The sequence below is a fragment of the Candoia aspera genome, chromosome 2 (assembly GCF_035149785.1).
Source record: "Candoia aspera isolate rCanAsp1 chromosome 2, rCanAsp1.hap2, whole genome shotgun sequence".
Classification (NCBI taxonomy): domain Eukaryota; kingdom Metazoa; phylum Chordata; class Lepidosauria; order Squamata; family Boidae; genus Candoia; species Candoia aspera.
Genome location: NC_086154.1, coordinates 103,333,528 through 103,477,706, shown reverse-complemented (window position 1 = coordinate 103,477,706; position 144,179 = coordinate 103,333,528). Strand labels below are relative to the sequence as shown.

At 40.7% G+C, this 144,179-nt stretch overlaps 1 protein-coding gene across 1 annotated transcript; it reads right to left on the bottom strand.

Moving 5' to 3' along the window:
• Positions 1 to 35,462: 35,462 nt before the first annotated feature.
• LOC134489763 (heparan sulfate glucosamine 3-O-sulfotransferase 3A1-like) lies at positions 35,463 to 119,392 on the bottom strand. Its single transcript, XM_063292628.1, has 2 exons — positions 118,069 to 119,392; positions 35,463 to 36,417 (listed from the first exon to the last, which is right to left on the bottom strand). Exons 1-2 carry the CDS (start codon positions 118,464 to 118,466, stop codon positions 35,799 to 35,801), a joined length of 1,017 nt encoding a protein of 338 aa, XP_063148698.1. The 5' UTR covers positions 118,467 to 119,392; the 3' UTR covers positions 35,463 to 35,798.
• Positions 119,393 to 144,179: the final 24,787 nt, after the last annotated feature.

Below are 144,179 nucleotides of genomic sequence, written 5' to 3'. Positions count from 1 at the left end.
GTGTCTTAAGCCCAGAGAGGAGAGAAAGTGTGAGAAAGAGACTCAGATTGGCTGCCCCCAATTCCCTCAGGTATAAGTGGGAGGGAAGGGAAAACACAGGCAGATTCTGTTGCTACAGCCTATCTCCATTAAGTATATTTCTAGTCTTTCTCTGGTCTCAGTTTCCTGAACTGGGTTACCTTGTAGGGATGTTGTTAGCCTTCTGTATTTTGGAAGGCAAAGAGTTCCATGGCCTTGGGGCAGCTACAATGAAGCTAATCATGTAATTGGGCCCTCACTTCCTTTATTTCACATGGGGTGGGATTTCCAGGAGACCTTTCTTTTATTCTGCAAATTGCAATCTTTCCTCTGCCCAGAGATATTGGTTTTAATTGCCAGTCATGGTTTTTGTCAATCAATGTCAGCCTTGCAAGGTAGTCCAGACAAGAAGCACACCCAGATGAACTAATTCTACTTTACTGTAAGATTACATTAACAGAATCTCATAAGTCTGAAAGTACATTTCTCCCCTGTCACCTTTACAGCCCAAGAAACTAGGGAGGCTGCCTTCTGAGAGGTTTGCCATGACCATATTCCTGCTGTGGCCTAAGCTGCCTCTTATCTGACCATTCCCCTGGCTGTGGTTCTTCCCCCTGTCTCCCACGGTCATTCCTACATACCATTACAGTCAAAGCTTGCTTGTAAGACTTTTTCATAATATAGAAAAGGGAATGACTAGGTTAGTCTTAGACATAGCTGTGCTATAGGAAACATTCCTTGCTGGCAGTAAAGAGACCACCATTCCATCTGAGCATATTTTTTCAGTACGCCACCACACAACAATAGCCTAGTTTTATCCCAATCATGCTCATGCTTGTCTAGGCATGCTAGAATCTCTAATTTGGGGGCTTCCTTTCTTGCAAACCAACATCCTGTGGCCCACATCCCACCAGCTCAGAAGTACATGCGGTGTCCTGATTCTCTGTCAGGGTCCCGTTTAGTGATTGGCAGCTGTTTATCCAGCACAACAGCCATTATGTGAACAGGTAAGGTTGCCCAGCTTTTTAGAACAGAGACATGGGAAAGAAAGGTCTAAGTTCAACAATTATAATGGGGGAGAAAGCAAAAAAAAGTCCACCCTGATTGAAAAGGCTGAAATAGCAGTGTCTGATTGGCTCTGGCCCCTCTCATCTATACTGGTTCTACTGGCTGTGCGGACCAATGATGCAACTCGGTAACAGGCGGCTTGTTGTGTCCATCGTATATAAACCCCAGCTCTTTAGGACCTCATTGTAGGTGCCTGTCTTCTTCTGAAAGGGTGGAGGTTAACTTAGCTACTGTATAAATAAGTATAATAAAAATGGTGCCCAGGGACACATTTGGTCTTCATTAACAAGAGCTCAGTAGCTATTTTGTCATTTTTCTTGTTTGTCATAAAAATAAATACACTTTAATAGATGATCTAACTGAGCAGGCTTTGGCAACAAAATGGACTGTGCCCTATTATATCTGTGATGTGTGTAATTTAAAGCAAGGCAAGAATATTAAACCATTTCCATTTTGTTCATGAGAGAAAATGACAAAGATTTAGATACTGATTGCAAAGGAATGAAAAACAGGACGTTTTCAGAGAGTGCTTTAAATCATGCATTCCATTATATGGAGTTCAGGCTATAAACGGTCTATTTCAGGATAATTAATCATGTTGGGATATTTTTTTTCCAGATCCAAAGTTTGCATTTGACTAAAAATATGTTTTATGAGGAAAGGAGCTGCTTAAGCACCTTAATAGATTGTACAAGGGCCAGAAAGGAATTCGGAGGGCATTTCCTGTTCTCTTACAGGTCAAAATTACCATCAGTTAGAAAGATTTAAAGAAGACATTGAAGAGCCCAAGGGAAATTCTGTGGCTGATGGGAAAGGGCTTGATTTCAAAACAAGGGCGTGTGTGGAATGTGACATGGAGGTTGATAATGTAAGTTGGAGGAGCAGTTGAGTTGTCATTTAATAAACATATCAGATTCCATAACTAACTTTAGGAACTTATTAGATGGATCTACTCACTCCAGAACTTGGTAGCAACCCAATGGGAAGATCACATTTCTAGGGGAATAGTGAATGCAATGATTCCTATTCACTGGGGATTGTGTGTTTGGTATTAGTGTTATTAAACTGCTCCCCCGCACACACCATATACCACTTAGAGGTTATTATATAACCCAACAGGGAACAGCAGATGGGACAGGCTAAAAGAAAGTAGAAAAGCTTCCATTGGTTCAGAACCATTGGTTTTGCAATGTAGTCTCTCTTGCCAGTGTCGCTTGTGCTAGATATCGCAAAAGAAAAACAAAACTGTTCTAACATTCCTTCTTTACAATGTCTTTTCACTGTATGGCCCAGAGCTATCAGGAAGATCAGTATCATTCTCACTAAGTCATCACCTTTGGCAGTCCAAAGCACTGCATACTTCTTTAACCAACTTTGGGGTCAGGGGTGCATTATACAAATGCTTGTTGTAATGTCCCATAGCAGAGAAATTGCTCTGGGAGCAAACCCCACACTTACTAGCACTGATGATGCTACCTAGTCAGGTAATGAAACATCTGCAAGCAAACAACCAATATCAGAGAGCACCAAGGACTATCACTGTATAAGCCCAGACCAACAGATTAATATTTAAATATATCTGGACTCTTTCCTAGCCCTAGAGGGATACCCCAAACAGCAGGTGCAAGAGGTAGAAAGAGAATTGAATTTTTTCTCCTGAGACTCCTCACATAATTGAGGTACAGTTTTCATTACAATTATAGCTAGGGAGATGAGCCATTATTTTGATTTCAATTTTTTCAGTGTTCTACTTCTGGCTGGCAGACATACAGTACATTAAATGTATTTACCATTTTGGTTCTAAAAGTCATACTTGGATTAAGTAATATTCAATGCCCTCCCTCCCCCAATATTCCTATTAGCTGGTAAATTAAGAAAATACAAAATACACTGTTTTCTTTCTCCTCCTCTCTGCTCACATACAACAAACAAACAAATAAATAAATAACAACAACAACCCTGATTCCACATTATTTTCCATGTACTTATGCCAGTTCCAGGTGTGATGTATATTATCCCAGAGGAGAGATGCTCTTAAATCCAGGAGCACCATGTCCATCCTGAAAACAAGTGTAGTGCAGGGTTAAGGTACTGGTCTATGGCTGGGGAGACCAGGGTTCATAAAAACTCAGCATGGGACTTTGGGCCAGTCAGTCTCTCGGTCCAATTAAGCTTATTTGGGGAATAAAATGAAGAGAGATCTTGACGTTAGCTGTCTTGAATTCCTAGGGAAAAGGCAGGTTAGAAATCTCAGACATATATTTCCCAACACACCAACACACCATGGCCAACTGCTAGTGTGCTTTCTTTTGGTCATTTCCAATATCAGAAAAATTGACGCTGGGGGGGGGGGAAGTCTGGTGAACAGCTCATGTGACATTGGGGGTTGCTTAGATGGTAAAACAAACGTAGTCATGATTGATTTCAACAAAAATTAGGAAACATAAATATTCTTCTTAATTACTGGGATACCCCTGACCAATTTTCCAAAACTTTGTCCTATGGGTTCTTTTTCTTTAAAACTGAACAGAGTGTGTTAATTTTGTCCCATTATTGTTTTGTATACATATATAAAACTAATATAAATATAATAAATAAATATCACATATTTATTATAATATATAATATAAATCTAATAAATAAATAAATATCATATATTTGTTCATGTAAGCAGTTAAAATTTGCATAAACTATGCCCCGTGGCCTACCTGGGAGAAAGGATAGGCTCTGGAACTATGAACACAAAATTGGCGCTTCTCTTCATCTCCAGATGAAGATGCCATTTGCAAGTGGAAAATCCCAGAATGGCTGCCTCCTAACCATCCCCCATACCAGTATCAGTCCTTTTCAATGGTGGTGGCTGTTGATCTTTAGCTTCTCCAGCCATCAACATGGGCTATCCTAATTCATTCCAGTCATCAGCTTCTGGGGGAAGAATGGTTAGATGATGTCTTATTCTCATTTCTTATTTATAAAGCTAAAAGTTGTGTTCCTTAAGATAAGCCAGATCAGGAAACAGTTTCAGGAAAATACTGGAACTTTACTTTATTCTTGCAGGGTATAATAATAGGATATTGAAAGCCTGACAGAGATTTTTCCTCCCCCACCCCTTTTATATCAAGGAGAATCAAGATGGGGTGAGTTTGAATTTGTTTCTTGCTTCTTTCTGTATTTCAGGGCAAAGCAGATGGTTATGTAACCATCTCTGTATTCCTTCTTCAAAGTTATTTTTGTATTGCTCTACATAGGACAAATGAGAGACAGTTTGGTGTAGTGGTTAAGGCATCAGGCTAGAAACCAGAAGACCGTGAGTTCTAGTCCCGCTTTAGGCACAAAGCCAGCTGGGTGACCTTGGGCAGTCACTCTCTATCAGCCCTAGGAAGGAGGAAATGAAAAATCTTGCCAAGAAAACTGCAGGGACTTGTTCAGGCAGTCCACAGGAGTCAACACTGACTCGAAGGAATCCCCTGCCCCTCCCAAAAAACCCACCATAGGGCATGTGGAATGAAAGAGATGATTAGAACAAAATAAAACTTAATTTCTGGATTTAAAGTAAGTAGTGAAGATGAGAAACCTTTCAGTAGTAAATACTTATTTTTGTTTTCAGCTTATTGGCTTTCACATATGGCTTATCTTTTAAGAAATGTGTACAAACTATTTATTTAAATCTGAAAGCAAAAATATGTGCAAATAGAATATTGCCATCAGCATTTGAATAAACAAAAAGCATCAGATACAAATGCATTCATCTGTGTAACTCTCTGCATTTGCCCTAGAATTGTTCCCTACAAAAATAAAGAGAAAATATTAATAGAAGAATTAAAATAGGAAAGCCTGATGAGAAAATCTAACAATGCATATGATAGAATTCTACAACGTATTTGCCATTTTTGCAAAAACTGATTAACAGATTATGAACTAATCTCTGGTTAAGAAACAAAAATGTGAAATTATAGGATAGCAGAAATAATAAAGAAAAAGGTTAAAAACAATTTCAAAAACAATAAGAAGGTAGAATTGCTGACATTTTCTTTTCACTTGTCTTTTTGCAGTAGAAGGAGAGAGCACTTTTGAACATGATTAAGAAAAGGGAGGGGGATTGATCGTAAGAGCCCACCTTGTTATTTTAAATGAATTCAGGTCTCCAGGGCCAGGCAAATTATATCTCCAGGGTGTTGAAAGATTTATCAGAACTGCTTACTATATACTCTCTGGAAACTCCTGGAGAACAAGTACAGTGCAGGAAGCCTGGAAAAAAGCAAATATAGACTCAATATGAAAAATAGGATGAGGAAGAACCTAAGATTACAGAGCAGTTAGTTTAACATCTGTGTTAGGTAAGGTTTTAGGAAAGATTGTCAAGCAGCATGTCAGCAAGCACTTAGGAAAGAAAATGCTACCATGTACCAGGAACTATCATAGGTTTGTCAAAACAAGTCACATCAGAATAATCTCATCTCTTGGGTGACTATTTTGGTGGACAAGCAATTGCTGTAGATGTAGTGTACCTTGAGTTTGGATAAACATTTGACAAGGTCTCCCATGATAACCTTGTGGATAAGCTGATGACTGTGGGATAGAGGGTAGATCAGCAAACAGACAGCTGTACCCAAAACATCCTCCTCAATGGTTCTGCAGTGAAAGTATCAAGTGGGATCCCACAGGAGTCTATGTGCTGGCTACTGCTATTCAACGTTTTTGTAAATGACCCTTATGATGGAGTGGAAGGGATTCGTATCAAATGTACATATGATACCAAGCTACAGAGACTGGCTAATGCCTTAGAGGACAAAATTGCCATTCAGCTTCTTGAGAGGCCTGAACATTGTTCAGATTCAAAAAGAATTATGGTCAGTATTGACAGGGGTAAGGTACTCCATCTGGATGTGAAAAAAACCAAAGTATAGATACAGAATGGACTTGTTTGGCAGCAACGCATGTGAGAAGGATCCAAGAGTGCAATTGGACCACCAGCTGAATATGCAAGCAGTGTGATGCAGCAGGTAAAAGGTCCGATCAGCCTTGGGCTGATTTAAGTGTTGCATCTGAATCACAGGAGTCAATAGTTCTATACTTTGTGCTAATCAGATTGCATTTGAAGTACTGTATCTAGTTCTGCACTTTAAAAGGTTGTAGAGAAGCTGAAGTTATTTCAGAGAAGAGTCCTTGGGGACAGTAAGGTGTCTGGTACATATATGTGGTATTCAGATCTGAAGCAGGCAGGGGTGCTTTGAATCTGGTGTGGGTGCTCTCAGTGAACTGGTTGGTTATTCCTTACAAGACTGACTTCTTTTCCTGGGCTTTCATGGTAGCTGCATGGACTCAAAACTATGTATTTGAGTTAAGGAGGCATTAAAAAGGTAGTGACAGAGTGGTGACAAGCAGATGCCCATGTCAGATCCAGAGCACCCTAGCCCTTTTCAGATTCAGATACTGAAAACCTCTAATGTCTGGAAACCAACCTTCTGAGTTGAATCTTGGTGTGTTTAGCTTGTAAAATAAAAGATTCCTGCCTTGGGCAGGGGTTTGGACTAGAAGACCTCCAAGGTCCCTTCCAACCCTATGATTCTATGATTTAGGAGAGGCACAGTTGTGATCTAAGAATATCTGGAAGTTTGTAATATGCAAAAGGGGACAGAACTGTTCAATGAAACTGAGAGCAGGGCGAGCACCAATACATAGAAATGAAAAGAAAGGAGATTTCAGGCTGAATATTAAGAGGAATTACTTGACGGTGAAAACTCTTAAGTAGTGCAACAATCTACCTAGAACAAGGTAGACTCCCTCACTGGAGGTTTTCAAACTGGGCACAACAGACCTCTGTCATGAATAGTCTATCCATGCAGCTGGACGGAATAGATGACTTACAAGGTTCCTACAAGGTTCCTGTGATTCTGATCTTTAGCTATAAGAATTTTTTGGATCAGAGTAATATAAAATCTCTCTCATTCTCTCTCCACACGTTAACTGTAATGAAAATAGAAATTTTGTAGATACATTTTTTTAAAAAAAGAAATCAATAATACTTAAAAGGATAGTCCAACTTTCTTGCATTTCCTTCTCCAAGAGCAGATGGTTGATTCCCAAAATTGGTGGAGGAAATCTGACTTAAGAAAACAACTTCTAGCCCATGAGTACATGTGAAATGAAAGGAGGCAAAAGTAAGTATTGTGCAGATTGTCTGGTAGGTGTGCTACACTGTAATATTGGCTATGGACCCATTGGCTTTCTAGTTTGAAGCCACTGTTACAGTTATTTCTTTCCCATATTCTTAAGGAGAGATAATGTATGAGTATGGGACTTTGGAAATCATTGACTTCAATCCCCTGCCACTGCAGATATCCATTACTACAAGATCCCTGATAGGTGGCCATCTTCCAGCCTCTGTTTAAACCCTCCAGTACAGGAAAGCACACCACCTTCTTGAAGCAGTCTCTTCCATTGTTGAACAGCTCTTACCATCAGCATTTTTTATTGTCCCAGAAAAATCTACTTGATCCTTATCTTCTTGATTCTTCTGCACAACTCTTCCCCATGATCTACATGACAATCCTTCAGATACTTGAAGACAGCTATCATGTTGCACTGCAGTCTTCTCTCCTACAAGCTAAACTTACCCAACATCTTAAATCATTCCTATGTTTTTCTTTTCCTAATCATCTTATTTGCTTTCCTCTGGACATGCTCTAATTTGTCAGTGGCATTTTTAAAATACAGTGCCCAGAACTGGACTCAATATTCTAAATGTGGTGTGACCAATGCAGAATAGAGAAGGAAAATGACTTCTTTGATCTTGTCATTATATTTCTGTTGATACAGTCTGGGACTGCATCTGCATCTGCTGTATCACACTGCTGACTCATGTTCAGCTTGTGTTCCACCAGACTACCAGATGCTTTTTGCATGAACTGCTGCCCATTATTGTCCCATCTATCCTATATTCATGCCTTTAATTTTTTCCATACCCAAATATAGGCTTTGCATTTGTTCCTCTAGAAATTCATCATTCTGGTTTCTGCCTATTGTAGCAGCTTGTCACAGTCCTCCTGAATCTTGAAAATCACCTCTAAAGGCTTGTAACATTAACATTCAAAATTGAAATTAATCTTGATAGGATATCCACTTTTTCTTCTTCTCTTTTATCTACATTAATACTCTAAGGCACTTACATAATAGAATATTATGTAATATCTAAGTGCATTATATAAATATTGAATCAAAGTAACATTTTTTACTAAAACTGAGAAGATGGAGCAATAGATGGTTTATATTGTTTGATTAATAATAAGTGCGTAAAAGGACTGAGCTAGTTCCATATTAACATTTTATGGAAATAATTTTAGTTTCTACATGTCACTCACTTATTGTAAGGATCAAGTCTGATTCTGAGGCTGAGGAAGGGGAAATCGAAACTTATGCTAGACAATTCTGGGAAATCAAAGCTCGGAGTGACTCAGCAGAGTAGGAAAGTCCTGAGCAGCCAATTGGACAGAACCAAGAGCCGGATTCAAAACTGCCAATCAGTGCAAGGGAGATGCAAGCCGAAAAGCACACAACCAGCAAAAGGAAAGTTTGATTGGTTCCAGAGGAAAAACAGTATAAAGGAAACAAAATAAAAAGGAGTCACCGCAAGGACTGGGTTGCCAGAGACAAATGTTCCACTGAGCTAACAGCTTCTTTCGAAGAAGAAAAGCTGGAACTGATCTTGGAGCCCTGCCCTGTAGCTGGTACAGAATCAGAGCCTTCCCAGTCCTCCATACCTTGTGTTGCTGCCTCGCCATGCTATCCAGCTGAGTCTTGCCTTGCCATTTTGCCTTGAAGCTCAGCCAAGTCTTGCCTTGCCACCTCACCATGCAATCCAGCTGAGCCTTGCCATGCCATTCTGCCAAGAAGCTCAGTCGAGTCGAGTCCTGTCACCTTGTCTCAAAGCCCAGTCGTGTCTTGCCTTGCCTCCCAGGCAAGAAGCCCAGTTAAGTCGTGTCCTGCCACCTTGTCTCAAAGCTCGGTCGTGTCTTGCCTTGCCTTGCCTTGCCTTGCCACCCTGTCACGAAGTCCTGCCGAGTCCAGTCTGGTTGCCTTGCCACAGAATCCAGTTGAGCCTAGCCTTGTTGCCTTGTTGCAATCCCTAGCTGAGTTTTGCCTTGCAGTCTTGCCATGTTCTCCAGCTGAGGCTGGTTCAGTCGCCTTGCCACCAGTCCCTGCCGAGTTCTGTCATGCCTCTTTGCCTCAGCCTCCAGTCGAGTCCTGCTTAGCTGCCTTGCCACAGGTCCCAGTTGAGTTCCGTTCAACCACATCGCCTTGCTCTCCAGCTGAATCTGACTTTGCTGTCTTGCCAATCTCTCTGCCATTGCCCTGTTGGGCTTGAATCGAATTATTAATTTAAGGACAATTATTGATTGTAAATAGTTCTATTGTAAATAAAAAATTCCATTTTACTTCCTAGTCATCTCATAGTCTAAACAGAACACTTATTCGTTATTCTATTTCTTTCTGATTTTATTAGCACTGCTATACTTTTGGTTGTACTTTATCATATCTTCTGTTGTTATACTTACATATATATATATATATATATATATATATATATATATATATATATAATAAAAAAGGGGGGAAAATGAATCTACTCTGAAGTGTTTGCTATTCCTTCAATCTTTGTGTAGCCTGCAAATATGATAATTATATTTTCTAATCCTTGTCCAAGTCATTTAAAAGTATGTTGAACAGTAAAGTGTCCTGTGGTTATACTATTCAATACTTCCTTCCAGTTTAGCACACAGCCATTGTCATACATTTGTTCAGTACAATTGTTGTATGTCCCTCAGGTCCATTTTGTCTGTAGAAGCCCAGCAGGTCCATACATGTTGAGGAGGCTCCATTACTGGAATCTATTCACTTTCTTCCAAGGAACAGTCTTTGAAGGAAAATGTGGCATTGTTCTTTAACCCTTTTAGAAGTATTCTGGGTTGTTTCTCTTCTTCCCAACGTATCTCTAAGTTTTCTCTTTCAAATTATTGGAAAATATTTTTGTTCGTTTTACTTTAGAAAATCTGTCCACACTACCACACTGATTTCAGCTGAAAAAAACACTCTGAAGTGAATCTATTTGGAATAGGGTCAATTGGCAGTGCCTCCTTTGAGCACCAGCGATGACTGTGTATGATCTTTTTTCACAGAGGCCCTTTATCTGCTGATAAAACTTCAAGACAACCCCTTTTTTCTGACAGTATAATCCTGACTGTGTGTAGATGGAGAGAAGGACATTGGACAGGGGAAGCCCTGTAAAAAAATACAAAGCATCATCTTGCGAGGTAAATAGAGGCAGGCATCTAGCCAGAAAGGATACTAAAATAACAGGCTGTCAGTATAAACAAGTGCATCAAAGCTATGCCTGTTTTAACTGATCCTTCTAGCCAACAGCATCAGGAAACAAGCTGGTGAAATGAAAGATCCCAGCAGAGAAAGAGGTTGAACCCATAGGCAAACTCAAGAGGAGAGAGTTGGGTGGGTACATGTGCAACTGCTTTGCTTCTCTTATACGTGGCTTAGAATTGCAACAAGGTCAGGAAATAGCTAAATAAACAAAGGTTAGGGGTAGAATTAGGTCTTTCAGAGGAATGGAGTTAAACCAGAGAAGGGTAGGTTGAATAGCAAGGGAAAATAAGGTATATGTTCCTTTTAGAAAGCGGGGTATGTACACTTTTTCTACTGGGGTCCCAGTCTGATTATTAGGGAGCTTCAAAATAGCTAAGAAGAATTTTGAAAAGTTGTGAGTAAAGTGAATGAGAAACAGGCCCATGTGAAACACGTGAAATGAAACTAAAAATTCCAATACAATGAATAACAAACATGATAGAACAAATGCTTCAGAAAAAAAGGACCTTGAAAAAGACATAGGAAGAATGTGGCAGTCATAGCTTGAAATCATCTCTCTCTCTCTCTCTTTATATATATATCAGTGTCCTGCTTTTCAAAGTTTTTTAACCCATGTTGGCTGATGAAGAGATCTTGAAAACTTGCTTGCTATGTTTTAACCCTGAGTTAGCATAACAACAACTTCTATTTATACAGTAGTCTTCATCCCAAAGGAGCCTAGAGTGGGGCCAAGGTAATAAAGGTGTGATGACATAAGGCAAACCTCCTGAAGCAACATCATCATCACAGCCTTATTATATCATCACATGGGTGCTGTCATTTGGCACCATGACTGCTGCAGATGCCACTGACCTCACTGGGAGTGTTTGGACATTAGTCTCAAGACACTTCCAGTCAGATTGGAATGTGACATTTTAAAGTTGGATTGTTCCAACTCAGTGAGCTATACAACCTCCAATTTACAATCTCTTCTGTATCCAGCTGGGTCTGTATGTGTGCTCCTCTGCAGAGAGCATAATATGGAATGGAGAGCATAGATGTTTCATTTTATCATCAGGTCTGATGCAGGTACTATCCATTAAGGGTCCCTAAGACTTATGCAACTGCAGATAATACATTAAATCGGAGAAAAACAAATCCCAGTTTCCCAGAAATGATAGATTGTGGTTTGATAGATGGTAGCTCTGCAGCAGACGCATTTGCCTCAGGATGTTCTGATCTCAGCAAGAAATGAGTTATATTCCATGAAACAAATGAGTAGCAACTATCTATCTGTGGCACTCTTATATACTGTCTACAAGGGTCTTGTATCCCACCAGCTGGCTTCTAGTCTTCCTAAAGATAATAACATAAGATGCTGTGAGTCATCTACTACTACTGTTACTACACTTTAGGAATCAACATGAATTTCTTCAGCCTATTTTTTTTTTTATCTTATTCTGAAACGGAATGCTAGGTAATGGATTTGGTGGCAAAGCTTGTGGTGTTGCATCATTATCATCTTTCAGTATGTAACTTTGTGAGAAGATACAGAGTCATATGAAAGTATTTAACTGAGGAATGTCTGCTGATCTAGCAAGGACCAAATTGTGGATTCTTTATTTTTTTTTCACACCTTCCCCCATGCCTCCTGCCAGCAGCATGTAACTAAACTGGCAGCTGTCATTCCTTTACAAACTAATTTGGAAAACTTTGTGTTGCTTGTCAAGTGTGGAATGCCCAGGGCTGTGATGGCTTGGTTCTATCTTGGTGAACTAGGTTAATCAACCTGGGAAGCATCTCTCTTGGGTGGATCCAAATTGGCTAAAGGAGTAGCCTTGCTTCTCAACTTGTTTATCAGAGCATAGAACATTAAAAATGCTTCTTCCATCTCAGAGAACTGTAAATATATTTAGTTGTTTCTCCAGCCTAACCTGATTGCCAATATAGCCAAGAAAAAATTACTAAAGCCTCAGATGTCTCCTTCACTTACATACACTGATATGGTTAATAGTCCTTTTTTATATATTTATATACAACTTTCCTCATGAGCTTGAGATGACATATACAGCATTCCCTCTCCCTGTATAAAATGAAGATGGCTGGTCCAACATTATCTAGTGAGTCTCCAAGTCTGAGGGTAGATTTGAACCTGGATCTCTTTGGTTCTAGTCCAGCAGGTTAGGTTAACCCTAACCCTAGGCCATGGTGGCTCAGTGGACCATTAAGGTCAGCAGCTGAGTCAGAGGACCATTAAGGTCAACAGCTCAGCAGTTCGAAACCTGAGAGTGCGAGCCTCATGACAGAGTGAGCTCCCATCAACTTGTCCCAGCTCCTGCTAACCTAGCAGTTCGAAAGCATGGAAATGCAAGTAGATAAATAGGTACCACTTCGGTGGGAAAATAACAGGGACATGAAAGGTGCCCCCTCGGGCATCCCCTGGGCAATGGTGACATCACTGGGAAATTCTTTTAGCACCTTGTTAGGTGCTTCTGACACGGGGAAAAAAAAACCCTACATCATGCTATCTTTCCAGACATAGATTTCAGTACATGTAGGCATGTGAAATGGGCAGATTCACTTGAAAAGTATGACTTCATATATAAAAACTGCCAAGATGCACTGTGGCCAGCCAAAAGATCCTCTTAGCAGATATGTATCAGAACATGATAGGATGTTGAAATGAGGGAAGAGATTCTTGAAATGGTGGAGCACAGAGAGAAACTGGTAGCCACAGAGCACAGATATCAAAGTGAGTAAGATAGATAGATAGATAGATGATAGATAGATGATAGATAGATAGATAGATAGATAGATAGATAGATAGATAGATAGATAGATAGATATTCTCACCCCTATGGGTGGTATGTGTCTTCCTCAACCTTGGGTCCTCTACCAGAGGCCTGGGAGTTTGAGGGAGTTGGGCTGGGAGAGAGAGAATGGCCCAAGGTCACCCAGCCAGCTTTCATGCCCCACCATGTGAACCAAGAGTTCACAGACTCCTGGTTTTCAGTCCGTTGACTTAACCACTAGATCAAACTGGCTCTCATTCCAACAAACAAACAAACAAGTTAAAATCTCTATAATTACAAAGGAGTGGAGGGGGTAAAATTGTCAGTTATCTCATCTATACTGAATGCAAGCCAGTATTTGTCTATAAATTGCATAAATATGTGAATGTGCATATTTTTTTTCTGTCTAATCTATACCCACACCCATCCTTCTGATGAAAAAAAATTAGGTATTAAAAAATGTATCACTTGAAAGCTCCATAAAACCCTTGGAAGTCCAATATTTTCTGCCAGAATTGGGGGTGGGGGAGGTGTCTGTGGCCTTCACATGCAACAAAATGAGGACAAGACCATTTCCGTATCTTTGATACCATCTGCACAAACTTTGGTTTGCATATTTGAGGTTTTATTCATAAGAACAAAAGAGAAGCTAAGAAAAGCAGCTGCTATGCCACATAGATGATAGGTGGAGATCTGGCTCATTCTGAACTTACAGATATAAAATGTGCAGTCCTAAATCTTTTGCAACCTGAATAAGTGACTAGGATCATCCTGTGGTGTGTGTGTATGGTTGTAGCTTTTAATCACTGGCTAGATTAACATAAAAATGCAAGCTTATCATCTGTTCCTTTAAATGGCTTTCTCTGAAACAGAAGGTCTGCAAAGATCAAGCTATAGCATCCATATTCTGGTTTATAGACTAAGCAACTTGTGTGGCTCTCTTTCTCAATCATTTTGTGGGGGAGGGGGCACAAAACCTGATTTTCACCCTTGGAAAGTTCTGCATGAATATAAAAACCACAGATTAAGCAGATTAAGGATCTGGGTGGTCAATGGACCAGATTCAGTCAGGTTGTTTGCTTGTTTGTTTCTTCCCAACCTAACGGAAGGTTGGAAAGAAAATATGTAAAGGGGTTTGGGATTCTGTCTGTCCATCTGTAAGCAGGATAACTCTCTGAAACTAAAGAGAATATGGCCAGATTTGGTGTGAGGCAAAGAAGCCAGTGAAAGAAGGAAACAATATAATCTCTCAGGACCTCAGAAGCATGCCTTCTCTGTAGCAGCACCTGCCCTTTGGAATGATGTTCCCCCAAAATCCAGATGGCCCCCACTCTGCGGTTGTTTAGAAGAGCCATGAGGGGTGAGACCCCTTGCTTCATTGTGCTCGCCAACTTTTATCTTTATCTTTTGTTTTATTGATTTGACTGTAATTTCTTTGTTTGATTGTTGTGAGCCCTCCAGAGTCATTGAGAATTGGGCAGCATGCAAGTTTAATAAATTATTATTATTCCACTAACTAACCACTAACTATTTAGTGTAGTGGTTAAGACACCAGACTAGAAACTAGGAGACCATGAGTTCTAGTCCCTCCTGAGGCACAAAGCCATTTGGGTGACCTTGGGCCAGTCACTCTCTCTCAGCCCTAGGAAGGAGACAATGGCAAACCACTTCTGAAAAACCTTGCCAAGAAAACTGCAGGGACTTGTCCAGGCAGTCTCCAAGAATTAGGCACGATTGAATGGATTAAAAAAAACAAACAAACCTAAATTCAGATGTACCCAGCTATGTGAGAAGCTTGAGAGTTTATGTGATATCATTCAGCCTGGGGCATAAATAGGCTGGACATCTATAGTAAGAATAGCAACATGAGCTCCAAGAGTAACATGTGGCCCAAATTCCTTTTCTGCAGCCCCAGGAGCACCCTGGTCTAGAATTGCCAAAACCCAGTGACCCTTTATGAGGCGTGAAAGCCATTATACCTTAAGATAATCTTCCATACTTTTAAAAAAGAAGGAAAAAATAAAATCCTTAAAAACCCCAAGGGAAAAAAAAATATCAGGCCCACCAACATGGTTCCACCCACTTTGCACCATTGCCCTGTCCTATGTGGCCCTTGGCTCTCCCAAAATCAAAAGATGCAGTTCTTGGCCCCTATAGGTGTACCCTAAGTGGGGTAGGGGGGATGACTTGCAACCCCTCACCCCCAGCACTGTTAAAGAGTCCTTGCTGGTCTAGAAGCTTCCATGCATAGATTACCTTCTCATGCACAGCAAGAGCAGCGCACAGCAGCTGTGCAAAGCAAGGTGACGCCTTATGAATCCCCTCCATGATTGTACAAAATTATAAGTCTTGTTTGTCTTTTTGCTATGCTCTATTACATTTCCTTTTGCTGCATCGCTTCCTCAGTCACGTCCCCAAACCACATGAATCTCCAGAACAGTGGCTTTTGTTATGAAGAGAGGACACAGTGGCTTGACAATACTGAGGAAAAAGCAAAATAAGAACAAGAAGGGATATGTTTTCCTTTGATAAATTGCAGTAGCCTGAGTTGATATTATAAACACAGACATTTGTTTAAAGTTGAGTTTACCCTCTGATATTTAACATGGGATCAAAGCCTCCACAGCCCACCACAAATATTCTGGGCAACAGTCCCTTGCCAGAAGCATCTGGATTCCCCAGGAGAAGCTCCTAGAAGAGCTGAATGCTTAAAGTCAATATTATTTATCTCCTTTTCCCCCCTCTTGCATTAGCAAGGTGTACACCTCTTGAAGGTTCCACTGAGCTTTGCAGCAGCTGAAGTGAAAGAAGCTCTCAGTTGATGTTCTTGCAGGTGTTGCTGTTTGCTTGCTATTGTCAGAACAGCACAAGTACAGAAAGAATCTTCTTTTATTCAGCAAAGGGAGCACCCACACTTTGATGCCTTGTCAACTCTTTATTTAGAACAGTGTGTATCATAGACACAGCAATGTGTGTCCAGACACGTGCCAGAAGGCTAGCTGGAATTGTGCTGTTCCTCAGTGCAAAGTCCAAATCTAATGCAATTTGGGTAATTCAAGAGAGCTTTTTACTCATCTGTGATAGGGTGGAAAGTTCTAACATCCCATTGTGACTGAAATCTATCTGCGATGTCTTGGCCTGATGTGCTGTGTTGGAAATTTATGGATGGAAATATTTTAAAACTACAAAAATAGTAGGTAGCAAGTAGTATGTTGTGAAGAATGAACACTGAAAAAAGTGAAATATATCTGCCAAAGAGTGTGCTTCTGTCCACTCTGTTATATCGAAATGAGATGGGTATGTCAGGAGAAACAAAAGAGTAAGTTGAATGCAATGCAAATGGGATACTTAAGTTGTGGGAATGCTAAAACAAGAGGAGGCGGGGTCCAGAATATACCACTGCTGAATTAGTGCAGATTGATTTTAAAAAGTCTGCATCTGTGGAGAGGAATTAAAAAGCAAAATGATGGAATGGGTATTGTAATGCTCCTAGAAAGGGGGCAGGGCTTCCATTATGATGCCACTTCCATCATTTTCTCTCTCTCTCTCTCTCTCTCCCTCCCTCTCCCTCTCTCTCTTTTTTTGACACACACACCCTTTGCTCCTCAGCAGAGATAGCTGGTGAGTGGTCAGTAGGAAAGAGGTACCCTGAGGTGGTTTGGTTGTACGCAAAAGGATGGAGGACAATAAAAGGAGGAGGAATGAATGGGTTGAGAGGGAGAAGAAAACCCTGATTGGATGGAGGTGATGACATCCTCAAAAAGAAAAAGGTAAGAAAATTTAAGGAATAAAGGTCAATATATGAAAAAGTTATATGTGAATGTGGTGGAAGCAAGGATGTTTTGCAAGAATTGATAAGTATGAAGAGGTGTAGTGAACGTTGGTGTAAACTAGATTTAACTATACAGTATCCCCTTTGCATATCTCATGTCTTTAATTCCTTTGGCTGATTATTTCTTACTTATCCTTTGGGTGATTATTTGTTACTTATCTGTGCTTTGCAAACTATTGCTTACTCCTGAAAGAAGCAGCATGATGGGAATGCAATATGACCCTCATTTGTTCTCTCTAACCAAATCACCTCAACATCTTCTTTCATACTGATTATTCTCTTTTGAATTCAATCCAAAGTCATTCAGAATGCATTCATTCTTGACTCTATCTCTTCTTCATTTGTAATAAACATTTCTTGAGTACCTCATTCTCACTGCATTCAACGTTTATGTCTCTGCTAAGATACTCAACTCTCCTTTATAACAAAGTGGGCAGAAGCAGGCTTTCCTGCATAGCAGTTTTTGCTTCTTTCAACACATTCCTAACATACTGTCCACTACTTTACTACAAACTTTTGTGTGACTTACGTTTCTCCATCCATTTCCCCATCTTTAATAAAATATTCCACCAAGGTATACAGATATATCTACTTGCTCTAGTTTTTCACCATTAATGTAGAACTCCATAGTCCTTCCTGTATCATGCCACTGATACATTCTGCTATTGGCATAATTCTGGTATCTGCCATTCTCTGCAACTCATTGAGCCTCTCAACCAGAATGCAGCATTGTCTGCAAATACACACATTCACATCTCCAGCTAAAACACCTTTAATGTTACCACAAGCATTCCTTATACATTTATCCATAAATACGTTAAACTAGAAGTTCTCAGAGTGGGTGTTGGTACCTCCTAGGTGGGTCACAAGAAACTTGGATGGGTATCACAGAATCTTCTTAAAGTTGAAAAAGTTTGCACAGAAAAATATAAGCACTGTCAAAATTCACTCCCAATTTGCCTGGGCAAGCCCACAGTAGGCTTGTACAGGCAATATGGGGAGCAAATCCTGGAGGATATTTTGAAAGACAGCTAAGCCAGTGGCTGTAGCCATCTATCAAAACCATTTGCCAATCACAACAGTTTTATTTATTATTTAGTTTTACTGATCAGGGCAGCCGGATAAATTCATTTATCATTTTAGAGGATTGTAGTATTGCAGTGTTTCAGAAACCCTGTGTTAAAACAGCCAGGAGGCATTACATAACTTTGTCTTTCTGCCTGCTCAGTGTTGAACCATTTGCTAAGATTGCCATTTATTCTTACATGCCCTTTAATTCCATTATATGCCACTCTTACTGCATTCAGCAACCAAATTTCAACTCAGTATTAGTGCAAAGAATTCCATAAGCCAGAGGTGATTCTGGGCAACTAACACATTAAAACCTATATACAAAACAGTATCAGCAAAAGTGTAAAAACCCACAAAGGTTGTGAGAACAAAACCAATAAATATTCAACAGTAAGAATGACATCTCATGAGTCATCTAACTGCCCAGCCCCCATGCCCTGGAGCACACCCAGGTCTTCAGCACTTCTCAAAAAGCCAGCAGAACTGGGACAAATTTAATCTCAGGGGTGGGGTGTCCAGAGGGCAGGTGTTTTAGTATTATATTGGCAAGATATTGCAACTTCTTGTAGAACTTTTTCACCTTCTGATCCTTCTGCATTTGTGGCTAGAGCATAGACTTGGATCACAGCAATATTAAGAGGCCTGCCTTTGATTCTAATTGAGATCATTCTATTGTTTGGGGGTTCTATTGAGCACTGACTTTTACAACTTTTTGTTAACAATGTGCAGTAGGTGACACCAAGGCATATGTTCTAACATACATTTAGCTATTTCATTCATAATTAAACCCAAATCTTCACTTCCCTACATGAATTCTTGAACTCTACTCGATAAGGTCAGATCTCTTCATTCAGATCTATTACATTCTTTCCATTTCTCTTAGTTTCTCAGGCAAAGAACATCTATATTTCTCTTTCATTTTACTTTGTTATTTCATGCTCTTTACCTTTTACTCCCCTTAAGCTCCAAGTCACAATATTCCTAATATTTATTTATATTTTGAATTTCATCACCGCCCATCTCATTCAAATATGCCATGGTCGTCATCAAATGGGCCCTTATATACTGATTTCTGCCACTTGTCATAGCTTTGGATGACTGATGAATTCACATATTACTTTTCAGCAAGATAGGGATTATGTAGACTAGGTCACTAGCCTTAGTTGTAACTGTTGGCATTTCTTTGTTTTTGCTCAAAGACAAACAAGGCTGTATGTATGTGTGCATTTATGTTGATGCTTTGCTGCTGTTCACATCAACAGAAAAACAAAGGCTTGAATTTGAAGCCTGCATGAAAAGCCATTTCACATTAAAAAGCCCTGGAACAGTAACAAATTACCTAGGCTTGGAAATACAGAGGGAGAAGGATGGTAGTTTTCTGTTAGGCCAATGTAGTAAAATTCAGATGCTCCTAGAGGATTTTAACATACAGAGTTGACAAAATTGTTTGTGTCTTACTCCTTAGCAAAACAAAGGGGAGTGTTGGCATTTCTTTGTTTTTGCTCGGACCAAGCCACTAGGTTACCATGGTAATTAGGTTACCATGGTAATTGAGTACTTTCTTAAGTATCAGCAGGGTGAAGAGGTTGCACTTAATTGTCCTCAATTTGGGTGTTAAAAGCTACATTACCTGGGGGAGGGAGCTACATTGCCTGGACTTGTTTTACTTTCTGTTTCCTTTCTACACGCAGCCTCTCTTCCCAGTGCTCTCTGATTGTGTATGTGAATGCACAGCTTGTAAAATATGTTTTTGTGCTTTCTGTAAATACATTTATTTTTATAGAAATGCCTGGTGTGTGTGATTTTTCTGATCTCTCGGGCCAAAAGCTTTCCAGCACACTCTGCCACAGTACCTATGCAACATGCAGCATTCCTAGCTAAAAGTAAGGACAGAACTGATTATTTTGGGGCACATTTTAACCAATATGTCACAAGTGCACCCAAAGCCCAGTTTTATTCCAGGCATGCTTTACTGTTCTATGCCAGCTAGGATCTCTAATCTAGAGACTACTTTGCAATCCAACATACTGTTGCCCACATCCAATCAACCAGGAGGAACATGTGCTTACTGATAAGTAGAAAATCTATCTATATGTAATGGTATGTGAGAATGACCTTGGGAGACAGGGCAAAGACACAACCAAGGGAATGGTCAAATAAGAGGTAGCTTAGCCCACACCAGGTATGTAGGAAGGGCAAGTGGCTCAGAAGGGACCCACCCTAGTTTCTTGGGCTGTAAAGGAGATGGGGGGAGAAATGCACTTGCAGACTTGCAAGTCTCTCTTAATTTAACTTACTTAATGTAAGAAACTAAAATTTTACCATTTACTTAATGGTAAAATGTAACTTTACAATAAAGTAGAATTAGTTCATTTGGCTGTTTCCTGTCAGGTCTACCTTGCAAGGCTGACACTATACCACTTGTCATGCCATAAATACAGTGGTCTACCAATACAGACACAGATGTCCATGTGTGTGCATGTCAAATTAATGAAGCCACCTGGGTGACTTTGGGCCAGTTTCTGTCTCAGTCCTAGGAAGAATGCAGTGGTAAACTACTTCAGAAAGATGTTGCCAAGAAAATTGCATGGAGTTTGGACTGTCTTGAAGGCAAAACAAAAAAAGTAGTGGAGCACTACTATCATGAGTTGTCAAATGTAGAAGTGAATAAACTGATTTTCAACATGTATATAAATAGGAAAAAATATATACATTCTTTGTTTCTAGGGCATAGTATTTCCTAGGAGATCCAGAAACAGAATGGGGGAATCTGATAAAATGGATGTGAATCAAACAAAAGTCAACTTTTTGTTGCAGTGATAATTTTTAGATGGAAATGTCTGCTCATTTACTTCTGATGTTTATATGAAGATTTAGACCCTGAATGGTAAAATGTGATTCTGGAGCCCCTACAAAGTTTTCTCTGATTATCTACATCGGGGGTAGGGCTGTATGCAATGTTTTGTATATATGGGGGGGATTTGGGATTTTTTTTATTGGTCTTTAAAAAAAAAAAACCTCTGTCAAGCCTATTTTAGAGTTTGAAGTTTTCATATGCTTTTTGCCTGATAACCACACCACTAACTTTGCCTTGAAGCCTTAGTGTGCCCCCTTTGATCTATACTGTGGATTTTGTGGTTTATGTCTATTTCTATGTATCAGTGTATATGTATGGATTATGTAAGCAATTCTTCATCCTTACCCCCACCTAATTCCTTCTGCAATAAATTATTCATATGAAGCTAAATTATACTTCATGTTTTCTCTGAATAATTTTTTATGTATGTATGGAAATGGTTGGTAGTAAAAGCCATGATATTTTGAAGCAGATGAGAAAATACCCAGGTATTCTAAATATTATTTTTTCTATTTCTATAGAGTTATAAGGAGACAGAGACTACCTGTTCATCCATGTGAATATCCTGTATATTGGAACACATTAGGCCAAGTGCTTGGGGATAAGAGGTCAACTACTGTTTTAACCAGTAGTACCAGGAGATTTTTGCTCATGCTCAGTGGACTGGACCTCAGCTCCAGTGTGTTCTGTGGAGAGTTCATGTGCTGAACTACACAATATTTAACTTTGAAGCAAGTTCATCCTTGAGCCCACAGAGACTGACATTGATGGAGCTGTCTCAGACATCAGCTTGAGGTTCACAGATGCCTCCATCCATCTCATTGGCAGAAGTGTCTATGCAGCAGAACAGAGGAAGAAAGCCAGGTAAACCTGTGCCAGAAATCTTGACCTCCCAGGAGCCAACAGGATGAATTAAATGGGAAATGATCAATGGAACAAAAAGGAGATGGGGGATGAAAGCCAATTACTTTGTTTCTTTATAAGCAATGGGAAAGTCCCTTTTCAGGGCCCTGACTGAACTCCCAAGCCATCAAGGCCACTGCAAGTGCATTTCCATGTCGTGCCCACTGTAATGGGAAGTGACAGCTGATGAAAGCTTTTCTTCATGGCCTTCTGACACTGCTGTTCTATGTCGACACATGTCAGGGTGAAGTGAGTCTAAATACAGAAAACAGCAAGCCTGGAGAATGTTTCACTGTCATTGGAAGTAGCTGGGAGAGGCAGACATCATGCCCCCATTTTTCCAAGGGAATTGGAATGATTATCAAACTGGCTTGAAAGGGACAATGAAGACCTTTATATCCCTTCCCATTGTCTGTGTTCAGGCGTCAGCTGTACAGCAAACCCAACTTCCCAGTTACCACAATATCATGTTTGCACTACACTGAAGATCAGTCACTGGAAGTTTGTTTGTCATGAAGGGTTTGAAGTCGTGAACATTTCCCACATGAGTTTAGTAGTGATTTACTTTCCTCAACACTTTGCCCAGCTAGTGGGCTTGCAAACTGTAATCTATCATTAAAAAGAGTAGAGTGAGCCATATAAATTGAATAAATAAATAACAGGAGGAGGAGGAGGGATCAATTCTGTTCAACACTTCAGTTCAGGCTGTTTCACAGAGGTTCAGAATTGACACCCAGCCTCAACTGCACAATTTTGAGTTTTCAAGGGGTGATTATTCATTACCAACCTTAAGCCAAGTGCTGACACAATACTCTTCTTTGGACTCTGTGTTCTATTCTACTATTTTACTTCACAAAGTGCAGGCATAATTTTGTATTTTAAATTAAGTCTCATTCATCTTTGACAAGCCTCCTTTTCTGACTCCAGTGCATTATTTAACCTAACCCTGCATTGCTCTCATTTCGCATAGCTGTGGGTATATTCCATAATAAATTCCCATATCCAATTGCAGCTGTGGTCAAATGGAATCAAAGAGTAAAGTGTGCAACTCCACAAGAACTCTGCTACTGCTCTTGCTGAAGACTCCTTAGATACCTTTGGTAAGTCTGAATAGATGATGATGATGATGATGATGCACTCTCATTTGTAAACTAAACCACAAAGAACACGCCCTGAATGTATAATCAGCACAGTGGTAAACTGCAAAGAGGAGGAGAACATAGTGTAACAAAAAATGCCAATAATGATCTCTTATGTTGTCCTTCTATTCTGATGATTTTAACATTCTGCTCTGGTTCCCAATTTATTCCAAATAGTCTTTCTTTAGGAATAAAATCCATGTCCCATTCTAATTGCCCTTCTCTCCATAATCATACTTAAGCTTAGGGAAATGCTGACCTGTCATCTCCTTTCTTCATTCAATTCCTTGCAATACCTCCTGACTGTCATGGTTTGACTCACAATCACAATTCAAGGAAGGTGGTTTATGGTTAGTGTTAATGTGAAAATCTGTTAACTTATCTCATTCAGAATTTGTATTTTGGATCGATCTCACAGGAAACTTTTGACAATACATGGTGAACATCTTTCTTACAATTTATCATTTGAGTAGCTAGTTGGAAAAAAACTTTGTGGGTCGACACACACGTCTTGGGTGTGAGGTTCAGCCTGGTAGGCTACAACTTGCCCAAACCAGCCCTAAGTTGTAAGCACAGTCAGATTCATGATATGGTACTCTCCCAAATTCAGTATACTTGGTGACCACAGGAATTCCAATCATTTGACTTTCATCCCTTGGTTTGTCAGTCATATGCAAAATCCCTGTTATCTGTGGCATACAGTATGGATTTTTGGCATGCTGTATATGACTCTTTTTGAGCATTGCCTTCCATTAGACAAAAATACATTCTGCATAAGCAGAAAGCTGAACAGGGCAGGCAACAAATATCTTCTTTACAGAGTGCAGAGTTAACTTACCAAATAAATTATGACAGCCCCCAATTTATATGGCATTAAAATAAGTTAAAACAAAATCATGGACAATAAGAAGCAAGTGATGGCTGTATATCACCTCTAGCATGAGAGGTAGTTTTTGAATAGCTGTAAGAAAAACAAAGGGCAGGTGGCATAATTTATCTGTGTTCTTGTCTTCTGAGAGGTGGACATTGGAGTTAAGAGCGCTTTTTTTTGTCTTTTAAAGAAATGTCCATATGATCTCTTTTCCAGCTACTTGATAACTGGAACCTGTTATTGGAGACCTGCTTATTTCTTAACCAAACAGTGCATCACTTTTGTGGCCTCCAAAGAATCCAAAATAAGTGAAACTGATTTTTTTTAACTTTTTTTTTAAAAACTGGTGGTGGGGATACAAGGATAAAATTGGTTGCTTGAAATATCCCTTGTACTCCTTAGCTCTTCCAAACATTAGGGAGATATCCCCCTTTTTTAATATTTAAAGGGACAAAATGGATACCATAAACCTTCAGAGGTTTAAAATACCCATTTCATCCCACAGGAAGGCCTCCCCCCATTGGCCTCAATCATGAAAAGCCAGGCATTCAGCCCCACCCATTCTGATGACTTGCTTCTTCTACTTACAGGTAGTCCTCACTTAACAACAATAATTGGGACTGGCAAGTGACATGGTCATAAAGCGAAAAATCACATGACTGAGCCAACTTATGATGGTAGTTCCAGTTGCTATTGTTAAGCAAGTCATGCACAGTAGTGAAGTGAGGACATCATGTGACCCTGACCTGCAACTTCCTGCTGGCTTCTCCATTGACTTTGCTTGTGGGAAGCCAGCAGGGAAAATCACAAGTGGCAATTACTTTGACCACAGAATGCTGCAATGGTCATAAATGCAGGCCGGTTGCCAAGCACCCAAATCATGATCACGTGACTGTGGGGGAGCTGTGATGGCTGCAACTTCAAGGACCGGTGGTAAGTCCCACTCATTTTAGCACCATTGTAACTTTGAATGGTTGCTGAATGAGTGCTTGTTAAGTGAGGACTACCTGTACTCTTCTTGCATTAACAAATACAAGATTGCAAGGTTTACTCTTTATCAGCAAACCCAGCTATAACACTGGGGAAAAGAAAGAGGGTTCACTAAGCCTGCTACTAAGAAAATTTTTGCAGGAAATGGTGGGCAGGGGGGGAGTAGAGGAATTCTGCTTTTACCAAGAATGAAAAATAATAATAATAAATTTAAATTTAATAATAAAATAAATAGCTTCACCCATTTTTATAGTGTAGCCATTGGCATGCCATACGTTGTCCTTCCTTCTAAACCTTGAGCTGTACTTTGAAGTAATTATAATTTCAGGATCAAATTAGGGAATGGCATGACGGCGGTTGGTACAACTGAAACAAAACAATTTTTCTGTCACAAATACATCAATTTCATCTTTTTCCCCCCTCCCCTCCCCTCTCCTCTCTTCTCTGTTACCACCTTTCTTTTGCCTTTTTTCTCTCACTTCAGTTCTCTATCCCTGTTTTTCTCTTTCTCTTTTATGTAGGTACAGCATATATATGTATATGTATATATATACATATATGTGTGTGTGTGTGTGTTTAAAATATACAGCAAAACTCACATGCAAACATATACCTTTAAAATATGTATATAGTGTCTATCAAACAATGCATCTTGAAGCAGTGAAAAGAGTAATAATAAAGTAATAACAATAAATCAATGGATAGAATAGGTTAAGCATACATTCATGAGCATTCAAATGCAATTTTCAGTATGTGCCTAGATAGTAGCAGTTAATGTATGCTTTATTTCTAAAGGTAGAATATTTCAAAGAATGGGTGATGCATCAGAAAATACATGCTTGGTTGATTTTTCCCCATTCATGCTTCATCTCCATCGTTCCTCCTTTTCCTTCCTTCTCTCTTTCTCCTCTTGCCTGCTTTTTTGGCATAATATTTTCCTTTTCCTCCCATTTCTCCTTTAGCTGTTTCCCTTCCTTAGCCCTACATTTTATTTCCACCTCATAAAAATCAAAGCCTTGAAATAAGCTTGTGTTGTATATGGTGGATTAACCTTTCCCTCCACTATTACAGCCCTTTCCCAAAATCCTTGCTCAGCAATTAAGTCTTAGAAAAGATTCATATTTAAGCTTAGTTTGGGGCCAGTGGGTGTATTTGGAATATTGACAATGGTGATGCACAAAATGTTTTGAATCTGAAACTTTTTCAGCTCAAAACACTCCATTTGTAGTTTGAAATGCTCCATTTTGAATTCAGAACAGCTGTTCTGACCATACTGGAAGTATTCCAATGGCTCCATTTCACATTCAAAACACCTATTACAGACCTGAAACAGGGGTGTGTGGAGCTCAAAATACTTCCAGAATAATCAGAATACTTCTGGTTAGGTCAGAACAACCCATTTTGAATTCCAAAAAACTATTTCAAACCCAGAATGAAACATCCTGTGCTCAAAATGTTTTGCATTCAAAATTTGGCATACCTCTATTTTATAACCTATCACTGGTGCTTTCAAAGAGTGGGGACCATGATGAGGATAGCACATAAAAGCAAACTACACATTCATGCTGACTCAGACTGATAAAGTTGATCTTGGTTAAAGATGTGCCAAACCATTCATGCTCAAACCATTCTATACACAGAAGAATTGGTAGTTTGTGTTTGAACCCAAACAGGCATGTCTGATCCTGACAGGTATTGTTCTGGGCAGAACAGGGGAACAGGGCAGAAGATTCAGGGGAGAAAGAGCAGAAGAAAGCTAAAAATATTGGTCATTGTTGAGGGAAGGGAAGGAATGAGGAAGATTGAGGGAGTATACAAGATGGTAGGACATGCTGTGGTAGAAGAAAGGAGCTGGGGAGAAAGTATAACATGACTCAGCTTTGCTCCACTCACCTCATTAAATCACTCCAGGATTCCTTTAGGCTGGGTTTTGGCCCAAACCTGGAAGAAAAAATAATTCCAGGACTTGTTTCTTCCAAACCACTGCCACCCAGAATAGTTTGGCAGAGCTTTGGGAATAGGATGTGTTTGCTCTGGATTAAAACAAAGCAAAACATATTTTCTACTTCATTCACACTCATATTTCTTCAGATGTCTCTGGCTTCTCAGTATGCTTTATATCACCTAGCTTAACTTTGCTTTTTTTTTTTCCTGAGTAAGTAGACACAATTCAAAGCCAAGGCAACCCCATTTTTTATTTTTTAAGAATGCCTATGCGGCTCAGTTTAGAAACAAAGATAATGTGGGAGGTTGGCACTTTATTTGGCAGTAGGCTAATTCCACATTATTACTTTATTTGAAAAAAATCTGTGAAGGAATTTTAAAAATCAGATGAGGAAGGAAACATGCCCTAAGGAAGATACTAGGTGGCTCATTGCAGCTCACGGAGGGCACACTACCTGTCCCTGTCTTGCCTCCAGGTTTTGTCCAGATTGACAGATGAAGACAAAAAGGAAAGAGAAAAAGAGAAAGAGAGCTGGTGAACTGTTATGGACTAAGGCAGAAGAGATCCAGGTTCAGGTCCACCCTTAACTGTGGAAGTAGACTGGATGATTCTGGGCCACTAACATTCCCTTAACCCATGTGCTCCTGGGAAAAATTGGAGTGCTATTTATAATGTCTTGAACTCCTGGATGAAAGGCAATATGGAAATCTAAAGCATTGAAAAGAAAAGAAAAACAAACAAACGAAAAAAGGAATGGGGAGAGAGCTATAATTTTGTTTTTCCCAATTGTGCAAACTGCACTGTATTTATGTTCTGCCCAACCCAAAGAATTTTGCACATGGAACTTTGTTCACCAATTTTATAACACAGAAGCCATTGAAAAATTGCTTGCCCCCAATAATTTTGTTTGAATTCCCCAACTTGCATATACATCAAACAGAGAACCCTAAAGGTGTCAGAAAACACTGTCCATAGATAGTAGCTCCATGTGCCAGCCAATTTCTCCAACTATTTTTATTGACCTCATCAAACACAGTTGGCATACTCTTTCTTCCAAAGAATCTTTACTGTGCTCCCATCTTCTTTCTCCTTTAAGAGCCTGGTTTTGGAGCCAGAAGCTACAGGCATCACAACTGTGCACTGCGCAAGGGAACTGCCAAGTGAAACAGATGGGGCTTTATGATAGCAAATTGCAGAGAAATAAAAAGGTAGAAGGGCAATTCAGGGATTATAAGGCTCAGAATTTCAGTAAGGCAGTTTGGGATTGTTGTACATCTTTCCCCCTTTTAATAATAATAAAAAAGGTAGGGGAATTGTTCAATGTCATTAAACTCTTACACTGCCAATATTGAAAAAAAATGAAGTCTCTAAAGATCTTTTGTTAATAAAAAAAAAAAAAATCCCCAGCAGACTGAAGAATCCTGAAGCTTTGGGCAATGAAGAGGTTCACAACCAGGACTTCCAAGAGGAATGATGGTAGTGATAGCTGCCCTCCCTCCCTCCCTTTCTGTCTTCATGTCAGTGTTGACTCCTGGCGACTGCCTGGAGACAACTCCCTGAACTTTGCTTGTCAAGGTTTTTCAGAAGTGGCTTGCCCTTGCCTCCTTTCTAGTACAGAGTGAGATTGACTGGCCCAAGGTCACCCAGCTGGCTTCATGCCTGAGGTGGGACAAGAATTCACAGTCTCTGGGTTTCTAGCCTGGTGCCGTAATTACTACTCCAAACTGGCTGTCTTTGGTGAGGACTAATATAATACTTCTGCACATTGGGCCACTTGTCATATCATCTACTGGGTTGTACCAGATCCCCAGTGACCAAACTGTTGGTCTTCTTAGTAGTTGGGGGGCTGAAAGTGCAAAAGGTAATCATATTTTCTGGCTCCCATGCCAATAACTTCTCTTCCATATCTTTCTTTTCCATGGCAAGTCAGACTCTAGCTTTATGCCACAGAGTGTAGACTAGAGGATAGGAGCAGCAGGCTGAGAATTGTTGCCACTGTATTGTATCTCACTGTTGTCTCTTCTGCCCTATCTGGCTTCCAGCTTTTCTAAGGGCTTGCGGGGTAGTTTAGCAAGTGGCAACACTTAGCTGACCTTTGGGCTTGGAAGCTAATTAGGATTGGGCCTGGTTAGTACTTGGATGGGAGAAAATCAGGACAGACATTCCAGGGTTTTATGCTACTCGAAAAAATTGAAAAATACTCTAGAAAAAGATGTCGGAAACTACTTCCAGTGTTGCAAAGAAAATAGCATGGCTGTCTCCATGTACCTAGAGTTGAGCAAAACTAAGGGTTTCTGTCTTCTTTTTTAAAACAATTGTTTTTCTCTTTCTACCAGATCAAGAAGCCCCAGGTATCTTTTAGCTTGCAAGCAAAATTACATACAAACTGAAAAAGGACACTTTGCTTCAATCAAAACATAACTTCTTAAAAAAAACCACCTCTGCTAGCTTAGAACTCAACTTGTCTCTTTCAAAGACTACCAACTACATAGGCAGGGGTATCACCATGTTAAAAAGGGGGGTGTGATTGTATAGTTGCAACCACCATTTTGACTTTTTTGACTTTATCTTGTAGATGCCCCTGCAGCAGGTGAAGTTTGCTGCTTGCATGTCTTCAGCCCAAGACTAAATGGCGATGGGAAATTGCAGATATGGGAATGCACATCCCTGGAACCCCATATTATGTGTCAAAATAGAGAGCAGATCCATTTGCTTTAACTGCTTAAATCATACATGCTTTCAGATGCACCTGCAAATGTGCATTCCTTTTCCATATGAGGATAAGTATTTGAATATAAGCTCAGTTCTATATGTCACTGAAAACAATGTATGAACAAAGATCTGGGTTTTAGATATGCACCTTTGATATGGATTGAATTCCAAATCTAGCCAATATTGTTTCTGCCATGAAGGAAGAATATCTTAACCAAGAAAATAAGAAAAAAATACACCCTGAAGATAGAGTAGCAAGTGATTCATTCAGATACTGTAGATCAAAAAATATGGAGAGTGTTTTTACTTCAATCATTCTTAGGGCTCTCAGATCTGGGATACAAAAATCTGGAAGACCATGAGAAGCAGCAAAGAGATTTAGGAAACTCTCTTTGTAGCCATCTAGTGGCTGCCTGGAGTTTTGCAGCCCAGCTGTCATGGCTGATGAGTTTGAACCCAATCAGATGCTGTAGGAAAGCAGAGAAGTTGGGGTAGAATGGGGTGCATTACAAGTGACCTAATAATATATTTTATGGATAAAGAGATCATAGGAAACAGTGAGTCATGTGGGGCCCCAACATCTCTAGTTCCTAGAAGCCCAGGTAGACATTCTTAGCTGCAGCAGTTGTGTTACCTTTTCACTTTTGTGTATAACATTTCTTTTATCTCATTCTCCTCGTTTTCTTCTTATCCTTCTTCAGCAGCTATACCTTTGATCTCCAGAGTTTATTAACTTGCTGTTCAAATTCTGTTACCAATAAATATGTAAATGAAGTCAGAACAATATCTACCCATTTCATCCAGTTATGCAAAAAATTAAAAAAACAGTTTAAGCAGTTCCATTAAAAATAAAATAAAATAAAATAAAGAATTTTGTTCCAGTGTTACTTCACTCCTCAGGGGATCCATAATGACTATGTTCCCAGCTTTTACTGAATTTTTTAAAGAACTATTCTCTAGTTCAAGAAACTGAAATATGAAGCAAAATGTGTAGTCACTTTTCTTCCTTTGTTGTAACAAACCTTTACCTCTTTTTGGAGAGTTTTTAATCAGAGAACACACATTCCTAGCAATGATGGAACATATATGCCATCTGGAGAAAGAAGTACTTGATTATTATTTTTTAATTCTTCCATGCCCAGAAGCAAGTTCTCTGCATCTCTTCATCAGACTCCATAGCCTGAGAAATATGCCTGCAGATTTCATCCAATTATATTTTTAAAAAATTAAATCCTTGATAACTTAAAATGGATTGTGTATGTTCGAAATATAGTGTAAAATCTTTCCATTAGAATCTGGTCACGTATTATCTAGAAGGAATGCAGTGCTCACATAATTAACTCTGGATAGCAATTTTTAAAAAAATCTCTTGAGCTAGGAATAAATGTAAAGATTTCCATTAAATGATATGATTTTAACATTGTACTTGGAGGTCCAAGAGTGTACTTTCATTGAATTTAATTCCTGTGTGTATGCATACAAATATATAGACATCTTATTTTATTTGACTACACAGACAACTGGACATCCTGCTGCCCAGCCACTCAATGGGATTCTTATTGGAACATTTCTGAAGGATGATCATCTGCTTTCCTGGGGCAAAAAGGACTTTGGCTCATGGGGGAGAATGTGCTTTGCAAGCAGAAAGTCTTATATAAGGCTCCCCAGAGAGGTGCTGCCAGTCATAATTGACAATATTAAGGTAAAAGGACCTGGCTTGATATTCTGCCACAATAGGGCAGCTTCCTGGGTTTCACTAGATTTGTAGATCTGTTACTTATTCCTAGACACTTGGGCATTCTAGATAACTGCACCCTGAATCCTAGACATCACTTGACATCTTAGCTCCTAATCCTAAGACAAGTCATGTATGTCATTTTTATGGCACATTTAGACAAGACTGTAAAAGAGCATTTCTCTAGCAGGTTCTAAATAAAAAAATGTATGCACAAAACTATGGGGAGAATTGTTACTATGCCACTTTGCTTGATTTGTCAAGAAGCACAGCTGTGTGATTAACTCAGTCTTTGGAGTTCAAAATGTTTATCATACTTTTTTTCCCAGTTCCTGAATGAGAATGAGAGAGCCTATGATCAGAAAAGCTGTCCATGTTAAACAAAGTAATGAATTCCTGATTTCCAAAATTGCCTATGGGGTCTTTGTAGGACCTAGAGGCAGTTTTAGAAATCAAGGTGTTATTTCAAGCTGCCTCTTGGCACTACAGTTTGCTAGCTTCCCATGTATCTCTTTTTGTAAATTAGAATCATCTTAAAAAATTAAAACAAGGTTGGGTTGAGGGGGGTTGGCCATCAGATCATTGTTCCCAGACCCATTGGTGCTCATGGACTCATGGGCCCATGCTCCTTCTTTTTACGATTTATATATTAAAAACAGTGGCAGAAAAATTGATTTAAACTATTTTAATGATATGTGGGAAAGACGTTGGGAGACGGAGCAAAGAGATGCTGCCTGGGGAGCAGTCAGATAAGAGAGGGCAGAGCCCTCAGCTGCATAATGGATGGAGAAAGAGGCTCAGAAGGGACTCTCCCTAACTTCTCAGTAAACTTCGCTGTAAAGGAGATGGTGGGAGATTTGTACTTTCAGACTTGCAAGATTCTGTTAATGTAGCCGTACTTATTGTAAAGCTATATTAACAGAATCTTGCAAGTCTGAAAGTAGAATTAGTTCATCTGGTTGTGTTTCCTGTCTGGTCAACCTGAGAAGGCTGACAACTATTACCTATATGAAATAGCTCTGATGTGCTCCATGTTTCTTCCCACCTCTTTGTTTCTAAGCCAAAAATACAGCAAAGTTTCTTTGTACCCGTAAACTTTATTAAAATATGTGCTTCTTCAGCCTTAAGTTAAATTTAAAAAGTATTTTGACTCTTACAGAAATAGCATCAAAGTGAGGAAATGAGAGGATTACAATGCAAAGAAAATGTAAAATAGCACATACAAAGGAAAGAAATTACCCCTGCCCCACTAATAAAAAAAAGTCATGGATCCCTCTCTTGGTAGGCTTTTGATAGTTTACCCTATATGGTATATCTTATATGTTGGAAAGAAAGGGAGAGGTAAAGCAATAACTATCTAAAATAAATAAACTTCATATGGTATGTTCTTGAATAGGAGCCATAGAATTCACAAAGTATAAAATGATGCTGCATCTATTTGCATTTATTGTATCAGTTATTCCGAAGAGTAAGAAATTCATTCATCAGGCCTCTGGACAACCTGACTTGAAATTTTATTTAGAAACAAACTTGTGAGTTTATTATATATCCTGCTATGGCAAAAAGTAACAATCTTGGAGTAATGTTGAAAAGCTGCATCCTTTAGCTTTTTAGCAAGGAAGTCATAAGTATACATTCAGAGAAAAAGACATTGCAAACTCCAGATATGGAGCAAGGCCCTGATTCAGCCATTATGGAAAAAGCAACAATATAGTGTATTGCAACTTATGAATCAGCACTTATATTTAAGTTGTCTGATATGATATTGTTTTATATAAAGATGACCCTCCAGGCATAAATGTTGGTAAGTGGATGGGTGTATTCCTGCTGAGAACATTTTCTGATTCTCCTGCTGCTCCAAGAGCTGAACATCACAACTTTATAAAATATATCTTCCTATTTTAGAACATTTCAGCTCCATGTTGTTTATAGAGAAGAGAACATTGCTCCAAGATAGCTCAATCAAAAGAATTCATGTTTTCATCTGGAAACCTTCACCCAAATCCAAGGAGATTAGAGAGAGGAAATAAACTCAACAGGATTTATTCAGTTATTACAAAGCTGATCCACCCCAGACTCTTAAAGGACAACAGGGATTCATTTGCTGTAAGATATAATTTCTGACTCTTATATGGTGAAGCCCTGTGTTTCATTATGAAACTAAATTATTTTGCTGGGATATACTATGCAAATATGAGAGCTATACATGCTCACTTGATACACTTGAGTTTGTAACAAAACTTAACTTCTCTTTTTCAACTGTAAGGCCAAGCTAGATGATGTGGAATGCCTGTCGGTCATTTGCTTTCCAAATGTGGTACATGTTACTTTAATAATCAGATAAATGAATTGTCTAATCTGCACATTACCTCTCTGCAGCTGGTTATTCCATTACTTTTAAGCCTTTCTAGTTCCATCTATGAGGTGAAAGAAAACAGTCTGGAGCAATAGAGTGGTGAGAAATAAAGAGTTGGAGATGGGGATATTTAGTGTGTTTCTTTAGCATTTACTCTACCAGTAAAGTGATAGAAATGGAGTAAGACATGTATCAGCCACTGTCACTTCTAGTGTGGCCTTAAAAGTGCACCATGAATTGGACAGAAATATCAAAAGATGCATTCTGTGTGGAATGGTACAATGGTACAAATACTCACAGAGACAAGACAATTACTTATTCTAGGTCTGTAATTACTGTAGATTGTCATGTCAGCAAATAATTGTCTAGGATTTGGTACAGAAGTGCCAGACCAACTGCAAACTCATGCTACTACTCTTATGGTGTAAACTGTATTTTTCATAAATTGCCAAGCTGTGCTTCTTTATTAAGGACAAGCTGTCACCTCTCCGGCGCAGAGATGGCTGAAGAACAATTGGCCCAAATGATCACTGATATCATTACCTGTTTAGCAAGTCAAAAAGTGACACAGACATAAAAGTCCATAAAGGTTTTTCTGTTGTGTTTTGGATTTTCATTGAGGATAACTTCATTGCTCCAGTTTGGGAGGGGAACAGACAGATGAACCATGCTTTAAACAGTGCTGTGGTTCCTGGTGCTCAGAATGGTTGCAGTGTGTCATCCATTCTAGGGGACTTGGGAGTTTGAGCAAAGAAAGCGCAACATAATAGAGGTTGTGCCCATACTGCTGCTGCTGCTGTTTTGCTTTTTAGAGTCACAGACACAATTCAGTTGTGGCTGCCTAGTCCAGGAGGTGATAACTGTATTTGGGATGAATCATGAACTCAGAAATTCCTAAGACAAAAAAGCTGGAGATATTCCAAATGACTTACTAGCTATTTTCCCTTCTTCATTGGGGTAGTTATTTATTTACTCAGTTGTTTTATGGCACAAGACACTTTCAGGAAAGGGTTAGAGTTGGGACATTCTGAGAGAGAAAGCTATCTTGATTGGTTGGAGGTAGTGACTGATGACCCCATGACCTCTTGAGCTTAAGTGGGAGAGATGACAGGGAAAATGACTTGGCTTTCTTTTTCCTTCTGTTGACTCATCAACTCAGCCCATCTGTCACTGGACTGTGGGCAGGGAAATCTGAGCCAATATAAGGCTTTATGGAGACAACAGGTGGGTGAGTCGGGGGTGGACGAATAAGGCTTTGAAATGCCTTTCAAACTATAATGAAGATATTTTATCTTAATTAGTTTGGATATTGGATCTTCTTTGAGAAAACATCTAGATTTGGGGTCACATGTTTGGACAAGGCCTCACACCACTCTTCAGTAAATGCCTAATGACCTGATCCCGAGGGTGTATATTAGCTTTAGTAACACAAACTGAGAAGCATTGTTACTCAGTAGGAAATCAGAATGTTTCAGTATAGCTAAAAAAATTTCTGCTGTTCCTCATAGCTTTGGACAAAATCTGGTTTTATGCCAGAGGCTGCTGTTCTAATGTCCTTATTAAGTCAAGTGGGGATCAGGTACATAAACAATTTTGTAATGTGTACAAAGAATTGAAATGTTTAGTGACCTTTTTTTTTTTTTTACCATGACAGTCTCTCCTGTCATAATAAACCTTTTTCTGAGCCACTTTAGCAATGCAGAAGTCTAAATCTAACTCATATGACTTGACAAAGTAGATCAGGTCAAATTGGAAAAATGACTTTGAATCTTGATTATTTTGGTTACCAACATGACCAAATAAAGCTATTAAAAAAAAAAAAAAACTTCTGGGCACTGATACTAGAATCCACAGATTGAGGCACCAAATTATTGTATAAAAACTTCAAAAATAACATATGGAAAATAAATATTTGCCTGTGTGAGGTCTCATAGTCAACAGCCCTATCCATAACTAAAGTGGCGGTCTTCTGAATCTGTGGAACTGGATACCATAAATCCTGAACAACAGAGCAAGTAAATAGATGTTTGCATTAAAACAAAAATATTAATTGGAATCATTAGACTTTAGCACAAATATTAGATTTCCATCTCTATTGATATGTACAAAAATATATTTTTCCTTTTAATATGTTTAAATTACTATTTTTCCAGGCTTAATCCCAGCCGAAGTCATGGCCGGTCATCTGGTAGAACTTCATGTTGAACGGCCGATAGAACTCTCGCAGCCTCTGCACTACTTTCCGGTCAATGTTGGGGTGGGTCCGTCCTTTCGTTTTGCCCAGGCAGTGGGGTTTGCTGCTCCCTTCGGCCTTTTTCAGGCATGGGAACCCCTTGGTTTTGTTGAAGTAGAAATGTTTGTCTGTGATGATCCTCTTGAGGCCTAGAAAGTCCTGGACCCGGCCCAACTCGCCTGCTGGATCACTGATCAGTCTCTCCCCACTGACAAAAAGGATCTGCCTGAGGGGGAAGTACAGGAGCCAATTTTCCAGGTGCTTGGCATAAATGCCAATCTGGATGGCACTCCAGGAGGTATCGATCAGGCCCGTAGTCCTGTTTTTGAAGGTCAGGCTCTCAAAGGTGGGGATGTCTGGCTTCTTGGAAAGGGTTTGCGTGTAGTCAGAAATGGCTCGGGTGACCGGGTCTCTCACCACCACGATGAGCTTGGTGTCCTTCGACATAGCGGAGATGCGAGCTGGTGCTTCCTTAGTGACAAAGTAGCTGGGAGTCTTCTCCATAGTGATCTGGCCATCAAGAGTTCTTGGCATCAATTCCCTAATGCAATACAGAAGAGAGAAATAATACTTGCAGAACTGCAAATCTGCACATGCCTATCTTCAGCTCAATCATAGAAAATAATGGAACTTATGTACAGGAGCTCAGCTATGAGACAGATTTTGAAACATCTGAGCACCAGTTGGTTTTTTTTTTTAATTCAAGATCAACTCCTAAACCCTGGTATATTTTGATGGTCTCCCAGGTCCAATTCCACTTAGCTTTTTGAGATCAACCAAACTGGTGATACAATTTTTTATCAACAAATATTGTATCAGGCAAAATAACTCGTGGAAAGTTGGAACTCCATTTACTGAAATCCCCATTTGTTCTGCAACATGGAAACATTGGTAAAGGGGAGACCAATTGGTGTCTAGTGTAGATTGGTCCAGGATCAGGAATACTGAATGGTTTCTATAACTGAATGGGGATTTGAGAAAGGCTTTTCATATCGAAATTCAGCACTCTGATCACTTCGCCATGTTGGTTATTTTACAAATATGTGGGAAGTGGTTGCTTCCTTGGTGAAAAAGAAGGACTTTTGCAGAGTTTTAAAACATTTGAAATGATCTTTGGAAAAGGGTCCATATGGAAATTATTCTAATGCAAGAGTCATGCGAGCTATTATTTTCCTATGTTTACAGTTCACTTATACAGCCCTTTATCAAAAGGTCCCATCACATTTCAAAACCACTTCATTCTCATATGTGATTATACAGGCAATGCCTTCATTTCACCATGCTCTCTAGTCTAGTCTTGCTTTCTTAACACATGAGGCTAAGCATTGCTAGGATCATCTGTTTAAGAGAAGGATCTGCATCCATCACCTGTTAAAAATGATGCTGACAAAAAAAAGTCTGCCAAAATTCAGTTCCCCCAAAGGAAATATTTCCCCAGAAAATTGACAATAAGGTCAGATGCAGGCATGTTGAACATTATGTATTCTTATGAATAAGAACCATTTATCCAAGCAAGTACCAAAGAATGGTTGTGTTTACAACTGGATTTACTTGGAGAATGAACCTTCTAGGTGGCATTTGGCAGCACAATGATCTTCTTCACACTGTAAAGAAATGAATATTCAGTCTGTTGGCAGATTGAAACCACCAACTGCATATTGTTGGGAGCCACTAGGAATGTTGTACCACAACCCTGGAGAGATTGACTAATGACCTAGGCATCTTCCATAGACTGTATGGCTATATGGATTGGTGGCATCTGGATTTAATTGAAAAAAAATGCCACTAAAAATTATCAGAGTTACAGAAATATTTTGGCAAGAGCAATTTTGAAATGCCTTTTGCCCAAATAAATGGGTGTTTCTTATTTTAACGTTAGTAGGCCAGTGAAGGATGCGTTGGCTTAATTACTTATTTGAGGAAGACAACTCCCCTAAAAGGGAGTATCTTTTCAGCTGTATCTACCAAGTTAGTATTCAGTCTTAAAATCCACGTTCACTTGGCTATTCAAGACTCAAGGGTAGTGTTTCAGCTGAAGCTTGGAATATTGAAGGTTGCAGTTGAAAACTAGACCAACGGTCCTCATACTGAGGACCATCACCTATCTGACAAAAGTCTGTCCTACAAGCACTATTTTCAAACAATGTAGTGACATATTTTGGGTGGATTTGAGCTGCAGCACCAGTGGAGCTATCTAGCTTTATTTAACTTCTAAGTTGAATGGGTTTATACATAATTACATTATATAGCACTGTCACTGAGCCCTCTGTTGATCAGGTATTGAGCACTTAAGGTGTTCTTTAAATAGTTAGATGTGAGGTCTGAAGGCATCTGAAGCTTCTACATGAGAATGTAGGGAGCCATGGAGATGACCTCGGAGGAACTATCCAGAATCCATTAAACAGATACATAAGCATGCTTTGGACCCAGAATAAAGTGAAAGTATTAGAAACAGACTCAGACTGGCTCTCTCCCTGAGTCCCTGGGGTATAAGAGGGAAGGAGGGGAAAACACTGTCAGACTTGTAAAATTCTGTTACTGTAGCATTCCTCAGTACAGTACTAGTTTTCTTGTGTAATCTATTTCCTGATCTGGACAACCTTGTAGGGCTGACAGAGAATCAATAAAAGCTTTGACATGGTCTATCAGTCACATCCAATTGACCTGCTTTACTGATCTGGCACTAACAAGATGTTAAATGATGACTCTCTTCATTCCACAAGGATGGGTTTCATGGAAATAGCAAATATATGTATCTTCCCTATGGGTTACTTATGTTATCCAGGGCATACAGTATATATAGCTTAGTTCTGGAATGGGTATTGCCCAAGGATATGCATTCAGGAAGATGGCTGTAGTATATAGTACACACAGCTTCATACAATATGATAGCTCTGCTTAACCTAGTCCCTTTAATTCCCCTCTACCATGCTGGGGAGTTTTTGCTTGTTTGTTGTTTTGCAATGGCTGTTGGTGATTTACTGAATGGACAATGTCTAGAATGATATAGACTTTGGATGTCAGCTGAGGAAGAGAAGAGCAGCAGTAGGAAAGCTTGTAAACAGCACAGATTTAGTTTCTTTGTGTATGGCCTTGGGCACAATGAACAAAGAGTGCCATATTACAGGCATACCTGTGCAACAGACCCATTTCTGAGTGCACTCACAAATGGGCATAATCATTTATTTTTATCTTTGGCTGCCTTACCTGGCCATAGCTCTCAGAGGGTGTTTTGGCCATTAAATATCTGCACTGTAGCAGAGTAACAATGACAGAAAAATGAAAGCCAAAACTCCAAGACACACATACACACAATCCTGGTACAAGGCCCAGCCTACAGAATGATACTCAGTTCTCTGTTCAAGTTGCCAAATTCCAACAGCTGAGGTCTCATTGTAGAAGCAAAATAAACGGCATATACAAACCACACCATGCTTTCAGATATCAATTTCTACAGTTTTGTTGACTGAAGAGATGATATTTATGGAGTATCTGCAGATGGCCTCTCACTATCAATCCAGAGAAGTTCCATGGTGATCCTCAGGGACATGTATTTAGATTAGAAATAGGAACAGAGAAAGTTTGTTGGTTCACATTTCAAGAAGCAACCTCATTCACAGATAACACATGATCTGGAACACAGTCATCCTTCAGTTTTCTCATTTCTCTGGAAGTCAATATGGGTGCATCTGATGTCAGCCAAAGCATACTGAAGATTGTGACTTGGAATATTAGAAGAATAAATTTAAAAGACAAGAAATTAATGAAAGAAAAATAGGTAAGTTGTGTGTCTGTGGAACTAAGAGAAAAGGGAATGCGGCAGTGGACCTGAATGAAGATGGCTTGATTATGAAGGATGGAGGAGTGCATTCAGGAAAGTGAAGCTGTAGGTTTCCTTATGAATGCAAGGACTATAAAGTATGTGACAAAGAATGAATTAATGTCAACTAAGTTGCTGCAGGTGCATATAAAAGTACAAAGCCATTGGTTGGTGATAGTTGCATGTTGCTGCAGTTGCTGCAATGAATGATGATAATTTATTTATTTATCTATCAGATTTTATTACCGCCCATCTCCCCCGCAAAGGATGAACCTCATAATGGATGAACCAAATAGAGTTTGGTGGAAAATTGTGCAATATTCTGAAGGTATGCAATCCAGGGGAAATTATTCTGTTAGGTGACATGAATGGGTGGGTAGGAATGAGACAAATAAGTATAGAAAAAGTGTGGGGCCATTTACAGGTCCAAGAATAGTGACTATTAGGAGTGGAGCTGGCATAGCATGGACTAGTTCCCAGATTAGTGAGAACAGTACATCTACAAATCTGTGCTGTAGGGTGAAATATCTGTTAATGTGGAAAGATGAGATGAAAAGGCCTAGAATTTAAACTCTGGAGTACTGATGTATGTCTCTGTATAAAATTGTTTAAGATTGAAATTTGAATTTTAAAAACTTTTAAACACTTAAATGCAGGGATCACTCAAAATATATAGAAGTCTTGGGATGACCCTTATTTTAATATCTTTTGTTCTTTCCTCTTCTTTTGTTTATTTATTTATTTGATATCCCACCTAATTTATAAAAATAACTCAAAGCAGTGAACATACCTAATGCTCCTTCCTCCTCCTATTTTCCCCACAACAACCACCCTGTGAGGTGAGTTGGGCTGAGAGTGTGTGACTGGCCCAAGGTCACCCAGCCAGCTTTCATGTCTGAGGCAGAACTAGAACTCACAGTCTCCTGGTTTCTAGCCTGTTGCCTTAACCACTAGACCAAACTGGCTCTCTTCTTTCCCACAGATGCACAAGAGTTTTAAGGTTTCCCTTGACATTAAGTCCAGTCGTGTCCGACTCTAGGGGGCGGTGCTCATCTCCGTTTCAAAGCCGAAGAGCCGGCATTTGTCCATAGACACTTCCGTGGTCATGTGGCCGGCATGACCACACGGAACGCCGTTACCTGCCCGCCGAAGCGGTACCTATTAATCTACTCACATTTGCATGTTTTCAAACTGCTAGCTATCTATTAATAGTTATATTAATCTGATAGATAATTAGAAATATTTACCTCTACAAGTATGGAAATATTTGTCAGAATAATTATTTCCAGGTGTTCCAAGGAACTGAAGCAAAATGCAAAACCCTAAACTTTACAAATGTTCATAAGTACCTTAGAACCTATAAAAATATGTAAGATTTATTTAGAATGCATTAGAATGAATTTATTTCTAATTAGAATTAATTAGAAAACTAATTAATTTAGAAAAAGTCTTATTGTTAAAAGAAGTTAACAAGATTCATTCATCCAGTTTTAAAATCTAGTCAAGGACAGGGATTCCTTTAGATCCCAATACAGGTAATACCTGGCATACTGGGGCTGTCATGACCCTTCACATCTGAAGACTAACCTTTTTGCAGAAGACAGCTGTGACTTTTTGTATCTCTTTTAACCATCCCCTGGAGAAAAGGCAGCGAGCTAGCTACAGAATAAGGTTTTCTTCCACTGTCCAGAATATTTCTTCCATTTCAGAATGCACTGAATTATTCAGCTGAATTAGGAGTTAGAATTAGAAGCACCTTTTCAGACTAACAATTTTTATTAAGATGCAGAAGCTTTTGTGAACGATTGCTGATTTCATCAGATGCATGAGGAGGTAAGCTACAGTGCATAAAAGCTTATGCTTTTAATATAATTTTTAATCTGAAAAGGTGTTACTGGACTCCTGTTTTGTGGCTACCATAGAATAGCAGAGCTCTTCTCCTGCAATCTCAAAGGACTTAGAAAGACTTGAGTTGGATATATCATAGCTCAGTTCCAGAATTTCTAGTATTTCTACTAGATACTAGACACATCATCATGATTGTCGTCATCATCATCATCATCATCATCATCATCATATCTACAATAACATTACCCTAAGAATTTATTTAGTCCAGGCCTGAAGCAGCTCCAAAGCCCAGACTAAATAAATCCTGGCTTATTTTCTCACCTGCAGGTGCTGTTGCTAAATGCCAGGTCAGCGAATAATAAGAATTCTCTCATCCGTGAACTGATTTATGGGTAAGAGAGCTTATAATTGAGAACTGAGCCAGGGAGCTGGCGGGGAGCTAGTCTTCCCCAGCTGTGCCTTCCGGATACTCAGTACAGCACCAGAACAGGTCAGGAGGAGTTGTTCAAATCTAAAGCAATCATTTCTCTCTATGCTTCTTGTCCATTCATTGTCAATTTAAAGTGTTTGTATTTTGCTTTGGGCACTTGGGACAGATTGGAGTTTCTGCTGTTGTGTCACCCACCCTGAAGCCCAACAGAATCCCTGTCTGAGCTGGTGGAGGTGGCCTTGGATTTAGAGTTGAAGACTCCTAGGATATGACTTCTGGGGGATTTCCACATTCATGCTGAGGCTGCCTCAGTTGGGGCTTCCCAGAATTTCATCAACACCATGACAATCATGAGTCTATTTGAACTTGGTGGTAGCCCAAATCACACTGCAGGTCATGCTCTGAATTTGGTTTCTTCCTCTGGACAGGAGGATGGCGTTCTGAAAGTGGGAAAGTTTACATCTGTTCTCTTGTCATACCTTTTTTATTCAGAGTTAGGCTTGCAATGACTATTATTCTCTGCAGGGATGGGGGACCTATTAGAACAGTCCATCCCAGAGGCTGATTCTAAAAGGTTCCAGGGGATTTTCTGGCTAGTACGGCTGGACAAACATTTGGTGGCCCTACAGAATGCCAGGATGAGCAAGGCATCCACAGTGCAGCGTGCGTTCAGTTCCTTGGTATACATCTCAGTGGAGGGCAATGAAGCAAGGTACTTCTCTAGCCCCTTATTTTATTTCATGGAACATCATTCAGCCAGCTAAGGTTTCATATAGTTAAGGCAATGATTGAGTGGTACAGTTGTAAGACTGAGTTATGGCATACACGACATTATTGCTAGTTACCCTTGGACTAAAAAATTCCTTTTGCTCCTTCCAACTCCCATCTTCTGCCAGGAAAGTGCACACAACAGAACTCTCCAGAAAGCGACATAGCCAGACAACATCATGTAGTTAGTTAGATGTGGTTTTTCAGGAGATGCTTTGCTGCTCGGATGACATTGTGTTAAATATGAAAGCTGTTTGTTAATGCAGAGTTATCAGGGTTGTGGGCTTGTTATTTTTTGCATATGTGGGCAGGAGGAAATAAAATGAAAACATGCTCCTACCAGCACTGTGAGTCAACAACACTCTAAAAAGGAAGAAAAAGGGGGCGGAGGTGGGCAGGTCTGATGAAAGCCTCAATTCACCATGGACCATGGCTTCCTGGTGCCTTTGCTATGACTTCACAGGCTTTGCCGCCTTCGGAATTTGTTCACTTGTGTGCAATGTACATTGCAAGTAACACACACAAATGCCAAGATTATACTGTCTATTTAGGAGAAGGAATCAAAGGGTTTTTCAGTTACTAAATAGACAGACAGACAGATGGCTGTCTGGGAAAATATCTGAAGATGACTCCCACAATATTATGATGGCTGGTTGCATATAAACTAAGCATTAGAAAACCCTGTATCTGTGTGTGTGTGCGCACAGACGTGCAGACAAAACCACACAGAGCCACAGACATATATAATTACAGTGCAATTCTATCCTTGTTTAAACATAAACAAATGTCACAAATGTTATTTCATTCAGAGATCTCATCTGAAACTACACTCTCAATTCAACTTGGCTGGATAAGGAAAACTCTCAGAACTGATCAGCAGAGCAGAGGTAGAGGCTGTGAATCTTCCCATTGAGCTCAGCTCCATTGAGCTCATCTTCCTCCTTTACATGGTTTTATTTTGTATTTCTATTGCCTTCCTTTTGGAAGGGACCAGTGGTACACAACATAGCAGCTAACCACCCAGTAAAACCGTTAAAAGAAAACCCAGGAAAATCAGGAAATAAATCATGCAACCTGGATAGTCCTGCATGCCTTGCATGGTATTACATGCATAGAAGCAAGATTGTAGCAAGGCAAATGAAGCAAGATTTGAAATCTCTGGAAAGCAGGGGTGTTCACAGGGTACGGTCAACCCATATGGCAGATGCATTGGTGCAATGATAGTTCTACCTGTTTTTTATGTGCAACACACACAAAAAAACTGGTGGAATTTCTATCAAACCATTGCAATCTCCATCTTGACTTTTTTTTTTAAAAGAACTTTATTGATTTTCAAGGTATAGTTAAAATACAAAATATGGAGTATAGATAAGACAGAGTAGAGCACTAAAGAAAAAAAACTATAAAAGTGCAGAATTAGATAGAAAGCAAAAAAAGGTGACTTCTGACCTTCTCCAATACAGATATAAATGCATTTCCATCTTGACGTTTTTGACTGCACCCTGCAGACGTTCTGGTGGAAAGCTTTCCAAACGAAGGAATCTGTATTGAATCAGCCTACAGTTGTTAAGGTTACTATGACATTTGACAGCACTAAGAAAAAAGGGAAGGGCTCTCAGACTTCCAGTGAGGACATGGCAAGCTAGACGTCCCCGAAGGAGCGGGGACGGCATTATGGCTGAGATTGCTGACTAGAGGATGGATCCTGGCCAGTGAAATCTCTCTGGAGAAAGAAGAGATCATGGGATTGCCCACATGTACTCTGGACAGCTGCTTCTCATGAGTAGACTGCAACAACTGAGGTTTTTGCAGTCAGCTGGTAAGTGGAGTGGCTGGGAGTCAAGGGATTTCACCTACATACACAACTGTAATGTAGCCTATATGGACATAAAGCAAGGCTGACCCTAATTTCTTAATCACTTTTTTAATCACCTTTTTTTTTTTTTTACTGTTTTTTAAAATAGGAATGACAAGTTTGATGACATTCATTAGGTGAATTTCCTTCAATCCTTAATGAAAGAAATTTTAAGTGCAACTATAAGGACTTAGCAATTTTGGGGAATAAATGGCAAAAGGGTGATTACAGTGTTGGTTTTGGAAAGTTATAAATGGACTAAGGGTCCAGATTGACTTGAAATGGGATTTTCAAACTAATTGAATTCCCATGGGAAAACAGATCATGTTTTGAATTTAAAAAAAATGATAGGATGAGACTTTGAAGGTTGGACACTAGAGGGGCTAAAAGGAAGTAAAAATTACAATTAAAGGAGAAGAACACCTATTTAACTTTTTCACATAGTATGGAGCAAACTACCTTAACACTGAATATATGTGAACAATGGACTCAGCAGTTAATTTCAAGAATGTCTGCCATCATAGATAGGGCTCTGTGTGAATGATGTTATGGAAAAGGAACAAGTTCTACTAGCTAAGACCAAAATAGATTTGAATATGGATTTAAAAATGACAGGCTACAAGAATGCTCTGGAAAAAGATGACATACTGGATATACAAATGAAACCAGCTGACATTTTAATAATTAAATGGGACGTACAACCAAGCAACCAGGAGAGTTACTTGGATAATTTTCCTATATTAGATTTACAAAGGAGACCTGTTAAAGTTTTGAAAGACTTGATGAGAAGGGACAAAGGAAAAAAAGAAAATAAATCAAGTTTTAACATGTTATTTGAAGGGATTGAAGATCAAGATTGTTAAAAGCAAAGGGAAGGAATATAAAGTTGGTTTATTTGATCAAGGCTAAACTAGATGATGTTATTTCTGGTAACTCTTAATGGACTTTTGCTGACAAGGACTGAATGACGTGGTTTTCAGGATTTGTCTATTAATAAGAAATGTGATATGGGATGAAGAGATTGTTCTATTTTAAGAGAAAGTGATAAGTTGTTAAAATTGTTTATACTTGTTGAGACGAAGGGGGAAGCTACTTCCTTATACTTCTTTTTTCTTTTTGGTTCTATTCTTCTCTATCCTTTCTTTTCTATCATTCTTCTTTTTTTCTTTTCTGCACTTTTTATTTTTTCTTTCTATTCTTTTATCTTTTGTAGTTTGTATTACTTTTTAGCTGTACAACTGTAATACTTAATAAAATTATTTGGGGAAAAAAATGATCAGGAAGGCACCACCAAGGCAATGGTATCCTACTGAAATAGCTTTGATCTTGTTTAGCAAGCAGGGATCCTCTTCAGCTAAATCCTGAATAATTATTTGTAAGGGATGGTTTAGAAAATGGCACTTTCCCTCCACAGAGAAATTCCTGGGACCATGTGAATAAGCCTAAGGTATGGAATTAACAATTGTAGTCCTGATTCAGAGGTTTCCTGTAGATGCTAACTAATATTAGGAAAGCAACATTGCAACTATAATGTTATAAACTGTTATTTACTGCACATGTCCTCTATCAATCTATTATAATTAGTAATATTATTAATTTGTTATTAATTACTAGTATTTATGTGCTTTTTCCAACACTAACAGCTGGCAAGGTGATTGACAGTAAAAGAAAAATAAAAGAATTCAAAATTTTTTAAAAAGACAGAAAGAAAAGCAAAAAGGGAAGCACTCTGAGGGTAATTTAGATGAAGCCTCGGAAAATCAGCCAATATTCTCTTTTTGAAAGGCATCATTTGCTTTCCAGAATAAACTGAAGCAAATCCATATCTCTACTCTAACAATTTATGAAGGAAAAATGTTTTGGTTCCATAAGATTTGGGATTAATTGGGAGGGATGTGAAAGTCCTTTTCTGTAGAATAAATTTTGCAGCCTTTTCACCTCTGGTATTTAATGACATCGTGTCTTCCTGTTTGAAAATTTCATACAAACAGTCTATTGTGCATGAAGACAACCATCATTCTATTTGGTAAAAGAAACAGAACTAGATAGGATAATGTTTGGCTGGACTGGGGCAAATGTGGCATTTGCTATGATGAATCCCAAAATGCACAGCAAGGATCTGGCCCAAAGGCAGTTCTGACAGTAATAAGACCCTAAACCAGGAAACTGCCTCCATAAGAAGGTTTCTTATGATAACATAGTTTTGCTTTTAAGTCTCACTGAAGTCAGTCTGCCGCCCTGATGGAACTGACCACATCTGTTGGTTATGGCCACAATCCACTGTGACATTCTGGGCACATTCTGATGAAATGAGTTCCTGAAGAACCATAATGAGTGTGTGTGCACAGGAACACCTCCTCATGGAGAATACACACTATTTAATAAAGTGATGATTGAGGAAAGCAGGGCCCAATCTTAATCTATTAAACACTACAAGCAGCACCAAAATCCACCTTTAAAAAAAGGGAGTACATTCCAATAAATGTCTCAGGTGGGGAGTGAGGTAGTGAATGGGCTATTTGGAAATTGGCTTGATGCAGTCAACTGTCACATGCCTAACAAGCAAAACTGAATTTCACTGCCTGTTGGAAAACCACATCTCTTCTTTGTGGCACATTGATTACAAGAGTCATGTACAATTTTGCCACAGGGCTGTGAGAAGAAAGCATTTATGTCTAGAGTTGCCCCATGTTTACACTGAAAGAAGATGGCAGAAATGGCTTCTTCTGACCTCTTTGCTCATATATCAGATCCCCTGTTAAGGTTAATATAGATTTCTTTGCTGGGGCATCTAGCAAACAAGCAGTCACTCCAGTGTTTTTCCATCCCATGGAAGAGGCTGCTGGTCATGAATCCTGCCTGTTTCTTTAGGCTTCCTCATAACTCCACAAAATGCCTGTGGTTTTCGATCAGGGAGGTTTCACATGTTGAGTGACTTTGCAATCCATTCAGATCTCTAACTTGCTGGGTCCTATTCAACAGTAGTTCTTTAACAGCATTTTTCTCAGGCCAGAGTAAAGTGCAAACAGGAATTTGAATTTACATTTGCATTGGTCCCTGTGTTAGTTCCAGTAACTGGCTCAGACTCATTTGGTATTCTGTTAGAGTTCTTCAGTGTACCAAATGAAGGTCGGCACTGAGCAACAATATATATATATATATACACACACACACACACATATATATACATACACACACACACACACACACACACACACACACTGGGGAAAATGTGTGTGGAGGGGCTCACATTATTCAAAGTAGTTGGTCAAAGACCAGAATAAAGATTTGATCTGATTATTCAAAGTATCTGCTAGAGGTGCAGAATGGAGCATGGCTAGACATCATCTAATGTAGTCTTTTCCAACCTGGCTACACTTCAGTGTATGGATTTCAGCTTCTAAAATTTCCTAGCCAGCATGGCTATTGCAGAGAATATGGGGAGTTGGTCCATATTTGAAGCGTGTGCAGATTGGGAAAGATTTCAAAATGCTTTGTATGATTTCCCCCACCCCCCAGTAATCTTTACTGTGGGATAGAGATTCCAGTGTCCTTAGGGCCCCTTCCCCCTTGAGCTTGGTCTTCAACTCCTACAATTCCATGCTGGTTGGTGCTAATGTAATAGAATTCCAAAACATCTGGAAGCCACCAGGATGCTTGCTTTGTCTTACACCAACTTTGTAAACTAAACAAGTATTTCTAAGAAATACCACATAAAAGAAACTTTGGAGAGTGTAACAGATGATGGCATCTGTCTTAACTTGCAGGAAGCTGTCATTTATTTCAAAGCCTGATGTAGGACAATCTTCTATTCAAAAGAATTTTGTACAAAGTTCTGTCCCATCCAAATCTGACTTAACCATAAAAGGGAAGTGCAAGTCTTGAATATGCTCATCTTCAGCAGCAACACAAATTACATGATCACAGTCTTCCCATTATGGTGAGATATGGTTCCTTTTAAATCACAGTTTTTGTTTCTAAATTAGCACAAACAAGTTGTATAGATATATTTGCTTTTTTAGCCCCCCCATTTAAAAAAAATGAATAAGCTTCTACCTTATATACCTGTCTCTTTTGTGCAAAGCATCCTGTGAGTAAGATTTGCTTAGTTGCAGCAAGTCCATAGCTCAGTCTTTTATTTATTATCAGCAGTGAAGCTATGCAATATAAGGAATCTATGCAAGTCTGAGACTGGCTCCAAAGCTATCTTGATCACACAATGCCTGCTAGTTTCCTTTGCTCCACTGAGATTTATTTGAGCAATGCCAAGACTGCAGTTTTGTGGAGTTTGCAGTCAATGATGGGAGTTTTCACTCCACCTCCTAAATTGAAGACAACTTGCCTTCTGAGCTTCAGTGTCCTATTTATGTAGAATGTATCTCTCCTCCTCCCAGACTCCACCCAGTGTAGCAATATGCAACCATCCTTACAACTACTGAGAAAAGTGCCAAGTTGGAAACCTGTCAATACATGGTCCTATCACTGCTCACAGTAACAAGTAAATGCAGCAGAGTAGAGGTGCCCTTGCAGCTTCAAGGCTCTCACTTTTAGGAGCTACTCAGTTTTGGTTTCTGTGGTTTGGTGGCTTGTTTATGGAATACATCAGACAAATGACCAGATCATGCAGAAGCTTGTCACTGAGTCTGGTGCTAGCAGTTTGTTTTCTTTCCATTTTGTGTGGAATAGAAGTGAGACAATTAGTTTACCACTCAAGGACCTCTGATAGCTCAGGGAAGATGGCCCTGATTGAATGCCATTCTTTACATCTCCCATTTGTCTGCTGAAAGGAACATTGATTGGTTCATGATGATCTTTACATGATTTCAGTGTTCTGAGCCTGGTAGAAGTGAGGATGCTCAGGGGTTGGCTTCAAATTTCTTGGGAGAGTTTGGTGAGTGAGTGATCATGGTGGTGTGTTGGCTTAAATGGAAAGAAAGAGTGATAATCAAATCCAGCTTTTTCTCTCATCTCTATTTTGCCAATAAAACATCTATTTTGGGGCACAGAGTGATTTTAAGAATAGTGCAAAATACTGGGAAGAAAGCAATTTAAGTTATTTTCACTGAATGAAAAACAGAATTGCAGTGAAGTGCCTAACTTATTCTTGACACATCAGTGAGTAATATTTTTCTCCCTTTCTAATGAAAGCATCTTTGTGTTCAAGGTCTTGAGCATACATGCTTAGCTGAATCAGAATCAACTCCTTGCATCACATCAACTACGCTTGTCAGAAAAATAATATCCTTGCTATTATTTAAAAATAGAAGGGTTTACATGAACTGACTCTTCAATGTTCTGCTAAAAAAAGAAAAAAACCAGGCAACAAGAAGAAATGTTTTATGGGTAGCTAAACTGCATTGTAGTCTAACAGTGATAATCGATATACTTGCCTACTCAGAAATAATCGCTGCCTAATTCAGTAGGACTTACTCTGGGGTAACCATGAATAGCGTTAACCTTAGGAATCCTCATCTGCTTTCAGTGCTGTGTTAATCTTTAGTCCTGAGCTCATCCCTTCAATATATTAAAGTACCTTGTTGTGGTCATCTGAAATTCCAGTTCAGATGACCACAAGCAGAAGGAGCAAGCTTTTCTTAGATTTCATATCCAAGAATAGAGTGATAGGATGGGAATCAAATATCTGAATGGCCACCACAAAGAGAAATCTTATTGCCCATAGAAAAATGTCATGACAAGGCAAATGGCTCAGCCTAGCTCTGAATGCTCAAGGAGGACAATGATGTGTGGTCACAGAGCCTGATACAGAAAATAGCACCAAAGCCCCACTCTCAATATTCAATGGGAATCCGCCTTTCTGTAATGTAAGTCCATTACTAACCTTGGTGCCCATTATAATGACACAGCTCCTGGATCCATGTGGTTAACATTCTTTTGATAAAGATGTGACAGAGAAAGGAAGATATTTTTGATTTCCTAGAGGGATGTTTGATGGAGTATGGGGTGGCAGAAGCTCTGCATGTATAGCTTCATCAAGTGATGTCTCAGTTCAGTCACAGAGACTTGGACAAGCATCTCAAATACCTGTTAAAAACTGAAAAGCCACAATGTGTGCTGGAAAATAAAATTGACTGATAAAATCCCTAAGCAAAACATCTTTTTCAGACGCTAAAATCAAACAGATCTAACTACTGATGTTGAAAATCCACTGATGTGGATGTCTGAGGCTCTAACAGGCATTTTTATGGAAGAGGATGCCTCCGTTTATCCAAGCAGGTCTCAGTATTTATATATCTCATTACATCTGCAGCTTGTGGCATCTGTTTCTATGTTCTATCTGTCAAGCTACATCTTATCATAGAAACTCTCCCTTTTTCTGCTCTGCAATCTTGCTTCTCCTTTTACCTCACTGATAAGTAACGTGATGCTTCTTCTAAGCCCTTTTTAAATTACAAAGTAAGATAGAGACAAAGCTAAGCAGGCAGGCTGGAAAGGAAAAAGAAAGGGTACTATGAGCTGCTATAGATCTCTGATCAGCATGCTCAGCGCAACAGAGGCAGACCTATTGCATAATACTGGAATTTATCAAATACTTCTGCCCACCCCCTGGTACTGCAAGAATTCTTAACAAGTGTAGATGTGCACACTCACAGACAGAAACATCTTTAGAATGTATGGTCTCTGCAATTCTAGAATGCTATATTTTGCCCTCGCCTATAGTGAAGTGGATTCAAAAGCCTTCCTGATGTTTCTTTCCTTCATAAAGAAAGTTTGGAAGGATGGACTGGACCCTTAGGATGGCAAGCAAGAAAATCCTGCAGTGGGGCTATCACAAGACATAGGTTCTCAAAATTATTTATCTGCAAATGATTTCCTGCCTTAGCTGCAACTCTCCCCTGAATCTTTGAAGAAAGAGCAGTCAAGAATGGGACAAGTAATCCAGCTCTGCTGAGAAAGTAACTGGAGAAGGCACAAAAGTCATGATCAAAGATGGAAACTGAATCCAGTGTTCTAACATATCAAGGTGACGGTATGACTTTTTCGGGCACTTCTTTTGGGGTAAAATAGTATGTAACCAAAAACCACCCCTCCTTACCCACTCCCCCCTGAGCAGATTTGACATGCATTTGCTCACAAGACCCACTTCGCAAATAGATCTCTGGAATATAAGGTCAGCAGAATTGAGGGGGGGTGGGGGGTTGGCCCTGCTCCCTCCACGGCATTCCCAAGGCTCTACCGACTGGGGTTTAGCATCTTCAGGAGACAGGCTGCTGTACCAGTGTAGGGTCCCTTTATGCTTTATTGTAAAAAGCATCATGGAAACATGCAAAGGGCAAGAGAGCCTTTGAAATACTCTTTTGAAGGCCAGGCAACATCAGCTCCCAAGAATACTAACTACCCTGCTCATTCCTCTTCAGGCATCGCAACACTTTTATTGAGAGGGAGAGATCTGAAAGCCAATCAGATGGTGATTTTTTTTCATTAGCTTTAATAAAGCAGCAGTATTGTGCTCTAGCTTACTTGTGCTGCTTTGATACTCAACCAGCTGCTTTCATTCCAAAGGTGACCTTTCTAGTGAAGAAATGTACCACAATCAGGATGTTCGCAGCAAATAAACAATTTTGAGCTGCAACAAATCCCAGGGCTTCCCCATATCCAGCATTAGAGTCTATCACCTTGGCCTTTACTTTCTGAGCAGAAGAAGCCAAAAATCCACTGGGTCATTTCTGGAAAGCTGAGAAGTTCCAGGTGCTGACATTTTCATGTGAAAATGCCAAAAATCTATCCTAATAAAGGGCAGTATATACAGTACTCCTTTTTTCAAAAGGCAGATATAAAACAAGGGTTCCACAGCCCTGCTCAGATGTTTGCCTGAGTACATCAGGGCTTAAAACCATAAAAAGCCACCAGAGGGTACTGTTTGAGCTATGGCCAGGACAACCTTTGTCCAATTTCCACTGGTGCCTCCAGATGAACCTTTTGTGGAGCAGCATGCTCTGGGGTTGCTCGCACACATTCTTACCACCTCACTTTTGGATTACTGTAATGATCTCTACCTGGGGCTGCTTCTGAAGACTATTTGAAAGTTGCAAGTGGTGCAAATGCAGCTGTCTGACTGCTGAAGGGAATTGCTGCAGAATCACAGCTGTTTGCAGGGGCTACATTAGTTCTCAGTAGGCTTCCCCATACAATTAAAGTGCTGGTGATGACAAATAAAGCCCTTTTGTGGCTTTATCTGTGGAACTGTCTTCTCCAAGCAAAGTCTGCTCATCCTGTGCATTTAATCCAGAAGAGCATGCTTCATCTGGAGATCAGGTGGATGAAGACTAGGAGGCAGACTTCCTTGATGGCTGCTCCAGCCTTTAGGAATTACTTCCCTTCCAAGGTTAGGATGGCCTCATCCCTCTTACCCTCTTGGAAAGGGGTAAAGACAACCCTTTTCTATCAATCCTTTGCAACAAAGTTCCATCACTGTTCTTGTATGTATTTATCTGGCTGTTGTGCTTTTTTATTATTGCTTTATTTTGATTCTATATACCTTTTTATGATTTTATCTTTTATGTGTCATTCATGATTGCAAGCTACACAAAGTCACAGTTAGGGCAGCAGATAAATTAGTGAATAAATAAAAAAGGGGTGCTTGTCTTTTGGGGGGCTGAGAGGCACTCTTGGTCTTTGAGTGGCAAGAGAAGACAAAGGAATATATGTTTATTCGTTTAGTCGCTTCCGACTCTTCGTGACTTCATGGACCAGCCCATGCCAGAGCTTCCTGTCGGTCGTCAACACCCCCAGCTCCCCAGGGACGAGTCCGTCACCTCTAGAATATCATCTATCCACCTTGCCCTTGGTCGGCCCCTCTTCCTTTTGCCCTCCACTCTCCCTAGCATCAGCATCTTCTCCAGGGTGTCCTGTCTTCTCATGATGTGGCCAAAGTATTTCAGTTTTGCCTTTAATATCATTCCCTCAAGTGAGCAGTCTGGCTTTATTTCCTGGAGTATGGACTAGTTTGATCTTCTTGCAGTCCTAGGCACTCTCAGAAGTTTCCTCCAACACCACAGTTCAGCTCTCACAGCCATATGTTACTATGGGGAACACCATTGCTTTAGCTATGCGGACCTTTGTTGCCAGTGTGATGTCTCTGCCCTTAACTATTTTATCGAGATTTGTCATTGCTCTTCTCCCAAGGATTAAGCGTCTTCTGATTTCCTGACTGCAGTCAGCATCTGCAGTAATCTTCGCACCTAGAAATACAAAGTCATTCACTGCTTCTACATTTTCTCCCACTATTTGCCAGCTATGAATCAGGCTGGTTGCCATAATCTTGGTTTTTTTGAGGTTTAGCTGCAAGCCAGCTTTTGCACTTTCTTCTTTCACCTTCATCATAAGGCTCCTCAGTTCCTCTTCACTTTCAGCCATCAAAGTGGTATCATCTGCATATCTGAGATTGTTAATGTTTCTTCCAGAGATTTTAACTCCAGCCTTGGATTCCTCAAGCCCAGCATGTGGCATGATGTGTTCTGTGTACAAGTTGAATAGGTAGGGTGAGAGTATACAGCCCTGCCGTACTCCTTTCCCAATCTTAAACCAGTCCGTTGTTCCGTGGTCTGTTCTTACTGTTGCTACTTGGTCGTTATACAGATTCTTCAGGAGGCATACAAGATGACTTGGTCTCCCCATACCACCAAGAACTTGCCACAATTTGTTATGGTCCACACAGTCAAAGGCTTTAGAATAGTCAATAAAACAGAAATAGATGTTTTTCTGAAACTCCCTGGCCTTTTCCATTATCCATCGGATATTGGCAATTTGGTCCCTAGTTCCTCTGCCTTTTCTAAACCCAGCTTGTACATCTGGCAATTCTTGCTCCATGAATTGCTGAAGTCTACTTTGCAGGATCTTGAGCATTACCTTACTGGCATGTGAAATGAGTGCCACTGTTCGATAGTTTGAACATTCTTTAGTGTTTCCCTTTTTTGGTATGGGGATATAAGTTGATTTTTTCCAGTCTGATGGCCATTCTTGTGTTTTCCAAATTTGCTGGCATATAGCATGCATTACCTTGACAGCATCATCTTGCAAGATTTTGAACAGTTCAGCTGGGATGCCGTCATCTCCTGCTGCCTTGTTATTAGCAATGCTTCTTAAGGCCCATTCAACCTCACTCTTCAGGATGTCTGGCTCTAGCTCACTGACCACACCGTCAAAGCTATCCCTGATATTGTCATCCTTCCTATACAGGTCTTCTGTATATTCTTGCCACCTTTTCTTCATCTCTTCTTCTTCTGTTAGGTCCTTGCCATCTTTGTTTTTGATCATACCCATTTTGGCCTGGAATTTACCTCCGATGTTTCTAATTTTCTGGAAGAGGTCTCTTGTCCTTCCTATTCTATTGTCTTCTTCCACTTCCGTGCATTGCTTGTTTAAAAATAATTCCTTATCTCCTCTGGCTAACCTCTGGAATTTTGCATTTAATTGGGCATATCTCCCCCTAACACTGTTGCCTTTTGCTTTCCTTCTTTCCTGGGCTACTTCTAGTGTCTCAGCAGACAGCCATTTTGCCTTCTTGCTTTTCTCTTTCTTTGGGATGTATTTTGTTGCTGCCTCCTGAACAATGTTGCGAACTTCTGTCCATAGTTCTTCCGGGACCCTATCTACTAAGTCCAGTCCCTTAAATCTATTCTTCACCTCCACTGCATATTCCTTAGGAATATTAGTGAGCTCATATCTAGCTGATCTGTGGGTCTTCCCTAATCTCTTGAGTCTGATCCTAAATTGTGCAAGAAGAAGTTCGTGATTGGAACTACAGTCAGCTCCAGGTCTTATTTTTATTGACTGTATAGATGTCCGCCACCTTTGGCTGCAAACGATGTAGTCAATCGGATTTCGGTGTTGTCCATCTGGGGAAGTCCATGTATAAAGCTGTCTCTTAGGTTGTTGGAAGAGAGGGTTTGTTATGCAGAGTGAATTGTCTTGGCAAAATTCTATCAGCCTATGTCCTGCTTCGTTTTGTTCTCCCAGGCCATGCTTACCTGTAATTCCAGGTGTCATTTGAGTGCCCACCTTAGCATTCCAGTCTCCCGTGATGAAAATAACATCTCTTTTAGGTGTATTGTCCAGTAGGTGCTGCAGATCCTCATAGAACTGCTCTACTTCAGCTTCTTCAGCATCTGTGGTTGGGGCGTATATTTGGATTACTGTGATGTTAGATGGCTTGCCCTGAATTCGAATGGAGATCATTCTATCGTTTTTTGGATTGTATCCAAGCACTGCTTTAGCCACTTTACTATTAATTATGAAGGCTACTCCATTTCTTCTGTGGTCCTCTTGTCCACAGTAGTAGATCTGGTGGTCATTTGATGTGAAGTGGCCCATTTCAGTCCATTTCAGTTCACTGATGCCCAAAATGTGTATCGTTAATCTGGACATCTCACCAATAACCACATCCAATTTGCCCTGGCTCATAGATCTTACATTCCAGGTTCCAATGGTGTGTTGATCCTTAGAACATCGGATTCGCTGTTCATCACCAGCACCGTCGGCCGCTAGCCGTCCTTTCGGCTTTGAGCTAGCTGCGTCATCACGTCTGGGGCTAGCTGAACTCATCCTCTGTTCCTCCCCAGTAGCATTTTGACCATCTTCCGACCTGGGGGTCTCATCTTCTGATGGTATACCGACACATCTCTGGTTGTACTGATCTATTTAGTTTTCACGGCAAGAATACTGGGGTGGGTTGCCATTACCTTCTCCAGGGATCGCATTTTTGATTTGATTTAAAGGTAATTAAAGAAGTTATTATTAATAAGTTTAATCCCCAGATGTTGCATACATTTCCCTTTCAGCTGTATTAGAAAGTACTATTGTGTGGTAAGTTTGGGAGAGACGTTAAAGGTCACAGCCAAGGTTTTGGGTTGCTCCCATGTGGTCCAGGGCCTTGCATTACGGAGAGATGCAGAGGGTTGCCAAGCAGAACCTACTCGGAATGTCCATATATCCCACCCACCCCCCTTTTCTGTCCCCTGCATCCCTGATTGAGTGAAAAGCTCTGAAGAAATGTCCTAATATTTGACTTCTCTCTGGTCAGTTCCATAACCATCTGTTTCTTTTTTTAAGAATATAATTTTTATTAAAGATTTTCACAGAGATAAAAGATAAACGTGAAATAATATTATTTTTTTAATAAGATTAAAGAAAAAAGAATAATGTGAAGTGAGAAAGTAAGAAAATACAAATAGAAAAAAAAGATATATAAAGAAGTGACTTCTGATCTTTACAGCAGATACAAATGAAGTTATTCTCTCTTCTCCCTCATTAAAGTTACATCATAATTCTCTTCTTCCCATATTCAACCCTTTTTAATTAGCAAATCCATAAATCACCAATTCATTTTTTTCCATTTTCAGCAAAAAGTCCACAAGAAGTTTCCAGTCTTTAATAAAAGTACTTGTTATTTTCTCCCTGATCAAACAGGCCAATTTTGCCATTTCTGCAAATTCTGTCATCTTCACAATCCATTCCTCCATCATGGGTATTTCAGTATTTTTCCATCTTTGTGCATATAATAGTCTCACTGCAGTTACGATATACAAAACCAACCTTCTGTAGGTCTTTTCTAATTGGTTATCCATAAGTCCCAGTAAAACCAGTTCTGATTTCATCTAAATGTTATTCTTTAGAATTCTTTGTATCATTATATGTATTTGTATTCAATTTTTTTTTTTTTTTTTTTTTGCTTTTTCACAAGTCCACCTTGCATGGTAAAATGACCCTTCATGTTTTCCACATTTCCAACACTGATTAGAAATACCTTTATATATCTTAGATAATTTCTCTGGTGCATGGCCACCTGTTTCAAGGCACCATCATTCACAGCATTTTTTAAAATGTCTCTTTCTCATGACACATATAAGCATTTACTGAATGTATGTAAATGTAACTAGAATCACCTATTTTAAAATCTCCTATTATTTCCTTCCTGATGCATTTGTTCATCTCAAGTTCACTCTCAGCCTTTTTGTCACAGGATACAAGAACATTCTATTACATTACTTATGCAGTTTTATTTTTTACGTATTTTATTTAAACCTTTTAAAATCCACTTCTCTTGGGATTTTTGTTGTTCAGTCATTAAGTCACATCCGACCCTTCGTGACCCCATGGACCATAGCACGCCAGGCCTTCCTGTCCTCCACTGTCTCCCGGAATTTGCTCAAATTCATGTTCATTGCATCAGTGACGCTATCTAACCATCTCATTCTCTGCCATCCCCTTCTCCTTTTGCCTTCAGTCTTTCCCAGCATCAGGGTCTTTTCCAGTGAGTCCTCTCTTCAGTTAGGTGGCCAAAGTATTTGAGCTTCAGCTTCAGTATCTGTCCTTCCAATGAACACCTTGATTCACAGATCTTACATTCCAGGTTCCAATGCAATATTGTTCTTTACAGCATCAGACTTTCCTTTCACTTCCAGACACATCCACAACTGAGCATCCCTTCGGCTTTGGCCCAGCCGTTTCACTCTTCCTGGAGCTACTCGTAATTCCCCTCTGCTCTTCCCCAGTAGCATACTGGACACCTTCAGACCTGAGGGGCTCATCTTCCAGCATCATATCTTTTAGCCTTTTGATACTGTCCATGGGGTTTTCTTGGCAAGGATACTGGAGTGGGTTGCCATTTCCTTCTCCAGTGGACCACGTTTTGTTAGAACTCTCTGCCATGAGCTGTCCATCTTGGATGGCCCTGCACAGCATAGCTCATGGCTTCATTGAGTTATGCAAGCCCCTTCGCCATGACAAGGCAGTGATGCAGGAAGAGGTCTCTTAGGATATAAAGTTATATTATGTCCATCATAATTTGTACTGTATGGGGCATTTCAGTTTCTTTAATTTGACCAAGAGGCCTCTAGCACTGTATAGGAACACTTACACAGTATGACTTAGGGAAGACATCAGACTAAGGATGATTGTTGTACTGTATGTATTTTTTGTTGCAATCTCTATAATCCCAATCAGAATATTTACAGCCTCATCCCTTAGAAATTGGTTGACCTGAATCAGATGCTCCCCAACTTCACTCAGGTTTTCCCCAAAAGTTACTTGAAATGTTGCTGTGTGGTCTGAAGAATATTAAGCACTAGTACTCCATTCTGGCTCAAGCAAAGCCTATTCCTCTTGCTCATCTTGCCTTGTCTCAAAACATCCTTCATGAACTAGCAAATCCATATCCTATCCCCTGAGGCCACTACCTTACCCATTAATTGAAATCTCTCCTCTACCTCTCTAGCTGATTTTGGCATATGGAACAGGTAAGCATTTCAAAGAATTCAGCCTTGGATACCCTGGATGTTTAGCATCTTACCCTGAAAACTTCATTTTAGATTCAAGACAGTACAATTACCTATCCCAATGCACTATCTATTGGCCTATTTATTATTAGCAATCTTTCCATCAGGCAGGTAAATCACTATAGAGTCAAAGTGCCTATCACAAATCAATTTTTTCTATATGCCTTATGAAGCACTCTCTACCTTTCCTTGCTCTGGGAAGCATACTGATGGCACAAAACAATTCCACCAAGGTATGATTCATTCTTTAAAAAATACAAAAACTATTTTCCTCTTCCTTAAAGTATTTCTTTCCTTCCTCAAAACAGCAAAACAATTATCAGTCCAGGAGTGGGATGGCTCTATCATGCTCCTGACAGACTCATCTAAACACCCTTCTTTCTGGCTCACCCTATCCAGGTCAACTACTCCAGAGAACTAGTTTGTTTCCTGAGGGCCAAAAGTGCATTGTATCCACACTCCCTCTCAAGATTTCTGCCACCCTCCCATCAGCAGATGTGACCATGCAATATAGAGGATAGCTCCCATGCCCATGTATTTCTTGTAATTCAATCACAGGAAAACTTTATTTAGAGTAAAATTGACAAGGCTATAAGAGAGTCATTGCTCAAGGGCAGAACTAGAAGCCCAATTGCTTTGGTCTGTTAATAACAGACTGTTTAGCTTCTTGCACTAGTCAACATCCTCTCTTCTAACATACTTTCTAAATTAGGTTGTAGTTATGCCATCAGCAAAGTGATTCCCCACCCACCCATCCTGGCACCAGTGATTATAGATCACTGATTATACTTGGTGTTCCTACAATGTTATTTGCAGGTCATTCACAATGGCCTTCTTTGTAACCATTACCTTCTGACTCCTGACCCTATAGCAACTCTTATTGACTCTTCTGCAGCTAGTTTATCTGGGGGAAACAGTCCTGCACTTTCAGTTCTGTACTTTAGTATTGAACTAAAACTGCAGAGAAGAGTCTGGGGAAAAGCAAGTAAACTGGAAAGCCATCTCTTCAAATTTCCTGTTGCCAGCTCCTCTCAATCCACCACCCCAAAGTCATCTTCCTGGCTTTACAATGATGCTTGATAGCCATATGAGCCAACTAACAGAAACTGGATTGTGTGAACTATAGTTTTATGTTTATAGAAAAGAGAAATTATACAAAGCTATGTATGAAGCTACGATACCATCAATGTTTCACTAAGAATTGGAATTATTAGTCCAGCACTATCACAGGTAGAATTTATAAATGTGGTAGTATACTAATATGAGGGGTAAGTAAATAAAACATTTAACTTTGTGGTGGTTTACAAAACCAATCAAACCACAAGGTTCTTTCAGCAATGGAAAAGGTTTGGTTAGTGTGCAGAGGAAAGGAGCTCCCTTACTCCATAATATTATTAGCTTATCGGTGTGCATAACAACTGATTAATGACCCAATCCCTAATCCTGTCCTGTTCAGACTAAGAGGTGGCCAGACAGAATTACAAAAGAATTCTTTATTTTCAACAACTATTTACATCAGAAGAAAGTCCTTAGTAAGTTAGATAATCAAGTCCACCTAGGCGGTGAAAGGCAACAAGGTAGGTCTGCAGGATCGAAGGCAGAACCAGTTCTTGGCAATACAGCAGGATGAGGCTCTGGACTGGAGGCAAGAGTAAGTTTGGCAGAAGCAGCAAGACTAGGCACAGCTGGAGTGAAGAGACAAGACTCGGAGCTAGAAGCAAGACTAGGCACAGCTGGAACGACAAGACAAGGCTTGGAACTGGAGGTGAGACTAGGCACAACTAGAGCAGCAGGGCTTGTCTTGGAACTGGAGACAAGACTAAGCATGGCTGGAGCAACAAGACGAGGCTCAGATCTGGAGGCAAGACTCAGAGTGACTGGATCAGCAGGACTTGGCTCGGAACTGGAGGCAAGACTAGGCGCAGCTGGAGCAGCAAGAAGACACTTGATGCTGGGAACAAGACTGGACTCAGATGACGCGATAAGATGTGGCTGGGATCTGAAGGCAGGGCTGGATGTGGCTGGAGCGGCAGGTAGAGGCTTGGGGCTGGGGGCAGGATGGACCTTGGCTGGGGTGGTAAGAGGCGGTGGAGATCTGGAGGCAGGGCTGGATCTGGCTAAGGCGGCAAGATGAGGCTCAGAGCTGGGAGCAAGGCACAACTTGGCTGAATCAGGGAGTGAGGAAGGAGGATCCTCAGAGGCAGGAGAAGATGGTGCTGATTCCATATCGGCTACAGGCAAGGCTCCTTTTCCTGGCAAGGACTCTTACACAAATGCTGGCAGCTCGAAGGATCAGTTGTCTCTGGCAACTTGCTTTTTGCGCTGGTGCCTTTTTATCCCATCCTTTTCATGCTGTTCCTCCTCTGTAGCCAATCAGGCTGCCTTCTGCCTGGCGCACTTCTCTGCTCTCCTCTCTCAAGCACTGATTGGAGGATTCAAACCTTCCTCCGGACTCTGCCCAATCAGCCTCTCCAAATCTTCCTGCTCTGCTGAGTCACTCCTGCTTTCTGTTTCCCCAAAAACTTCCCAATAAATTTTGTTTTCCATTCCTGACTCAGCATAGGTTTCGTTTTCCGAGTCTGATTCAGACTCAACCCTTACAAATAATAAAGAGCTAGAAAAAAAGATTTATTTCCCAGTCACTGAGTGTCTAAAAGATAAATCTTGACTCCAGTGAATTTCAGTATGGTTTTCTGGCTTCAGTGTAAGATAATGACAATGAAAAGTAATATTTTTGTTTTATGAACTTCTGGCCATTTACCAGAGATGGAAGGATGGGCAGGACAAACTCATTTCTCACAGGTCCTGAAGCCTCCAGACTTCTATCCTGGTAATGGTGGAGGAAATTGGTGTAATGTGTATGTCACTATTATCAAGCCATCATTATTTTGTTCATAACCAGACCACTTTTTCATGCCCAATGCCACAATTAGGTATAGTTTATAGTTTAATTTTGGATGGGTTTCAGATTTGAACAGTACTCCAGTAATAGGAGAATGTTCTCCAGTACTGGAGAAATGTTGCATATTTCATTAGCCTCACTTCTGCTAGAAATACTATTATTAGTCTATTAGTCCTTGCATTCTTTAAAACTCACCTCCCTAAAGAAGTTAGTAGCCAAATTGCCCATCCTTTAGGCAGATGCAGTTCACAAAACCACTGGAAAGGATTGACATTGTACATAAATTAAAATATTATCACAATATATCAAAGCAAATTTTATCTCATCTGAAAAAGCATATGATTTAGTAGAAGTAATATGCAGAAACAGCTAATTTATCTACAATTTGCTCTAAAAGCTGCAGAAGGAAGTGGGTTGCCAAGGGAAATTATATACACAATTTTTTGGCAGACGTTAAGATTGCTACATTAGAGAAAATGGGAACTTTGCTTAGGATGCTCCCTAATGGAATTTTGGGAGCAGATAGCATTGTGAATGTCCTACACATACTTCGATCTTCAAATTTCTTTTAAAAATGGCTACAACAAAGACGTAGTCCTTTCCCTAGCTCTACTGTTTTTCTTAGCAAAATAAACCTGCATGCCACAATTAATATGAAGTACAATACATCTCTTTTATAACTGAGTAACAAAAACTAGCACTAATATAAAACATAGCACTAATATAAAACTCCTTTATACAATAGCTATACCTTATTTTCTCTATACACATTCTTCTGATTTCTCTATATCCTTTTATTCTATGTGGCTTCTACGTACATTCTTGTTTTGGCTACACAAAGTGGGTCAAAAGAGAGACGTTAAAAGAGTGAGGAATCTAGATTATAACCAACTGGTGACACTTCTTAGAATCCATAAGCTGGCTAAAAAATCATGATTACAGGACCAGGACCAGAAAACAAGTTGTTGTTGTTGTTTTTTCCCTGAGCAAGCACCTTACATATCAAAACAAGATGGAAAGGTATGAGGCCAGAACAAAGTGTAAAATCTAACCCTTGTTGTGAGAATCAGCACAGATTCTATGTATAATATAAAATATGGTATTGAAATGTTGAGATTGTCTCACAATCATCTACTTGGTCTAGGTTAGTGCAGGGCACTCTCTTTTTCTGCTTTCCTTTTTTTTTCTTTTTTCCATTGCCTTTCTGGAGGTATATTGTGTTTGTGTGAATGAGAATGTCAGTGCTTGTAGAGTTTACTCTAATAAAGTAGTTAGAAAGCAATCAAATGTGCCAAATAACAATTGCCTTCAGATCAATGTTATTTGGGAAGGAGGGAGCACATTGTTGATCCTGCATATAAGATCCAATAACAGCACACATAACTAAATCAAATGGCCAATGCATTGGATTAGGCACAGCAGATATATCTAGTTCTTCCCATGGGAATGTCCCCTGCCACACTATGCGCCAAGTAACAATTGTCTTCAGATCAATGATATTTGGGAAGGAGGGAGCACATGGTTTTCCAAGACTTTGCTCCCAGTTTTTAGTGTTGGTACCTGCATGCTGAATATTATAAACCAACCTGGAACTGTTTATAGCAGCAGTCCTAGTTGAGAGTTCCTTGGAGTTCCAGTCTTACCTCTCTCAAAGCAAATACAAGAAGGAAGATACAGATGGTAGGTGGGGATGACAACTTCAAGTAGGCATTTATAAGACAGTTGAGAGAAGAGAACTAGAGAAAAACTGCTCATCAGACAAAAGACTGCTTGGTTGGGCCATCTGAATATACAATTCACAGTAACTAAGAAGTGTGTCCTTGAGAAGAATGCAGGATAATGACTCCAATATGGTTAGAGCTCTCCTAGATGACATATACAGAATTCCAATATTAAATTACTAAAAAAAGAAAAATGTTGCAAAATCTCACAAGATCACCTAGCTTCATGAGATTTCAGTGTTCTTTCATGGAGCTCATGAGATCTTAGAGGAGAACACCCATATTGCAAGAGATTTCAGCAATTCTCATGCAAAACAAGTTGTTGACACTCTCACGTGAGACCTGTGCAAGATTTTGTTATTTTAATTTTAAGATTTTGGAGAGGGAGCACTTGAATGTCTGAATATGTTACCAGCTACTGAAGTAAGCGGTGAAGATGATGTTCGTCTTTATGGCACATGCTTCTACAAATAGCTTGGTCAGTATGGTCACTGACTGAACATATAAAGGATGCTGCTTTACTTTCTAAAGGAAAATGGAACTTCTGAGGAAAATGATGCTCCATTTGTAATACAAACAAACATTATAAGCTGAACAAATCCATACTGGGCTTGAAATCATTATAACTTCAGATATATATCTAGTTCAAAGGTGAACCTGCTGCTCTACAATAGCTAAAGACCTTGTGGTCTTAAGTATATCAAAAATCATGCTAGCTATGACTCTTCTTTTCCCCTTGCCTATTAACCCAACTGGCCTGACATCAATTCCAATCTATTTCAGCCCAAATCAGAATTCCTTGTATCTTTTCTTTGCACCAAATTATGCCACCTGTCTCTGTGCTGAGGGCAACTGATACTTTATGAGATGGATAGGGCATAAGAAGAAGATTGTGCTTCTTTGCTAATTCCTGCTTAATAGATCTGATGTTTTTAGCTCCTGAATTGCTGCCAGTTGGCCTTTGGAGGTATTGAGTTGAAGGGACCAGCTGGACTGCAGGACAAAGGATGAAATCAACACAGATCACAGCTAACTGCAAAGTACAAGCCTTCTCCTACTTGTTCTGATAAATTATTGATGCAAGAAGGCATTTCTCTTTAGGGTGCCATGTGAAATGAGAGCCCCAGGCCTAAGAAGGTCTATCTCAGAAGGTCTTATCTAATCCTTTTTTTTGAGTGGGGGCATATAATTAGGGAATTAACACTGGCTGGGGAAGAAGTGGAGGAGCAAAATCCTTCTGTCCTACCTTTGAATATCCCAGATGGAAGACATTCCAGGAAGCACATTTGCAACTCTCCTGGAGGCTGTCAGTTCCTTAAGTGTTATTGACAAGAGGGATCCCTTTGATGCCATTAGCTGTGCACCTCATTGATTTTCTTTGTTTTAACAAGGAAATCATTACAGTTTATACAACCTGAATACTCAGCTCATCAGCTCTAACTCTTTCCAACTTCTATTTCTGCAGTGTGTATTGTGTGTTTAGCTGGCAGAACCCTCCCCCCCCCCTTCATCCTGAACAATTGTCCATTCTGAGATGATCCGTAATAGGGTAAATATTAACACAAGCAAGACAGTCCCTGCAAGAACTTTATACTGGCTCGAACACTCAAAGGTAGAGGGGAGTTGGGCTGCCTCTAAGCTGTACAACATTCAGTTATACAGTTAGTATTCCATTTTGTACAAAAGGTGCAAAAACAACAACTTTGCCTGCACAATTATTAGCAATTCAGGAACTTCACTGTACAGTCCTGTAAGGCCCAAAGCAAAGATATTGGTTCTTTATTTCCAATGCATTTGTGGTATGTGGCAAAAAGGGTGGATTGTGGCTATTTTAGAACAACTGCTGCTCTTGGATCCTATCTCCAGAGGCTTTAGAGTACTGTTTATGCATCTGGTTCCAATGAAGAACTTCACCATATTATCTGACATGCCCAGGAGATGAAAGGAACCAGGACCACTTCACTCTGGGCTGCATATTGCAGGAATCAGGTCCAGACTCTGGTATCCCCAACATGCTTCCACAGTGAGCTAGAACTGCCTTCTTTGACTGTGGCTTCAGATCATCTTTATACCCAAAGAGGGTGGAGGAAAAACTTTGAATTGGAGACATCACCATAAATGGACCTTTCTAGAAGATTTTGGTGTACTAAACAAACTTTGCAAATAGTCACAGTCTGCACAGGCCATGATATACTTTGTTCAGGAACAGGAAGGTATGTAGGTAGCAAAATAGATGGAAATGTGATGGGACAGTGTGAACATGGTTGTTGGCATCTTGTTTTGTTTGTTTGTTATTTTGTTTTTTTACCTTATATGTTTTTGTGGGGCTTGTTTTTTGAACTGTGCTGTATTTGGGGGGGGAGTTACTTGTCATTTGAAGTCAGCATCTAAATTGAATAAATTAAATTAAATTAAATTAAATGGCATTCCCCAGTCTAGATTAATCCTAAACATTCACTAAAAATTCTGCTTCGGCTGACTTCAGCGCTTAAGATACCATAGTCTGTTAGGCACTCAAGACTACCTTGCTCACTCCTGGTGACAACGGAAAGTTCCTGTTAATAAAGCAATGGCCATCACAGAGTGCTTGCTTAATGCTGCCATTGCAGCTCTCAAATTAGAAGAGATTTCTCATTTCCCAGGTGGGACCTACTTACATTAATCTAAGTTGGGCTCCTCTCCCCTCAACTCTGACTCCTCTTAATGAAAATTGACATACAGCAACCTTTCTTTCTGAAACATCTCTAGGGACTGTCTGTTCTGTTTGTTTCAGTCAGGGGTTGATTGCAAAGAAAGAGCCTCCTGCTGCCAGAAGTATTAGCTCCTGTGCTATGCAGTTTTTCTTGTGGTCTTCTCCTTCATTCCTGTGCTCAGGAGGAGCAAAAGAAAATAAAATTGGGGAAAAGTGCTGCCTCCCTGTTTGCCTTGCAACTTCAATGAGTTCCAGTTTCAGGCTAGCAAATTGACCTTACAACACTCTGTAAAAGAGAGATATAAGAACGGAGCCCACAACTACATCCAAACATATGTCTCCAAACAGACAAAATTGCAAGCAAAAACTGCATAATTATACACAGGTTTTGCAAAGAAATGTCATAGTAATAATGCATTCTTAGAAATTACAACGAAAACATTACCAAAGACATGGAAAGCGTTATATATGATAATATACAAAGAAATGAATGACCCGAAGAAACCACAGTCATATAGACCAATTCCTTTACTGAAGATTTTCACAACTATATTAGATGAACACATGAAGAAGTGTGTTCCCTAAATTATACACACAGATCGGACAGGTCATATTCCGAAAAGGAAGATGAAAGGTAACAGCAGATTTATCATAAATGCACTAGAATCCATCAGTATTAAGAAAAAGGAAAGTAGCAGTAATCTTCCTAGATGTGGAAAAAGCTTTCGATAATTTGGAATGGACTTTTCTTACAGCAGGCCTTAAACAAAATGAATCCTGGAAAAGAAAAACCTGAGTGGAGAGTAGATATCAACGTCAAACAGCAAAATATGGTAGTGAATGGAACACTGCCTGCAAGCTTTTCAATTAGCAAAGGCACAAGGCAAGGGAGTCCACTCTCTCCTTTATTATTTGTTATCCCCCTGGATGTTTTGGCCAGAAAGATCCAAAAAAACCCAAGCAGATAATTGGAATCAAAACTCAAAGAGAGGAACACAAATTGAAATGTTATGCAGACAATGTAGTATTAACAATTATGCAACCACAAAACCCTATACAACAGTAATGAAAGTAATCAAAGGCTTTAGTTGCTTTTCTGGATACAAAATCATTGTAAAGGAAGCAAAGATAATACCAAGGCATTTAACTTCTGAAGAAGAACGTTTTGTGAACCAAAGGATTGGCTGTGAGATAACAAAATATCCAGTGAAATATTTAGGACTTTACCTGACAGGATGCAATAAAGACATATTTGAAAGCAATTACAACAAATTATGGAAAGAAATAAAACAAGATCTTGAAAGGTGGAAAGCTTAAAACTTTCCTGGTTAGGATTTATCATGACAATAAAGAAGAATGTATCACCCAAGATAAATGTCCTATGTCAAATGGCACCTATTCAGATCTCAGATAAAAATTTGCACTGGCAAAGAACAATTAATAGATTTATATGGAGTGAGGAAAATATATTTTTTTGTTTGCAAGACTCTTTTCTTTTGAGTCTTGAACAATTGAAAAATTTTGAAGACTCAAAAGAAAGAGGCGGATTAACTTTTTCTAATCTTTGTGTATATTATGCAGCAAGCTGTCTATCATAGATAATAGAATGGATAAAATTTCCCAACAGCAAAATATCAACTATAGAAAGAGCAGGCTTAGCCAATGGACTTTATGATAAAAGAAACAAAAGAAAAATCTGAAGGGACATTTTATAAGATAAAGTTTATTCTAACTTTTGAATCTCTTGAAAACAACAACAATTTCACCACTAGCATCACCCTTAAATGTTTTTTACCTCAAGGACAATTATAGTAAGAAAGATCTGATTACATATGCCAATATGATAGCTTTTGATTTAAAGATGCAACAATAATTGCTTAAGGAAGGTAGGGATCTACCATGGTTACTATATTTGCAAATAACTGGAAAATTAAAAAAAAGTAGGAGGGATCTTGAGAGAGATGACAAAATTTGAAATAATTATACAGTCACGATCATTTATTAGGATGTATCTATAAACTGCTGCCAAAATATGAAATGGAGACAGAATAAATAAAAAGCTGCATGATAAAATGGATACAAAACTTTGAAGACCTAATAACAGTGGAACAATGGGAAGAATAATGGGAAAAGATCAACAAAATTTATACCAAGCCACAATGTGAAGGAAAATTGGGACAAAATGTTTTATAGATGGTATATACCTATGTCGACAATTGCCAAGATGGACAAATCATACAACAAGGAATGTTGGAAATGCCAAAATAAAGAAGAAACATTCTATTGGATGTGGTAGTCAAGCAAAAAGACTCAAAAGTACTGGAAAGAAAATAAACCCAACCACCAGAAAATTCTGAAAATAAAATTTGAATTAAAAGCACAAATATTTTTATTAGGTATCATCCCAGAAAGTACAAATGAAAAGCATCACAACTTATTAAGATATATGCTGACAGGGGTAAAAATCAGTCTGGTACAATATTGGGAAAGAGAAACCTTGCCAACCATACAAGATTGGGAGACCAAGATTGGAGAATATGCAGCAATAGAAAAATTGATTCTATGTATTCATAAGAGAAGCCTAATCAAATTCAAGCAGGAATGATTCCCTTATATATAACATATTACATAGCAAGACAAGCTAAAACATTAAGAATATGGGTTTTGAAGAAAAAGAGGAACTGTTTAAAAAAAATAATGAAAATTACTCAGATAGAAATTAGCAATAATTATAGATGTTTAAAGCAGAGTATAAAAATATTTAAGTAGCAGTTGGTGTATGGGGGAAAAAAGGAAGAGAATAAATGGAAAGCATAAAAAGAGATGGGGCTACTTGAATGCTGTTTTCCTGTAATGACCTTTTTTATTTCGTGTTTTGTACCTTTTTATTTTAGTCACTATATAAAATCTCATCCTTTGAATTTTTATTTCAACCTTCACCTTCGCCTTCGCACAAACCTTATGCAACAATAATAATATTAACCAAAAAAGATAAATAACAACATAGATGAGTAATTATGTTTTATATGCTTTCCTTTCCTTTCCTTTCCTTTCCTTTCCTTTCCTTTCCTTTCCTTTCCTTATTTCTTTTTATTTTTCCTGTTGTTTTTCTACTTAACTAATAAAAATATTTGTTTGTTTACTTGTTTATTTAAATTTATTAGCAGCTTAACTGCAATGGACTCTGGGCTTAATAAAAATTAAGCCCATTTTCAAATTAAAAAAAGAAATTACATTTGCCAATAAATGCCTTTCTGTATGGATGTTTTCATGCAGCCAGTTTTCTGTTGATAGGTGAGCTCAAAATATGTGAAATTAGTTATGTTTCCATTTAAATTCAAGCTAAGTAAATTTCTCCTTGTCTCTAGTCCCATAGAGAGCAACTCATTAGATCCTTCCTGAGTTGTAGACTAAACCAGCTAAGTTCAGGTTAACCCCTAATGAATAAACACAAAGAAATGGAGAAGTAGGTTTTTCACCTACTCTGAATCAGCACAGTTTTGCAAATTGCTTTCATGAGTTGGTCTTAACACTGGGCATTTTTTTCCTGGTGCTTTTGGAGACTGATCAAAACATGCCAGTTGGACAGGCTTGATCTTTTGGTTTTTGAGGGTCTGTTTGTTTTTGGTGAGGGGAAGATTTTAAAGCTAATTCACTTCCTATTTTATCCTTGTGTCTGGGTCATGCCTATGTTTACTTTTTTGATGTGCTTTCCATACTTGGGAGAAGTTTAATTATGAGGATTTGGGGAAATGTTAACTGTGTACACTTTTTAAAAACATTAGAGTGATTGGCATGGATACAGTGCAATCCTGCTTCCCACTTCCCCGCATATATTCATTTTATATGATGGGTGTGTTGGTGAGCCTGCATATAAAAGAGGAAGTTCAGTAGTATCTTTCCACTGGCAAAAGTATCCTCATCAGTAGATTGGTTGGGAAGAGATTCTCCCTGCTTTTTCCAGCCCTCCCCTTTGCTATCCAAATATGTTCTGGATAAACCTCCTTTGGAGTAGATTTTAGGAGTTTGTTGGGGAAGGAAGTGCAAATCTGGTTATGCAAGCAAACATCCTGTTGTACAATGTAGAATATCACTCCATCTGTTTCTTTGGGTGAACAGATGCACTTATTCTGGTCTCAGTGCAGTGCCTAGACCAACAAACATTTTGCAATGTTTCTCTTCTCCCTCTAAGAATAAGATGATCATGTGTAAGCCATTTTGTTTTATTTTTAGGTACATGAAATAGAGCAGAAGTGGAAAATAAGACAATGGATAGATTAGATCCAAAGACTGAGTGAGCTAATTTACTCATGGGTGGATTCCAAGTTGAATTCACAGTTTTTTGGGAAAGAAATATGAGGATAAATGTATATGATACATTATATAAAGAAAGTAAAACAGGGATTTTTTGTAATTATGAACTGCCAATATTGCCCTTGGTTTCTGCTGGAAAACTGGTGAGAAAAAGCTTTGAGGTAATGATATACCTATTACAGCCTCAAAAAAAGTGGATTTTAGTTCTTAGAATGTTTTAATTGGGTTTTATCTGTAAACTATTTTGTTGGTTCCACACAAACTTCCTATAAATAGAAAAACCTTATTTTGCCCCAGGAGGCTTCTGATCCAGCAGAGGAATCCTGCTGAAACAAAAAGTGTGTGGGTCTGTGTGTGTGTGTCTGTACAATCTTTATTGATTTTTCCTTCTTGTGAAATCCTCTTTGTCTTTCAGGAAACTTCAGCAGACTATTGCAGGTCATTCCAGAACAGAAGAAGAAAAGTCCTGGGGATTATAAAGGTAGAAGGAATTGGCAAAGATCTCTTCTGTTGCCCCCACTGGCAGAATAAAAGCTGGATCCAATTTGCTGAATTGAAAGTATAAACTACTTCTAATAAATAATAATACAGAATGTCAAAACATTCCTCTGTGTCCTCGTATTTTTTTTTAAAAGCTAAAACAAAATAAGACAAAAGATGAACAGGCTAAACTATCTGACAGATATGACAAGGAGAAAGCATTGTCAACAACAACAACAAATCTCAGTTTGGAAGTTTCATTATACCTCTGTTACATTTGGGGACTGAACTGCTTCTAAAGTGCACAAGAAGAGAGCAATAAGGGAATGATATGCTGTGGTATCAAATATGATTGGTGCCCTTTTCATTCTAGGGCTGATGGATTGAAACTTTTATCCTTGAGAAAATAAATACTTCTTTAAAAAAAAATATCTCCTGGAGATGATAAAAGCAACAACAACATGCCTTTGTTTATTTGGCAATGTAATAAAAAATGCCATGTCCAAGTACAGACTAAGCAAATTATTTTTAAAAAGGAAGGTTAAAAAACTGTTTATTATGTGAAATGCCTTTGTCTTGGCTCAATTTCTGATAAATTACTTCCAGCTTCATTACTTTATAATATATCTCCCATGACATTTAATTACACTTACCCCAAACACATTAAGCCAATCAGTTTTAACAGGCTCTTATTAATATGCAAATTTCAGCTTCTGAAAATCTATGAATCTGTGAAAAAAAAATCTCCTTAGGTTTTAATTATGTCCATTCAGGAAGTTGGCCTGTCCAATCAGACACTTCTCTGTTCAACAAGCTTTATGAGCCGGCACCTGAGTAACCATTTCTGTGATCTGTTCTGGCAGTAACATTCACCATACAATGTTGTGGATGGAAAGAAGAGGATAGATGGACATCTACAGAGGGGAAAGGGAGGCAACTGATGAAATAGGTGAGGTGTGATGACATCACTACCCAAATTTATGTTTTTAGGTAAGACTTCTAGACACAAGCACCAAATGCAGGATTTATATGATGATGTCACCAAATGTGTCATTTTTGCTGCAAATGAGAGGAGAGGAGAGGAGAGGAGAGGAGCAAATAAAACATGACTTGGAACAAAAGTTTAATGATCATATACAGCCCTGCTACCTCTATTGGTAGCAGGAGACACATTACTGACATTCAGCCAGATTTATTTCCTTACCAAAGGTGTTAGGCTTTTCCCATGCCATTGTGAAGGAAAGACCACTGAAGAGACAAAAACAGTTTGCTACCTTCTCTACTGTTTTGTGTGTGAGGGTGCCTTCGAGTCAGTGCTGACTCCTGGCAACTGCCTGGACAAGCACCTGTAGTTTTCTTGGCAAGATTTTCTGAAATGGTTTGCCCTTGCCCTCTTCCAAGGGCTAAGGGAGAGAGACTGGCCCAGAGTCACCCAGGTGGCTTAGTGCCTAAGGTAGAACTAGAACTCATGGTCTCCCAGTCTCTAGCCTGGTGCTTAACCACTACACCAAACTGGTTCTCTACCTTCTCTACTACTATCAAGTAGAATGATGGATTGCAGTCCATTAGCTCCACTGTACATGCTGACATTCTCCTGCAAACATGGAACCATCTCTGTTCTATTTAGACTATTTTCCTCCTTGTTACTTAAATTGGTCCATAATGGAAGTAAAAGTCCTACATTTGTGGAATGTAAATCTGATTTCTCATCAATGGTCTTTCCTTCACAATGGCATGGGAAAAGCCTAACATCTTTGGTTAATAACATCTTTAGTTAGTGAATCCCATGAGAACAGCCTGTGGGATAATGTCGACTTTGTACAGGGAAGTAAGCCCACTGTCTTCATGGGATTTATTTCTATATAAATCTGTATGCACCTACCATTTCCCAGAATAAAGCTTCACTAAACACAAAGGAACTTACTTCCGATAAGACCCACTCCTTTGCTCACTGCAGTCTTAATGTGTTCAGTGGAATGGCCTTCTGAGGTAAAGAACGAGCCCTGGTTTGTGGAAGGAAGCCCTCCTAAGTTCATACCTATGACATGATGACCATACTAACCACAGTCCAAATGTCCACGATTCCTCCCCTCCCCCAATTAGAGTATCTTCATATCACCTCCCTGCATTTTCTTTGCTAGTGGCTATACCATGTCAACCCCTGAGCATTAATGATACTTTTAATTGGATTAAATCAGTAATAAACCCATAGTTTATTATAGATTCAACCCAGTAGAGCTTTTGGCTTATTTCTTAAACTCAAGAGCCATTTTTGTCTTCTATCTGCTAGCATCAGGAAAGAATAAATTAACCTCGTGTCTTTATTTTATATTCTAGTAAGTACATTTCTGCATTGTCTAAACTCATTCACAAACATATTATGACTCTTTTCTTCCATGCCAACTACTGCTTTAAAACCTCAAATTCCAGCTCATCCATTCATGGCCATACAAACTTTTCAATCCCTAGAAATGTGTTCATAATTTGAGATTTATTTATTTCAATTTCAGATATACCCACTGGGCCTAAAATTTTGCCTTCTGCTACTGTAAATGAAATGAGCTTGGGCTCAAATGTGGTTTTTGTTCTGAGGGTGGGAAACCATAAAAGGGAAGAAGCCGCCCAGAGTTGTCGTGTGCGAGATGGGCAGCAGAGAAATTTAATAAATAAATAAATTAAACAAACAAACAAACAAACAAACAAGAAGGAAGTATAATACTCTAGCCAATGGGATATAAAGAATTTGTACTCTTCTCAACATACTAGGTCTCTCCTTCAGGGTCTGAATTCAAAGGCTTATACCTTCAACCTCTCAGGCTCTTCCCATCACATTAATCTGTGTGCCAAATTCTCAAGGAGAGATATTTTATTCCCATTTGTAAGAACTTAAGATCCCCTTTTATATACTCATTAAATTAATGTGATTATTTAAGCGCAGCTATTTTAAAACATTTATTACCCAAACCCATTAGTGATTGTTACACTGAATGTGCTACATTAATTTTTCAATAATTAAAATGAAATGATAGGAAAAAAAAATCAAACTCAACAAGTTCAATTTGGGGGGGGCGGTATTGTTATGGCTTAGGTAATCTATACAAGTACTACATCTGGAAAATGAAATATATCCCTGGCAAAGACCCCACTTCTCCAAAACAAAAAATATCACACAGGTGGAAATAGTGCAGAAAAGGGGGCATAAAGGGCTGCCACGATGAAGCACGTTCTCTTTGGGGAACAGCTAGAAAGGATAGTGTGAGTGAATTTTAAATTGAGTGTCATGATGTGTTGGCTACATTGCAGCCTATAGAACTAAGAGTGCAAAGAGATGTATTGGAAACTGAACAAAATACCAGAGAAGAGGAGAGAATACTGGTCCTGGGGGCAGAGCTCATATTGAGACAGTGGCTGGTAGAGGAAGTTATGGCAGAAGGGGGCACTGAATAGGCCATTAGAGAAGAAGGGGACCTGCAGCTTGATACGGGTTCCTTCTTCTAACTCACTAGCTCCACCAATGGAGTCAGATTATTGGGTGCCTAGAAGGCAGGCTGCTGCTGGTAAACGCCAGGTATGTACAGAAGAAGACCACATCTATCTAGTTCTAGATGAACGCACAGACCTGCTATTATTGAAAACTAGCTGGGCAAAGATAGGGAAGTTGTTCGGTCAGATACCTGCCCTCCCAGATTTCGGTGCCTGCAACTGCAATGTCAAAGATGGAGAGGAGGGGTTGCTGTGCTAATTTGTCGGACTTTGGCAGAGACCAGTAGTACTACACTGTAGGTGACTGGTTGCAAGTGCCTATATGTGCAACTGGGCTGTTGGAACAAGCTAGGGTTGCTGTTGGTGTACCCTCCCACAGTTTCTGGACCTCATTGCAGGGCTGCTATTGGGATTTCCCATGCTTTTGGTGCAGAGGAACTTCAATCTTCATGCCTTTAGGGCGTGTGTGAGTAGCTTGTGAATTCACTGGCCACCATGGTAACCTTGGGCTTGTCCCAGGTAATATCAGTTCCAACCCACATACACAGGCACCTGGTTGATCTGGTCTTTACTTCACAGGAGATGAAACATCTGAAAAGGAAGGACAATGACTGCTGTCCTTTCCTATTGTCAACTCACATTTCTGGTCAGGCTGAAGATTGTAAGCATCCTGGACTTCTGCAAGGGTGAACCTATTAAGGTGGTTTGCTCCAGGCACCTGATGAATCCTGAGGATTTCCAGAAAGTGCTTGATGATTTGACAGACAGCTCTGCCTTGGGCATGGTAAATCTCTGATATAAGGATAGAACCAGAAGGCTAGAAAAGCCTGTCCCTCTGAAGCTTCTTTCAGTTGCTGATCCTGGATGGCTCTCAGGTATTCACAGGAGCAATGAGAAATAAAGTGAGTGAAATTATGCCTAGAGGAATGGTGGTAAAAGCCTTATAATAAATGTGACTGAGCATGGGTATGTGCCAGGTCCACAGATTCCCAACAGCTTTGTTCAGGGTGACCTTTGGGAGAAGAATCAGAGTAATGAAATGCCTGCAGGCTGCTGTGATCCATGCCCAACCTGGCTTTTTCAGGGGGACAGGAGATGGGCATGTAGGTGGTCAATCCCTCTTTAAGGTGGGGTTTCAAAGAGGCATTAGTGTGCCTCTCTTGGAGAAGCTCTCTCTCACTCCAGTCAATTCTGCCCAATCTCCAACCTCCCTGTTCTGTGGAAGGTTATTAAGAATATCTTTTTAAAATTATTAGATTTATATTCTGTCTTTATTTTGTACAACTCCAGGCAGCGTACATAATACTCCTGCGTCCTATTTTCTCCACAACCCTGTGAAGTGGGCTGGACTGAGAGAAAATGACTAGCCCAAAGCCACCCAGCCAGATGTCATGCCTAAAAGAGGACTACAACACACCATCTCCCTGTTTCTAATCCAGCACCTTAACCGCTACACAAAACTGACTCTCATTGTGATGGTGGGGAGTTAAGTACAGAAGATGACTATCTAATTCCCTCCCAGTCAGGATTCAGGCCCTGACATGGGATAGAAACAGCACTGGTTGCTCTGCTGGATTATCTTTATTTGGGCCCAGACAGAGATAATGAACTCCTCCTGGTACTTTTAGATCTCTTGATGGCTTTTGATACCATCAACCATGCTATCCTGCTGGACTGTCTACAAGGGTTGGGGGTGACTCTACTCTTCCCTGAGCAGGAGTCATAGTTATAGGGGAGTTAGTCATAAGGCAGGAGTAACTAACCCCATGGTTGCTCCAGTGTGGAATACCACAACTGCCAGACTTCACCTAACTGGCAGGACTGTAGCCAATTTGTTAAGCTCATAAGTATCTAAGAATACCTGATATCCTATTGAAGAAAGGTTAAGAGGCTTGTAGCAATTGCTGTATATACACAAACAAGGTTCAAATTCTTTTATGTCTCCTTTTCATTCCTACCCTACATAATAGACTACCACTTTTGTATGGGAAGGACAATTTCCATGTATGCTTTGTTTTGAAACAGTCCAATTTGCAATTGTGTTGTTTCTCATTGCTTATGTGAGAACTAACTCTTACAGCTACACCGGTTGCCAGAACAATTCCAGGTTGAATTCCAAGGACTGGTTATTAAAGTTCTATATGGTACAGCCCAGGTTAGACTGGGGACTGCCTTACTCACCCCTGTAAGTGCAACAAGAGATGGCTTGCTTAAGCTCCCTTGAATGCAAGAGATAAAAGAGACACCAGCTAAAAATGCAGGCCTTGTCTGTGTTGCCCTGACATTATCCAATCTCCAGAGTTAAGGCTGGCTGGTTCTTTCACTGTCTCTGAAGACTCTCCTTTTTCAGTGGGAGTTTTATCTGAGCTGATCGGAGGCCATGTTTGGCTATGTTACGTTGGTCTGAAGGTGTCCAGCTATATAAGTGTTTTAAACAAACAAACAAATAAACTAAAACCACCCAGAGTCCCTCTTCTCGGGGGAGATGGGCTGTAGCAAGATTTGAAAAACAAATAAATAAAAAATAAAAAAAAATATTGAATGCCTGCAATAAGTGTACTTAACGCTAAGAGTCGAGGGAGGGGAAGTACCATTACAAAAGCTAGCCTATATCAAGAACAACATTATTTAGGCAGTTGGAGGTTTTTCATGCTTCCCTTCCTACACCTCCCTGCCAAAAAAACTGCTAGTACGTTGGCTGTCCTAGTCCACATTACTTTTCACCAAGGCATATAAATCACTCCATAAACTCTATCTTATTCTCCCTCTGTTTCCCTCTTGTCTATTTTGAGAAAAATTAATGCATTTGTCTCTGCAAAGGAAGGGGGAAGGGGAGGGGACAGAATCGCCTCTATAATTCAGTTTTAAAAACAAGCCCCGCTGGCTGGTGGAGAGGCCTCCTTTTAGGCAACTCATTTTTCATGCTAATAATTGAAGCTTTTCCTTCGATTTTTCCTCCGGGTGCTAAAGACAACTGGGGCCTTCCTGGAACTTGGAGATATCTTCCACAGAGGGAAATGTAAGACTGATCTCAAGCACCAACTGGCTCACAAAGAATTCTTCAATCTGTCCTGAAAGGATCCAAATGATGATTTCTAACAAGGCTTTGGGGAGATTTAAATAAGATTCTTCAAAGAATGCAGTGTCGTAGAGGAAAGATCTCAGCACTCAGTCTAACAACAACAACAACAACAAGAACAGGGCTTTTATTGTCCCACACATAATGCTAACTAATAGTTTGAATGACTTTATTTTCTTTCATATGGGTGAGACAAAGAGATCACTGATGTAAAATTAATTCTAATCTATATCAATGTACCCAGATCCACATTTAAAAAGAAAGAAAAGAGCTAAGTGTCATGTTTCCTTAATGAATGAATATTTACAGCAGAAATTTCAAAAGTGTGTTGTGATACCTGCCACATTTCTCTTATATCCTGTGGAACACCGAAATTTAGCCAGGAGGTTCTGGGTGGGCTTGGGCTTGCTCTGCTGTTCTGAGAACATGGCATGGAAGCCACAGATTATTATTAGTCATCTTTCATCCCATTTTTATTTGGTAAAAGTGATTCAGAGTGTTTGCTTTGCTGATCTTCAGACTGTTCAGACCACCCAAAACAAAGTGTTCTTCTTCTTCCTCCTTCCCCCAAATATTATTTTAACTGCACTGTTTATTGCCAGGTATTTGTCATTTGTTCCCTTGGTCTCATCAAAAAGGACACATTTATGGCGCATGAGACCCCCTTAGAGAACATCATTTCTTAAATTATTCTCAGATATGACTTCTTTATAGACTGCTGTATATTTCCTACTACTGCAAGGCAAAAACAAAAATATTTGTATTACAGCTACTGACCTTGGGCTACAAATATCAGGCCCATTCATACTCCTGAAGTCATTCTTCATACCTCTGTTCCTGTTATTTCACCTTTGTGTGTGCATGTGTGTGCGTGTGTATTTATTTATTTAAGGGCATGCAAAGGGCTACCTTAAGCTCTAGAGGGCAGAGGCTTCGAAACAGACAAGCATACAGTACTTTTCCAATCCCATATTGATAGGAGACTTTCTGTAGGAGGCTGCAAATGGGAAAGTTAAGTCTGGAACACAAATGGGGACATATTATTTAGGATTCATGGTCTATAACACAGTCTTTGTACTACAACATTTTCTGAAATGTCCCATGTTGATTTCTGGGGAAAAATATGTTTGTCTAATTCTTTTCTAAGAGATACAACTCACTTTTCAGAATATTTCAGAGAACAGAGAATGAATCCTGAAGGGCCAGGATTAGCCACTTAGATGCATTTTTTTTTTAACTGAAGCACCATATAAGTACTTGTCATAAATAAATTTTATTCATTTATATTACAAATTTCATCACCGCCCATCTCCCTCAAAATATATGATATTTAAGATATGATACTTAAATATATTTTTCTAACAGCTCAGGTGCTAATGAGAAACAGTATATAATTTTCTGAGGTAACCATTTGGTATTCAGGCAGTTTTTAGGAATAATACCATCAGTGCTAAATGTATATATTGCTTGGACAGCAAATAATGTGAAAAATCACATTATTTCACTCTCTCTGCAACATATTTCACATTCTGGGATATAACCAGAAATGGAAACAAGTGCAGACTGGGATGGTATCCTATGCTTTTTCACTCTGCATCAAAATGGAGTTGTGATGCTATAATTACACACAAGGATGAAAACCGAATTCATTCCAACCAATTTTTATATGAAAATTTAATATGAATTTACCTTATGCATACCTCCTTAATGTAAAGAAGGACTAGAATATACCGAGTCATGGATATCCTGTATTTTCAGAATGTTGCAATGCAATGCAACTCAAATGGCACCCATGCATTTGTAAACTGCATATGTAACGGCGCATATTACAGAAATGCCTAGAGAAAAATGCATATATTAATAGCAGCATACAGTGTATACAGAAATGCATTGGGGGGACTGCTTGAAGAAACATTAGGAAGCATGCATACTGAGTGCATATATTACAAACATGCATGAAAATGCATATGAATTTTGGGGAAGATCTAAACTGGTGCGGTACCTAGGCTGAGCAGAACTTGGTAAAATGAGAAAGTGAATGAATTGAAATTGACAGATTCACCCATCCCAAATCACAGATGACACAGTGAAGAGCTAAATACATTTTCTTTCCATTAATAAAGGCTTCCTTAAAACCTTGATTTTTAAAAAACAACAAAATAAACTGGTCGATGTGAAGTAAATCAGCTCTTTTCTTTAAGAATTCTCTCTCAAAATACAAGAGGGGGTCGGAAATGCAGGAAAATGTGTCCTTCTTTTCCTATGGGGAATGCTTTGCAAAGGTTTACCACTGGGATCTCCTTGCTTGTTCCAAGTGTCAACAAAGTGCAAATGTCCTTCCCTTCAGCTCAGCTAAACCACCAGCCGGACACAATAAAACCTGGCCCAGCATTGTTTAGAAACCCACGGCACATGTGATGCTGCACAGCCCCTAATTTGATTAATGAACCAATTGTGTCAGGGTATTCTGTGCTCAGCACTTTGTCCCTGACCCAAAGCAGGCATATCCCATCAGGGCATTCTTTCTCCCTGCCCCTCCTGTCTAAACCTTGTCATGTAATTGTTTATCGAAAGACGAATGTACACAATAATCCAGGGCAAAGAGAACTGATGTATGTGGTGTTAATGAATGAAATAATCAGGTGGGCAATAATAACCAGGACGTGACTTGGCAGACAGGATCTAGCAGGGCATTAGCATTCTGCAGCCACTCTTCCTTTATCTCTTGAGCCTGATGTCTGACAACCACCATGGGTTAGCCCATGAATAAAATACGGACCAATGCTCAGACATAATTAAACTGCCAATGTGGATGTACCTAAATGAACTTGATATCTTAATGACATAAGATAGCAGGTGAGTAATGAAGGCCAGGCGAAAGAGATGTGCATAATGAATGAAAGCACCAGGCCATTATTGGAAGGCTCACCCTTAAGGGGACAGTTACAAAAAATGTCTCCCAGCACCTTCACGTTCTTATAAGTCAGCTCTGCATGTTGCTTCCTCATGTCCAGCCAAGGAGTGCAGCTTGATTTTCAGATTGAGGCAAAATATGCTTTGCTCCCAAAGCCTCAAAGAGTAGCATTTTTTTTGCACAGAGGTCAGCCCTTTTCACACAACTATTTTCTCATCTAAGGAATGCACGGTTGCTGCTCAAGAAGATCCAAATCCAGTAGCCTCAAGATAACTTCTCTGATACGAGGAATGTGTTAGACCAGCTCACCAAGCAGAATATTTTTGAACAATAACCATTTTCATATGGTGGGGCAGTGGATTCAACCTCACTAATCTACCCAGCAAAAATCAAAGAATATAAGTTACCAGGATCACTGCCACTGGGCACCATGCAAAGGAACCACTCCATGTTTCATCAAACACCTGCAGTTTGATTACATCAGATGAGCTCAAACCATCTGATCAGTATGAGCACAAAGGGATATTTGAAGAGGGAGTTTTATTGATGCAGCTTCCTCCCGCACTAGTTCATCTTCCATAGAAGTTGCTGGATGATTGAATGTAATTGTGTGAATGTCGCTTGGCCTCCTAACCTGTCACCTGGGGTAGAATATCAGCATATGTTTACACACTTTGTTTGTTCAAAGCACCTCATGTTATCTCAGCAACATTTGCAACTGTCTTGCAACTATGTCTCAAGCACTAGGAAATCCAGTCTGCCATCTGCAAAGGTTGGGAAGAAGATTAGAACATTTGTGCCTTCAAAAAGAGCAATGGGCAATCCAACACCTGAAGCCACACTCACCCTCCTGCAATGGGCAGGCCCTACATTTTGGGTCCAATCTTTGCGGGTTGGTCCTGGGAGGAGGGCTTAAAGTGATAAATTGACTCGGCTTCAGGACACAACTGATATTGTGAGAACAGGAAAGACTGAAGTTGATTTTTAATAGTTGCAAAGATTTTGTGTGCCCTACTGGAGCATCATAGATATTGGGTCTCTATATGTCAGGTTATAGCTTGCATTTGGTTCTCTACAACCACCTGATTCCCAGAACGAGGATTCCGCCCATCATCCTCCCTTCACTGGCAATCTTGGTAGCCCAAAGCATTGGAATCCATGTATGGTTCACAAAACTCCTGGCTGAAGCTGTAATACCTGTTTATGGAAGTGCTTCTGGCAACTGGAATATTGTAGGACAAATCTATCAGGAACGATGAATGCAATGAATAACATATGGAAATGCACAAATATGGAGCATTTGTTGTATTGCCACACTTATGACTTCTGTCTTTCATGCAGTTGGCTTTTTGAAGAGAACACTTCTATTGGCCAGCTACTAGAATGTCCAGGGTCACAGTTCGCAGCCATTACCAGGCCAGATGTGGTCACTGTTGGAATAGAAGGAACCAGCCAGTTGCTTGCTCTCAAAATGAAGTAAGAGAAGTCAGCAAGCCCAGGCAAGACATTTTTACAGACAACCCATTATCAAAAATGAGGATGAATTTGTACACAATGCCAAGACAAAGACAAACAAACTACCGTATGGTTTAATGTTATGTGTGAAACAGACTTTTCTCGCCACTCTGCATATTGAATCCTTCCTGGCTCTTCTTTACCCAGGCCATCTGCCCCTCTAAGACAGCCTCTCTCTTTTCTACCAGAGCATCAATCCAAAGATGCTATCAGGCCTGCTGCTCTTTTCCCCAGGAGAGCTTCAAGCACAGACTTTGTTTTTCGAATTACCCTGTGTTTTTATTCCACCAGCAAACAGCCACTGGAGTTAAGAGGCTTATTTACCATCTTGGCGTCTATTTACCTAAGCCACGCTAGCTTATTTAGGGTACTGTGTCTACAAATAGAGTTGGATTTACTCATCCCCAGCAGGTGTGCTCTACTTCAATAGGCCAATCTAATGAACAATTAGGCACTCTGCAGTGATAATGCTAGGCAGACCCACAGAGCCCTAGCACAGCCCTGGGAGGTAACTAACATCATGTATTTATCCCACATCCACTGCTGTTTTCAATACCATGGTAGTTTGGGAAGCTATAGAAATGCCTAACCGTAGCATAGATGGCCCCTTTACAGTTGGAATAATTGCTCTCTGCCTCCTATCAGGGATACTTTATAGGGTTGGCTTAGCTTTGGATGGCAATGTTGAGTGAATCTATTCACTCGGGTCTGTCAACCATGATTTATAGCTAAAGGTGTGAGAATCTAGTTAACTGTAATTTATTCCATAAATCATATTTAAACAAACCATGGTTTAAACAAAAGTGTAAATTCAGTCATGAACTGATACTATTTTAAAAAGACAGCCAGATAGCCAGGTTCCTAATTATGTTCTGGTGAGTTTTTAATTCACATTCTCCTCTCAGTCTTACTCCAGCCTCTTGGTTATTTAGACCAGGGGTTGGCAAACTACAGCCCATGGGCCAAATCCACCCTGCCTCCTGATTTCATACAGCCTGCAAGCAGGCAGACAGGTGAACAGGCAGCAAATCACCAGCCTTGAGTCTCTACTGAGCTCCCAGAGCAAGGGGTGGGACCAAGGGCTGGGGTGGGGCACCTTGGGCAGTGGTGGCAGCCTATGAGTGGCCTCCTTGCTGGCAGGCCAGCACCATCCAATGGCTGATGCGCTCTTGGCCAGAAGACCTGCCAGCCATGCCCACGGAGGCAGAGGAGAGGTGGGATCTGGCCTTTTAGAGAAAAGGTTTTCTGATCCCTGATTTGTGAAAGGTGAAAGGTCCCTTAATTTAGACAAACAATATTTAGAGTCCCTCCTTTGGGGGGAGATGGGTGGTGACCAAATTTGATAAATAAATAAATAAAACAAATAACAATTTTTAAGGTCTGCTATCTTCCACAGCTCTCAGCACATTAGGGGAAACAGCTAGGATATACTGAGTGCTCCCCACCATAGCATATCCTAGTAAGGGGCTGGCACCTACTAAGTCAGCCCCTTACTAGGACCATGCCTATTAGAAGCTGGGCTAGGCAGCTGCTGTCCTCTTCCACATGAAGAATCAAGGAGACCCTACATGCACAGAGCAAGTGCTGAAATTCAACGCCCCCCAATGGCAGAGATGGTGAAGCTGGACCACTGAGAATGCAGTTCAAAGTAGTGGGGAGGGGCAAAGAGTGTCTTTATCTGGGGACAGGGTGTGTCTTCATCCTAGAATCCCAACAAAAAGTGACCTCCTCCCCTCTCCTCATCTCTCAGTTAGCTAACTTTCTACTCACCTTTTGCTTCCCACCCTACATTTTCCATACTTCCTCTTGGCCCTCTCTTGGTACCCAGTATTTGCTCTCTGAACTACCAGCCTTCCCATTAACATGTTTCACCTTCTTCCTTTTTGCAGCTCCCCTTTCCTTTGGACCAGCTTTCTCCATACTTTGGCTACCCTCTGCTACCTTCCTCCCCGTGTCTCTCTCAGCACTTCCCAACCAATGTTTGCTACCATTTTGGCAGAGGCCTGGAATCTAGTTGTTCTCACAGGACTGTCTGGTTTTTGGAGATGAGTCTTTTTCTGACTCTGCTTCAGTTTGTTGGAAACCACAGCAAAGCCAATTGTGGGCTTACTTTTTTCTTGTGAACTTTCCAGGGAACTCCTACAGTGTTTCTTCAGCCCTTGTGGGTGACCTATTTTCCCATTTGAGGTATTCTTGTCTTATCCCAGTCCTGGACTCACATGAGCATTATGCAGGAGCTAGAATGACACTTTTCCCTCTTCTATCCCAGGGTTCACTGTCCTGTCCCTGGAGCTTGTCTCTTCCTGTAACTGTAATTAAAAGTGTACCTCCCTTTACTTCTTTCCCAATCCAGACAATGTAGCAGCACACAACCCTGACTATAATTATTCAGAAAAGAGTTTGGTTGCAACACTGCTGCCATACTATCATGCCACTTCACAAATCACAGGGGTGAACTGGTACCACAGGAAGCTTTTGGAAGGTTTCAATAAATCTGTTTACCTTTATTTCTTTCAACAATCTATTTTCCACAGCATAGCTTGCCCTCCTGAGGTATTTTGTAAACCACAAGATTAATGTATAAAAATACAAGTACAAAAAATGGAAGGGTGCTAGAAGATTATCCCCTACTCTCCCATGAATGGTCATAGCTCAAGAAATGGAGCCTTGCTTGGATTACTTTCTTTGAGTGAGGATTGATCTGATGGAGAGATGAAGTATGAACACTGATGGGCCAGTGGCATTCCCTGTGAACACTATACTCACAAACATAGATCATCCTTTCCCGGTGAGCTGCACACAGTGAGAATTGGGGGTGAGTTTCAGAGTGCTTTATAAGAGATTGGTAGGTTGTGTGGAGGTGTCCTGTCTGTGGGCTGTATTTTAATTGTGTTGAATTATTTTTCCATCAAACTCACAGATCAAAATCAGCCTCCACTTTCCTCAGCCTTGAGGTTTCTACTGCTACAATTCTCATTTAAATTGGGAGAGATAGTGAGGGACAGACATACAGGCAGGCGAAGACTATATGTGGAACATTAGCCTAAGCAACAAGGATGTTTGATGGATAAGAGTCCATCTCCATCTGAGTTCATGTTTTTTGCCATGTTTGAAATCAAAGCACATCTACAATTTCCCACAGAAATTAATGAAGTCCATTTAGAACCATGTCCATATAGTATCTAGCTTTAATTATATTTTAAATGGAAAGCAGGGTGAACATTCTTCATAGAAGGTAAAACAATTGCATTACCTTGTTCTGGACTGGGTTTTGATAACAATAAACTGTGATGGAATAGCAGGAGATCGGAACCCTGGAAACAGGCAAAAACCAGGGAGGCACAATTCAGTTAGATTGAGGATTGTGCCAAACGTTGTGTTGTATGTCATAGTCTACAACCCAGATGAGGAAAGGGCCAGGACTTCATAGAGGTGGAGTTAAGAGGTAAAATGGGTGCCTTAAGTTTTCCCCTTAGACCTTCCAAATCCAAAAACTGTCACACACACATACACACAGGTATGGAATGAATGTATTTGGTTATTATTTTATTTATTATTTTTTTATTTTCTAACCTGCCTTTATTATTATTTTTATAAATAACTCAAGGTGGCGAACATACCTAATACTCCTTCCTCCTCCTATTTTCCCCACAACAACCACCCTGTGAGGTGGGTTGGGCTGAGAGTGTGTGACTGGCCCAAGGTCACCCAGCCGGCTTTCAGGCCTGAGGCGGGGCTAGAACTCACAGTTTCCTGGTTGCTGGGGATGAAGGGGGAAGACTCCTCCTCCTCTTCCTCTTCTTCCCCCATCCTCCTTTTTTTCCTTCCTTCCTTCCTTCTTTATTTTTTTTTCTTTTGGGAGGGTTATTTTTTTCTGCACTTCTTTAATATTTTTTCTTTTTTCAATGTATTTTTTATTATGTTCTTGTATTAGTTTTACCTACTTAATATAATGCTTAATAAAAAATATTGGCAAAAACTGCCCTCCCCCAAAAAAGCACTCCAAAATTTGTGGTTTAATCTGCATGAGAAGAGCTCCACAAAAGAGGTCCTTAGGGGCCTGTGGACCACACATTGTAGGCAAAAGTGGTGTTCCAGGGATCTGCCCACATATTAGTTAGGATGTGGCTTAGAGATGCATGTGCTGGGATTCATGCATCATCTCATTCTTCTCCCTTTCTAAAGTGAGGCAGCTGTCCATTTCTGTCATGACACAACCACTGGGACACAACTTTGAGCATGACGACTTTCTTTCCCAGTCCTCAGACAGCAGCCATCCCATCAACCTGGAGGCTATGAATAGTGATCCACCCCTGCTGTATTCTTCAATTACAGCCCATTTACAGCTTTGCTCTGAACCTTGGCTTCAGAGAGGCTAATGGAAGGATTTGTGTGCTGCCGTGCTTGGGAGGTAATTGGCAGTTACTGCTCTAATGGTTCTAGTTTTAGTTGCAAATGAGCAATGTACAGTAAATATCAGTATTTTTAAAGCAATAATAATGAGAAATTAAAGCTTGCACCACAGGAGTGAAGAATGTACAAGTTTGGAAAGACAGAATCATAGTAAGGTTGGCATTTGATAGCAGTGTGTCCCTGACTCCTGCTGATATCTCTGCAATATATTTAAATGAAAAGTTCTGAGTGTATGTAAGTAACCAGCTCAATATGAATCAGCTTTCTGTATAATAGGTAGATTGCCTGGGTAACCCAGAAATAGCCATGAAACCAGCACGCCAAATCCACATGGTTGCACAAGCATTCTGCCTTCGAAACAGAGGCAAGAAGCATTTAATACTAAATGTGAAATAGCTATCTTAATATATATTCAACCACAAGTCTTCTTGAAGGCCGGAGGCTTGGTGACTAAGACCCTGAGAACAACATATTTTGACATTAGTACCACAAAAGCCATTGAGAAACAGGAGTGATAAGAGTCAGGTACTTCCGGACTTACAAAACACAAGAAGGCATTTTCACTGACATCACAGAATAAAGATGGGTATTGTTTACTCCAGTAATTATTTCTACCAGATAACACAGCACAGTCCAAAACAGAACATCTCAGGTAAGCCTAAAATACAGTAAAAGCCAGGTAAGTATTTGTCTTCCTTCTACTGACATTATTTCAAGCTGGCTGAGGACTGATGGAGGACAGAATTCCTGGCTGTTATACAGAGTGTGAGTCCTGCCACCAGCCAACTGTCTCCTTGACTCTTTCTTTCTTTAACACCTGCCCATTGTTTCTTTATTTTTTTTTCCTTTGGCCACCATGTCTCTCAACTAGATCCTTAGTGTTCCTCTCTTCACCTGCCCTGCCAAAAACATCTAGTTCCACCTGACTTTAAGGACCACATTTAAGTAAAACAAAACAGAAGGACATAGTTAATCCTTTCACAATGAATTTCCAGTTCCCTCTGTGCTTTCTTTCAAACCTCTTTCCAGTTCCTCCTTCTTAGCCTGCTGTGCTCCCTTTTTTTATTTTTTTCATTCCCCCTGTCTATTCAGCCTACTCCACCCTGAATTTTCACATCTCTTATCAGTTTTCAAAATTTTGGTGCAACTCAGCAGCCCAGCCATTGCTTCACCACCACAAAGGAGGCATTTATATTTTACGTTGTATACAGATGTTCTTGACTGACCTCAGCAATCCTTAAAACAATCCTGTCAGGTAGGCGTGACACTCCCAGTGGCATCTACATTTCTAACTGTGCAAAGGAGAGGCTGCTGCCAGACTCTGCTTGGTATACATTTCAGAGGCAAATATGTGGCCATTGCTTACGCTATATACCAAAATTACTAAATCTCAGCCAAAATACATGAGAATCTAGGCCAAGAGTTGCATTTCTAGGGAAGGACAGGCCCTTTTTCTCAAGCTTTCTTCTTCTTCTGTACCATTTAAGTGTACATATATAGCAGTCCAGCACATTGGTGAGACCACTCTCAGGCTAGCCAAAATAAGCCCAATTTCCCACTTAGTACATTTATTAAAGAATCCAGCAAAGAGGACTCATAAATAAGAGCCAGGAGCTATTTCAAATAAGACAGGAATAAAGACTTTGCTAACTAAAACTTACCAGAAGTGTTAAACTCTGAGGATATTTACAAAGTGATTCCCTAGAACTTCACAGCAGCCTTCACTCATCGTCAGCAGCTTGAAGACAAACCTAAATTCACTAAACATGATTTGTAGAGGGGATAGGAGCAGATTTGAAGGAGGGAAAATCAGACTTACCATTAACAGCTTAAATGATCTAATCAAGCATCTTCCAAGTGATTCCTATCTTATCTGTTTAGGATGATGTTACATTATAGGAAAATCAGCCTGAGATGTGGATTCAACTAAGTTTCCTTCTGAGCATATTCTTTGTTTAGCAGTTGAGTCTAGTGATCGGGAAAGGGAAATCTGGGTTTGTCACAATGTCACAGTAGGCAGAGTTACTTAGGCACTTACTGTAGATGTCAAACAGAGGGTCCCCATAGAATCAAGCTGGGATTGAGTAGGAGAGTCCTTGAATTGTTGATAGGCTTAAGTAACCACACAGACAATTTACTGGGCTGTGGCTAATATAGTTTCCATTTTTCATAACTCACAGAAGATTGTCAAGATCAAGAAGCTCACAGAGCAAAGCAAATTTGAAATAGCAAATTAAGGCTGAAACTATCTGCCCTCGCAAAACTAGAGCTCTGTTTACTTTTGACACTAATTGACATTCTACAGCAATTTGCCTTCTGTATAGATTGCATACAGGTAGTCCTCACTTAACGACCACAATTGGGACCAGAATTTTGGTTGCTAAGCAGTCATTAAGTGAATCTGACCTGATTTTATGACCTTTTTTGAGGCGATTATTAAGTCAAGTTTTTATAATTCTTTTGTCTTTTAAGGCAGCTTTGAAAAAAACTAATCCTATTGGTAGGTCACACTGCTCCCCCACAGCATTCTAGTTTCTAATGTCTGAGCATCTGGCTTCAATTTCTGTTATTTGAACTTTATTATTTCAAGATCAACAACACAATGGTGCTGATCCCTTTCCCTGTACAAGAATGACAATTATATTTTAATGAGTTAAACCTACAACCTCTTTGCTCACTTTTCTAAGCATTTCCACCAGAGTAGTGTCTATTTTTATCCCTCTGTTTCAGTGCTTATGTGTCCTTTCAATAGGGGACTGTGAAAGATGGCAAAGAAGACTGATTCCCCATTTTCTACTATTTGTGCTTGTAATGCTTTTGTGATTGCATATAGCCCCCTGCTATTGTGATTTTGTATCTTTTTTTAGATATTAACCATCCATCCAATTAACAACTATGAAATAAAAAAAGATGATGATGTAGTCTCAGAGCCAATCAGATTTGACTATGAGGGAAGTATTGCCAAAAGTCTGATCCAGATGTATAGTCATACAAAGATGCTCATTAAAGTCAAGTGCCACATTTGAGCAGATCCCTCATTTAGTGCCACTGATATGTCCCTGGAGCCAATGTGGAACCTCACCCAGCCTTATCAGAGCTCCCGCTGTCAGTTCCTGCAGCTAGTCAATCACAAGCTCATAACTAATCTTCCAGAACTCTGTCAATTATATTTGACCTCTACATTTCATTTAGCCATTTATACTGCTCCTGCAAAATTTTTCACCAAACACAATTTCAATTAATTCAACTCTTAGTAAACTCACTTAACTATGATTAGCCACAGAGAAATGCAAAAGGTAGCCATGCTTTCCAAAACCACATTAAACATGATGTTCTATTTCAGGCATTTGTGGTTAAATCAATGCTTACACTACATTGCATGGGTGCTGTATTGTGCCTAGTACTACCAATTAAAAGGACTGTGGGTTGTAGAGGGGGAAAAAGACAGAAAGAACGAACAGACAATGACATCATTGAAAGCCTCTGTAAAATTCCATGTGTGGGGCAGAAAGCACCCTATATACCATAGTATTGCAATAACAAATGTAATCAATTTTAAATAACTTTAAATGCATAGTTTGACTCACTTTTCAGTTCAAATGGTTGTAATTAGGAGGTTAAGAGTATACAGATACTCAAGGGAGAGGAAGAGCTAGGTTTCATGTATCAAGATAAATGATTTCTTCCTTTCAGGAGCTCTCTTACACTACACATAGTGGTAAGCATAATCACAGGCACAGATATTTATTTTACAGGAGAAACTCAGCTCTAGTTAAAAAGGGATGGAACACAAGCTTCTTCTGGAATCAGATCTAGCTTTAACAGATAGCAAACCTGTTGAAGAAGAAGGATATCCAGGAACTGTTCTCAAAACAATTAAGTGAAGGGAATGAATGAATGAAGCATCCCATTTCATGTGAGCATGACCTAATCAGAAGACAATTAGCCATAGCTTGACCAAAGGGATCATCCATCCCTCTCTCCTTAGAGGGTGCAGGATATGTTCTCCAGAAACGCAGCAGGACTCAAAGCAGTTTTGCCCATTATGGGCAACTGAATGTATTCAGTTAGACACAGTGTATCCTGTCACCCAGCACGGCTGTACAGAAAGACCCAGAAGGAGGGAAGAAAGAGAAATTTGATCCAATTCCTGACATTATAGCCTTGCCCTGCCTCCTGTCATCTCTCTTACATCCTGGGATTGAATGGCTCTATAAAAATGTCCAGTGTGAAAGGCAGATTCAAAAGAAACCCAATCCTGATGTGAGACCTTAAGATACTCAAAACTTTCTTTGACTTCTACTTCCTCTTCACTTCGTCCTCCCATAACTCCCCCAGGGCAAGATCTTAGATTTATGGGCTAGTAGTTTAAATCTTTTGCACTGATGGAAAAATACTAAGGGAAAAAAATAAAGGAGCCAAACACAGAGGGAAAAAAAAAATTATGCACTTAAGTCACCGGTTCCGATTCTCCTTCTGTTTATAGTTCCTACGGCTACTATTACTTTTAAAGAGGGACAAAGATTGTGACAGAAATTGCAAAAATATGAAAAAACAAACAAGGACAATAAGAATAAAATAAAAATGAGAATAAGAATAAGAAGGTATCCATTGGCAATCAAAGCTATGGAAATAAATGTGATTAGTGACAGAATCTTTTTCTCCAGTTCCCCACTTAAATTTGATGCAGTTTGATGGGTCTATGCCAGAATCACACAGAAAGAAAGAAGTATTAGTAAATTGGTACAAATATTCCAATGTTCTGGGACAGTTTACATGGCCAAACCAATGTGATACATATATCATTTCCAATGCAATAAACATAACTTCTGTGATTGTTTCACTGGGGTGATGATTCAAACCATTTTCCCCACAGCATCCTAGCACTGCTGAAAGTTAAGAATATACCACGTTCAGAGGACAATGTAAATTAGCCATTAGGTTCTATTAACAATTCACGGCTGCATGTGGGGGGGGGGGGTAGGCGGGTGGTAATCCCTAATGCACCATATCCAGCTGACCAAACATATGGTTATTTGAGCTGTTATGCATGATTATGCCTTCTATTCCTCACCTTGCCTTTGCTTTTTCTCAATTTTTTGTTTGTTGGGAACTTAAATCTGTGTGCATTGGTCCAAACTGAGAGGCAGCAAATAGTGGAGCCAAGGGGGCAAGTGGGAGAAAAAGGAAACACAGAAGAATAGCCTAGTGGCTTCCCCTGCTTAGTGGCTACCCAGACTGAGTGACTGAGCCAAACAGGTGCATGGCTTGCTTTTCCAAGAGCAATTGATTCCAAAGACCAGGGTGACTTGGGGCAAAGGTGTTATCCTCTCTGGAATTTACTACAAATCTTCTTTTCAGTCCATGCCTACATATACCAATTCAGGAAGGAATCAAATTCATCATTCACAAGGATTGCTCAGAGCCCTGTGGTGGCCACAGCTACAGCTCTTGCTAAAATTCTCTACAACTATTCTAGTAATTAGGCCAAGCTGTGCATATTTGCAACATTACACAATCCTCGTAATGTATTCTCATCATAGGAGTGCTAGATTGAGAGATCACACAAACAGTAAGTGGGTAACAGTGCAATGGGACTCATTACTACGAAATTTTGTCTTCTGCCAATGGTCCTCCCTTCTCCAAATGGCTAATTAAATCATTGCCTGCTTTTTTCCCCCCAGTTTTTTGTCCAAACTGTAATCTGTTTTAGGGAATAACTGTGCCCCTTGATAACTAACTTTTTTTCTAATAAGTGTATCAACATTCTCCTTCCTAACTCCACCTATATTCAGCTCTGATAAGTATTTCCCTTACAGGTAAGAGAGGCATGCCATTTCATCTAATAATTAGTATGAATGGAAGACTTCTGGGGGCAAATGAGAATATGACTGCAGTCCACTCAGTGTTCAGTGTGAACCTGTTCTAATTAAGCCCCCAAGCTTTCACTTTCAACATCAACAGGAAACATCTGCTAGTGATCTTGCTGCCATGTCCAGGCATTCCTGAGCCACGCTGGAGAATTTTTCACACATCGACACAAGCCATTTCTCAGTTTTCCCCTAGCCTGCCTACCTATTGTAGACAGAGATATAGGACTAAGTGACCTTAGATGGGTGGACATATTTGATAAAGCAAAGCACTTCGTCTTTCTTATTTGACTAGATGGAGCCAAAAGGCAGAGGGAGACCACTGAATGCTTTTTAATAGAAGAGCAAGAAGGAATGAATAGAATGTTAACATTTCTCTCCCCCCACACCCAAAACTGGCCAGGGTTAAAGATACTGCATTGCACACATGCATGGGAGTAGGGACATACAAATACATGAGCCAGAAACTGGGTATTGAGTCTACCTGCCAAACAGCTTCCAATCATTTGCAATTAGGACAGCTGTAAGCAGGTAGCTGCAGTATAGCAGGAAGAGCAAAAGAGATAAAGCCCCCAAATCTCTGCATAGCACAATGGCTTAGGGATGTGGGGCACACACATCCTGCTTTATCCCAGGCAGCAGATCTAGGGAAGTCCAGACTGCTTTGTATAGAAGCTGCAGAGCAGACATTACATGAAAACAGGTATCATAAGGGCCCTATAAGGTGGGGCCACAGGAGCGGCTTGATTGAGTGAGCAATCCCATCCAGAGCATCCAATGAACTCATCATCATTTGCTCTGGCAATTGGCAAGGCTTCTTCTGACTTGCAGCATTTGAACTCATGAAACTCAGTTAAATGCTTGCATCATGAATTTAGGTCAGAGTTGGCCTTCCCAGATCTGGCTCCCCAAGAAGTTTTCCATCTATTCTTTTGGTTCTGAATTCCAGAGCACGTGTGACATGGGGTTTGCCTGGCCTGTCAGGCTCAATGTTCTACTAACAGACTCTGGATACCAGCATAAAACTCCTCCCTCTTACACTCCTTCAACTGCACAATGGCTTTGAAGTTGCTATGAGAGGACAGAGTGCAGGAAACAGCACTAGACTGGAAAAAGAAAGCCATTGTTCATATTTAAACAGGCAAGCCAACAATCACTTCTGATTGGAGAATTGTCTAGTTCACTCAGGAAGATCATTCAAGGGAGACTTTCATGTTCCAGATAGTTCTGCCACATGCATAGAGTACATATATTGTCAATCAGCCTTTTGCAGCTGACCTATTTCAACTATGCCGCACTGTGGACTATCAAACATCAGACTGGAAACTTTGCAAAAAGATTGCTGTCACCACAAAGCTTTAATAGAGTAGGAGGGAGGGATCCTGTCACCCTCTTCATATTGCTAAACTACAGCTTCCAGCAGCCCCCACCAGTGTGGCTATTGGAAGGGGAAGCTAGGAGCTGTAGTTCAGTAACAACTGGAAGGTTACTGGGTCACACCCCTCCCATATAGGATATCTTCCAGGACTGGGCAACACCACACAAACGGTGTGGCTGGGACTTCCCTGATGCTGGCTAGATGCTAGACAGTACAATATTCCTTTTTTGCTGATCAAAATTATAGATAGCATTGTGGTTAGTCTGCACATAACAGTTGGCCAGATGTTCTCAAACTCTGTCAACTTAGAGGGGGATCACTTTTTTTTTTTGGTCACAACTGATTGGGCTTGCACAGATAATGCAGAGGCACTGGCAAAACTCACTCTGCACTTTGCTCCCCACTTTATGAAAGCTGGCCACAGGCTTACACAGGCAAAAATGAGAGCAAGCAAATGGCCCATCAAAAGCTCAGTCTGGGTTTTGTTCCCCACTTTGCCTATGCAAATCCATTGTGTGTGACTGTGATATTGTAAATTTGAGAACCACTGCAATATACAGATTAAAATTGCACATATATTTAAGAAATCATTTAAAAATACAATACATATTAAACTGTAATTATTAAGTAAGTGGTACATTCATTTCTTGCCCATTCTAATCCCAATGCAATAATCAATTTTATTTGGGGAGGGGGGTGTTGCACCAATTCATTTGTCATTTTAGGGGAATATGCTACCAAAAATTTTGAGAACCCCTGCAATAGGCTAGGCTAAGCTAAGATAGGATGGATAGTCTGTGTTTCAGGATGGGTTTGTGGACCAACCATTGTCTTAGTGTGTTGTGTAAACCAGACCATACAATTATATCATAATAGGGTTTATTTTGGGGGGCATAGTATATTGTGTGACTTAGCAATGGTGGTTTGCTAATCCAGGTTTAAGGTTTAGTGTATTGTGTGAACTCAGCCATACTGTATCTCAGAAGGATCCTTGGGCCATTCTGCTGTGAGGCAACATCCTCTTTCATTTGACCCAGGTTCCAAGAGTTATTTGGGGCTTGTTAAGATGCTACAAAGAAAAATTTAAGATGAGTGAACTATAATGAACAGTAAGGTCCAGGTTCACAGATTTTGGTGAAGTGAACTCAGTCACATCATGCATGCGGGCATTACATGGATTTTCTGTGTTGTTGGTTTTTTCAAGGGGGAGGAGGATCTAAAATTGCAGCCTTTGTGTTTCCCACTTTGGAACCACAGTTCCCATTTTTAATCAAAAGACTGCAAAAAGTAGTAGTTTGGGGCCATAGGTTGCCCACACGTCATCAACTCCTGTACAGGAAGCTTTGCAGACAAATGGGGTACACACTCACTTGGATCTTACAGCTAAACTTTAGAGCTAATTGAAGTCAGGTGCGTACAGGAAACTACACCATAAGGGTAACTAGGAAATTAACCTGCACTGCACAATTTTAGCCATGCATCCATTATTTGCCTTTTTTTGGAGCAAAAGGCAGCATTTCTGGGTCCTTTTCAGGATTTGATTTCTCAAGCTTCGGAACTAACTGAATTTAAACCACAGCACAGCTGACTCTACAAAGTAAATATCAGATTGTGGAATTAAATGAATTGAATGTCTGAACTCAATCTAAATGGAAGGTAATCTCCATTGTAGCAGTATACTCAGGATTTCTATTCTACTAATAAGTTACCTTTCAGCAAGGAATCATCCTGATAAATTGTGCTGGGCAGACCTCAGGTGTAACTGCACCTGTTTGGTTTTCAGACAGATGTGTGCAAAAATCATTCCACCACAGATAGGACCAATAATGAACCTAGACTAAGTCCAGAGAGAATCTAGAGCAGTGGAAAAATATCTGTAGTTTTTATACCTCAGACAAAGGACATTGTCTGAAGCTCAGCTTTCCCTAACATGATGGCTTCCAGATGTGTTGACACTACAATTCTGGTAATTGTGGGCCCACCCTATCTGAAGCGCACCAGTTTAGAGAAGGCTGAGTTAAACTAATGCAGCCATCCAAGTCTAAGCCAGCATCATCTCTGCTGCATGTGATTTCCTTAAAGCATGTACTTGATCTGCCTCATGCTTGTCCAGGACAGCTGGTGCCTCTCACTTTCCTTGGTCTTTTCAAACACTAAAGTCCTATGGATTGTTGTTTGCTACCTCCCCCTGCTCAATGGTCTGTGTAAGAGAGACCCCATTGACATTTTGACTCTGTTATTGTAAGGATTAAAGGGGATAATGGGCCATTACTCAAGTGCTCCGGAGAGCAAGGGAGGCACCTAATGACAAACATCACTGGAGATGCAGGTCACCAAGGGGCACACTGCCACTCTCCATAGTCCCAAATTATACTGTCATCCTCTTCCCCCAAAGTGTCCACACAGGAACTATCACACTGGGGCATGTGAGTGAGGGGGAGGTCAGGATGTCAGTGGCAAAACAAGTAGGCTGAATGTTCAGCTTTACAGCACAACCACTAAAAGCAATGATTATCTTTGAAGGTAAATACCAGCAAAGAAAGAGATGTGTTCAAATGACAACACTGTTTAAAACACAGTATTCTACATGTTTGTGGTGGGTACTTCATGTGTTCACTGACTACATTTTATTTCTAAGCCTTGTCTGAGAAGCTTCTCTGGTTTTCCTGACCCAAATAATGACAGGGGAGGAGCAGGAGCAGGAATGCATGGAGGCTGCATCTTGCAAATCAAATATGAGATGTAACGGTGTTCAACATTATTACCGTTTTTCAAGCAGCCCCTAACTCCAGCCACATCTGCTCCTTTGGGCTTATGGCAAAGAGAAGAGCCTGTAATTGTTTCAACCACACATGTTCCCCCAGTGCTCAGTAGAGAATCTGGATTACTGCTTATCTGTGAGTTTCCAATGGTGGGGGCTATAAATATCTCAGTTATGTTGTCCCTAGAGAAGTGGGATTTTCTTTGTTGATGTTGGGTTTGTTTGTTTTACTTTTCTAAGTTCATTCCTGTCTCTTAAACTTCTTCTACATTCTGGGCCCTCACAATTAAGTACCAGCCATGGGTAGGTACACGCATATCCTTGCAGCCAGTTATATGTCTGCAGCTTGTTGCACACATTTCTGAGTTATGGTGTTCATTCAAAACACAAATCTTAGAAGAGTATCCAAACCAGCAACTCTGATTTCCACCCCAATCCCTAAAACCAGACACAGAGAAACATCAGCAGAACAAACATAACTTCTTAAAAACTCACACAAATAACACTTCTTAAAAACTCCGCTCAAATTAATGATGAGTTCTCTGGTAAGGGGGAGTTCAGCTCATCTCTGGGGCTGTTCAAATAAATCTCCCCACAGAGAGTGGGAAATCACATCAGCAAACCATATCCCTCTGATGATGTGCTTTACTTCCTATTGGCTGTGCATTCAACATCTCTGTGAAGAAAGAGCTATGTGTGTACAGATACTCACACAAAGATTTGCCTGCAGGAACCCTAGCTGGTCAATCTTCTTGCCATTGCAGCAGTGTGGGCCAAAGGGCATGGGCCTTCAAATCCCTCAAATGTCATGGATGGCATGCTGAGGTTTGTTGAGCATTCCTTAGGGTAGTGCTCCTCACTCCTAATGCTGTGAAAAAGATTCACCTGCTTTGGTATTCTCTCCCATGTTCAAAAGCACCTCCTTCCACAATTTCCATAGTTCAGAAGGTGAGGACTGAAATTCAACTACCCTTGGGCTAGATCCAAACTGCCCTTTTGCAGCTCTTAGAACAAGGGAATACAGTAAGCAAACAAGTAGAGAAGGGAAAGAGAATCCTCATGGAAATTACAGTGTCTGTTTCATAGAAAAGAATAGGCTTATCTGAGCTGGAATGTAGCCAGAATACTGAGACTATGTCCCGTCCCTCCCCTCCCCTTCCATTCCCTTCCCTTCAAGGTTTTCACTACTAAATCTCCAGTTGCTCACCCATAGCTCCCTACCAAAATCAATACCTATGGGGAAGCTGAGTTCAGTGCTCAGTTACATGCTGAAAAGTATTGGACTATATGCTCTGGCTCCCATCACTATTACCCTTGCATTTATGAAACCCGCCCACTAAATCATTTACTCTGTGTGTTTTTCCCAGAGATACACATTACTTGAATGCATGCATGCATTCATTCATTCATTCATTCATTCATTCATTCATTCATTCATTCATACCACTCATCTCTAAAAGCCACTTTTGGTGGCAAACAGATTAAAAACTAAATCACAATCCATAGCATAACAAGTAGCAAACTGAGGCCCCTAAGAAGTTGCACTAACAAAAGATACACCTGCATCCATATCTGAGCTCCATTACCACCCAGCCTAAGCAAATAGCCAGGTCTCCATGATCTTCTGGAAGGCCAGCAGGGTTAGGGCCTTCCATGTATCAGGGAGGAGTCTGTTCTACAAGACAGACACCATGACAGAGAGGTGTATTTCTGAGGACCCACCAAGCAACATTGCTTCACTGATGGGATCTGGAGCATGTCCACACTGCCCAATCTGATGGGATGGGCAGAAACCATTGGGGAGAGGCAGTCGCACAAGTAACCTGGCCTTATGCCATGTAGGGCTTTAAACATCAACTTGAATTATACCCAGAAGCCTACTGGGAGCCAGTGAACAAGTGAGGTTTCTGCATGCCTGAGACTTTAATTGGTGTTCAACTGTATAAATGGTGAAAGCCCCATTTGGATCTTATAACTAAGTATGGGAAAGGAGTAGGGGGTGGTTAGGAGATGGGGCTTGCATACGTAGTCCCATCCTATTAATTTATATTCCTTTACCCTGCTTATACATAACATCTGAACAGCTCCACACAGCTCCAAATATCCAGTTGTTTATGCAAGTGTGGATTAGACTGCAATCTAAATCACTCACAAACAGACAGTATGTATAGGAAACTTGACTTATAATGAGCTAGACTACTGGACAGTACAGTAGAGTATTACTGACTAGTAACAGAACTGCAGATTTTCAGGGCAGGATACTGTATGTCTGGGTCAGATGTAGACCCAGGAACTCTTCCTAGGGATGCTGGGGATTCTTCATGCAAAGCATAAACTCTCACCCCTGAAATCTATAGTATTTTCCCTAGCAATCCAAAATAGAAGAAATGTTCCCTTGGATTATTGTATTCATCATCAGAAATTCCAGAAGGATAAAATAAGTGATAGATAAGAATCCTCTAGCAAGTTGGATGAGCAAATGGAAAATCCAAATGACCCTTAGATGTCAATCAAGAGTTAAGAGTTTTCCATCTGCCTGGGAGTGGTTGTTTGGCTTTTTGGAACCCAGATCTGGTAGCCCTACGAATAATGCCCTGACACTGTTTGCAATGTACAGCGGTTTACCATTCCCTCAGTCTTTTATTTTTTACAAACTGTGCTTGAGGTGTTTTTCAGATTCTGTGTGGGCTTTCCTTTGCAGTTTGAAAATGAGCAGTTAAAGCTCTGGAGCACATTTATCAGGGCAGAAAGACTCAGCGCTGTCCTTAAACAGTTCCGTGCCTGAAGTGAAAAGTCAAAATGACATCCCTCCTCTGCTCTTTTTCAAAAACAGAAATCCTGGCACAGAGATGACAAATGCAAGCAAAAATACCAGTCCTTACAACTGCTGCAAGCATTGCCTGGAGGCACTTTTTTATTTTACGTTTGACAAGGCAGACCTTGAGAGGACTGCAGATCTTTACATACAGATAGCCCCATTTTAAAAGCGCAACTCCCAAATCACTCTTGGGGATTTGTGTAGAAGCATATAGAACTTCAAAAAGACATGGTGTGTGTGTGTGTGTATAAATTTGATACTAATGGCCACAATTAAAAATATCTCCTGTATAAAAGGGTGAAGAAAAGAGTAGCACCTTGACTGCTGGAAGATCCCTGATTTGCCACTGGCACTGTCCATGGTATCACAGTTTCCTTTTCCCATTTATATGGCAATTGCCAACCAACTCTGGGACTTCCAGAACAGGCATTTCACGAGAGAATGACACTACTTTGTAAAACTGTTATTAAAGTGGATGAATCTTAAGAATAGGGCTTTTACAGTGTGTGGCAAAGAGGTAAGGGTGGTTCAATTACTCTAACGGGTCTCAAAATTTCAGTATTGCTACCTGCTGGGGCAATTTGTGAACTAATGGACTATAATTCAAGGAAGGAGCTAGGGGATAGTCATTCAACAAGAGTAGTTAAACTCCATAAACTCCACAGATTCAACTTATTTCCCTTTTATGCAAGTATAGGATGAATACAGGCTGGGAAGTCTCTTTTCCCTTCCACAACACCAGGTTATGGTAAAGGGAACGCTGGGAAGGGACTAGCTCAGTGTTCAAGCAGATGCTTCTGTGCTAAAGGTCCCAGATGCAATCCCTGACAACTTTAGGTAGGCTAGGAATGTGTCCCATGCCAGAAACACTGGAAACTCATTGGCAGAGTAGATAAGACTGAGTTCATTGGGGTGAATTTGTATGATCCCAATTTTCTCCCTTTGTTCTATGTTATAATGCCCAGTGTGGATATTTCTATGGAATTTTAGAGCATTAAATACAATGTACATGAAATTTGTATACATACTTTCTGAATCCTTATGTTAGGAATGTACAGTACATCATACTAATTTATGATAAGGCTAAAAAGAAAAAGGAAAGGTCTAGTGGTTAAGGCACTGGGCTAGAAACCAGGAGACTGAGAGTTCTAGTCCCTCCTCAAGCATGAAAGCCAGCTGGGTGACCTTGGGCCAGTTGCTCTCTCTCAGCCCAACCCACCTCACAGGGTTGTTGTTGTGAGGAAAATAGGAGGAAGAAGGAGTATTAGGTATGTTCACCACCTTGAGTTATTTATAAAAATAATAATAAAGGCGGGATAGAAAATAAATTTTAAAAAATTCTCCATGAGCTATCATTTGCTTGTACAATGTTCATTTGAATGGCCAAAACACCTACATGCATTTTATTTTATTTTATTTTATTTTATTTATTTTATTTTACTTTACTTACTTTATTTTATTTATTTCACCTGCAGCTCCAACAAAAGCAAGATACAGAACAATTCATGCAGGTTAGCATTTTTCAGATTAGTTAAAAATCAATAGAAGACCTTTAACATTAGTTATTTCAGATCAGATTGCAAAGCATATTCCTTTCATATCTGATTTCATACAGTATGTGTGTTGTAAGGATGGCATGTAGGTTTCTGGATATATGTGCAAGTGAGGAGGAGAAACTGAAACAGCCTCATTTCAAACAACACGACCCATCCAACTGCACAGTTTTCCAGAAAATTGTAATTCCCAGTGAATTAATTCCAAACAGACTTTGAATACCTAAAGCAACTACTCCAAGGTTTATTTATCTCTAAATAACACCTTCATAATTTAAGAGTACCAGCATTATTTATTCAAAAGTGGTTTTGTTTTTGCTTTTTATCTCAGATCAATTTGTAAACTCTTGCAGGATTTACATGATGCTGGATTTTTGTTTTTAACTCCCCCCCAACATATGTGCTAGATGGCCCTGAACCTCACATGGCAGAATGACAAGTACCAAAATCTAACTTCAGAATACGGATTCCTATGGAGACAACTGCCCCAGGGGTCACTAAGGTTCCCAGTCAACCAAGTCCTGTTCACACATGATAAGCACCCCTTTCAACAGGATTTTGCAGCCAAGCTCACCGTGTTTAAAGTACATCCATGTCTGCAGGGCAGCCACCTCTCAAATGTAAAAGTTCATATATGGTTTTTCGAGTGTGAAAGTACCAATTACCCTTCTTATGAGTCAGAAATGATATGGAAACAAACAAACAGATGAATAAAAGAAGAGATGGCCATGGCAATTCTGGGTTAGCTAATGTCAAATGAAGAAGGAGATGCCACATGGCACCGTGATACCTTGATTACAGAGCTCGAAACTCACCAGCAAACTAAAAAGCTTCCTTTTATTGGGCAAGGAAGGTTTACTCCACGTAGAACAAAAAGTGGGTGATGGGTGAACTAACATTACGTTAAGACTCAGTGGCTTGTGCAAGATAGATATTGACTATCTAATTGTTTAGTCAATAGGGAATTTGCAATACAGCTAGTCCTCACTTAACAACGGTAATTGGGACTTTCCATTGCTAAGCAATGCAGTCATAAAGTGCGATGACACATGACTATGCCACTTACCAATGGCAATTTTGGCACTCCTGGTTGTCATTGCTAAGCAACTCACCAAGGGTCATTAAGCGAGGACGTTATATGGTCGCCATTTGTGATCTCCTGCCAGCTTCCCCATTGACTTTGCTTGTTGGAGGCCAACAGTGAACAGGACCGCAACTGGGGGGGGGGGGCAACCGGGGCATGTGCCCTGGGCATCACGCTGGTGGGGAGCCTAAATGAGTGCTGGGGGGCGCCAAAATCGGTGCGGAATCCATGTTTGCCCCAGGTGACACAGACCTTAGTTGCGGCCCTGGCAGTGAAGGTCACAAATGGCGATCAGTGACTGTTGGGATGCTGCAACCGTTGTAAGTACGAGGTCCGGTCATAAGTCTCCTTGTTCAGTGCCACTGTAGCTTTGAAAGATTGCTGAATGAGTTAAAATGTACAGGATCACCTGTACATTTCAGTCCAGTCTTCTTTTATACCAGTCCTTCAGATATTTTGAAGAAAGGAGAGTTGATAATGAGAACAAATGGTGATGAGAGAGTTAAATATCTTGAGGTTAACCATTACAAAAAAGCTGATTTACACCATAATCTGAAACTACAGCAGCTACCAGATTTCTGATGTCATAAGAGAAAATGATCCATCCTATTCTGTACTATAACAAAACTACTTTATTATGTTTATATATTATAAGCATAATATATATGTAAATACATCATAAGGCACCCAAATATTCAAAGGCCCCAAGCACTGAACATAAACGTTTTGTACTGAAATGTGACCTCCTGTTACCTTCTTCATTTTATTCCCAGATGTCACATTCAACTGGGCTGGGACCTTCTTTCATTCCTGCCATAAACTAATTAAGTGACTTCTAAAGATGTATTATGTAGCAGTCTCAGAATCATTCCCCCACAGCTACCTTGCAGCTGCAGCAGGCCCTGGTTACAGTCCAGTTTGAAGGATGCTACCATCTCAACCGCGGGCCTGTGAAAAGCCCGACCCCTGAAAACACAGGTCACAGTTCAAAAGCTCATCAAGGAGCCGACAGCTGCTTTTATAGGATGCTGCGGTTTGAAATCAGGGCTATTGGCAAAGCGTTCGCCATCTGGCTGAAGGAAGATATCTAACATGTATAGGCTGATCCCCTTCTGGAAGATACTAACAAAAACTCAGTTATGAGAAGGCAGCATTTCTAATGCCATTGCCAGAATACAGCAACTGCATCCAACAAATTCTATGCAGGGATATCTGGATGTGAAGATATTTAGATGCTTTGAAGAAGCTTTGCACACAGATTTTCTATTTGTGTTTTCACAGAGAGAGAGAGAGGAGACTGGAAGAAAAGGAAAAATAATACAAATTGGAAAAACACAAGAAGCCCTCTTGGATTAAACCAATTATTTAAAACATTAAACATGTACATTTAAGGGGAGCCAATTATATTCCAAGGGAAAAACAATAATGAGGCTTTCTCCCATGTAAGTGGATAAAAAATTCAGTCTGAGTGGAAAATCCAGCAGTTGTCTGAATACAGAATTTCAGCTGAACCTGGGGCATGAAAAGTTTGGTAAGACTAAGTAAGTACACAAGTTCAAAACCTGTTCCTAATTCCTATCAAGGGGGTGAGGAGAGTGACTAGATGGAGATAAACATCCAAAGATTTCTTAAGGCAGGCACAGGCAACCTGGTTTCACCAGACTGGAAAACAATTCCCACAATCCCACGCCATAAGACATATTATCCAACATTGATGGGAATTGATCCAAAGCATCCAGAGAGCATCACATTGACTTTCCCCTATGTGCAAGCTTAAATGTGGACAATGTGGTCCCCTTTCCACTCATTGCAACCCATAAGCATATGAACCAACCACATCACTTTCTAAATAATGCAATGCACATGATCATTTCCTTCTGCAGCATGTCAGGTACAGTCTCACATGCCTACTGTTTCTTCCAGAGCAGTAAAGACTATAACTATGGTCTTCTGGATATGATTGCTGCCAAGCCCTATCAGCTACAGTATGTGTGACCTACAACAATGGCCAAAATTCTAAGTCCCCTCTCAATTTTCCACATGAGTAAGAGCTTGAAGCATCATGGATGGGAAGCCATACACAGGAAGCAATAGTCCACAGCTGCCTCCAGCTGCTGGAATATGCTTCTTTCCCAGTCCTTTTAAGAAACCAAAAACTTTCCTTTGGCTTCAATTTCTCCCATCCCAGGTTTTTTTTTTTGGGGGGGGGGGACAACACAGTATTAATAATGCAAATTCCCAGATCTGACATCTCAAGACATGCCAGTCATTAATCCCATGCACAGTTTTATATGAAAGCAATACACTGAACCACCTTTCAACTCTTTGCCCTGCCTTTAAGATAGAGACATTTGTTCCTTTAGCAAATCTAGTGGCAGCTTTACAAAAGCAAGGCAAAATGTAAACATACAAAATAGACATTATTGGCTTGACTGATGGGATCATGGAATTGCAGTAAGCAAGACAATCCATGGCTGGTTCAACAAAGGAACAGAAAGCAAAGCTGTGCCTTTCAAAACAACCCTTTGCTCTAGTATGCTGTATTGAGACAATTTCCCTCCCACCCCACACCGGGACTGTGTTGCTCTCATGCACTTTAACACAACCTGAATAAGGTTTTCTCATTCTCTCCCCCTCCAGGTTTTATATAAAGTCACATCACATGTACAAAAAGGGTTGGGGAAGACTTCACCTGCTACTGAACTCTGTCTGCTCAATAGACTTGTTCAGCGGTTCCTCAATTTTTAAATCAATGAGAGCATTGTGACTCGCTTCCCTCCCCCTTTCCCTCTCGGCTACTCCCTTGTGAACCTGGGAACTCACAGCCATAGAACCAAGAAGGCTGCTGCAGGCGTTCACATTCCCTCTAATATTTAATCCACATGGAACTGTCCTTATAGGTGCCGCAGCTTCTAAATAACAACTTAGAAAGGGATTTAAAGAAGCATATTTGTAAGCAATCTGCCTTATTTTAAGAGGGACCAGAGACTTTGTTCCCCTTGGGTCAACACGTGTTGCATTTCCCATCCTGATCCATAAGCAAATAGAGAGGCTTGAATTGGCTAAAAGACAGGTTTGCAGGAATGACAGGGTATATTTTATTACTGGTGTTATTGCTGAAAAGAAGTTTAATCACATTTACTTAGCCATTGCCACAGTATCACAATAATCTTCCACTGAAAAAGCAACATGGTGATCTTTCTGGGCTTTCTTTTGCTCTTCTTAAAAACTTTTCTTTCATCCTTCCTTACTGTACTAGCTATTGCTCACAGTCTTTTTTGAACTGTAGGGGTCACTGTTGTCCTCTTCTGTTAATTAAAACGGAAAAGCGAACTACAGGCTGATGTTAAAGGCTCTGCTGTCTTCTAATTGCACATTCCTAACACCGGGTTCTGCTAATATATTTTAGTATAAACACACACAGCCTGCATTAGTATAGTTTAATTGTGTTGAGCCTCATTGCAAATGGGTCTTCTGTGCTGACAATCAGAGAGTTTGGAAAGATACACACGCACTAAGCAGAAAGTTTAGGCTGGCAACAGTATGTTTGGGCAGAATGACATGCTCCAGGTCCCCTCAATTAAACACTGTCAGTTTGCAGGACCGAGGAAGTGTGTCATCTCTGTTGCTGCCCCCAACCCTCTGGAACAGCATCCCCCCCCCGAAATAAAATGGGTGCCCACTCTCCTGGGGTTCCAGAAGGTCCTTAAAACCTGGTTCTGTCCACAGGCCTGCAGTTAGTGTGTTTGTGGGGATCCTGTTGTGTGTTTTATTGTTATGGTTGTTTTTAGTGTGGACTCACTTTTCTGCTATGTTTTTAACTGTTTTAACTATGTAATTGGATTTTGTAAGCCACCCAGAGTCTACTGGAGTGAGTGGCAATAATAAATTTACAGTTCTTCTTCATCATCATCATCATCATCATCATCATCATCATCTTTCTAGAAAATATACCCCACAAGATGGAAAAGGGGGTTGGTCTCCTCCCTTTAACAGTTTTGTTTAAGAGGCATTTCTAGCTGTTATCATGCAAGCTACCATTCTGAAATTCCCTTTCCTTTATACTATTAAAAAGATCTAACTACTCCAAACACAATGGACTTTAGATTTTGAAGAAGGGGGAAAAATGCATTTTGTAATTCCAATCCTCAAAACATATTGCAGAAGAGACTTAATAAATATTGATAAATTTAGGTTTCCTCCGGACCACCCGAGTTTCTACTCCCTAAAACCCTGACAAAGCAGCTTGAAATTGATCTATAGTCATCTCAGCTTCTGTGAACCTCAAAATGCAGTCAACATTCAGAAAACACCAAGATCTGTCAGTATTCCCCCCCTTTTCTTTCATCTGACCCACAGAAAAGGGCAAAAAATAATCGTCCCAACAGCATGCAGCCTTGTGAGCTATCCCCAATGGTTAACAACAGAAATCCCACTCCATACATAAGAGGAATGTAACAAGTTGCTAATGACCCCCTCCATGTTTTCCATGCATGTATTTGTATGCATGCTGATTTGCAAAAACAAACAAAAAACATTGAGAGGTTTCTATAAGTTATACAAAGGAAGATTGAATATAAAAAATGTAACAGTAGCACTGAAATCTCCAGTCACTTCCTAGTCACCAAGCTGCTATTCCTCTTTGGTATTTAAAAGCCTCTCTAGATTATGGAGATAAAATTATAGCATACTGACAATCTTGCAAGTAGATACTTTCCCCAGTAGCTGTTACTATAGTTATATGTTACTGTAGGGGAGTTGGAAGACAAGTTCTAACCACCTACAGAAAGATACAAGCTCCAAGAACAGGTGAAGGCGAATAATGGCTTTTTTGAATCAAGGAACTATGCTTGCCGTAATCGGACATCACTGTGAATTCAAACAACTCCAGAGTTGATAATGGAGTGGAACTACCTTCAGTTAGCATAAAAAGCATCCAGATGGCTCAGCAGAAGAGCCTTTCTAGTCTGAGAGAGAATTTATACTGGGACCCCTTTCTTTAGAAGACTCTCTATCCTGGTGTCCTCTTGCTCCCCACCCCCCGTTCCCATATACAATGGCTATGCTGTGGCCACTTGTTTATGAATAATGCACTGTAACTGCTTTTTAATATGTTAAGCAAGTTACTGTATCCATGCATAATAGGAACTGTCATTTCTATTCCTGAAGCAAACACATGCTCAAAGTCATATTTACAGTGTTGCATTTGTAACAAGTGTCAAGCAGCATTTCAGGTAAAAGGTAAAGGTAAAGGTTTCCCTTGACGTAAAGTCCAGTCGAATCCGACTCTAGGGGGCGGTGCTCATCTCCGTTTCTAAGCCTTGGAGCCGGCGTTGTCATAGACACTTCCGGGTCATGTGGCCAGCATGACGACTCGGAACGCCGTTACCTTCCCGCCGAAGCGGTACCTATTGATCTACTCACATTTGCATGTTTTCGAACTGCTAGGTGAGCAGGAGCTGGGATTAACAACGGGAGCTCACCCCGCCGCGCGGTTTCGAACCGCCGACCTTCCGATCGACAGCTCAGCGGTTTAACCCGCAGCGCCACCGCGTCCCATTTCAGGTAACTTTTAAAATTAAAAACAAGTTCAGTATGTATACACACCTCTGTAGCTATACTTGATTTGAAATTTTTTTAAAAACTACATATTTATTTACAGCTACACAGGTATACATTTAAAACCAGATTCCTCCAAATGATGGTGGTGGTGGGATGATGTTGTCTACTAGCAAACAGAAAGGAAATGGATTAAAATGTGGATGGCCCACTTGCAAATACCTTCTCTACCCCCATACCAAGTCAAAAGTAAGGATTGGTAGGGGAAGGAGGGCAATTTCCCCCCCCCACCCCGGTGTATTAAAGGCCTATCTATTGGAATAAGTTCTGAACTGACAGAATTCATACACTGTATACACAACTCAAGAACGTGCTGAAACTCAATTATCAACAAGACATCTTTTTTTTTTAAGGAAAGAACTGTATCTTGAGAGAAAAATAGTCTTAGAACAATGGGTTGATGAGTAAATCATGTGCCCCCTGTTTGAAGCTGACATTTCAGTACCAAGGGAAAAAAATTGAATGGTCCAATTATTATGCTCCCAAATGGCCAGAATGAAGCCTGTAAGAGGCTCATAAACAGGATGGGAGCTCAGCCGTGTTCTCCTGCTCATAATCTCCACAAACTAATACTGTGGAGCATACTGCCTCTGATACATGCATAACCAATATGACTAATGGCCACTGATACCTGCATCCACTATGGATTTGTTTAAGTCCTGTTAAAGTGATGCAAGTTGGTAGCAATCACTATATTTTGTGGAACCAAAGCCTGCACTTTAACTATGGGTATAGTTGTATGTCTAAAATCTCCCATCCTTTAGCTTCAGACTCAGAATTCTGTTTTTTTCCATGAATTCTATTAAGCAAAGGCTTCAATGCATGGCTGGTTCTGAATTTCTTGTCAAATAGCTTTCTCTACTTCTGCTTAAAATTTTGCTAAATGCAGAGTAGAACTGCCTACCGTCAGTCATTCAACCTCTGTATAGTCCTAAGGAAAAGGGAAATTCCAAATGACATGCTCATCTTAAATCACCTCACTCTGAACTGGTGATCTCCCAACTCATCTACTTATTCCAAAAAACAAATAATGAATCTCTTCAATATATATATTTTTTAAAGATTTCATTCCTGTATGTTGGTCCTGAAGAGAGGTACATACTTATACTGCACACTTTTTATCTAGGTCCCTGAACAAGTAATCCTATAAAAATAGCTGACTCTCTAATTCCCAGAAATCTAATAGCTAAAACATTACCAGATAAATGTTCTCTAACTGAGGTTTAAGGAGTAGCATTTCAGAAAGGCAGTGGCATCAAAGTGATCCATACCACATCTAACACGGTATGTAGTTATTCCATAGAGACACCTGTTTCTGGTAAACTCACTGTTTACATACCATGTGACAAGCACTGTCCCACTGAGATCAATACCCAGTTTGTGCACAAGCTAAGCTAGGGTGGGTTACAACGTTGTTAAAATAATCAAGTCAAATATTGCAGGTATCAGAGAAACTGCCATAGGCTTTTTTTCCCCCTATGAACCATTCTTCTTCTGGTGACTACATGGATGAGTCCATGCAGTTTTTGTGGCAAGATTTTCAGAAGTGGTTTGCCCTACATTCTTCCTAGGGCTGACAGAGTGTGACTGGTCCAAAGTCACCCAGCTGGGTTCATGTCTAAGGCAAGACTTGAACTTGTAGTCTTCTAGTTTCTAGCCCAGTGCTTTTAACCACTACACCAAACTGGTTCTCAGCTCACTGTATTTGTACCAATAGCCAACAAACAAGATCATAACCAAAACCAACATTTAAAAAGAAACCTGGATGATGAATAAATATTTAACCAATAAACACAAGTTCTTGAAAAATACATTTCACAATGCACTTTCAAATACAGCCAAAGCCAGCCTTCAGATTTTGCAACCTGAAAAGGAACCCTATGAAGTATGTACATTCCTGACGCATAGTGGTTTTGGTGATGAATTGTATCATGTTGTTAAACTACATCTTCTCTCAACACAAGTTCCTATAGTCAACAGTAAAGGAGGAGGCTGGTGGATACTAACAGGATTGTTGTCTGAGTTTCCCTTTACTCTATGATGGATACAGTGAAACTACCCACACATTGAAATGTTTTTCAAGATAACTACATCTATCTAAAAATCATGAAAACTTCAGAAATTCTTGTTTACTAAATGTGTATTTGCTTCTGCATTCTTCACTGGCTCATTTCTGAGGCTGTATACAAAAAGTATCTCCTCTCTAAGACATTGCATTGATGGCAATGAAATGTATGCCATGTTTCTTTAGGATCACAAGGAAGGATAAACAATTTCACTGAATAGCTGCCAGAAATTATGTTCATGCAGTGTCTCCAGAATCAGGTGTTTATCTTCCAAGTCTAGAAAAAAGTACTTAAAAATACATGTGAAAAACCTCAGAACTTTAAATGTTTCCTTTTTGATCCTCTTTCAAAGCATGCAAAATTGGATAACTGCATAGTTAAGAAAATACCGTTCCACAGACAGTTTCAGGTTTCAGAAATAAAAAGTTTTTTTTTTTTCTCTGAAAGACATCTATATATCACAGCCTCTGTAGGACTAAAGGGACTTAAATTGACATCTAGTCATACAACGTTCTCCCATTTTTCATTTCAAGAACCTTCTCTTTAGCTATGTAATTATATCTGCAATCACATTGAATTTAATAGTCCAATTGTTAAGTCCCACTGGACCTGAAAGTACTAACTTCAGAGTAAGAATATATAGTGCTCCTCATAATTTACTTTATTCTTGCCTTCATCATTATACATTCTCCCAGGTAACAGAGATTTACAGAAAACTGAATGTGAAAAAAGCAAAACTAACCATGTTTGTCAGTATGCTCACTATCCTTTTCTCCCAAATGGAGACCAAACTCTAAAACTTAAAACATTGGTTTAAAAATTGGAAGAGGAGTCTGTAAGGACACTTGTATTCATTTTTGCATACATTTTTCTTAATCTACACTTTCGTGTGTGCACTTTTTCTGAGTTTTCCACCTAATAAAATGTGTTTGTGTGCATATTTTAATGTAATTATTGTAGTCTGGTAAGAATGTTTTCTCAATATTCACATTATTCTACAGTATATATTTATGAAATGTGTTGAAGAATTCTGGAAAACATATGTATTTCACCATGCACATGGTTTTGGTTGACTTATCATTTGGTAGATGTAAATTGGATACATTCCTATGGAAGAAATTTGTCACCCATTTCCACTGAGACATACATTCCACCCAGTTTGATTCCCATAGCTAGTAACACTACAACTGCAACCTTTCATTCCTGCCCTGACCTTATATCTAATGTGAAAGATTTCTGATGATAACTTGGAAGTTTCATTGCTAAATGTACACTGATCCCAGCTCAGGAGCCCCTTTGTTTTATTCCTTTGTACTTGATGGGAAACAAAGCATTTCTGCCATGCAACAAAGACAAATTGCTTGCTGAGCCAACAAGCTATTTTCATATTAACTTGCCAGAGGACACAACTTTATTAACTTCAAATGACAGAAGCACGTGGGAGAACCATCTAAACAATGCAAATTGCAAATAAGGCAATTGCCCTATGGCTTTCATGTTTATTTCCTCATTGTGGCTTCTTTCTTTCTACTTCTTTTCCTGAGGAATGAAAAATGGAGCCCATTAAAAATATTTGATTGGACTTGATTAAAGCTATCTTTTCAGGTAACTTCCATACCCAAGTCTTATTAAACTTCTAAAAGCTCTCTCGTTCTGAAAGTGGTTTGTTTAAACCAATGATTGGGTTGGTCCTTACTGCAGACTTTCCAGAACCCCACTGCAGCATTTGTTCAGAAGAACCACTGGCTGAGGGCTGCAGGATTCAGTAGAGGCCCACCTATGCCAGTGGAAGAGCAGAAAGAAGGCTCAGAGATTTTTAAAAAATAAGAGCTGGGAACTCCCTCAGAGAAGGAGCTAGAGGAAGATCTGGTCCAAAAGAAGTATTTTCCATCATTTTAGTTCTGCAGCAATGCTTTCCCGGTGTCTTATGACAGGGGACTGAGGCCTGAATATTGGCTGAGCATTCAAGGGGCTCCAATTCCTCTGGTCTTCCACTCTCTCATAACCAAATGCACCCAGGGCCTATGCGACTGAGCTGCTGCCTCCTGATCTTTTATCCTTGTGGTCAGTTCCATCCCCAGATGGAGCTGGGGCTATATGTTCTTCCACTGACAGGGGACCCACGCTGTATACCTTCTGTGTAGGCCAGGAGGGAGGCATACCTTATGTCTATGATGGGATGGTCTGATGGGGAGGAAGATCTGAAGTAGAATGACATGTGGCTTTCTCTTCTGGTCTACATAGGAAGAATGCAGCTGACCTACTACAACAGGTCAAGGACACACCTAATCCAACTTTCAGTGTCACAAAATGGACCTTGGAATGGGTCACGTGCATTGCTAAGCAGGGCACACTTGGCCCATGTAAGGACACCTAATGTTTAAGTGATCATGTCTTATCTCAAAAACAAACAAACAGAGCAGGATGGAAAACCATCAGTTAAACCTAGAGGTGTAGGATAGATTTGGAGATTGAAAAAGATCCCACATAACGGCAATGGCATACCATTTCAGCATTGTTCCCGAGGGAACTACATGGACATCACTTGGTGTCAACAAGAGAATCTTTATATTTTGTATGCATGGGAGGGTGGGGGGTCCTCCTTTCCTAGCATAGGTCAAAAAGTCAGGTATATAAGTAAAACATAAGCTGTCCCATCCTTCACAAGCCCTGTGCTCCTGGCTTCCATGGCTATGTGCTGAGACAGACAAAAGATAAAAGTCCTAGGATATGCCTGCTTCCCATCTGCTAATCTGGTGCAGCAATTAGGGTCCTGCTCTTTGGACTTTGCAAGGTGTGCTGAAGAGTTGGGAGCAGTCTCTCTTTTCCCTCTGCCATGATTTGTAAATAAGAAATGGAGGTATTCCTCCTGGATGGGCTCAAAGTTCTACATCCTGCATTCTACTGAGTCCAGAGAACCACCAGGGAGTGCTTTTATCAGGGGCATTTGTGGCAGTTTTTCTAGCCCACCACACCTTGGCTTCTTGCCAAAACAGCATTTCTATCAGTGGGCTGCGGGTATTCTGCCCAGGCAGCCTTCCTGCTGAGCTATATGGGTCCCAGAGGTTATAAGCTGTCCTACCACCTCTTTGTGTGTTTTGCTAAAAACAAACAAACAAGGGGTGTGAATAGTTTGGTGGGATGCTTGTGTACCCTGGGGAATGGGAGTACTAAATGTTGCCAACCATGTACCTGGTGTGGAGTGGGAGCAAAGCAACACATTGCGACATAGACACTCTATAATCAGTTCACTGGCAGCTTCCATGTGTGGGCAGTGATGCTGGCATAGTCCCTCCTTGGAGAGCATGGTCAGTATCTCCAGAAACACTATGGGCATGTCTATCTTCTTCCTAGAATTCTTCTCTTTCCCTCCCAGGCAGACCGTGCACTGAATTCTGCAGCCAACAGCATCGCTTCAGTTCTAAATTAATCCTAGATCTGCTCTGGTAAACCCACCATTGTGAATCTGTGAATCAAACTTGCTTGAAAGTATTCTGTAGAAAAAAGCTGTATCAGAATGAACACATCTGCTGAGCTTGCCTAACACAGTCATGCTAAGATTTCTTTAATTAAAGGATTACTGCATTAATAAACATAATTGCCTGGGTTTGTGTTACATGCCAAAGTAGAGTTTACTCACCATGACTGGCTCAAAATGAATTGTGAATTGCTTAACCATGGTTTACTGAATACATTATTATTAGTTGTATTCATACACTACACTAAGCCAAAATCAAATCAACTGCCTTATGGTTTACCATGATGTGTGAAACAGATCATAGTGCAACAAAAATATCAGCTATTAGAGAGGGAGGGAGTAGTTCAAATCTTCCCCAAAAACATTTAAAAACAAAATCAAGAAAACATTTTGAGCCATGATTTTTATATAATTCTGTAAAACACTGTGAAGGAGAATTCTGTGCAGGTGATGGGAGAATGGATGAATATACATCCAGGCTACTTGGCATTATTCAGTATTGGCTGCATTCACATATGGTACTAAGCCAACATTTCCGCCTGCTGTGAACAACTCCATTGTTTCCACTTGGCTTCTCCTAAGAAGCTCCTTCTGTGGTTTGTTCAGCATGCCATCAAAAGCAGAAAGACTGCAGTGTTACTTCCTAACAAGCTTGTTAGGAGAAGAACAAGCCAGAAGATGTTAAGCAAACCATGGAAGGAACTTCTGCAGTTTGTTTAGCCACTCCCCTTATAGGAGGAACCCACTGAGAACCCCTGAGTGACATACCCCAACTGGTTGCTTAGTCACAGTAAGCCAGAGTTCTGACAAGTTCTTGGCCTGGAAGTGGGCACACACATTTCCATCCATCTTTTGACGGGAAAGGATTATGTAAACTAGGCACACATTAATACCAAGCCAAAAAAGAATGTTTTGAACCAATATTTTGGTAGTGTCTCCCCCCTGAGGGTTTTTTTTTAACAGGCATGAGTGATTTGAATGCTACTTTAAAAAAAAAATACTAACAATATGAGAGCTGTATTAATTTGCCTTGTCTTCAGGAACATCACCATGCAGCTTAAACATATTACCTGCAAATTATTAGACTGCTTTCATGATCCCTGATAATTGATTCAAAGCATTGTGACTGAATGAAACCTTAGAGACTTGTCAGAACTCTGACAAGTTCTGACAAATGTGTCTGTGTGTATTTCTTTGCTTGTTCTCTTTGATAACAAACTTAGGCTACCTACAGATCACCAGAAGTTTCATCCCTACAAAACACTACCCTGTGAGTGTCTATACCACACAATGCTCAGAAATAATGGCCATAAGTTATACCTATCCAGATTGTATTTTAATATAAGGAAAAACTTTGTGACAGTAAGATCTGCACAACACTGGGATTGTCTACCTAGGCCACCCTCCATAGATGGATTAAGTGGTTTTCCTGCACGTTGCAGAAGGTTGGACTGCCTGGTCTTTGTGGTCCCTTCCAGCCCCTCAATTCTATGTCTCATGAGCCAACCAGGGGTTTTGCCAGTTGACTAACAGGGCAGTGTAAAAAGAGATCCGCAGCCTGTTCTTATCCTTGCATCACTGATTATTTTCTTGAAAACAAAGCCAGCCCTAGCAAAGCAATAGCAAGCAGCATGGTGCCTTGACTTTAGCACAGAGCAGGGAGAACCAAGGAGTGAGAATGTGCCAGTGAGAATTCACCTGCCTGCCACTGTAGGATTAACATTATAAAACTGCCTTTGCAGCTCAGGAGTTGGAGTCAGACATTGATCACCTCAGCTGCAGGAGAGCTCCTGAAAACTAACACCACTGTGGGAATACAGGAACATAGTGCACCATGTGGATGTCTACGAGAACAACCTGTTGAGTGGAATGGAATGGAGTGCTCATAAGTTGCTGCTTCAGTGTGCAGAACCATCTTCTTAATGAGGGGTAAGAGATGGAAACAAGGCTATTCATTACTCTTTCCAGTGGGATTGCAACACTTGTACAATTGTATCCCCCTTTTTTTTAATCCGTTCAATCATGTCCGATTCTTGGAGACTGCCTGGACAAGTCCCTGCAGTTTTCTTGGCAAGGTTTTTCAGAAATTGTTTGCCATTGCCTCCTTCCTAGGGTAGAGTGAGAGCGACTGCCCAAAGTCACCCAGCTGGCTTCATGCCCAAGGCAGGACTAGAACTCATGGTCTCCCCATTTCTAGCCTGGTGCCTTAACCACTACACCAAACTGGCTCTTCAATTGTATCCTACACACCCCTATTCCCAATCACAATAGCTTTTATTCAGACACAAAATATTGACATTTGAGGGAATGGAAATTAAAACAAAGAAGATCTACAGGATAGTGATAGAGCAAGTCTTTTACACACAGGAATTCCCAGGTTTTACCCCCAGTATTTCCACAGAAGGCTGGGAAAAACTGATATCTGAAACCTTTTTAGTTAATGTAGAGGGGCCAGGACTGGGCTAGCTAGAGCAATAACTAGACTCTTTATAGAACAGTTTCCTAGGCTCTTAAGACATCTGGCTCTTCATAAAATGAACATCTGATTCAACTATCAATTATTGATTGAAAACCATATGCCCCAACCCAAGGAAAGTTAGTAGTGTTTAGTTCTCACTGAGACAATTGATTTAAATTTTACTGATTTGAATGAAATTTTCTAAAATGGGCCTGCAATCTTTAGAAAGATACTTTGGAAAGTATCAGCAATTTTCTGCCAAGATCTGTTTTACTGATACTCTGAGTACCGTAAGAGAGCAAATAGCATTGCTGAAATATTTACAGGGAAAGAAAGTGACTTAATTGCAGTAATTTCCTACCATCTGCCCAAATGTCTTCCAGAGCTTCCAAGGGGAAAACCAGGGCACATATACATGAAAAGATGAACCAATTCTTATGCTGCCTTCTCATGAATCAGAGATCCTTACTCTGGATTTTTAAATCTAAGAGTAAAAGTCACACCCTATACAAATTTGCTATTCTGATAGTTTGCTTGAACAGCAAATAGTAATAAGGATAAGAAGGAAGGAAGGAAGAGAGAATGTGTTACTACCAGCAGTATCTTTCTTGTAGAGGACACTTGCTGTATTTGCACAAAACATCAGGAAATGCAATCCACATTTTAGCTGAGTGCATGATTCAGAAAATTGGTCTAATTGAGCATAGTATAGGTAATTGTGGGATGTGGACATAGCCACTGTTGTTGGAAAAAGTGATAAATCAGATTTCTATGTTGCCTACCTCTAAAAATAAAAACATATATAGACTAATATAGATTAAAATACACATGCAGTTAAAAGCACCTCTCTTCTATCACCTCCCCAAGTACTAAGCCATTTCATAAAGGCTTTCATTGTATTGTTGGTGCAAATTCCCTGCACTGGAATTTTGTCTAGTGCCTGTCTTTTTTTCTACCTGCCCCCTTCTCATCCCAATGGAGTTCTTGATTAATTGTTTTTGTTGTTTATGCCCAGACACCTCTTCTTTGACTCTGAAGATAAGGATGAAGGCACTTTAGGACAGATGCTATGTGAGGTTACTTCCAATGCTGCGGCTGAAAAGGTCAGATATGAACAGGGTTGATGGCTGGTGTGGATGGGGAGAGTAGATTCATGGAAGGAATGTAGTTTACTTAAGGATTTATTTACTGGAATGGACAAGTCTACAGGTCAACTTAATTTGTCTGCAGTATTTATACAAGAGGATCAGAGTAGGTGAAAGAGCCAAGCTGGGTTGGACCTCTTCAACTGGTAAAAAATTATATTGGAATCTATGCAGTTCACTTATTTCCAAGTACACACAAAAGGTATAAAACAGTGTGTAAAAGAAGCAGCCACTATAATAACATGAGAAGATGCTAGAGCAGGACATGGAGCAAGTGAATCAGTTTACTCAAGGAATTTGCAGGGCTGCAGGCATTTTTATTAGAGCTACTAGCTTTGGGCCTCAAAAACCCAGATCTCCAGTAGAGGGCAGCAAAGAGATGTATATAAAAAATGCCCCCATCCCTCTTTACTGCCATCTCATGGTCATCCAGATTTTTACACCCCAGATTTGGTAATCCCAATTTTAAGGAATGGTTTTATAAGATATTTGGAGTTTAGCAAGTGTGTGGGGGGGATGGGGGGTGTTAGGTGGGTGGATAGAGGGGACAAGTCATATTGGGCACAACAGTGGACTAAGAGCAATGGATTGAAGAGTTCACAGGATAGGTGTGAAGGTAGGAAGTGTGGTATTCAGGGTTGGGGAGAGAAAGTTTTAAATATGCCCTTACCTAATTCACTCAAGATAGCAAAATTAATCAATTAATTCTACAAATAGCCGTACAACATCATGGATTGTGTGGCTGACCAGGAACTGTAGGAAAGGAAGGATCACAGACTCGATAACCCTACAAGGAAAAAGGAGGGGGTGGGTCTGCAACATAAGAGGGAGATGCCAGACTTGCTAGGACAGAGCTTTAAGAGGCAGTTTTCTATGGGATTACTTGATACTATACCCCTTAAGAGTCCCAAAGACTCTAATATTTAGAGGCCCAGATGCCTTTTCTCCCCTCACTGCCAGGCTCATCTCAATCCCAGAGTGAAGCCAAAAATACTCTGCACTTACTCAAAAACAGTTGCACTTCCCATACACTTTGGATGAAGGAACAGAGCTTCCAACATTTCGCCCTTGCCTCAATGGCCATGCTTGGTTTCCTATACAAAGGAGCCAACAGTACAAGGGTGTACAAGTTTATTTTGGGCATTCATTTGACAGAGCTAGAAGAGGCCTCCTCCCAGATGTGTGCGTTGGCTTCTTCTTTCGGCTGGATGTGTGAGGATGGCTGTCAGCGAACCTCTAAATTTAGATCTCGCAAACTCAGAAGAGCAAAGGGAGTCCACTGGTTTCCCAGTGAGTTTCCCAGGCTCATCCGCCCCATTCGGGAAGGGAGAGGAAGGGGCGCCCAGCCGCCCTTCATACCGCGCCCGACACACCCATGGAGGCTGAGCCCTGCCCTGCTGGCGCCATTCAAGAGCAGCGGATCCACATACATACCGGTACCAGGCGAGTCCCCGGCCGTAGTTCCGATCGAAGAAGTGCGGCTCGGCGCCCGCCGCCCTCACATCCGGATGCACCCGCAGAAACTCGAGCAACGCTCGGGTGCCGCCCTTCTTCACGCCGATGATCACCGCTTGCGGCAGCCGCTTGTTGCCTTCTCCCCCCGGCTGGGGTTGCAGTAGGGGATCCCGGGGCGTGCCAGCCGCCTCCTCGCCTTGAGCGACGGGAATCGGGGCCGGATCCCTGGTGAGGACGCGCGCTGCCCCCGCTAGGCAATAGCTGGCGTAGAGAGACATGAGCACGGAGCCCAGAACCAGCAGCAGCTTCCGCAAGGCGCGGCGGGGCAGGGGCTCGGGGCCAGACGAGGAGGCGGGGGGCGTCCCTCCCCGGGCCATGCTAGGCGGCCCCCCGCGCAGGGGCCATCGCCCCCTTCTCTCAGCCGCTTTGCACTCGGCGGGGAACGGACAGCCCCATGGACGGGCGCTCTGGACCTGGACCCGCCGCCGAAAGGATGGCGAGGAGAGCTGTGGTCGCCCCCTCCCCCAACGGGGAGTGGGGTTCACGGGTGCCTCATTCCAGCGCGCTAGCGGGAAGCCGCGGGCTTCTGCTACAAGGGCGAAGCGGAGCGGGGGAAAGGGAAGGCGAAGACTGCCTTTCTGGGATTAAGCAAGGCCCTGGCAGCGACGGGAGCATCGCGCCCCAGCTACGGGGAACAGGGAGGGTCTCGGCAGGGACGAGAGTTGGCCGCCTCGGATCTAAGCCAAGCCAGCCAGGAGCAACGCATCTAAGCGGTGGAAGTATTGGGGCCGCCTCCCAAACTGTCCTTCTACTCTGCTGAAACTGCAGCCAGGCGGAGTTGAACCTGGGAAGTTAAGAGGCAGCCTCCACCGGCGCTGCGGGATCCTGGGAAAGCTGGCGGAACGCACTTCACCACCTGGGCGAGAATCTTCAGCTGACACATCTTCCACCGGGCACCCCTTCTCCGGGCCAGCGAGGCGGAGATCTCGGCTGCCGGGGTGATCTCTGCATTCTTGAATGCCAGTCCGGGGTGGGGTGGGGGACGTTTGGTACTCTGCCACCAGGACCAGCGCTGGCGGGACTTTCTGGATTCAGTGGAAAAGGAACCAGATGGAAAGCCTCAACGGCGGTCAGGTCCAGCAAGCCAGCAGCGGCTGCCTCTGTCCCAAAGCGGTTCCTCTGCAAAGGGGTACGCCGGGTGGATGTTCGCCTTTTGCCCCGCTTGACTCGGCCGCTCTGCACTCACCTTGCGCGAACGGCTGGACAGGCCGGCGGAAAGTCCCTCCGAAGCGCCAGCCTGTCACCTTTCTCTCTTCCCGGCCGCTCCAGAGGCTGCCACACGTGGAGCTCTCGGTTGTAGCCCAACCTTCTCCGAACGGCAACCCCCTCTCCGCGGGCTGTAACGACGTGCCCAGAAACCAATGAGAGCTTGAGAAAAGAGAAGGGGCGGATCTGCCTTTCCGAGGGGATTCTGACTGGAGGCGGGGACAGAATTAATAGGGACACGCCCCTTCACCAGGTTCCGAAGTTCCTGCTTTGGCTGTTGTGCGGTCCAGACTAGGGAGGTATCATTATGGTTGAATGCCACTTCTGTGAGGATGTCTGGATCTTCCTGTGCAGTCTCAAGACGCTTCCTCAGGTGCACCCCAGGCTAGCAAACACTACGCACGCTCGCATCTTTGAGGGTGAACCCGATTTCAGAGATGGGAAGCTCTGGCTATGACTGCCCGCGTGGCCCGGGATAAAGCTGGCTCTAGTCTGATGCTCTGTCAAGCTGCGTCTTTCCAAGTTTAAAAGACATTGAGGCAAGGCATGGGAGGGGGGGTGCCTTTTAGACTCATATGAGTGGAACCATCTTTGAGGTTGACTACATTCAGTGATGAGGAAAGAGTTTTTGCTTCTGGTGGTTGCTGAGAAGAGACAATTCTTCACCCCCAGCTTGCCAGACAGGAGTGCCATCTATTAAAATTCCCCTGATCTACACACAACCAGTAAAGCTCCTCCTCTAAAGCTGGCCACTTGTGGGGGACATTTGGAGAGCCAAGATAAATTAAAGTCTACTGCCTTTAACAAGAAAAAGAAAATGAGTGAGAAATGAACAGCAGAAACAGGAATGTTTAAGCAAAGTGTCCAACTCGGCTCCACAGCAAAGTAACCACAAATACTTTGAATCAAAGCAGTGCCCACAATCCATAGAGAGAACCTTTTTTTCCCTTCTTTTTTTGTTTTGTTTTTCCTGGTTAGGATTATACTTCCAGGCAGGGATCCTGTCTCTTTAACACTTTGTATGGCAGCAGATGCTGAAAAGTCAACAGGGAAAGCTTTTCCATCTTGCCAAAGGCCTATCATAGAACAGCCCCACCAGAAAGGCAAAATAGCAACGGGCACTTCAACAGAGTTTGCATTGCAGATGGAAGCAGATGCTTGTGTAAACAGTGACACAAAATATCTCACACATTTTCCCCAAAGCAGTGTTCTTTTTGGAGCTAAAAAAAGTAATTTCACAAGTCAAATGGAGTGGGATCACCTCACTGTGGTTTAAAAACCTTAGGTGAATCTATACATACGCATAGATTTAAATTTTGCTTCCAGTTCTGGAGTGTTTTACAGCATAAGGTTGGTTGGCCACATGTCTCAATCAGATGATGTTTTCACATTAGCAGTTCATTGTAGATTCCCTGCGCATACTAGGATTTCATTCTTAATCTCTGCAACTGAGTAGCATTTATTAGAGCGGACACCATTTTCTTAATCTTTTCTCCAACAATCTCTTGCATAAATTGATCAGATCCAAAAGAATTATAATGTTATATTTGTAGACACCTATTTCTACACACACAAATCATTGCAACTATAAGGCAGTTCCTATTTTGTTTTATTTTATTTATCAAAGTTATATGGCTGCCCATCTCACAAAAAGTTACTCTGGGTGGCATACAGCAAAACAATAAAACAATAAACATAAAAAATAGTCATTATCAAAACAAATTAAAAATCACAAGGCATAAGAGAGAATAGATGTTAATAGCAGTAATGGAGCCACCTCAAGATCTCACCAGTCCCCTGGGACCTCCTGGCCTGATGACATAACCAGGTCTGGAGGGACTTCCAGAAAAGTTCCTATGCCAGTACATGCATGCTCACCCACTCAGCATTTAAATTTCTCTCATTATTCAACCATTCTTCTTGGAGACTGAATAATCTATAAACATTTATCTGCATTTTAGACTCAGACACCTGATAGTAAGTGCATCCAAGCCTACAAGAAGGTCACTTGAAATGGTTCTCATAGTTTTTAGAATTGTAGACAAATGATGTTTATGAAGCTTTTAACTCAGATTCTCTCATGCTTACTTGCAATTTAAATTTAGCTCTGATGCAGACCATCATCAGCTTAGAAAATATCAAAGAATGAAATACCTTCTACTGCTCAAAAGGAGACCCTGTCAAAGTCCAGCAGATGTTAGTGGAGGACTTCAGCATGTGCCTACAGTCAAGACTGAAGGGACCTAACTCCTTAGAAGAAAGTCTCTTTGATATTAGCTTCACATGCAAAGACACAGAAGGATCCCCAGATTACATTTTTCCCCAATGAAGTGCACTATTCCATCCAAAATTCTACATTCAATTTCAGTTTTTTCCACTGTACACATCAAGTACCAGCTCAGCCTCTAAATGGTCTCCTTGAAATGTGCCAGAAAGGGAGGCGATACTGCACTCTAAACCTCTTTGCAATCTTCTACTCCAATGCTGCCATGGTTCACACAATTGTTAAATAGAATGTTGGATAAGATAGAACCCTCTGGGGCATCCTAGTCTCAGCCTGAAGAACCTTTTGCCAACAGGCCTATGAAGCCAAGAGAAAGTCTCAAGCTTTGCAGTCCTGTCATTTCTCCTGAACCTTTACCTCTTAGCCAAACTTCCTGTTCCCAGAAAGAGGAAAGGAAATGCTTATTTCCATTTAGCATCTGATATGAAAGAAGTTTCCTCTGACCTGCAAGTCTTTAAAATAGCCTCAGTTGTTGTCAAAGAAGGCTATTTGAATGCTTCATTGCTGCATAGGGAGCAATTTTTGAGAGTTTTTTTTTTACTGCTCAGAAGGGAAAGGCTAAATATCCTTTCTCTGTCATTGTGACTCTCAGCTCTGCAACACATCAGGATCAGAGAGGGCAGAAATAGGGGCAAAGCTTGCTGTGTATCATGCAATAGTTCATTCATTAACTCCTTCCCCATAGGACATATTTTGATGCAAAATATGCAAACAAGTTTTTAATGGCTATGGCTGGAACTGTGTTTGGGCATATGAGAATTGCCCTCTCCTATGCTGGAGCTAAGAAATCCTTGTCAGAAACTTAGATCACCCAAACTTGGTAATGATAATTTTGGGATGGCATCTATGTTCTTTTTTTCTATTGGATTGGATGAGATGATTGGCTTTTGTGCATCTGTGTGCATTTTTCTGTTTCACTATCTGGAAACATTCTGCCTATCAATTTACTGAACCTGCCATGAGTAGCAAATGGCCAATTGTGCTGCAATAAAAAAAGAAACCAAAGTGTTTTTTGTGGCTTGGACCAAGCGCTGTCCAGCATGTCAGAGTATTTTACCCTGTTTTGAAGGGTCTGTACTTAGACCCTTCAGATCATGCAATCTACCACAGTGTCAGGGCAGCCACGCTCAGAATAAGACTCAGACTCACTTAGAAGGACTAAGGATTTCTGGTTTTATTTGAACGGTGTGCGTGCAAAGAGAAAGACGGGAATCCTCATGTGGTGATGGGGTGCCCTGTTTATACTTTGCTGGCGGATGTTGTGCTTCTCTACCCTCGGGCCAGGACCGGATGGGTGCTTGAGACCTCGATGCATCAGCTGATGGGCGATCCCGACGATCTCCTTTGTCTCCCTGTCTTCGTCCGGACCGGGTGCGTCCCCTGAAGGTGTTTCCCCGATCTTCTGATAGGCGTTAATTACTGCCTGATGGGTGCTCCCATTATGTTGGGCATTACTCTGTGGACATGCGTGCCTGAGGGAGGTGTGAATGCATCCCCCGGGGGGAATGGGAAGGCGTTCCCCTTGCCTCTTGATGGGTGCTAAGTTTGATCTGATGGGCTTATCTATTGTGTTGGGGGTTCCCTTCTGGATATGGGTGCTTGAGTGATTTAGGGATTATGCTTATCCCTTCCTCTTACCTAATGTGCACGTTCCCCATTGTGATGCGCATATGCCTTGCAACGGGGAACATGACACACAGGTATTGAGAAGTCAAAGGCCCAGGTTTCATAAAAGGCATACATATGTGCTTTTCTCCAGATGGCATTATAAAGCCCTGCCTCCCTCTGCAGAATGTAAAAAAGTAAATGTAGTTTTATGATTTTTTTTATTGGATTTCTGCTTGGACATAATGGAACAATAAGATTTTAAAAATAAAATAATGTTTCGGATACAAAAAAGAGATTTCAGCTCTGAAACGAGTCTTAGAACTAAATAGCAGTTTGGGATGATCAGGGCTTTTGCCTGTAGCACTTAAATGCTTTTTTGAAAATAAAATACTGTTATGGAAAAGAAAAGAGCTTAATTTCATCTGTGCAGGACTCTGGGAATTAAAATACTGTTTAAAATTAGCAAGACCCAGGAATGGAGCACTTAAGCATTTTCTGAAAATAAAATACTGTCCAAGGTAAGAAAGGCCATTCACAAGGGCATTTAAATGAGGATTTGACAATGCAATGTCATGCTCTAGATATGAACTCTTCATTTCAATCCTCTGCAATCCACCACCCATATCCCAGACTACTACATCTGTAATATATCCTCATGCTAGCTATTTCCTTCTTTCTCCCCATGAAGGCTTTACCAAAATTCTTTGTCATATGTGCAGACTAGGCCATAGCAGGGTATGACAAGTTCCTTGCTAGAGCATGTGGTTTCATGGTGGCCACACCTGAGTAGACAATGTCACTCAATTATGTGGCTGCCATGGTGACAGTGGATGAGAAGAAGCTGCAAGGTCAGAGAATGGTTTTATGTCATCCTACAGAATCTGGAATAATTTGGGGCATATTTGTAGAGGGGTGGCCAATCTAAAAACAAGATTGTGTTGACCAAATCAGGACAACTAGCAAACAGGGGTGTGCTCGTAAAAAACAACACCACCACCCATGTATGTGTGTATGTATGTATGTATTCAATTTGGATGGCCGCCCATCTCACCTAAGTGACTCTGGGTGGCTCACAGCAGTTAAAAACCAAAACCAAATAAAAGCAAGTTAAAACAGATATTCAACATATAAAACCATCATATGTACTGTACATATGTACCCTCCATATTGCTTGCCCAGAGTTATCTTGTTATCTCTGGATCAAAATAGCTTCTCCACCCCTGGTGTAGGCCAACATCTAAGAGGATGAATAGAAATTTCCCTGCACTTTATTTTCAGACCTTGACTCCAGTCATACAACCGTTGAATCATATAGTTTGAAAGAACCAGTGTAAATATTTAGTGCAGATGGTTATCTGACCAAATCTCCAGGTTGCACTGGAAAGTTGATTTGAAATACCAAATTGAATCAGATTCCTCTCAATTAATGTGGGTATTTGGATGCTTTTGCACATAGGTAGAAATTAGTATTTTTAATTAAACTAGATCAGTTTCCCAATGGAAATTATTAAATCATTCAATAAAACTGCTATTACAAAATGAAACAATTTCAATCAGATTTTGTGTGATTCACAGAGACCTACCATTTAGGCCACTGAGTCTGGTCAGTGCAGGAATGTCTTTAAAGCAACCCTGTAGATGGTTGTCCAGCTTCTTGAACATATCCAGTGAATAGATGTTCACTGTCCCACTTGATAAATGGTTCTGCCATGGCATTGCTCCTCCTGTTATGATGGATTAGAACTCTCATTTCAGCTAAAGGAGACCAGAAAGATGCCAAAGCTGGTAGTATCAAGAGTTGCTGAATACTAGCAGAACCATCTGAGAACATAATTTAAATGGAAGCCAGATTGAAGTTAATCTAGATTAGGGACACAATTTATTTTGGGGTGAGGACTGTACTTGTTTTTTTAGTAATTTGTACAGAGTACCAAATCCCCCAAAGTGAAAAAGTCAGGGCAAATTTTAATGAAAATGAAATAAATACAGATAGTATGACGACTGTGCATGGATTGAGTAATTTTAATATTACAGTTTAATAGCAGCTTTTGTAGAGGCTTTGAGGATCGCACTCAAGACTTATTCAGGGGACAAGATTTGTTGGGGTGTGGCCTCAGCTTTCTAATCTAGATAATTCATATAACTCATGGAAAATTTGGAGTCCAGATGCCCCCAAGAGTCAAAATATTCAACTTTGTATGGTTTAGAGCAGGGTTTCACAACCTTGGGAACTTTAAGGTGTGTGGACTTCAACTCCCAGAATTCCCCAGCCAGCACCCGTCAGCTCATTCCTGGCACTTTTTATCAACTAGAAACATCATAGGACAAATTTCCTGTGGTTGTGTTCATGTCTCCAAGATCATCCTATTGTAAATGTGAATTCTAAATGAAAGGCACATATTGGTTAACACAGGCAATGCTGCATGTGAATTAAACTCATATTTCCAAATATGTATAACATATTCTTCTAATTATGGAATTCACTAATTATTCTGAGAATATGGGATTTTCCCATGCAAAAATTCTGTATCACTTGCTCTTGCCCACTTCACTGCCTAACCCACCACAAACCCAATGGATTGCACAACTGCAAGTTGTTTTAAACTCTGTATGTGGTCCTGTTAAACTGAACTATTTGTACTTGGGGGCTACTTTACTAAAAATCAAAGTACTAAATCTGTTTAACCCAAAAGCAGTTTATCATTTTGGCAGCTTTTTCCCAAATGGAAGACATCAGGTTAGGCTTTGCGTGTGAGTTTTGAATATTTAGAAAAGGCCAATTCCCTGATCTCCAACTTATTACAGTGATTATTCTGCTCAGAAGAGAGCATCGCTACACACACGTTAAAGCACTGCGGTCCTTATGCCTCCCCCAGCATTGTCAGGATCTTTAGGCAAAAAGCTGTGCAAATGGGCTGGTCACTTACATATTCCTCTGGAAACCCCAAGGCTTTCTGATTGCATTCTTGGAGCTGTTGATCTTCAAAGGTGTCTAGAACAGTGTTTCTCAAGTTTGGTAACTAGAAGCTGTGTGGACTTCAACTCCCAGAATTCCCCATGCTGGCTGGGGAATTCTGGGAGCTGAAGTCCACACAGCTTCTAGCTGCCAAGATGGAGAAGCACTGCGCTAGAGGTTAAAAGTGAAGTTTGGAGAGAAGGCACTTAGGCTAACCCATCCTTACAACAAATTACAAGGTCAAAAGCCAAAGGCAGTCACTCCTATTTGGAAAAAGGACCAGAAGAAAACGTGATATTGTTTTCATGTGGCAATAAAACGGAGAGGAAGTTGAGGTTAGAGAGAGAAAAGAAAGGGAGATTGATCAGCAAGAGGCTATCTGACCCTTAATGGTTTATGCAACAAAAGCTCCTTCACTGTTCAAGCTAAATGGGAACAATAGCAGCAAATGAGGATCCAACAGTCACACAAGTGCCTGAAAGTCTAGAGCAAAGCAGTGGAGATTCCTACTTTTCTGGGGCATTTCTGCCTTCAAATCTAGTAGGAAGTTCAAGTTTTTCCCTTCCCCTCCTCTCCTAGGTGAAATAGGCTCTCTTGACGGAGAATTTGGCTCAAATGATCTAGTTCGTATCACTGCAGGTATCCAAAGTCAATTCAAGAAGTTTGGACTTCAGGAGTAGCAATCATCTTTCCTGAGCCTCTCTTTTTTGAGTCCTGATATTGCTTCTATTCATACTGTCAAGTTCTAATGGAAAAGAAAGATCACCTCATCCAAAAGAACTCAGGTTCAAATCCCATCACTAAACACACCCCAGAGATTCTCTGGTGTTATTTCTAGCAGATGTGAGAAGGTTCTAGAGGTGAAACATGAAGCCAATTTAGTGGCCTGCTAGAACCACTGAAATGGAGCAGAGCTTATAACAGAGCAGAGAAGCTGGCACAGAAAAAGAAAATTATCTTAGATAGCTTCAGTGAGCATGCCAGAGAAATACAGGTTATGGATCTTACACATTCAGCCCTCCCAAGCATAAAGAATCACACGCTTAGACAGATTAGGTTAAGATAAGTAAAAGAATCTCTTACTGACTTTATTGTTGCTTCTGTTACATCCATCTTGGTGGAAAAGATGAAGTTCCTTTGCTCTTCTTTTCTTTCTAAATTTAATTTGCCCTAAACTCTCAGCCCTACAGCTGCCAAGAGCTGCATGGAAGAAAGAGGCAGAATCCTTCATCAAGGCCCAAGCACATGGCCCTGATGAATGGAGAGCAGAGCAGCATGCTTGCTTCTTCCTGGGTGGAAGAAGGAAGAAAGAGAGAGAGAGAGAGGAAGTGGGAGAGGCAACAAACGGCTTCCTCAGAGTTGCATTGTGGGACAACTCAATTTACATGCTAATTCACATGCTAATGAGGCACGCTGGATTTGCAAGGACTTCCAACAAAACAAAAGTTGGAGAGACACCTTTGGAAACTGACTGTACATTGTAGCCAATTCAGGTGTGAATGTCAGCTCTACTAAAAGCTGGTGGGTGGCCTTGCTAAAATCTCTTCTTCCGTGAAAAGATGAAATCACTCTAATAGTGTCTCCCCCAGTCTAAGATGAGAGACTTAGCTGAGTTCTAGGCTGGACAAGCAATGCTAGAGCTTCCTTTCTGAGAAAGCATTTGGTGTGATGGGCAGGTTTTGCTACGTGGAGAAATTGAAGCAAGAGAAGGTAAAAGCATCTAGGAGGACTGATCAGTTGTCACATGATGAAAATATATATCAGAATCCTGTTTCACAGCAGCTTAACTTCTACCATTACAGAGTCCTTTCTGAATCCAAAACAAGTTTATTGCTTTATAACAAGGACAAGGTAAAGCTGGCTGGGTGATCTTGGGCCAGTCACTCCCTCTCAGCCCATGATGTCAGGCTTGGGTGACAAGCTAGTCAGTCAATTCATGTCACAGCCGATGGCTCAACATTTGGTTGATCCAAAAAGTGGGCCCTGCACCTGTGGGAAAACGCTAGGAAGAAAAAAATGGGATAATGAGAATAAAGATAATTTCACTACCACTGAACTTGGGCGAGTATCTAGATAAGCAAGAGAAAATGGGAATGTTACTCCTGAGTTGATTCCCCTGATTTGGAGCTCATTCTTAGAAGTTCAGATATTCTCCTAATTTGCTTATATATAGATTTTTCATTTGAAAGTAGAATACTCACCAGAATTCTTGTGCTCTTAATCTTCTTAATTAATCTTAGTAATTAGAACTTGGAAAATATGTTCTTGGGATTAACCACTTCCAATTCTGGCTGCTAACAGAAGCCAGGCAGTAGCTTTTTGAAGGGCCTACATAACTGCTGTATAATTTCTTTTGATATATATTATTTTGGCATAGAACTGCAATACAGTTTATGCATATTTTGAAATGAAATAAACAGGATACTATTCTCTCCTGGCTTTAACTATGAGAGACTGAGCCAGATCTGTCATTTTCAAGTGCAGCTGAGCAGTTTTCTTGCATTTTCATTCTGTAGACTTCTTCCCAGTTCTTAAATTATAGAAAAAGCATGAAGGGAACTAATGAGGCTCCACATTCCACCAGTTTAGTTCTCCATAGCCTTTGAAAAGGGAAATCACTAAAAATGGAGGAATTAGATCTCTGGTAGCTCCCTCCTGTTATTTGAGCCCTACTTCTCCCTCAAATAAAATATTTTAAAAAGCAAACCATTCAAATTCTTTGCATCTTGTAGAAAGAATTAGCCATGCCCTCCCTCTGGCTTTTCTTATTCCAATGTTTGTTTGGAAAGTAGACCAACCATTTCATGGCTTTTCTTTACAGGAGTCAATTCTTTCAAACCATTTGCTTTGTTTAATCATGTTATAGAGTAGCTCATTTTATAATACAGAAATACCACTAAATCTTCTGTTTTCTCTCATTTGTGTGAGCTTCCACAATTCAGGAATTCTTCCTGTCAAAGACATGGTCCCCTGATCTTTACCTCAATAGCATCGCCGTGTGCTTTGGCAAGGTTTATCAAGAAAGAAAAACCCTATCAGGGATCACAAAAGACCTTGAGTCTTATTCAGGTTTTCTTTTCTTGCTCTTTTATTAATTCATGTTCAGGTGCTGCTGCCATGGTGGTGGATGGCTCCCAGATGGTTCTTATTCTTTCCTCAGTGCCAGCCAGTTGGAACACATTGCACTTGTTTCTTCCCAGTGAGACTATGAAATGCAAAACTTTATTATTTGCCATAAATACAGGAGGCAACTGAAAGAAAATTCCAAGGTAAAGCCCAACTATCTTTCCACTGTCAACATAATACTGCACTCCAAAAACTCTGCCACAAATAATGAAGGCATTTTGTACTGAGCAGTTGATTTTCTTTTAATAAGGCTCTTTTTGGAGCTCTGAATTAAAAAAAAAACACAAAGAAAAATTCTGCTAAGGCAGAACAGCAAATGGTCCACATCCACCTTTCCCAATCAAGAAAACTGGTCCAGTTATTTTGGGATATGAGGCAGAAAATTCCCTATCTCTGATAGGAAAAATGCAATGGTCAGGAAAACCTTTCATAATAGTTTGCCACCTGAGACTTTCATCTCCCTCAGACTTATGGTAGGACCAGTCCTGCCCATTTTGATTTTAACTAAGATTTGTGTGTGCACTATGAAAATGGGATGCTTTTCAGAGCTGGTTACTAGTTTGATTGCTTTACTTTCGGTAACCAGCAGAGCTTTTCTCTAGCATAGAGGGCCTAGGCTGTCTATAGAAGCTGCCATTAATTCTTCTATATTTGATATTCAACTTTGAGTGTCATTGCCTATGCATTCCAGTTGACATCATCCACACACAAGAGGGAAGTATTAGCACAGCATATCACTGTACTGTGTCCCAGCCACCACCAAGCCTTCAGGAACTAAATACTGTGAAGAGCTAATTCATTACCAGCACCCCGTCCCCAGTTTTTTCAATTTGTTTTGTTTTGTTTTGTTTTTCCTCCTGCTGATATTCCACATTCTATGGTTCCTGGAAGACTTTGAGCATATTCAGATTTTACTGGGACATCATGGTGGTTGGATTTCCTTTTTCGCTTTTCCCCAAATATTTTGTCTGAAAATAGTGGAGAATATCTGAAGAGGACTCGAAGTGTAACACAGGTTCACATGAATCCCACTTTTTAAAATAGGGCTACCTTACAATAGGCTTGGCTCTCTTGGCCACCCTTTCTGTTTCTTGAGCATTCCATCCCATGTTAGGCATCTGTGTTTGGCTTCCGGCCAATTACTTTTCTATCTCCTGGTGCAATTTCTCATAACAAGTCAACACCAAGAATTTATGGTGCTAATAAACTAATGCACCAAACAAGAAAATCACTCCCTCTGACATATAAACCAGAAAGATTTATAGTCTAATATCCTGAATGTTTCCAATGTCATCTAAAGACCATGTTTCTTTTACATATAACTTGCTACTCTCCTAGACCAACAACCTTGTCATTAAAATGCCCAGTTCCTAATTATGAAGGCATAATTCCAAGAATTTGGAAACCAATCAGAATAAAGAGAGAATATGGTACAGTATATTCTTGTTATACCAGGTTTGCTTGACATTGGACACTGTCCACCAGAACAGTCTGTCTATTATGCACTCCCAATTAAAACTAATGGTTCCTCTTGATTCTTGTATAACTTCCCATTCATTTCATTGGTGATCTACTGGAAGAAGCTTGTAATAAATTGTGACCACATCTGCACTTCTAAGTTATGTCCAAAGTATATGAGATCTCACCCAAGCCGTAAAGAGCTTGAGAGACAGTCAATGAATGTAAGGATTGCCTACCCTAATAGACTCAGACTCACAAGCAGGAACTTAATGATATCTGATTTATTAAAGAATAGTATGCAAATACAGAGAAAGCTGAGAATGAGCAAAAGCATGCCAAATACAAACTAAAAACCCTTGGCACAAACGTAATCCCTCCCCTCGCCCGGCCATTTCAAACTCCCCCCCCCCCAGGTGCTGGTAACCGTTTCTGCTGATGTCCTGGGAAAGAAACCTTGAACACACGAGATAACCCAAACACATTCCAGTCCAGCTGCAAACAGATAACAATCCCATGAGACAGAATCCTCCTCCCCTCCCAAACGAAACACGCATCAGCCAAATGACATGCGAAATGTTACGATGCAGCGGTAACATTGGAACGATGAACATGACATACCGCCCCCCCAAAAAAGTGAAACACTAAGGAGCAGGTTTCGGAGGATAAGCCAGATGAAAGCGTCTAACTAAAACAGAAGATTGAACATCACGGGCAGACACCCACTCAGGGTGGGGGAAGTGCTTCCAACGAATCAGGTATTGCAGGGAGCCATGATTCCTGTGAGAATCAAGGACCTCCTTCACCTCAAAATGTTGCTGTCTGTCAATCAGGATCGGAGCAGGAGGTGGAGGCTGCGGGTGCCAATGATCGGAGTGGCTGACAGGCTTGAGCAAGCTGCAATGAAAAACAGGATGCAAACGTTTCAGATTGTGAGGCAAATCCAGTTTAAACGTGACAGGGTTCATGATTCCCACAATGGGGAAAGGACCCACAAACTTAGGAGCCAACTTTTTGGAGGGCTGTGGGGACTTTATGAACTTGGTGGAAAGGTAGACCTGATCCCCAAGTTTAAAATCAGGTTGAAGGGCTCGCCGCTTATCAGCGTGCAGCTTATAAGTAGACTGGGCATCAGCCAAGGCCTGCTGAATTACCGGCCAGGAATCAGCTAGCTGAGCAGCCCAATCAGAAGGAGAGCAGGGCTGCATGGGGGGTTGGGGCAGCTCAGGGATGGGGACAAAATCCCGTCCAAAAATAACATGAAAAGGGGTATGCCCTGTGCTCTGATGAACGGCATTGTTATAAGCCACCTCAGCAAAAGGCAGCAGATCAACCCAATTATCCTGTTGATAATTGACAAATGCCCTCAAAAACTGCTCCAGGGTCGAATTGAGAACCTCTGTAGATCCGTCAGTCTCCGGATGCAATACAGTGGACAACGCTTGCTTGGTGCCCACCAGCTTCAAAAATGACTTCCAAAATTGGGAAGTGAACTGCGTCCCATGGTCCATGACCAAGCAGGAGGGGCTACCGTGGATCTGGTAGATGTGGATTAGAAAAAGGCGGGCCAATTGCAGAGCAGATGGAGTAGAAGCACATGGAATGAAATGGGCTTGCTTGGAAAAGTAGTCCTTTACCACCCAAATCACAGTCTTTCTCTGACTAGGAGGCAAATCCACAATGAAATCCATAGAAACCTCCTCCCAAGGACGGGAGGGGCTGGCAACTGGCTGCAGCAGCCCATGCGGTTTCCCCCCTTTCCATTTTGACATAGCACAGACAGGACAAGAAGCAACATAACTTTTTACATCATGTCTTAAGGTGGGCCACCAAAACTGGCGCCGTACCAGGTGCAACGTTTTGACAAACCCAAAATGACCAGCCACCTTATCATCATGAGATCTATTTAAAATTTCCCTTCGCAAATTGTCAGGCATATAGAGGCGGTTTTGCTTCCAAGCTAAGCCTCTGTCAAATGTAACATTGTCTCTATTCGCTTGCAACCAAGTGTCAGATTTCAGCTCTAGAAGGAACTGTTGTTGCAATTGAGAGGGGACTGGAGTCCTCCCCCCAGCCGGTGAAACTGAAGCAGGAGGCAGCTGCGCACGAGTTTGACTGCGTGTGACAGCCTGCAAACCCAATTGGGGTTCTGTCCACACCGTACCCACAATGTCAGGTACCTGGACCGCATCCTGGGGTAGGCGGGAAAGCGCATCAGCCAGGAAGTTTTTCTTGCCCGGAATGAATTTCAATTTAAAGTCAAAGCGACTAAAAAATTGAGCCCAGCGGATCTGTTTAGGACTAAGCTTCTGGGGTGCGCTGACCGCTTCCAAATTTTTATGGTCAGTCCAAACCTCAAAAGGATATTTAGCCCCCTCTAAAAGGTGGCGCCATGCCTCCAAAGCCGCCTTGACAGCAAACATGCCACCGCCTTTCCGTCTCAGAAAATTTCCGGGACAGATATGCACACGGCTTCAGGCGGTTGTCAGCATCCGCTTGCAGCAAGAGCGTTCCAATTGAAAAATCAGAAGCATCCACTTGAACAACAAAGGGTTTAGTGGGATCAGGGTGTTGAAGAATGGGTTCAGCAGTGAACAGGCTTTTGAGTTTGTCGAAAGCCACCTGGCAGTCAGTTGTCCAATTTAGCAATGCCCCCGGGTTCTTTACCTTGCGTGTGTCTCCCAACCCCTTGGTACGTAACAAGTCAGTAAGAGGTAACACAATTTCTGCGAACCCCTGGATGAATTGGCGGTAATAGTTGGAAAATCCAAGGAAACTTTGGAGCTGCCTACAGGTACGCGGGCACTCCCACCCCAAAATGGCTTGAATCTTCGCAGGATCCATCTCAATGCCCTTGTCAGAGATCCTGTACCCCAGGTAGTCAAGCTGAGTCTTATGAAATTCACACTTAGAAAGCTTGGCATAGAGCTCAGCCTTTCTCAGTTTGCTAAGCACCTGTTTTACCAAGTGCTCATGTTCCTCTTCAGTTTCAGTATAAATCAAAACATCATCCAAATAGACCAGTACACCCTTGAACAAATGTTCATGTAACACTTCATTGATCAATTGCATGAACACCCCTGGTGCCCCTGCCAATCCAAAAGGCAAAACTTTATACTGAAAAGAACCCAGTGGACAATTGAAAGCAGTCTTCCATTCATCCCCCTCCCGTATGCGGATGCGGAAATAGGCTTCCCGCAAATCCAGCTTAGAGAAGATTCTCCCCTTAGCCAGATGTGCTAACATGTCTTTTATTAATGGAAGAGGATATTTATTTAATATCGAGACCGCATTCAATCCGTGGTAATCTGTACAAAGTCTCAATGTCCCATCCTTCTTTCCCCGAAACAAGATGGGGGCACCTACTGGCAAATTCTCTGGTTCAATAAAACCTCTGGCCAAGTTCTTGTCCACAAACTCCCTCAATGCCACCAGCTCCTTCTGAGTCATGGCATAAATTTTCGGCTTGGGCAGTTGAGCGTCAGGGACCAACTCATTCACACAGTCAATTTTTCAATGGGGTGGGAGTTGGTCTGCTTCTTTCTCACCAAACACATCTGCAAAGCCTTGGTATTGCTCCGGCAAGCCCTCCAGTGGTGTGACAGCAACATGCGGGGTTGCTGCCGCCGCCCTCCCCACTGCAGCCTCTGGAGCGTCTTCCTCCCCAGGGGCTTGATAGAAACCATCCCCAAAAGTCAAAGTCCTGTGCACCCAATTTATATAGGGTTTTGTTGGACCAACCAAGGAATCCCCAGAATGACTAGGGGATGGCCCACAGGCACCAGCACAAACTGCAGCCCCTCACGGTGGCTGCCCAATTGTAACACCACCATTCCCGTGAAATGGGTGACCAGTTTCCCTCCCGCAGTAGAACCATCCAGCTGGGTGAAAATCATGGGACGCTGCAGTGGAAAGCTGGGTAACTCCAGAGCAGCCACCACATCAAGGTGCATCAAGCAACGCAAACACCCCGAATTGATCAATGCCCAAACTTCAACGGTCCTTATGCGGGAGCCTAACTTCACTTTCACGTTCAGTGTGGGACAGTTGGCACTCACTGAAATATCTTCACGCCCGTTCTCCACCACCTGCCCACAGGCGCTCTTTAGAGCAGGTGGCTGGCGTTTCCCGCCGGCTGGTGTAGATCGGGCTCCCCCTCGCACCCGAAGTAAGTAACCTCCACTTCAGTTTCTGCCTCGGCTGCCTTCATTTTCCTGGGTAGGGAGGGTGATTTCCCTGCCGGCTTCCCCAAAAGATCATTGGTCTTGCCCTTCGGGCACACCGCCGCTTGGTGACCCTCCTTTCCACATTGGAAGCACTGCCCTTTTGCATAACGGCGCTCCCTCTCCTCCTCCCAGGCATGTTGACCGGACTTTCTAGTAGGCGCAGCAAGGCGGGAACCCTTGCTGAGCCCGGAATGTCTCATCACCTTCCTGTGAGCGAAGGTCTCATGGGCTTGTTCAGCCTTCCCTGCCAACTGTATCCATTCGTACAGGGTATCTGGGTCGTCCCTACCCAGCGACCACCTCAGGACCTCCATGTTCAGACCATCCTTAAATAGCTCTATTAAGGTAGATTGGGACCAATCCTCAACCTTCCCAGCCAGAGCCTTAAATTCTAGAGCATAGTCCGCTACAGATCTTGGCCCCTGGCTAAGCTCCCTCAGTGCCCATTTTGCCCTTTCTTTAGCTAATGGGTCTTCAAAGTGTAGCTTTAATGCCCACAGGAATTCATCGAACTCCTCCAGCTTAGGAGCATCCAATTGACATAACTGCACAAACCAATTGGCAGCCCGCCCCTTCAGCTTAGTGGCAATGGCATTAATCTTGGCTCTTTCTGAATGAAAATACGGTCCCCATTCATCCATATAACTCCTTGCATTAGTAAGGAAGAATGACAACTTAGCTGGATCTCTGTCAAATTTAACTGTAAAGTCCTTAACCCCCACTCCGGGCAGTCCCTTCACCACATCTGGGCGGTCAGACTTTCTTTTAGCTCCCAGGGATTTCCGCTCTCAAGGAGGGGACTTTGAAATTCGCACTCTAGGCGCCCTTGCCTCCTCTCTGTGCCGGGTCCTACTCCTTTCCTCCGAAGAAGGGGGGGGGCGAAGAAGGGGACGAATGCCTATTACTAGACTCCCCTCTCCTCCTCTCCTGAGGACCCCAGTCCATTGATATTTTCTGGAGCATGAATTCTATTGACTCCAATTTGGCCTCCACCAGTCTTAAATGGTCAGGGGTTTGGGAATCCTCCTTTCCCTCCTGCCTCACCATGATTGGGGACATCGGGTATCGCTGCTTCCAAGATGTTTTGGACGTCCCTGGTAGGGGTCCCTGTGTTTCATCCCAGGTGATCAGCTCACCTGGTGACTCACCGGTCAGTTCAGGGGCTCTTTTACCTCCAACCTCCTCTTCTCCCAGGCTGGAGCTCAACATCTCCCAAATCTCCGAGAGCTCCCGAGTAGGGACCCTCTCTGTTCTTATCACTGTGGAGTCGGGTTCCCCCTCGCTTGATTCCTCACTTTCTGCGGTTTGGGGATTTGGTTCGCTCATCACTAGCACTTCTCCCTCACAAGATAAATCTGGAAAGGGGCTAACGGTAAATTTTGGGGATTCTCAGCTTTATGTAAGGATTGCCTACCCTAATAGACTCAGACTCACAAGCAGGAACTTAATGATATCTGATTTATTAAAGAATAGTATGCAAATACAGAGAAAGCTGAGAATGAGCAAAAGCGTGCCAAATACAAACTAAAAACCCTCGGCTCAAACGTAATCCCTCCCCTCGCCTGGCCATTTCAAACTCCCCCCCCCCCAGGTGCTGGTAACCATTTCTGCTGATGTCCTGGGAAAGGAACCTTGAACACACGAGATAACCCAAACACATTCCAATTCAGCTGCTAACATATAACAATCCCACGAGATGGAATCCTCCTCCCCTCCCAGACGAAACACGCATCAGCCAAATGACATGCGAAACGTTACGATGCAGCGGTAACATTGGAACGATGAACATGACAATGAAGATGTCACAACATGTGAACCTTTGCCACAATTAGTGATAAATCTCTGGGATTAGTGATTGCCCTCTATCTCATCCTAAAAAAATAAAAGCTTTATGTACTGCTTAGCAACTTCTCCAAATGACAAAAACAAAATACAAGCAAAACGGTACCCTCAGAAAATAAGATTGTTTTGATGGTGGTAAGAACATATTATTCAGCAACTTAAGACAATTAAATTCTTATTTTTTTTTTTTTTATGAGAGCTGGTGTTCCTCATATCATTTGCCATTTGCTTGATAAGAATGGTGCTTCTACTAGAAATCCTGTTGGGAATCACGTTCTTGAAGGAATTTTTGCAAGCACTGTACATGTTTATGAAACTTCTACCATTACATTCCTTCCCTCATCTCTTTCAATAACATAAAGTTTTTCTGGCTTAGAAAATGAGGAGGAAAATGTGAGATGTAAACAGATATTCCAGGGGTAAAATAAAATTCAAGTCACAGGCTTGTTTGGAGCATGCTGTAGTTTTGATCTCAAGAATTTGAATTAGGCTGTTCACAAAGTAGATGAATCCTGCTTTGAATTTCCACCCCACTTCTGATTTAAAGACTAATAGTAAGATATACAGCCCCTACTTAAGTAAATGGATGGAGATAGTTTAACTATGGGGTAGTTATAGTGCTCTTTTCTCTTTCAACTCCTACTAACAACAACAATCAAGACACTAATTATGTTGTGGTTGTTATAATTGTATTAATATCACATGTATTGTATAATTTTATGTACATTGCTTTTGGAAGCAAAATAAATAACTACATAAATGAATTCTGACTCTTCTGAAGAAGAGAAATATACAGCTTTCAAAGGATTAAAGAAAAATAAGCTGTGACAGGAGAAAGCCTCATTTACTTTTTATTTTTGAAAATAAAACTAAGTGAGCATGAAAGTTAAGTGCATACTGAAATGGCACTTACTGAGAAGGAATGTTTTCCCAGAAATAAAATATAGCACATTCAGTGTATATTTTTCTCACAACAGATGCATAACCTCAAGAGAAGGTGATATTAGCTGTGTACAATAAGTGGTTAACAAGTGCCCATTTATTGTCTATAACGTATTATCATCTGGAAAGAAATTATGCCATTTTAATCTGGCTTGATGCAAGCTTGTAATCACCAATAGTTATTATAACTAAACCTATAACTATATTTTTGTATGGGTTAACCAATAGAAAGAGAAAACAATTTGGTTTTTTCTTAGAAGCCATCTTACCTTTATAGCTATTTCACACATTCCAGGACTCTACACTTAATAATTTTAAGTTAAATTTGTCACGTTCTACATTCTCATAATCTTCAGAACTGGATGAACATTGCTTCTAACAAATTTTGTCCTTTTGCCAATGACCTTGAAACTGAACTTCCCAATCAGTGGTTTAGACATAACTTATGGGTGTGTCTTGTTTATTAGCTCATGAACATACTGGATGAAAGATGTACTGGGGTAATACTCAACATGATCCTTCCTCTAGGATCCCTTAGCATGTGATGCCTGGTTCCATATTGCTTAGCCATCAGAATTCTGATGAGAATCCTCAAGAAGCAGTGGCCCTTCAGTGCTGGTGCCCATTTGCCATGATTATCCTGTTAAGCCCCACTGTAACTGTTGGGGCATTTAGTGTCTATTCAAAAATATTTTCTTTTTCTGTGTTCTTTCTGACTGCAGCTTGGGCAGAGCAACCTATTGTTAAACTGGAATGCTCTGACACTAGAACATCCCAACAGTTCCCAAGACCTGGCAGCAGGAGACCAGCAAGGAAGAATTAAGCCCAAGAAGAAGTCTGCATTTCCTGATCCTCTTCCTGAAATAATTGATTTAACTGTTTCTCTCCCACGGCATATAATGGGAAATAAAGCATTTGGATCAGTTTTTCCAAGTGGGGGATGAGATGGGGAAGAAGGGATCTACTGGATCTTTTGGACTCCCCCTCCTGCTTCCATTCTACCTTTTGGAGGGATTTAATGACCCTAACAAGACCTTACCACAGAGAGGGTGGGGGAAGAATTTAATATTGGCTTTTCCCACTGACACCCCTTTTTCCCTCTGACCTTAGAAAGGAAAAGCCTACCAATTCTCAGATTCTTGAGACAACTGCTTTTCTTGGTATTATTTCAATATTTTACTTACTATATTAATAATCTTCCTCCTCCTCCTCCTCTTCTTTTCTTTACCTTATATGAGACAGATTTTAAAAATATGACGTTTTGTTATCCTTTTTAATGACCTTGGATTCATTTTGCAAAAACTTGGCTACAGTTTTTAAAATATATATATAAGAAAAATTACACTTCTGTTCATTCTCCCAATCAATGGCAGACAAAATCTTCTGTCTGGTATGTATTTAGCACTGAGAATGTCATTATTATTATTATTATTATTATTATTATTATTATTATTCTATTGCATTTTTCTTCAGCAAAGGATCGTTACCTTGTCGTGGTGCTGGAGCTTGAGCATCTCAATGATGCCATGAGCTAAACCGTGAAGGGCCACCCAAGACGGGAAGGTCATGACAGAGAGGTCAGACTAAATGCAATCCCTGGGGAAGGTAATGGCAACCCACCCCAGTATTCTTGCTGTGAAAACTAAATGGATCAGTACAACTAGAGATATGTCGGTATACCATCGGAAGATGAGACCCCCAGGTCGGAAGATGGTCAAAATGCTACTGGGGAGGAACAGAAGATGAGCTCAACTAGCTCCAGACGTGATGACGCAGCTAGCTCAAAGCCGAAAGGACGGCTAGCGGCCGACGGTGCTGGTGGTGAACGGCGAATCCAATGTTCTAAGGATCAACACACCATTGGAACCTGGAATGTAAGATCTATGAGCCAGGGCAAATTGGATGTGGTTATTGGTGAGATGTCAAGATTAAAGATAGACATTCTGGGCGTCAGTGAACTGAAATGGACTGGAATGGGCCACTTCACATCAGATGACCACCAGATCTACTACTGTGGACAAGAGGACCACAGAAGAAATGGAGTAGCCTTCATAATTAATAGTAAAGTGGCTAAAGCAGTGCTTGGATACAACCCAAAAAAGACAGAATGATCTCAATTCGAATTCAGGGCAAGCCATCTAACATCACAGTGATCCAAATATACGCCCCAACCACAAATGCTGAAGAAGCTGAAGTAGAGCAGTTCTATGAGGATCTGCAGCACCTACTGGACAACACGCCTAAAAGAGATGTTATTTTCATCACGGGAGACTGGAATGCTAAGGTGGGCAGTCAAATGACACCTCAAATTACAGGTAAATATGGCCTGGGAGAACAAAATGAAGCAGGACATAGGCTGATAGAATTTTGCCAAGACAATTCGCTCTGCATAACAAACACTCTCTTCCAACAACCTAAGAGACGGCTTTATACATGGACTTCACCAGATGGACAACACCGAAATCAGATTGATTACATCCTTTGCAGCCAAAGGTGGCGGACATCTGTACAGTCAGTAAAAACAAGGCCTGGAGCTGACTGTAGTTCAGATCACGAACTTCTTCTTGCACAATTTAGGATCAGACTCAAGAGATTAGGGAAGACCCACAGATCAGCTAGATATGAGCTCACTAATATTCCTAAGGAATATGCAGTGGAGGTGAAGAATAGATTTAAGGGATTGGACTTAGTAGATAGGGTCCCGGAAGAACTCTGGACAGAAGTTGGCAGCATTGTTCAGGAGGTGGCGACAAAATACATCCCAAAGAAAGAGAAAACCAAGAAGGCAAAATGGCTGTCTGCTGAGACACTAGAAGTAGCCCAAGAAAGAAGGAAAGCAAAAGGCAACAGTGATAGGGGGAGATATGCCCAATTGAATGCAAAATTCCAGAGGTTAGCCAGAAGAGATAAGGAATTATTTTTAAACAAGCAATGTGTGGAAGTGGAAGAAGACAATAGAATAGGAAGGACAAGAGACTTCTTCCAGAAAATTAGAAACATTGGAGGCAAATTCCAGGCAAAAATGGGCATGATCAAAAACAAAGATGGCAAGGACCTAACAGAAGAAGAAGAGATCAAGAAAAGGTGGCAAGAATATACAGAAGACCTGTATAGGAAGGATAACAATATCAGGGATAGCTTTGACGGTGTGGTCAGTGAGCTAGAGCCAGACATCCTGAAGAGTGAGGTTGAGTGGGCCTTAAGAAGCATTGCTAATAACAAGGCAGCAGGAGATGACGGCATCCCAGCTGAACTGTTCAAAATCTTGCAAGATGATGCTGTCAAGGTAATGCATGCTATATGCCAGCAAATTTGGAAAACACAAGAATGGCCATCAGATTGGAAAAAATCAACTTATATCCCCATACCAAAAAAGGGAAACACTAAAGAATGTTCAAACTATCGAACAGTGGCAATCAGTTCACATGCCAGTAAGGTAATGCTCAAGATCCTGCAAGGTAGACTTCAGCAGTTCATGGAGCGAGAATTGCCAGATGTACAAGCTGGCTTTAGAAAAGGCAGAGGAACTAGAGACCAAATTGCCAATATCCGCTGGATAATGGAAAAGGCCAGGGAGTTTCAGAAAAACATCTATTTCTGTTTTATTGACTATTCTAAAGCCTTTGACTGTGTGGACCATAACAAATTGTGGCAAGTTCTTAGTGGTATGGGGATACCAAGTCATCTTGTATGCCTCCTGAAGAATCTGTATAACGACCAAATAGCAACAGTAAGAACAGACCACGGAACAATGGACTGGTTTAAGATTGGGAAAGGAGTACGGCAGGGCTGTATCCTCTCACCCTACCTATTCAACTTGTATGCAGAACACATCATGCGACAAGCTGGCCTTGAGGAATCCAAGGCTGGAGTTAAAATCTCTGGAAGAAACATTAACAATCTCAGATATGCAGATGATACCACTTTGATGGCTGAAAGTGAAGAGGAACTGAGGAGCCTTATGATGAAGGTGAAAGAAGAAAGTGCAAAAGCTGGCTTGCAGCTAAACCTCAAAAAAACCAAGATTATGGCAACCAGCTTGATTGATAACTGGCAAATAGAGGGAGAAAATGTAGAAGCAGTGAAAGACTTTGTATTCCTAGGTGCGAAGATTACTGCAGATGCTGACTGCAGTCAGGAAATCAGAAGAACAATGACAAATCTTGATAAAATAGTTAAGAGCAGAGACATCACACTGACAACAAAGGCCCGCATAGTTAAAGCAATGGTGTTCCCTGTAGTAACATATGGCTGCGAGAGCTGGACCATAAGGAAGACTGAGCGAAGGAAGATCGATGCTTTTGAACTGTGGTGTTGGAGGAAAATTCTGAGAGTGCCTTGGACTGCAAGAAGATCAAACCAGTCCATCCTCCAGGAAATAAAGCCAGACTGCTCACTTGAGGGAATGATATTAAAGGCAAAACTGAAATACTTTGGCCACATAATGAGAAGACAGGACAGCTGGAGAAGATGCTGATGCTAGGGAGAGTGGAGGGCAAAAGGAAGAGGGGCCGACCAAGGGCAAGATGGATGGATGATATTCTAGAGGTGACGGACTCGTCCCTGGGGGAGCTGGGGGTGTTGACGACTGACAGGAAGGTCTGGCGTGGGCTGGTCCATGAAGTCACAAAGAGTCAGAAGCGACTAAATGAATAAACAACAACAATTGCATTTTTATTTGTTCTATGCTTTTAAAAACATGTTAAATTGTCTATGTGTATCTATATCTATTTCTCTGTCTGTATGTCAGGGTAGATTCTAACCTTGATATTTACAATTTTTCCTGAGGCAAAGGGTATGTGTCATTAACATTAGGGGGGAAAAAAAACAGAGCAAAACAGGATCTATGTTTGTTTCTCTGTCTAGAAACTTGCAAGTCTTTTTTCCCCTCAGGGCAAGGAGATTTCCTGATCGTTGCCAATAGAGAAAACACACACACCAAAATTAAATGGTGTTTTCCAGGGACTGGGAGTCTACTGCAGAAGTGTCTAGAGCCAATGGTTCAACAGTGTAGGGCACCAAAATGTCGGTGCAATTTCACGCCTGATTTGCATATGCAGCATCATTGACTTTGTGTTCAATTGGTCGATTTGTGCAGGCAATTGCACAGTGGAATGTTTTGAAAATCTGGTCCTTATTGCTTCACAAAATAAAATCACAATAATCATAATGTGCCTGTATGGATGGGCAAGCATTTAGCTGAATGACTGGGTAGCAGATTATTTCCCCAGCTGTTCCCAATCTTCCATATCACAAGATATGCCTTCCCATCTTTCCACTTTCTAGTCTCTGCCTTTGCCCCCTTCTTAGAAGTGCTTATTCTTGTATTATCTCGTCAGAGATCAGAAGCTCCTATCTTGCATTTCTTGAGCTGTACATATAAGATTAACAATTATTAAGCTTGCAGTTCTTAACTCATTTACTTGAGGGTCAGATCTAATAAATTCAGTGGGCCTTTTTTTAGTAGGTATGCATAGACTTATCCTGTTAGAAACCTTTGGACAAAGGTTAGTATTATGCAGGAGCCGTAGCTCGTGACATTATTTTAAAATGTGTTCTTCAAATAATTCAACTTCTTGTTTTCCATTTTCATTTTTATGATTCTTATAAATTTATAAGAAGTCTCATCAGGAGTCTTAATTTACTTTAAGATTGTTTTTTAGAAGTGTTTCATTTGACCAAAACAATTAAAGATATGTGAAGAGTATCACTTAAATTGCCTTGTACATTTTATGTTGGAGTGAGGAACTAGTGACCCATGCACCAAATGCAGCCTACAGAGTCTCTCTGTTGGCCTGCAGACCACCCTACTTAGGTCTGCTCCTAGTATGCTTGATCTTAGCCAAAAGGCCAAAAAGTGATCTTATCCTCCTCAGGACTGGTGGGCAAATTTAATAAAATTAAAGGCTGTGCCAATGTGCAATAGATGAAATTGAATCTATGGAGCATATTATTTTACACTGGGAATTCTTCTCCTCTCAAAGAGATTCCTGCTTTTCTACTTCATTCTCAGTGTATTTAAGAGTTTCTTTATGTGGTGTTATAATGATTACTTCATTATTCCCAAAAGATAGAGGATGCTGGCCTTGCTGATCTTTCTAGTTACCCTTTTCTCCTTCCTTCTGAAGCTGCTTTGCCTACCCATGCATTTTGGATTGAAAAATGCACCTGAGTTGAGTTAGGGAAATTGCGAGATGAAGACACTTTGTAACTCAAGTAAATCCCAGAACTCCACACCATCCTACCCATGAGAATTTCCCTTACAGGGTCTTTCCTTGCCATCAAATTGAACAGGAACAGTTAAGAAAACTGCACCGATCATTATTAATGGAGCCACTAGCACCCTTGCTGCTTAAACCAAGTTTTCTTAATTTAATTGGCT

Coding starts and splice junctions, on each gene's coding strand:
- LOC134489763 (XM_063292628.1), bottom strand. CDS start 118,466: ATGGCCCGGGGAGGGACGCCCCCCGCCTCCTCGTCTGGCCCCGAGCCC. Junction 36,418..118,068: donor CGGGGACTCGCCTGGTACCG/GTATGTATGTGG, acceptor GTATTGCATTAG/GGAATTGATGCCAAGAACTC.